The 121890-nt window shown below is 39.5% G+C and overlaps 2 protein-coding genes across 4 annotated transcripts; one reads left to right on the forward strand and one right to left on the reverse strand.

Moving 5' to 3' along the window:
- Window positions 1–12226: 12226 nt before the first annotated feature.
- cyp1b1 (cytochrome P450 family 1 subfamily B member 1) lies at window positions 12227–16284 on the forward strand. The gene is made up of 2 exons (XM_039657155.2): window positions 12227–13420; window positions 14641–16284. The coding sequence occupies exons 1-2, from the start codon at window positions 12429–12431 to the stop codon at window positions 15221–15223; spliced, it is 1575 nt and encodes a 524-aa protein (XP_039513089.1). The 5' UTR covers window positions 12227–12428; the 3' UTR covers window positions 15224–16284.
- Window positions 16285–22587: 6303 nt separating this feature from the next.
- rmdn2 (regulator of microtubule dynamics 2) lies at window positions 22588–112790 on the reverse strand. Of its 3 annotated transcripts, XM_089117223.1 has the most exons (12): window positions 112567–112790; window positions 111355–111421; window positions 92698–93125; window positions 74926–75100; window positions 71496–71598; window positions 64826–64886; window positions 40661–40736; window positions 38857–38934; window positions 37566–37664; window positions 32654–32707; window positions 27613–27693; window positions 22588–27516 (listed from the first exon to the last, which is right to left on the reverse strand). In XM_089117223.1, the coding sequence occupies exons 3-12, from the start codon at window positions 93117–93119 to the stop codon at window positions 27469–27471; spliced, it is 1197 nt and encodes a 398-aa protein (XP_088973349.1). In that variant the 5' UTR covers window positions 93120–93125; window positions 111355–111421; window positions 112567–112790; the 3' UTR covers window positions 22588–27468. The 3 variants fall into 3 exon arrangements, with proteins under 3 accessions (XP_088973349.1, XP_039513088.2, XP_039513087.2); XM_039657154.2 differs by lacking the exons at window positions 111355–111421; window positions 112567–112790 and adding an exon at window positions 95483–95553; XM_039657153.2 differs by lacking the exons at window positions 111355–111421; window positions 112567–112790 and adding an exon at window positions 94870–95126.
- Window positions 112791–121890: the final 9100 nt, after the last annotated feature.

A 121890-nucleotide genomic window follows, 5' to 3' on the forward strand; every position in this document is an offset into this window, starting at 1 on the left:
AGAGGAGCTGAAAATGGAGAAGAGAAGTCGGACACGCTTGCTTGCATACTTTACCACGACAAAAGTGAAATAAATGCATTTTTTATATAAATACACACTTTTCAGAGACGTTTTCATTCAATAATTCATTTACTGCGTTGGCATAAGCCAATACTATCAATGAAGTGAGGTCTACGTTGTTAGATATATGGCACAATGTAACATTGCAACTACTTGAAAAGAGAATTTACTGTGGAACTGTAGGTGCGAGAATAAACAGGAACACACGTGATCGTTGACATGCGGTGAATCTGGCCAATTGTGAAAAATCTGTGTCTTGATCAGATTTGCTCTGGCGAATCTGCGCTGGCCGAGTCCTCCGACTGCTCTCGAATCACTCTTGCGGTAACAGCATTAATAATGCTGTAACCATCATTGTCCCTTTCCAAATCAGTCCCTGCAGCCAAAATTTCTCTCCTGTTATTTTTTTTTATTTATTTTTTTAATAAGCCGTTCCTTTGACGCCACCTCCGCTGGGTCCCCTCAGCCTTTCGGCTCATCCAGTGGCTCCACCATGTAAAATGGATACACCTGGGACTTCGAGTCACCAGCTCCGCCGTGAAACTGGGATTCCCTGGCTCCGCCTCACACACTGTTATGCTGCCTTCCTGCTATTGGATTACCTAAGTTTGTTTTTATTAAGGAACCTTTTGTTTGTGGAAACTTATTTGAACCTGTTTCATCATCTTCATCTGAACCAGATTGTGACACTGATACAAAGACAGACCAAGAGAGTGCACACGTAGTAGGGTAGACTAGTGCGCTTGCGCATTAGTGCACACTTTCACTGTGTGATTTAGTCTACTAAAATGCATTTCGAATGCCCACAATATTCAAGATAAGAGGGGCACAATGTTGTTTATATTTATTTTATTTAATACAGTTAATCAATATCACACCAAGAGTTTTTCTCTCTCAATATCAGTATGATTACAAATGTTATATCGATTTCATACATTTCAATAAACAAGAAATTTTAGAAACAAAATTGCCTCTTTTTTACAGACAAAAATAGTTCCAAACAAAACCACAGCTGAGTAACTCACAGCGATGTTTTGTGAACGAATCGGTTGAATGAATAATTCAATGACTCACTCATTTAGACAGTCGCAATGTGTGTGTCTCATTTCGAAGGCTGTCCCCCGAAAGTCGTATTTGTCGACCACGTACGTCATAAATTATTGTTTAAGAACAGTAGCCATTAAATAAATTGACTGTTATTCCTAGTGAAGTATACATTGTAATCTCTTAATGACTTTGGAATGTAGTGGTCAATATACTAAAACGAAGCAGCCTCAATGACATATGCGACCTCCGGAGAATGCAGCGTTCGTAATGAGACAGCTATAGGCTCACTCATTAACAGTGACTTGTTGCCACCTACTGCGGTAAAGGGAGAAAAAAAAGAAGAAAAAAAATGAAATGAATGAAAATGAATTTTCTTTTTTTAATAATATAAAATATCGATATTCAACATTGTGTTTAATGTTTAAAACATCAAAACATGTATGCATTTGTAACTGCAGGTTAAATACACTCATGTCCCCTCTGAGCTGTAGTAAACAGTCTGTATAAATACACTCACCTAAAGGATTATTAGGAACACCATACTAATACTGTGTTTGACCCCAGTTCACCTCCAGAGCTGCCTTAATTCTATGTGGCTTTGATTCAATAAGGTGCTGAAAGCATTCTTTTGAAATGTTGGCCCATATTGATAGGATAGCATCTTGCAGTTGATGGAGATTTGTGGGATGCACATCCAAGGCACAGAGCTCCCGTCCGACCACATCCCAGAGATGCTCTATTGGGTTTTAGTACAGTGAACTCATTGTCATGTTCAAGAACCTGAAACTATTTGAGCTTTGTGACATGGTGCGTTGTCCTGCTGGAAGTAGCCATCAGAGGATGGGTACATGGTGGCCATAAAGGGATGGACATGGTCAGAAACAATGCTCAGGTAGGCCATGGCATTTAAACAAAGCCCAATTGGCACTAAGGGGCCATAAGTGTGTCAAGAAAACATCCCCCACACCATTACACCACCACCACCAGCCTGCACAGTGGTAACAAGGCATGATGGATCCATGTTCTCATTCTGCGCCAAATTCTGACTCTACCATCTGAATGTCTCAACAGAAATCGAGACTCATCAGACCAAGCAACATTTTTTCCAGTCTTCAACTGTCCAATTTTGGTGAGCTCTTGCAAATTGTAGCCTCTTTTTCCTATTTGTAGTGGAGATGAGTGGTACCCGGTGAGGTCTTCTGCTGTTGTAGCCCATCCGCCTCAAGGTTGTGCGTGTTGTGGCTTCACAAATGCTTTGCTATAGAATATCAAAAACTTTAGGAGTCAGCTGTACACAGCAGTGGTGGTACTAAACCTATCAAGGTACCAACATAATAAAAGCTGAGCAAACTAATGTTGAATTATTGTTATCTATGAAATCCCAGAAAATGTGGAGATATCGTTTTTTTTGTCAATATCGTACACCCCTAGGGTGTATACACTCATTTGATGGGGGAGGAGAGAGAGTGAGCAAGAGGGAGATTTTAAGAAAGACTGTTGAAAGAGAGATGGCTGAAAGACATTACAAATGAGAAAATATCAGAAGAATATCACCGAAAAAAAGGGTTATGATCAGGCAAGAGCTTTATGACCTATGTTAATATTAGAAAAGCGTTCCAATGCTAGAGAAGGTAGAAGTGTTGTTTTTGCTCCATACATGAGCAATGAATGGAGGGGTGTGTTTGGGTATATTTAGGTATATTTCAAAAATCAAGTGTTTTTTTCCCCCCAGAAATCACTGATCACTGCATTATTTTTAGGACAATAATCAAATTAAAGCAAAGGAAATATAATAGCTTGAAGATCTTTGGAATATTTTTAAATCATTATTGTGAATGAAACAAATGTATATTTTTCACTCACAATGTTATGTGATAATTTGCAATGAAAATTAATTATGGATTAATTATTTTCACATATGGTCTCAGGCTCTAAAATCAGCTATGCAAAAAAAAAAAAAAAAAATTCAAATCACCAATTGTCATTTTCTCCTGGTGCAAAACCACACAAAGTATTGATGTTATAAGAGAGGAAGTAAAATATTCTTTGCTAAATTTACTGCTTTACCTACCTACTATTCAACAACACAACTACAACATCACATTTCACACTGTTTACAGTTACACAGACAGTGACAGGGAAAAAGATTTTTCGTTTGCATGGGTAAAAATAATGAATTAATATTTTAATATTGGTTTTGTTCTTAATAATTAATCTTAGCGTATTGCCGGCTATCATTTTATATTGACACTTAATTTTTTTCTCTCTCAAATGCACAACTTTCCATTCAAATTTTAGCTAACAAAATTATTTGAAAAATACAAAACATAAGCATTTTCTCTTCAATTAACATATGGCATGTTAGCATTCTCCGGCTCTTCCTGTTAATTTTCCCTGTTAATAACTCAGGTAAACCAGTCTTTACGATCTACTTAATCAGCTAAGCCATTATTAGCAACACAGAAAAAAAGTTGTAAGCTTTGAACGGGCAGCTCCAGTTGTGTCTGATATCACCTCTCATGACAACATGCCTGTGCGTGACTGCAGCACTCAACTCAACACCCCATGGCGATTTCTCCTGTTAGTCTGTTTCCTCCAGAAGTTGACTGTTCTGACTGAGCAAAGAAGATAAGCCAGTCTCAAGCACACACTTTTTTTTTATAACAATGTGCTCATAGTCGTGAAACAACTTCAGCAGTCATTGTAATTACTGAGTGAAATATTTACTGATTTGTTACTTCAAAATGGTTTATACAGTCACTGGCCTGCCCTAGCCACACTTCTCAACAGTTGTCACTATACATTTTCCATATACTATTTTTGTCCAATCAGAAAGGAGCAGGAATTATAAATATTTTGAATAAGAAAAGATGTCAGGTTTTTCCTGTTCATATAGTGTTCAAGGGATTAGGTCATCATTACTTCACTCAAACATTTCACTACAAATTGTAACCATAGTGACTTCACTGACAAGGCACTGTCATGCTAAATACCTTAAACGAAAGTAACTTAAAAAAATGCCTTATTTGTTAACATTAGTTAAAGCATTAACTAACAATGATCAATGTTGTTTCGGTACATTTCTTTTAGTTAAACAATTAACACAGTCTCATCCCAAGACGTCAGTTATCTCATCCCAAGACGTCAGTTATAATTTCTTTTGACCATACGTCAACATCCGCCGTTTTAGGATACCCTTTAACGTCAGTTACATGACGATCCTGGGACGTCATACAACTGACGCTTTACCTTTAACGTCAGTTAGGTGACGGGGTAGGTTTAGGTCTGGGGTAGGGTTAGGTTCCGAAAACGTCATCTAACCGACGTTAATGGGCAGTGTTGTGCAAGTTACTTCCAAACTGTAATACATTAGGTATTAGTTGTTACTGTTATTTAAAAGTAATTAATTACATTACAATATTACTGTTTTAGAATTGTAATGCGTTACATTACTCATGTATTACTTTTGAGTTACTTTCACCAATATAACTTAGTAGAACTTAACTTTGGGGCTGTAACGATATGCAATATGAAACCGAAATCGCGATTCGCCACACGACTCAGATCCACGAACCTACAGAATCGCGACACACCTCTTCCAACTCCAGTGTTATTATCCTTACTGTCCAGATCCAATGCTGCCTTATCTTTAAATTAGGCTATTAGTATTACTTGAAGTTAACATTATAAAATATGTAGATCTACTCCACAAAACTAGTTGAGGATAAATTATTTAAAATTGGGAAGTCCAGCATTATGGACATGACATTTGCAGTCAAAACTTGAAATAAAAATTCTCAGAAAAGACATGTATTGAAACGTATATAGGCTACTTCCTTAAAGGACTCCAGACATTAGACAAATATCAGTCTATGTTTTATTTTTAATATTAGGGAAAAGATACACATGCATGCGTGACAAAAAAATAGGAGGCAAAATCGATTTTTTGTAATTCTGTTAATTACACTGAGCAAATCGGATGAGGAAGGGTTGGCTCTCCATTCTCCAGTCTCCATAGAACTTAAAATATTCATTTTATTTTAGTTTTCGTATTCGCATTTATGAGGAAAAAACAATATTACAGACGCGACCGCTCTGAACTGGCACTAAAAGACTGCTTTAAAACTTTCGCATAGTCAGTTGCCTTTAAGAAGTAGAAGCAGACAATACACTGTAATACAACTGTAATACAAGCCTCACTGATCATGTAACGAGTAAAATATTACTAAAAATTGATTAGTAATGCCTTACACTACTGCATTACAGCAAAAAGTAATATGTTACTGTAATCTATTACTTTTGTAATGCGTTACTCCCAACACTGTTAATGGGTACCCTAAAATGGCGGATGTTGACGTATGGTCAAAAGACGTCAGTTATATGACGTCTTGGGATGAGACTGCGCTGAAACAATTGTTGATATTCATGTTAATTCACAGCGCATTAACACATATTAACAGATCTGAAAGGGGCTACATGAAAGATTGCAAAGAAAAGGGAACAGCCTAATCCAAACTATATTGTCACCTAGCCAGATCTGCATACAGTCTCATATAGTCTATACTAACGCTATCTCACGACCAATTCATACGAATTCGTACGAACGAGTAAAAAGAGGCTGATTCGCATATGATTGTCGCATTTCGCCCCTAGTGGCACTCACACAGAACTTTGAAATTGGTCGTGAAACATCTCGGTTACGTATGTAACACTCGTTCCTGATGTTACGTTAGTGAATGACGAAATAGGGGTTTTGCTTGGAAGCCTATCACCTTCGAGTTCTACAAAACGAGACAATGGCAAGGAAATGCCATTGGTCTGTGGAATTTGCATAGTGCAACTCTGCCCCACTGTGTGGGTATAAAAGGAGGGACGCTGGCAATCTCGCATTATGTTTTCCTGCTGAGGAGCCAAGACTGAACTCCAGGCCGTTCCAGCGGTACAGCGGTTGTGCCAGAGGGATGTAACGTGAGATGTTCCCTTTCGTTCAGTCACTGCGAGTTACGTCAGTGAATGACGACATTGGGGTCCCAATCTAACCTAGCTGTCTTCCAGTGCCCTGCGCAAGACTGAGCTCCCTGTCGTGAAAGTAGCACAGACGAAGGGCTAGGTTTAACACAGAAATAACAAGGTACACTGGGTAACATATCTCAGGAGGAATCCCTGGAGGAATATGTAACACAACGCCTCCCTGTAGGGAGGACTTAGAATACACAAAAATCCAGGATGCATATGGAGAACTCAGGTATCCAGCCCGCAGGGTGGAATGTTTCAACCTCAAGGCAAGGGAAAGACACAAGCTCGGAGAAGACTTACTGTGGAAATAGACATGTGGGAGTTACACAACGGGGGAACCATGCAAAAGGAGGCATTGGCTTAGCCAATAGCCAATCATGAGCAGTGTTGGGAGTAACGCATTACAAAAGTAATACATTACAGTAACATATTACTTTTTGCTGTAACGCAGTAGTGTAAGGCATTACTAATCAATTTTCAGTAATATTTTACTCGTTACATGTTCAGTGAGGCTTGTATTACAGTTGTATTATTATTATTATCGTATTATTGTCTGCTTTTACTTCTTAAAAGGCAACAGACTATGTGAAAGTTTTAAAGCAGTCTTTTAGTGCCAGTTCAGAGCGGCACTAAAATGTAAAATGTATGTAACATCTATGTAAATGTATGTAACATCGTTTTTTCCTCATAAATGCAAACACGAAAACTAAAATAAAATGAATATTTTAAGTTCTATGGAGACTGCAGAGCCAACCCTTCCTCATCCGATTTGCGCAGTGTAATTAACAGAATTACAAAAAATATATTTTGCCTCCTATTTTTTTGTCACGCATGAATGTGTGTCTTTTCCCTAATATTAAAAATAAAACATAGACTGATATTTGTCTAATGTCTGGAGTCCTTTAAGGAAGTAGCCTATATACGTTTCAATACATGTATTTCCTGAGAATTTTTATTTCAAGTTTTGACTGCAAATGTCATGTCCATAATGCTGGACTTCCCCAATTTTAAATAATTTATCCTCAACTAGTTTTGTGGTGTAGGTCTACGTATTTTATAATGTTAACTTCAAGTAATACTAATAGCCTAATTTAAAGATAAGGCAGCATTGGATCTGGACGGTAAGGAGAATAACGCTGGAGTTGGAAGAGGTGTGTCACGATTCTGTAGGTTCGTGGATCTGAGTCGTGTGGCGAATCGCGATTTCGGTTTCATATTGCATATCGTTACAGCCCAAAAGTTAAGTTCTACTTAGTTATTTTGGTGAAAGTAACTCAAAAGTAATACATGAGTAATGTAACGCATTACAATTCTGGGACAGTAATATTGTAAGGTAATGAATTACTTTTAAATAACAGTAACAAGTAATACCTAATGTATTACAGTTTCAAAGTAACTTGCACAACACTGATCATGAGGGATGACCAACCGGGCATGCACACTGGTGATGGCATCAACAGTGCAAGAGGAACTCAGGGTCTAAGAAGAACTCATCTTAGTGAAATAGCGCACGTATCCAGTCCTTGGAGTGGATTGGCGGAGCAAGCGATGACACAGAGCAGGTCCTACTTACTGGCTAATGGAAGTGAGTACACTTGCTCTACCCAGAGATTATAGGTTATATCTCGCAAATGTGTGTAATTCCGGGCACTCTTCATCAACTGAAAATGCCTGCAGGTCCCCTGACATCAACTGACCCAGGGAGGGTGCAGTCACCTTCGTTGTCCGGAGAGTGAGGTTGTTGGCAGCACGCAGCTCTTCCACGAGCCCTGGATCAGCTCCACCCTTATGTATGTCGCCGAGCATCCGGGATTGGTAGACCTGCAGGATGGCCATGGCATGCAGCGAGGTGAGCCACGGTATACGAAAACCTACAGGCTTTGGAGGGGTGCTTAGGATCACCACACCAGGTATAAGCCTGGTGTCTCACCTCTTTGTTGCGGTGCGCAAGAGGGGGGTGTGGCCCGAGGAAGAATCGTCATGGCTTTGTTCCACACCGTAACCCTCAGGTATCCCTGGCCACCAGCCAAAGTATCGTCCAACTCAGAGGGGATAGATTGGGGTGTGGCAGAGGAGACTCTTCCTCTATGGAGGTCATTGAGTCTTGACTGAAGCACCGCATCCGGAATGAGAACATGACTCATCCACAAACGCTGCCTTAGCGTGCTCTAAGCCTTGAAACGCAAGACAGCGATTGTGTCCATCAGATGGTAAAATGGGCCGACCGCACCCAGAAGTGCACAGGCAAGACATCTTGAAAAAGACATGCATGTGCAAGCTCTTTTGTGAAAAGAAGAAGGCTCAGCAGACTGATGAAGCACCCTGGGAGAAGCACACACGGTTGGCAGTTCACTGCAGCAGGCTTGTCGTTGAAGATCTCAGACACAGGCTTGCAGAGGAGTGAAGAGAAACTCTTGGCTCCAAAGCAAAAAACATAATGCACCACGTGGTGGAGTTGCGCTAAGCAAATTCCACAGACCCATGGCATTTCCTTGTCATTGGCTCGTTTTGTAGAACTCGAAGGTGATAGGCTTCTAAGCGAAACCCCTATTTCGTCATTCACTCACGTAACATCAGGAACGAGGGTTACATACGTAACCGAGACGTTTCACGACCAATTTCAAAGTTCCGTGAGACTGCCAATAGGGGGAGAAATGCGTAAACAGGCAAATTCTGACTTTACCATCTGAATGTCTCATCAGAAATAGAGACTCATCAGACCAGCCAACATTTTTCCAGTCTTCAACTGTACAATGTTGGTGAACTCTTGCAAATTGTAACCTCTTTTTCCTATTTGTTGTGGAGATGAGTGGGGTCAATGGGGTCTTCTGCTGTTGTAGCCCATCCGCCTCAAGGATGTGTTTGTGTTGCGGCTTCACAAATGCTTTGCTGCATACCTCGGTTGTAACGAGTGTTTATTTCATTCATAGTTGCTCTTCTATCAGCTTGAATCAGTCGGCCCATTCTCTCCTGACCTCTAGGATCAACAAGGCATTTTCGCCCACAGGACTGCCACAAACTGGATGTTTTTCCCTTTTCACACCATTCTTTGTATACCCTCAAAATGGTTGTGCGTGAAAATCCCAGTCAAATAATTTTAAAACCCCTAAAAGGTTCTACATATGAAGTGCCTGGCAGAATCCTTTAAGGATATATATAGAACATGTATGTTTAGAGTTCCACAGGATGTAGTCTGTCAAACTGACACCAGCTCTATATAAAACATGCACATAAAAATGACAACAAACTGCTTTACAATTACCTGGAAACACCTGGACCCCTGCAAAGTGTTGCTTGTGTCTGTCAGGGCCTGTCTCAGCATGCGTGGCCAGCATTGGTCTTTGATACAGTAAAAAGGCCTGGGGGTCCAGAATTTGTTCGGAGAGTAACCAACCATAAGTCAAAATTTTCCAATTTTCCCCAAAAGGTCGACTGACTATAACTAAAAGAAACAGAAGCACTTAATGTAATGTATATAAAATTAATCTCTAACTGGAATTATGTAGTTCCAAACAAATAGCATATGATACATGACAGGGATCAAAAACTATAAGTATTTGTTTAGCAAAAACGTAGTTGCCCAGATTTATTTGTAATAAAATAAAAAGGGTTAAACTTAAACTCAATATGAATTGAATGATGAATGTGTGTCCGCGTCATAAGCAATATATTCTTACAGAACATTAACCTTTCTTATTGTAAAATAAATTGTTGATATCGATGTTAATTCACAGTGTTAACAGATCGGAGCGGGCCTATAGGCTATGTAAAAATGTTCATGTATTAATCGCTTTTTTTATTGCCAATGTGTGAACAGCTTTTAAAAAAAAAAAAAAAACTTTAAAAAGTATAACCTTCCCCGACTTCCTTGTCTATGAAAGCCGGTTGATTAATCGTGAAGGACTCGTTTTCACGATTCACGGGAAAATAAAAAAGATGTCACGTTTACCCCCGGTCCCGAAAGCCGCTCTGACACATAAAAAGGATTATGGATGGTTTGGCTACTGCCTGTCAGGGATGGTTTTCGATTCTTTATTTTTATCTTCTTTTCTTTTTAATGTTATAAATTTAAGGATTAAAGAAATAACACTGGCCTACATTATTAGCCTATCTGTTAAAACGTCAAATAAAAATAACCAAACACAAAACGTCATAGATGTCACTGCCGCATTGACTAACACTTTAATAACAAAACAAAATAATAATTCAACCTTGCATTATTTGCGTATTAATATACAGCATTTTAAAATGTGGAAAATAATGGTATGTAATAAGATGTGTTGTGCACATAGCCACTTATTGATAGCCTATATATGTGGGCATAGGCGATATGCCTATTATTTTATCGTATTTTATTATTTATAATAGCCCATTTGAAGTTGTCATGTCCTGATTGCTGTAAAGATTCAGTTTTCTTTTGAGGATCAATAAAACATGGTAAGTGATTTGAAGTGTCGTGGCGTAATCAGTGCGCGCTGCACGCGCGCTGTCCGTGGTACTGATCTCTCGAGATGCCGCTGGACGAATTCGGCATACTTTTAAAGTATTTTGTTTTTATGAATATATCATCATATGATATGTGTCTATTTTATAATAATAACATTCTTATTAAAATGTATATACTAATTATAATATTTTATAATAATAAGCATAGGCCTATTTGTTTTAAATAGGCTAGCCCTACGTTTAAAAAAAATAGTCTGATGCAAATTTTTTTTTTAAGCAATTGTGAATCGCTTTTCAAAGATGATTCACTCAGAACACATTAATCGAGCTGTTCAGGCACACTTTGAAATTGTGCATCTGCTTTGGGAAAAAAGTATCTTGATCATCATATTTTCATATCAAACATTGTGAAACGGAGTTTGTCCTCCTGTAAGAATAATACATATGCGATTTATTTGGACAAAAAAAAAGAAAAAAAAAAGAAAAACATAACATTACATTTTTAAAACTGTAAATATTAATTAATTAAAGTTATAATAAGACATAAAGTTACAGGTATAGCCTTACATTTGTTAAAGTAGGCCTACAATTTTGCATCCTAAGTAAGACTTTCACTGTAAAAAATATTGTTGGTTTAACTTAAAAAAATTTAGTAACCTGGTTGCCTTAAAGTTCATTGAAATGGGAAAAAAATGACTTAATAGAACGAAGGAAATTGATTTAATCATCAGAAACTCAAAATATCATGTTATCTGAACTACATCAATTATTTAAGTTGATTTGACAAAAGAAAAAATGTTGTGAATACAAATCATGATAATATTTTTTTTTACAGTGTACGCACGGAAAAGTTGTAGAATTGCAAACAAATAAATGCAGGTCTTTTTTCCTTCATTACTTAATTTAAGAGTCATTTTGGCTCTGGTTGGGAATGTGGTCCTCCTAGTGGCAACAGGTGGAAACAGAGAAAGAGGAAAATACTATCAAAAATCTCCAGCATTGCATCATTTTCCATCACTTGTTATCTGTTCTACTGTATTTCCCACAGTGATGAAGGAAGTACACTATATATTGACATGTCAAATATTAGTTTTGATCAACAGTTTCAGGACACATCATCATTCTTTATACGATCAGATCTGTTCTGACTTGCACAGTTTAGTACTGAAGCTGCAAACACAAGAAAACTAAAGCATCCCTATTACAATGTTCAAAACATAGCTATAACTGTAACTAGATTTAGAAGGATAAAATTAAATTTATTTTGCCCTGGGAAAAGGCTACAAGTATCGCCTTTTTAAACATTTCACTGCAAATGTAGCCCAACATATAGGACCACGTTTTTTTCTTTCCAATATTCCATAATTTCAGTAATTCATTGGTGAATTAAAATTACTATTACAAGGTTTTGTTACTTTTTATTAAACAGCATGATGTCATTTTTTTTCACATGAGATAGATAGATAGATAGATAGATAGATAGATAGAGTTCAAAATTCACAGCAGTTAAAGTCAAGCATTGAGAGAGAGAGAGAGAGAGAGAGAGAGAGAGAGAGAGAGAGAGAGAGAGAGAGAGAGAGAGAGAGAGAGAGAGAGAGAGAGAGAGAGAGAGAGAGAGAGAGAGAGAGTAAAGGAGGAGACTCAGTGGTGTGATTTACTCGTGGATCAATTCTTGAGTAAACTCATTTCATCTTAGACCAACCATCCCAACACTTCTAACTTTATCCCAATCTTTAATTTCACATGAATCTCTCAGACACGCCGCAAGCGCTGGAAACTTCTGATGCTCAACAGGTTAAATTGCATTTGACCTTCAAATTGATTCTGTATTGATTTCGAGGCTTGCAAATATATCAAAAATGGATTTTCTAGCGGCTCTAGGTGATTTCATTCAGCTTTCGTCGAGGAGTGCTTTGCTATCTCTGTTGGTGTGTTTAACGCTCATGTTCTGGCGGCGACCCGGTCGGTGTCAGTTACCGGGTCCGTTCCCATGGCCCGTCATCGGTAACGCCGCTCAGCTCGGTACCTGTCCTCACTTTTTCTTCACCCGGATGGCCAAGAAATACGGCAACGTGTTTCAGATCAAACTTGGCAGCCGAGACGTGGTGGTTCTGAACGGAGACGCGATTAAAGAGGCGCTTATAAAAAAAGGCACCGATTTTGCCGGCAGACCGGACTTCGCATCGTTCCGGTTCGTGTCCGGTGGGAAAAGTTTGGCGTTCGGTAACTACAGCCAGTGGTGGAAACTGCATCGAAAGGTTGCCCAAAGCACCGTGAGAAATTTCTCCACAGCCAACATCCACACCAAACAAACGTTTGAGAAGCACATCGTGTGCGAGATCGGAGAGCTCATCCGTTTGTTCCTGACTAAAACTCGCGAGCAGCAATTCTTCGAACCGCATCGGTATTTGGTGGTGTCGGTGGCGAACACCATGAGCGCCGTGTGCTTCGGGAACCGGTACTCATTTGATGATGCGGAGTTCCAGCAGGTGGTGGGCAGAAATGATCAGTTTACCAAGACAGTCGGAGCTGGAAGCATCGTGGATGTGATGCCCTGGTTGCAGCACTTCCCGAACCCCATCAAAACTCTATTTGCCCAGTTTAAAGCACTCAACACGGAGTTTTACGAGTTTATTCATTCCAAAGTGGTGGAGCACCGCAAGACTATTTCATTGAGCTTTGTCCGTGACATGACTGACGCGTTCATCGTAGCTCTGGATAAAGGGCTGTCAGGGGGGCCCGGGGTCTTTCTGGATAAGGAGTTCGTGCCATCGACCATTTCGGATATTTTTGGAGCCAGTCAAGACACTCTATCTACAGCTCTACAGTGGATCATTCTGTTACTAGTCAGGTAAATTATTATTATTATTATTATTTTGTCTACCATAAATGTAAAACCTTACACATTTACTCTTATTGCTAGGCTACTTACATTTTGTGTTTATTTTTTTTTAAATTAATACAATTAAATAAGTATAGGCCTAACATTATTTTTTTAAATAACATCGAACTAATTTTATGGGAACAAAAGAAGAAATATTGCTGGACGGTCAATCTGCTCAGTGGACAATAATTTAGCCTATACGGTGAAGCTCCAAAAAAAAAAAAAAAAAAAAAAAAAAAAAGCAACATGATTTATTCAATATCATTTCTGCTTGACACTATCAATCAATAATCACATTCATTGCATGAAAAAGAGCCGCTCCAATGCATCTCCTTATGTTGCCCAGAAAAAAAAAGCGAAGAAAAATATGGGTTTGAAACTATGAGTACATTCTAACAGCATTGTTATTTATTTATTTAGCTGAACTATGCAGAATTTTAAAAGGATAGTTCACCCCCAAATTTTAAATGTGTCATAATTTACTCACCCTCATGTTGTTCAAAACCTGTATAAGTTTCTTTCTTCTGTTGAACACAAATTAAGATATTTTTAAGAATGTTGGTAAGCCATTGACTTCCATAGTGTGTTTTTTTTCCTACTATGGAAGTCAATGGCTACCATCAACTCTTTGTTTACCAACATTCTTTAAAATATCTTCTTTTGTGTTGAACGCAAGAAAGAAACTCAAGTTCGGAACATGAAGGTGTGTAAGTGATGACAGCATTTTTATTTTGGGGGGAAACTATAGCTCTGCAGTGCAACAACTTACAGATTTACAAGAGTCCACAAGAGACAGACGGATCTCAATAACACCCAAAAGCTTTTGTGTGTTATGTAACTCTTCCGTGCAGGTACTGGCAGCAAATAATGAGGGCAGGTTACAGAAACACAAAATGAAATCTGACCCACTAACACTTTTAAACATGTAGGCCACTCTGTGAAACTCAACAATTGCTTCATACAGGATACTAGTACAGATGAGACTATAGCCCTATTTTATACGTATATAAACAGATATGGGATACAAGTTACATTTAAATCCTCAATGAATCAGATATTCTGCTTCGCAAAACAAGCGTTTTCAATATCAACATTCAATGTCCATAATATATTCTTGGTGACTGGGGGAACTCAAGAACTCAGTAGAAAGTTGAAAATGCTGAAAGAGGTCTTCACTTATATTACAGGTATCCAGAAGTCCAGAAACGTCTTCAGGAGGATGTAGACAGAGTGGTGAATCGCAGTCGCCTTCCAACCATTGCAGACCAACCTCATCTTCCATACTTCACAGCCTTCATCTACGAAGTCATGCGGTTCACGTCATTCATCCCCATTACGATCCCCCACAGCACAACCGCGAACACGTCCATCAATGGTTATGTCATCCCCAAAGACACCATCGTTTTCATCAACCAATGGTCTTTGAACCATGACCCGACCAAATGGGATCAACCAGAGGTATTCAACCCACAGCGCTTCTTGGACGAAGATGGAGCGCTCAACAAAGACTTAACCACCAACGTGCTGATCTTCTCTGTGGGGAAGCGCAGATGCATTGGAGAAGACCTGTCCAAGATACAGCTCTTCCTCTTCACTTCTTTGCTGCTACATCAGTGTAGCTTTACAGCAGAAAGTAGTCCCAGCATGGACTATGAGTATGGGCTCACGATTAAACCAAAAGCCTTTAAAGTGTCTGTCACACTCCGTGACAGCTCAGAACTCGTGGACGGCTTGATAGAAATGTCTCGGACTCCCACAGAACAGAGATAAAGACCTCAAGTTTGAAGTGAAATCAAAGCACACAACTTAAATACTCTGGCAAATGAAGGGTGGATAAGAAAACAAACAATGAAGAATATCTTATCTGGATGGGTGAAAAATATCAATATATTTATAGACATCATACTCAGGCAAAACATTTTCCTGGTCAAAACTAGCTACAGGAATAACAACACACCCATACATCCCTGTAACTACACATTGCACTGATTTATGGTATACTCTGCAAGAGCAGCAAAGCAATAGCTACCCAACGGAACATCACATGATGTTTTGAGTTTTGAGACATTTACATGCATAGCAGTAATTAGACGAGAGATTTGTATGTTACTAATTCTAGTTCTCCTTGTCGGTATAGCATGCAGACACAATTGCTTTTATCTATTTATGTTGATTTGAACAATTTTCTGTTAATATTTTACATTGAGCTTGAAGTACCTTTTCCTTGTTTAGTTGTTGTTATCGTCATTTAGCTCAAACTAGCCCGGTGCTGCATTGTAAACATCACAATATAATGCTCATAAAATGAGAAATTTGTACAGTATATTCTTACAGCACTTTATTGTTCCTCTTAATCCCTGTGTACCTTGATACTATTTCCTGATTCTCACAACAGCATTGTCGAGGTCAGTGCCTTGTTATTACTGAATTCTTACCATTAATCTATAATTACCAAATAAACATATGTGGGTTTAACGCAGTCCACTTCCATTGTGTTGTGGAGAATCTTGCAGTGGGTCACAGGAAGTCTTCTATTAAATTATTCGGACATCTACGTCTATAATAAGTTGAATGTGAATCTGATACACATTTTGTATCCCTTGGGTCCCTTCTTAGGGGAATCCTGAAGGGGAATTTCAGGGTTCGTTAACTAACTGTTATAGTATGTGTTGTGACTTATCCTTTCTCACTTTTAACTGCAGTGCTGCAATGCATTTTTGAATTGTAATAGCAATGTTTGATTTGCGGTGATATCTTTTTTTTTCTGTAATAGAATTTGATGTTAATAGACTGTTCAACTGTGTTAGATCTACTATATATATATATTTTTTTTTAGAAAAAACATTAATATGTAAGTTTATTACTGAACTGCTAATATTTAGTTCCCAGGCCATGTGATACCAACATGAAAGATATATTTTTCTACTTCATTTAAGCTCTGTCATTTGAAATTAAGAACTATATACATTATATACAATATACTACATACAATACAGTTTACAGTTTTGGGATTAAATGCATATATAAATGAATGTGTAAATCAAAATATCATTACTCAGACTTGTATGATAGTATAAATGCTTTATAAATGCTGTAAAACATTTGAGTCTTCAATACAAAACTGACTGATTTATTGTAACTGGCTCTGTACTACCCTAGGAAAATAGTGACAAGTAAAAAAATAACCATTCTATCTTTATTACACGCATTAAATCTCCACACAGCCACTCAATTGGGAATTTAAAGGACAGTGTGTAGGATATACCCTTCCCTATGAAGTGCTTTATCTTGCTTTCCCAGCACATCCTGTTCTGATTTGCTGTTTGAGTGCGTGACAAGTCTAGATAAAGCCAGCTGATTACTGATACACCAACAGTCGCCTGTTTCCATTCAAGATCCCATCCCTGGTAAAGAAAAAAAGTACGCTTCACTGTTGTAGGATCAAGAGTAGGACGGTGGCAGAAGTTTTCTCCAAGGAAACTATTACTACTATCACCACCAACGACTTATATTTATTATACATCATAGTTGTTTTGATATGTGAAATTTGTGAAAGTTTAATTTTGTTATGCGCTTTTAGTATTATGGTATTTTCTGTATATATTAAATTAGCAAAAAAAGTTTTTTAAGTTAACGCGATTGTCTTCTGTTTCTGTTCTCTCTATGATTACTTTCAATACGTCATATAATGGCCATTTTAAAAATACCTAATTTTTTTAAAATATCATGTTAATTGAATGCATTTTGATAACCCAAACAAAATCGAACTGTAATGGAAGCATCCAAACAGCATTTGAAATACAGCAAGTATAGCAATGTAATGTGTGCACTGATTCCCCAAAAAGTGCTGCACCAGCAACTGTTCAATTCAATTTTGAAATACTTATGGTAGAACATAGCAATTGGTTGTCTTTTTTTCGCCAATTCGCATAACGCTCAGAATTTAGCATAAAGTCTCATTGATTGCACTGTTGCCAGTTCTAAAAGTCTTCAGATCCAGAAGAGACCTCCAGGAATCCAGGTAATGGCGTTCAGGTATTATTTCTGTGCAGTAGTGAGAGAACCGACTTACAAACTTTAGGTAATGAGAGACTGAGATGATTTTCAGTTCTGAGGATTAACATTTGTCCTGTTATATGATACTTCCACACTCACAATGGAGTTAAATTTTTTTATATGAAGACTTTGCCCCATTCATCTGTGATGTGGCGACAAACAATGCCTCTTCACTTAAACAAATGACCAAGGATTTCATTGGCTGGTTTATGTAGTCCGCATTCATCGCATTTAATGATCCATCTTTCAAAAAAATTATCAATCCATCCAAAAAGAAAGGAACAATACAATTACTAATAATCAAAAGCATCAATAAATGGAGACTGCCTCAGTTCCCTATCATTCAGTCACATGGGACATTACGTCAATGACAATGTAACATGGTTAGTTGATCAGGGAAGGAGGCAAGAACCAGTGAAAGTTTAAACAAGCTAATCATAAAATAAACACAAAACCAAGTAAAGCACACAGGTGGCAATCATTAGCAATAATGCGGCCCTGCCTCGTTTCCATGGCCCTCTGCCTTGTCATGCTTCCACTAGCTAGTGCTTCCAAGCCCATCTCGCTGGCTAACTTGGACGATCAGACTCGGGCTATGTGATTCAGTTTGCCCGGCGTCTCCCCAGGTTCAGCGTAGTCAAGTTTATCTCAGTGGCAGACAAATATGCGTCTGTCCTGCTTGGAGAGATCGCAGTCCTAATGGCGAAGGACCGATATTAATACCGATACAGCCTATATTAAGTTAGGGTTTAACAGCCCTTACTTCATTGTACCGAAGAAAGGTGATAGATTACTACCAATCTTGATCTACTTGTTTTAAATCGGGCCCTTCCAGAGCTTTTGGTAAAGATGCTAACACAGAAAGCATTTTTGAGTGCATTTGCCCCCAATATTGCTGTGCATCTCCATTCTCCCACGACACGGACCATTCATACGCTTTGTGTCTGAGGGATGGGCATATCAGTACAAGTTCCTCCCTTTCGGACTGTCCCTGTAGCCCCGTGTTTTCACGAAGGTCGCAAGGGCTGCCTTTGTCCCGCTAAGGGAAGTGGGTGTTCGCATTCTAAACTATCTCTATGACTTGCTTATCCTGTCCCACTCACGGGAACAGGGACCTGGTGCTCAGGCACCTCAGCCATCTTGGGTTTCGGGTCAACTGGGAAAAGAGAAAACTATCCCCGAGCTGAGGATCTATTTTCTCAGATTGCTTCATATGAGACCACTTCAGCACAGGTTACACAGCAGAGATGGGCATGGCACCAAAGGACACACTGGGTGGCAATCACACCGGCCTTGTTTTTCTATGGCCAGGAGTACCCCTAGAACAAGTGTCCAGGCATGTTTTTGTCTTGCAGACTCCACCAATGGCTGGGGTGCAGTATGCAACAGGCATGCAGCATCGGACTCCTGGACAGGACCTCGACTACAGTGGCATATCAATTGCCTTGAACTGCTAGCAGTACTGGTCCGAACAGACAACACGTCGAGTGTTGCGTACATTAACCGTGAAGGTGGTGTACACTCTCGACCCATGTCGCAACTCGCCTGCCATCATCTCCTCTAGACTCAGAAGAGTGGCAAGCAGGACGAGGCTGAGGGCCGTTATGTGTGTCACGGAGGAGCGTAAGCATAAAAGGTGGAGCGACGACAGTGGAGGACGAGAGAGGACCAGGCCTGGGCTGTTTTTTTTTTAATGTTTTTTTTTATATGTGGCAGCAGTCATCAGGGAGGGGCTGCAATCTCTACTTTCATTTTGTATTTGTTTTATTTTGTTATCTAAATTCTTTAAATGTTCACTGGTTCCTGCCTCCTGTCCATTACAACAACGCACTTTGCTACATTGGTGCTGAAACCTGGGAGGAAGGAGGGACACGCTGTCGGAGAGCCCTCGCTGCTGAGGGAGATCACGGTGCTGAGGAGGTCGGGCAGCAAAGGAGCGGTGACACCGATGGCTGCCTGAATTGAACAGCAGGTAGAATGGAGAGCTAGCTTGCAGTGTTTTTTATCCCTCTCTCGTCTCTGTCGCTCCTCGTGCTTCTTTCTCCTTTTCTCTCGCCTTACCCCAGATGCCGCCATGACTGGTCACCCCAGAGGAGGGTGGGTGGGTGGGGATGGTGGTGTTAGAGTGCAGTATCTGGAGTACCCCCAGGCCTGCGAGGGGCGATTATGCCACTGACAGTTGTTTTATTCCCTGACCTTGGGGACCTTCTGCATGGATGCACTAGCACACAGCTTTGCAAGTATGCGTTTCCTCAGTGAGCCTGCTCACACAGACTCTGTGCAAGGTCAGGGAGGACAAGGAGCAGGTCTGCAGTCAGTTGAGATTAAGATCCAGTCTCATAAGACTGCGCTCACCTCCATCAAGAGGGTCGGGGACTGCAGACATTATTGGTCAGCAAAACATGCCTGGAATTCAGGCCTAATGTTTCAACCACTTCCTTCAGGGACCAGATGGTGAACTTGCAAGCACTGTCCCCGGAGGAGGCAGAGCCAGCCCTAGCATTGCTGTGTCCCTTTTGCGTACTGCGTTTGTGCTTGGACCAGATATGGAGCTTCAGAAAATCTTTGTTCATTGGAGGCCAGCAGCACCTAAACAGATACGGCAGAGATGTTTGATACCAGGCCAGCACTTGTGTGTATGCCCAGGTGGTCAGCCCCTGTGGTTGACTAGGTCCATATGTTGTGATTCCCCTCTGGGTGATCCCATATGTGTATGTGATACGGCTTCCCTGTTGGCGAGCCTGTGTCTCTCCCTTGGCAGGGTCCACACTGCCGTCTCTGTAATGGTACTGACTTCATCCCTGACAAGGCAGAATCTACCACATAGACTTTCAATATGTAGCTCTTCCCTAGTGGCCAGTTCAAATGTGTAACTCCACATGTTACCTCCTTACAGGCAGGATGTAGTATCTGTAGCATTCCTTTCCATTGGGAATAGTGTTATCCAATTAGCCAAGGGTAAGAAGGAACAGCAGTGATCAACATTGTATAACAGCTTACACAGGCGCTAGGAAAGCACATTGATTGTGTTTCTTAGGGATCGTAATTCGTCAGTCACTGACGTAACGTCAAAACATTACTGACAGATAAGGAACATCTAGGTTACAAATGTAAACCCCATTCCCTGAAGGAGGGAATGAAGATGTTACGTCCTGTTGCCAGAATCCCTTTAACCACAGCTAAGCGGCCAGGACACTGTCAGCATTCTTTCTTTCCCGTGTTATGGGGATTGGTTTGCGATGCAAATCTCACTCACCAATATCCGTTGGCTTGTTTTGTTACCACTCAAATACCCCTTTTCCACCAAGGCAGAGCTGGTGCTGGTTCTGAGCCAGAGCCTAGTTTAAAATCAGTTCTTTGTTTTTCGACCACTAAAGCACCAGCTCTGAACCAGTAAAAATGGTTCTTAAGTAGCACCAAATCATGGCTGGTCTAGAAGTAAGAACCGCTTACGGCAGCGGCTGGGGGCGGGGTTACCTTGCCAACAAGACGAATAGAAACTTGTGACCACCATTTTTTAAATAGCAGCTAATCATGCTAATAGCAGCTCGATTGTAATCTCTGTTAATGCAAGTTACTGCGAGCTGCACGGACGTGCTGGATTCGCCGTGTTTGGATACCGATGTAGGTTTGCAAAGCCATGAGCATAAATAGTAACGCAACAATCGCCATTGTTGATGGAAGGCTTGTTCGAGATGCATCGGAGCAGCGTGGACTGATCGGAGCTGCGGGAGTGTTTGGAGAGTTTACGACTCCTCCTGCTTTTGAATCAAATCTTTTTCAAATGTTTTTTCGAATCGTTCTCGCAGTTCAAGATTCACAGTGCCAAACCATCTCGAACAAGCCTGGTGTGTTTGTGTGTGCCGCACTAGCGTTGCTGGGCAATATGAGATGTATACAGTGACGTAAGATCTGGCTCTGTGATGGCTCTCTAGCCTGTGGAAAGGCAAACGGTTCTTTGAAAGCTCATCAGTCAAACCAACTCCGAACCGGCACTAGCACTATCTCTGAACCAGCACCTGGTTCTTGTTGGTGGAAAAGGGGTAAAAGGTGATAAGGTGAGATCCCAGTTGGTCAGTCACTGACATAACATCTCCATTCACTCCTTCAGGGAACGGGGGTTACATTAGTAACCTAGACGTTACCTTTCATTACATGATGTCAACTCACATAAAACATGTCAGTACAGAAGAGTCTCTAATTAGAAGCTGTTTGCTGCTGAATACATTATTAACCCAGTGCTTGGTTCAGGTGTCCAGACATGAAAAGGTTATTTATATTTATACCTGATGGGTGAGTCAGTATGCATGCCCTGTAATATCACCCGTGACACCTGAAAATCATCCCTTTTCATCATGTCTTCCTGGCATTTCCTATGGTTGGCTGCTCTCTGGACAAGAGTGTACAGGCATGATACTGACTGAAAACTACCTGACCTACATTTATGAAGTCTGAAAACAGTTTGTCTCTCAAAACCCATCCTTTCCAAGAGACTATTCTGCTCTGATTGGTCAGAAGGCCCAGTCTGTTGTGATTGGTCTACTGCTGTGCTTACAACGCACATCAGAAACAAAATGCCTATTACCATATCAAAGTGGATTTGCTGAGCAGAATACAGTGTTTATGCAATGATAACAAAATGCCTATTACCATATCAAAGTGGATTTACTGAGCAAGTCCCTCCATAACCTGGCCCCGTCCTACCTCACTGAACTCCTAGTACAGCACCAACCCACCCGTCACCTGCGCTCATCTGGCACAAACCGCCTTACTCTGTTCGTCCACACAAAGCGCCGGACTTTGGGGGATCGAGCTTTTGCCATTGCTGCCCCCACCTTCTGGAACTCACTCCCTACATCCATTAGAAACTCTGATTCACTGCCAAATTTCAAAACAGTACTCAAAACCCACCTGTTCAAACTAGCTTTTCCTTAGCAACACCCCTTTTTATGTTTGTTTTTGTTTTGTTCTATTTTCCATGTGAAGCGTCTTTGAGTGTCCAAAAAAGCGCTATACAAGTGTGATGTATTATTATTATTATTTAAAACATAAAAAAATGATCAACGTACACAACGCAGTCTGAATTCACCTAATTGTATATTGTAATGAGCAGCAGCAATCAAGTGATTATCTTCATATGCACGGTTACAGTATCAATGTTCTGTACAGATCACCAACATCTAAAATGTAGCTACCATATAGAGCGAGTGCAATCATGTAAACATACAAACAGTAATTACATTCTTAATGCTGGATCGTATAAACACTAAAAATGAAACAATATTAGCATAATCTTCCACCAACATGGTCCCCATAATTTCTTAAATGTAGAGGTTTAGCGATTATCTTTGGTCAAAAAAAAAAAAGTAAATTCATTAAAATGTACACAAGTCATCCAAGTTGTCTCTTTAAATATCATACTGAAAAACGATACAACAATACAGATTCCACAAAGAGAACTCAGATAAGTGATTTAATCCAGAAGGAGCTGTTAGGGTATTCATAAAAAAAAAAAATAAAATAAAATAAAAAACACCTGTAAAAGGTACGGAAGAGGATTAGAGCTAAGCAAATAAAAAAATAAAACCATCTCGAGATTAAAGTCATTATAATGCGAGATTAAACTTCAACTTAAATTTCGAGAAAAAGTCGAAATACAATCTTGAGAATAAACTCATTAAATATCGAGAATAAAATTGTTGTGTTTCGAGAAAAAATGTTGTTAAATTTCGAGAATAAAGTCGTGTTTCGAGAAACTGTCTCCGTGGTTACTTTGTAAAAACCTTTGTATTGCTGCCACACTACCATTTTCCGTCCCCATGTCCACGCGAAGCTCTCTCCCTCTGTACGTTCACACCGCCGCCGACTTGAGCGTCAAAGAAGCTCTGCCCGCCCTGTCAAGGACGCTCGTCAAAAAGTACGGGGAAGCTTGTTGACGCTTTGGACGCTTTGAGCACGTTGCAGGGAGAATAGAAGTGGCACAACATGAAATGTAATAAACAGAAAAAAAAAAAAAAAAAAAAAAAAACAAGCAATACATTGAAGAATCCTTTTATAATGAAAGCATTTTTATAACCATTTTGATCACATTTGGTCGGGAAAAAAATAGTTAGCTATAATTATTATTATTATTGCGGTCAAATCGGTGTCACCGTGAGCAAATTAATTGCATTCCCGCTTTAAAACGAGCGTTCGTAAATATTTCAAATAAAAGTTGCGCTCATGCAATCCCTATAAGCAAACAACGTTATGTCATAAATGATACGAAACCAATAGACGAATCCGGCGAAACTACCGGAAGTAAGCGGGTGCCATTACTGAGCTGTTGCTGGGTAGCGTTGCGCCATTGCCTTCTATTGTTTTAGTTGCAACTTGCGTCCACTGGAATAAACAGCCCGCGATTTACGACTGTCACTAACGTTACAACGTTAGCCCTTGTATAATGTCGAGTGGGTAAACAGTTTCCGTTATAAATTGTTTTAATGGTGGCAGTAAAATTTCAATTTTGAAGAGAAAACACTGTGAATACCCCGGGTCGACTGCCCCTGTCTGGAGCCGTACGGTTTACACAGATTTCCTGGGCGAGTACAAGACGCGGACATTCGCGTATAATAACAATTATTTAATGACATAAGTAAAAAAATATAATAAATGTGTGATATAGTGATCAGCAAAATCTCCTCTCTTGTTATTTTTTCTATTCAATTTACATGCTATGGTCATTAAATGGCTTTCCTGAGCTAAATGTAACGTTATGTGACATAATTGTTCTCCTGCTGTTATATGGACCTCTTTCCATGGTTTAAAAACAGTAGTTGGTCGATATTGTGTATACTTTCTAGCTGTAACGTTACCTTACCCATGCCCGTTGCAATGTAAAAATGAGATAAATAATGGACACAAATGAAAAACATGAAATTGTTTATTTGATTTCATTTATGTATTTATTGTTGCCAAATGGACAGATCTTTTTTTAGTTTCCTCGGTAGCAAACGTTAGCCTAGCTTGCTTGCCAAGCTATTTTCATAAATAATCTGTAAGATCGTTTGTACCTTCATCTGTGACTGGAGGCCAATGTCTAACATCATCAACCCAACAAGTCTGCCTGGCTGTAGCTGTCATCAAGGGTGCGTTATCACCTTATCTCCGAGGTTTGTTTACATACCGGTGCATGTGTCTATGCCGGTGTAAAAGCTCAGTAATGGCGTCGCCACAAGATGGCAGCCTACACAAGAACGCTCGTCGGATTCGTCTATAGGAAACACAGCAACGGCGATGATTCGCAATGATTAGCTTCTCTTCCAGTTTCTCTGAACTAATGTTTTGGTAGGAACGAAAGTTTACATTGTTTCTCCGGAATCAGCCAGCGTGAAAGACGTATATATTTCGATTGGTTGCTGGCGTTTTGCCGTTGCTTGCCGCTGAACCGCGTCACGGCTCATTACCATAAAGTTGAGCTTCTTTCGACTTTTTGATTGATGCTCAAAACGCCCAAAACGTGACGCCGATGGATTTGACGCTCCTTGCAGCAGAAAAAAAGCCAGCTTCCATTGAAAATGAATGACTTCCGGCTGCTTTGGAAGCCCAAGTCGGGAGCATTGTGAACGTACAGTATGCCAGTAGGCTGACTGTTTTTATGAAGTAGCTAACTGGCTATTACTTTAGGGTCGTCATTGGTCGTGTACCTAACCTCCATCCACAGATTGTAACGACTGTAACCATCTATAATGAAGTACATATGGTTTTAATTGATCAAAGTCCATATGCCAGAGTGCATTTGGGCCTGTTCGTTGTCAAAGTCCTTTTAGGCAAGTCGTGCCACTTGGCCGCCATCTTGGCAACGCCTCCAGCAGCTATTTTGGACTTAACAAGACCAGGCTATCTATCTATCTAAATGAATGGGCAGAGTCAGAACTGCAATTTCACTGGTCACGGGACATAAAAACTGCATGGATAGAAATAGCAGTAAAATATAATAAAAATCTCTGAAAAAAAAAGTTTGATGACTTTGCCCCAAAATAAGGTTTAAAACACTGTTTTTCCCACAGGTTATACTTTTACTATGCATGCGCAAGGGTTCTCTCGCTTTCTGTCACATGCACGGTGCACGGTTGGAAGCACAGTGTGTGCGCGCTCCAGATTCCGGGAGATTTGAACTAATTTGCGAGCATCAGTGAGCCGCTATCAATCTGCGGGAGACACCCGGAACTTCGGGTAGACTTGGGATGTCTGATATTTACACAACTCACATATACACTGTATATCAAATCTGCCGCCTTTTCAAACAGTAACGTATTTTCCGGTGTCGCAAACCTCAACTGTTTGCATGCATCAGTAGAACCAGTCGATAGGCTTAAATGTTTCCCGGCTTGACTGTTAAAAGCTTGACGATTGGCTGTCCAGCGGGAGGGGCGGGGCATGTGCATACAACCGCCATCTTTGGTGTTACGGGTTTTCCCTATATATTTGTATTAAGGATTGAGGAAGTGGCGTGTCTCTATATAAATAGTCTCTGTCGTTGTTCATGCAGCAGTTGTTCAAGTGACGGCTCAAACGTCTATCAGTAAAGTTTTGCACGAGCAAATTCATAGACACTTTTAAATATAATACATTACTGCTAAAGTTGATAGCATTTCTTTGTTACTGAAATAAAGTCTAAAATATAGCTTGACTAGTGATCCATGTGTGCCATGTCATCTATCAGTGAACACTGATCGAATGCGTTATTCTCTACATTTCATTGTGACTTTTTTTCTCGAAACACAACGACTTTATTCTTGAAATTGAATGAGTTTATTCTCAAGATTGTTTTTCGACTTTTTTTTCTCGGAATTTAACGAGTTTTTTTTTTCGAAACACAATGACTTTATTCTCTATATTTAATGAGTTTAATCTCAAGATTGTATTTTGACTTTTTTCTCAAAATTTAACGCGTTTTTTTCTCAAAACACAACGACTTTCTTCTCGATATTTAATGAGTGTATTCTCAAAATGTGTTACAACTTTTTTCTCGAAATTTAACGAGTTTTTTCTCGAAATACGACTTTCTTTATATTTAATGAGTTTATTCTCAAGATTGTATTTCGACTTTAATCTCGCATTATAATGACTTTAATCTCGAGATGGTTTTATTTTTTTATTATTGCTTGACCCAAATCCTCTTCCGTAAAAAGGAGATACATGCTATAAAAAATATAATATATGGCAGAATTTCAGCTTTCATGCACAGTCTAATTAATATCAGCGGCTTTTCGGACAAACTAATTATTGAAAGTTCTTCGAAAGATATTTAAAGGTTTGTTTCAGACACTTATTAGGAGGTAAACTAGATTCCACAAATATAACTTGATAGCCATGCTGTTTTATGAACTAATCTCTAGATAAATTAATAATTTTGGATGAAATCCTGATTACAAGTACACACAAAAACATGCCCCTAAAAGGCACATTAAAACAAACGTAATTGGATGCTTTTAATTCTGGTCAAACAGATTTTTGGTCAGAATATGTTGCAAGCTGCAAGTGTCACTTCACCCAGGTAATCCACAAAGTACTGTAATTATAAACATTTGTATTCTTTTTAAAAATCTGAAAGATTTTGTGGGTTTTGAAGTTATCATTAATGTGAAATTCCTTCTAACGGCAGCCACTGATAGTCATGGCGTTGTCAATAGATGACAGCCATGTTGTGTATTGCAACAATTACTGTTAATGTCTAAAATGTTCCTTGGGGGAAAAAGAAAAGAAAAAAATTAAAAGAAACTGTCCTGTAAAACACATACAGTATATTGTTCATTTTAATGGCTACACAATAAATCACGTGTCCTGGCCAACATTAATACCGGTAGTTCATATGTTGGTTTGTGGGTAAACGGCTACAGTCCAGTCACAGTCGAGTCTAAAGAGATGGAACCCAAAGACATAGAGCCTTTTTTCTCCTTTCTTCTGTTGGAGACGTATTAAAGTGATGCAACAAGAGAATCCAATTCCTTCTGTGCCTCCTCGTCCTTTTGAGAAAGTGCAAACATAATTCAGTTACTGACATAATTACAATGACAAGAGACGCTAACTATAAATCTGATTCATGCAAATAAGAACAACACCTCTTTAATCACAATACTCATCGCAGAGGCAGCGTCACACATCTGTCGGGCACGACTCCTCTGACCCAAGTCTTTGTAACACTGACAGGAGAAAAGTGATATACAGTAGGTGCAGTTACAATCAACAATTTCAATGTTCTTCATTTATTTTAAGGCTTTACTGGCTCAGTTAAAAAAACCTAGTGAGCTGCCTATGTAGACGACGTGTGTTTTGCTTATGTAAAAGCTGTTCTAAAAGAAAAAAGAAAATCATCTAGGATGGGATCTACTATAATGTTCAAAAATTTGCTGCCAGTGTTATTTTTAAAATGGTTTTGAAATACTCTGTTATACTCACCATTGCAGCACTTATCAAAAATACAGTAAAAACAACAGTAATGTAAATTATAACCATTTAAATAACAATATCTATTTTTTACAAATTCATGTGATGGCAAAGATGAATTCTCCTCATTACTCCAGTCTTCAGTGTCACATGATCCTTCAGAAATCATATGAATATTTGGTGCTTAAGAAACATTTCTTATTATTATCAGTTGGAAAGTTGTGCTAGTTCATATTTTTGTGGAAACTGTGATCGTTTATGAATAGAAAGTTCAAATGTGCCCTTAATGAGTCCTTGCTGAGAAAAAAAAGTTTTAGAAACTTTTAAATTTTAGTGCAAATCTATTTGTACTTCACTCATTACCAAAAACGTCTCAGGTTACGACTGTAACCTATGTTCCCTGAGAACAGGGAACGAGACAATACGTCGAATGACGCAATGGGGAACGCCTCAGGCGTGACAGGTGTCTGAAATCAAATATCAACTCACAGTAATCAGGTTGACCGGCGACAGCCCGTGCATCATCAGCTTGAATGATGAGCGCGTCAATCTGGATGTATAAGAAGGGCGCCTTGAAACCGTGACAACATCCTATCGTCTGAAGGGACTGCTGCAGGCAGGCCCCGAGGCATGGCAACGAGACGTATTGTCTTGTTCCCTGTTCTCAGGGAACATAGGTTACAGTCGTAACCTGAGACGTTCCCTTTCGAAGGGAACTCAACAATACGTCGAATGACGCAATGGGGAACGAAATACCCACTCCGCCATGCTGAGGGGAGTGCATGCCGAAAAGGCAGTGACAACTGTCAGAACCAGTAATTCCCAGGAACACTGAAACCACTCACCCTATGTTACATCAGGCTGTCAGTGACAGCACTCCCTACCGGTCATAGCCCAAGCTAATGAACCAAGAAAAAACAGAACGTAATAACGTGGGTAAATCGGGGCCAGCTCAAAGGCTTTAGGACCACAACTTCAAAATAGAAGGGGTCCCTTCTAGGGAGTGTGGCTAGGGGGCCAAAGGGACCCCCAGCCAGTCACTATTCAGGAGAACACTCCTCCTGAAATGCCCCCAGGCTGGCCTGGTGATCTGTACTAAGACACACAGTCTGGCCATAGCCTGTCCGTCCAAGACAGAGCCTCTGGAAATTGCCTAGGAAAGGCATCCAAAAACTGAAGGCCCGCGAAGCTGGCAGAAACCATCGAGTTTCGGATCACAGAGACGGAATCCTCCGGAGAGTGTGACTCAACCTCAAACCTCATTCCGACGGGAATCGTACACTCAATCCACAAGTTTCCACCCAGTGCTTGCTTTTGAGCACTGAGGAAGTAAGAGAGGGATCAAAATCAGGAGGGTCAATGAGACCTAAGACCTGATGACCCTTTGTGTAGGGAGCTCTGAAACATGAGGGCTCATGTCTGAAACCCAACGACCACAGCATGTGGAAGCTCATCCTTCAGGAAAGCCAGAGGCTAGAAACCTGACAGACCCACAATGTGGGGCTACCTCGAAAAAGGTCTAATCAGACCTAAAACCACAGTTGTGGGAGATAGCTTGAACAAGGGAAGTGCCTGTCGTAATGTATTGCGACAAAGACACATCTACAGTGGGACCCGAGGAAAGACCGGGGTCTGAGCCACATAAGAAGGGACCGAAGCATACTGCGCGTGACCCTCACCATGACGGCCTGTAACCTGGCAGCCACAACAAGTGGGAACCCATAATCAGGAAGGCCTGACAAGGCCTAACGCCCGATAGTCCCAATGCATGGGGAGCTCACATTCAGGAAGGCCGCTGAGGCCTGCAGCCTGACATGTGAAGACTCACCACTACAACTTAGCGACCACGAAAGTGGGGGTTTCACATTCAGGAAGGCCTGGTGAAGCCTGCAACCTGACATGTGACAACTCACAACCAGGAAGGCCAATGAAGCCTGAAGCCTGGTGACCACAGAGTGGGAGCAAAGTGCTCAGGGAAGGTGGTGAGGCTGTAGCCTGGCTACCGCATCATGTGGGAGCCCACATTCAGGAAGGCTGGGTGAGGCCTGTAAACTGACTACCACAGTATGTGGGAACTCATAACCAGGAAGGCCCCTTTGAGGCCTGTAACCTAGCAACCACAATGTGTGGGAGCTCATCACCAGGAAAGCCTGGTGAGGCCTATAACCTGACCACCACAGTATGTGGGGACTCATAACCAGGAAGGCCCCTTTGAGGCCTGTAACCTAGCGACCACAATGTGTGGGAGCTCATAACCAGGAAGGCCTGGTGAGGCCTGTAACCTGGCGACCACAGTATGTGGGAGCTCATAACCAGGAAGGCCTGGTGAGGCCTGTAACCTGGCGACCACAATAAGTGGGATCTCATAACCAGGAAGGCCTGGTGAGGCCTGTAACCCGGCAACCACAGTATGTGGGAACTATAACCAGGAAGGCCCCTTTGAGGCCTGTAACGTAGCGACCACAATGTGTGGGAGCTCATAACCAGGAAGGCCTAGTGAGGCCTGTAACCTGGCGACCACAGTATGTGGGAGCTCATAACCAGGAAGGCCTGGTGAGGTCTGTAACCTGGCGACCACAGTATGCATCCAGATTGACGCGCTCATCATTCAAGCTGATGATGCACGGGCTGTCGCCGGTCAACCTGATTACTGTGAGTTGATATTTGATTTCAGACACCTGTCACGCCTGAGGCGTTCCCCATTGCGTCATTCGACGTATTGTCGAGTTCCCTTCGAAAGGGAACTGAAATCAGTTAAATAAAAAATGAAATTAGCAGACATTAGCTGAACATGCCTAAAAAATAAATTATTTTAGAATAACTGAAGCAGTCAGATTCAACATGCTATTAAAATGTAACAATTTCAGAGATTTCAGTCTTTCTCTTCCTCTTTTTAAAGGGACAATGTGTACTTTTTTGCATTTTATTATTTAAAATCAATATTTTTATTCATAAATATGTCCCCAATGGTGTACAAACATCTCTGCCAATTATTTGACCTATCCTCGTAAATGAAGAATTTATTATCTTTATATACATGGGACAGGTAGGTCCATGGAGGCTTTCATGTGGTTCCGGCATCTTGAAAAACTATAATAGCAGAGAGAGAAAAAAAGTACTAGGCCAACGTGTTTCCACAAAGCATTTTCATTCAGAGCCAGCGTGACGTAACTGAAAGCAGCAGAAACGGAGGAGCAGAGCAGTGAGAGGCGCTTGTAACTGTCCCAAGTTTTAAAGGCTGCATTGCACTTATTTTTAATGGCGGACCATACATATGCCAAGCCACAGGAGAAGAAATCTTCATCGCCCAAAAAGTCCAAAATAGATCGTAAAAGGAAACGTTACCGGAGATTACAAAAAACACGAGTTAATGTCGGGATAGCTTTTTCCAGGTGGATAGAGCTAATGCAGGAAAAAGATTTCAAAAGAGATGCTGAAGTCCTGCTTTCTTCTCGAAAGTTAAGTCAATGTTACAGTCTTAATTACAATTAATTTTTAATTAATCAAATTTTTTCATTCTCGACAAAGTGCTATTAGACGACGTCCTGTCATAGCTTTTTGGTACATAATGGCTACCGTAGATGCAACGAAAAAGCGAGGCGCTGGAGAGTACAATTCGTTTGAATGCAAAATACATTTTCACCGCTAGATGGGAAAAATTCCTACACATTGTCCCATTAAGTTGTAAGTTTAAGTAATATGGCCATCATATTGTATGACAAGAGTTTCTACCCAAGTAAGATATTGTAATGTTCAGTTCAGTTTTGTTTCTGTTTCATTTTCCTGGACTTTTAGTTTGTAACTCTTTGTTTCCACTCATTGATTGATTGACTTGTTTCACCTGTTCCTTGTTCAGCATTTATTATACTCTGTTTATAAACATCTCCCAGTTTGAGTTGTTCTTGGTCTGTTCTCGTCTTAGGGTGCGTTTACATGACAATGGTGTTCTAAAAATCGAAAGGTTTTTCCTTTGAGTTGTTCAAGAACAGACGAAAATGTTCTCAAAACCATCTCCGTTCACAAGGACCAGTAGTTGGTGGTCACTTTATAAAGAAAAACTACACGCCTAGAGACTGAAGACATAAAATGCATGTGCATGACGACACTGTTTTCACACACAAAAAAAACTTTTGCTGATAATTTACTCACCCTATGTCATCCAAGATGTCCATGTCATTCTTTCTTCAGTCGAAAAGAAATTAAGGTTTTTGATGAAAACATTCCAGCATTTTTATCCATATAATGGACTTCAATGGGAACCAAACGGTTCAAGGTCGAAAAGACAGTTTCAGTGCAAACGGCAAACTGTTTAAAGGGCTTTAAACGATTTCAGACGATGAATAAGGGTCTAATCAAGCGAAACAATCGCTCATTTAAAAAAAAATAACAAAGTTTAAGTTTTACAAGCTCAAATGGTCACCATGCTCTGTTCTGTGATACGCGTTCGTGACTCCTGTTCGAACTCGTTTATCAAAATGAACGAATCTTTTTCCGAGTCAATTTGTTGGTCAATGACGTCATCAGTGGCTAGTTGACGTTGACTCTAATTTGATCAAACTGAAAGTCGTTCAACCATAGTAGCTACGTATCTATGTGGTAAACAGCAAGACAGCTCACTAGGTTTGGAACAGAGCCCAAATAAAAATAAAAAAAACTAATGTCATTAACTTAATATTGATCATAAATAGTCAAGACCTCAAACAAAAGAGTCATTACCTTGGCTAAAAACACATAGTTGAATTTCGAGTACTTGGGACTGATCTCCTCTGCCTGTAGAATCAAACACAGGACAAAGTAAGCAAACACAATCTGCCCTTCACAGTCAGACTGAATTTATTGATTAACAGCAGACTATTGAAATATAAACCCAGCTGTTTATGCAAAAGGACTTTTTTTGTTGTATTTCAGGTGTAGTTACTTAAATGTGATCATGAAAAACACAATCTCTTTAAAGCAGGCTTGCACTGCTGCCAGGCAAACGTCTAGGGCGAATTCTCCAACATTTTGCATGTTAAATGAGGTATTAAACAATTACAATTCAAGGTTGTAAACCAACCAACACTCTATCATCAGAGCAATAAATAAAATTGTCAACATTTAAGAGACTTACACAATCACACAAAATATAGACATTGCACTAGCGACATAATGTATATGAGCTTATGTTTTCTACAAATGTAAACTCCAGGGATCATACACCTTTTGATAAACAGTTTTTCATGATTTTTTTAGATTATGTTTTAGTTGGTCATGATTATTTATATATATATATATATATATATATATATATATATATATATGAAGAGTTCAGATGCAAAAGCCTCTAAATGCCATTTGAAATTTCCTTCTTTAATGATGATTTTTATCAAACTTGTATATTTAAGTTCAGTAATTTCACTTAAATAACAATTAATAGGTAATTATCATTGCCATTCAAGTGAAATTACTGAACTTAAATATACAAGTTTGATAAAAATCATCATTAAAGAAGAAAATTTCAAATGGCATTTAGAGGCTTTTGCATCTGAACTCTTCATATATATATACACTCACCGACCACTTTATTAGGTACCCCATGCTATTAACGGGTTGGACCCCCTTTTGCCTTCAGAACTGCCTCAATTCTTCGTGGCATAGATTCAACAAGGTGCTGGAAGCATTCCTCAGGGAGTTTGGTCCATATTGACATGATGGCATCACACAGTTGCCGCAGATTTGTCGGCTGCACATCCATGATGCGAATCTCCCGTTCCACCACATCCCAAAGATGCTCTATTGGATTGAGATCTGGTGACTGTGGAGGCCATTTGAGTACAGCGAACTCATTGTCATGTTCAAGAAACCAGTCTGAGATGATTCCAGCTTTATGACATGGCGCATTATCCTGCTGAAAGTAGCCATCAGAAGTTGGGTACATTGTGGTCATAAAGGGATGGACATGGTCAGCAACAATACTCAGGTAGGCTGTGGCGTTGCAACGATGCTCAATTGGTACCAAGGGGCCCAAAGAGTGCCAAGAAAATATTCCCCACACCATGACACCACCACCACCAGCCTGAACCGTTGATACAAGGCAGGATGGATCCATGCTTTCATGTTGTAGACGCCAAATTCTGACCCTACCATCCGAATGTCGCAGCAGAAATCGAGACTCATCAGACCAGGCAACGTTTTTCCAATCTTCTATTGTCCAATTTCGATGAGCTTGTGCAAATTGTAGCCTCAGTTTCCTGTTCTTAGCTGAAAGGAGTGGCACCCGGTGTGGTCTTCTGCTGCTGTAGCCCATCTGCCTCAAAGTTCGACGTACTGTGCGTTCAGAGATGCTCTTCTGCCCACCTTGGTTGTAACGGGTGGTTATTTGAGTCACTGTTGCCCTTCTATCAGCTCGAACCAGTCTGGCCATTCTCCTCTGACCTCTGGCATCAACAAGGCATTTCCGCCCACAGAACTGCCGCTCACTGGATGTTTTTTCTTTTTCGGACCATTCTCTGTAAACCCTAGAGATGGTTGTGCGTGAAAATCCCAGTAGATTAGCAGTTTCTGAAATACTCAGACCAGCCCTTCTGGCACCAACAATCATGCCACGTTCAAAGTCACTCAAATCACCTTTCTTCCCCATACTGATGCTCGGTTTGAACTGCAGGAGATTGTCTTGACCATGTCTACATGCCTAAATGCACTGAGTTGCCGCCATGTGATTGGCTGCTTAGAAATTAAGTGTTAACGAGCAGTTGGACAGGTGTACCTAATAAAGTGGCCGGTGAGTGTATATATATATATATATATATATATATATATAAATAATCGAGAAAATCTATTTTTAACTACATGACTTTTCCAACATTTTTGGACTGTTAATTTCCATGATTCCCAGCACTGGAAATAAAACAAAATTTTCCCCATTTCTCTATGAAACTTGCTTTGTGAATTATCATGCGCTACGAGGTATCTTATTTCAACCCGGTCTCACCCCAAGACGTCATATAACTGACGTTTTGGGACGTCTTTTGACCATACGTCAATATTCGCCTTTTTAGGGCCCCCTTAAACGTCGGTAGATGAGGTTATGGGATCCTAACTCTACCCCATACCTAAACCTAACCCTAAACCTAACCCGTCACCTAACTGACGTTAAAGGTAAAGCGTCAGTTGTATGACGGCCCGGGATCGCCATCTACCGACGTTTAAGGGGGCCCTAAAAAGGCTGATATTGACGTATGGTCAAAATACGTCCCAAAACGTCAGTTATATGACGTTTTGGGATGAGACTGTGTTACTTATTTCAACTCTAAGGAGATGCACACCTGTACCGATGCTTGATTGTATGCATGCTCTGCACTAGTAATAGGTGTAGCTGAAACCCATAACTGTGAAGGGGATTTCCACTTACTTTTGGCCATGTAGCATATAATGCTGTATTCTGATAGATCATTCAGTGTGTGGATAAAGAGATTATTTGGACATACGCTGCTGCTCCATTTTTTTCTCTATAGTTATTGAATTATTAACGATTAATGATGAAGAACGATATATTTTGCTCCTTTAATCAGTCATGCTGTTGTATAACTCTCCAGAATGTTGTGTCGTCTTGGCAGGGTGCAACAAGTCTAAGCACAAACCCCTTAAATAAGAAGTGATGGGTGAGATACAAAGCATCAGAGGAGAGAGCAACATATGTTATGTAAAAACGGTGAATGAAGGAACACGGGTCATGCTCTTTCATAAATGAACATGGTTTGTTACTTAAACTGTGACCCCCGAGAAATAGCGACTATAAAGGAAGCAAGCACATAGCAATTAAAAACATAAGCCACGCTGACAGCGTGATGATATTTAATGGAAATCATTCTAATATGAAAAGAAAATTAGTATAGCATATGCGATAGTCTTAGTCAAGTTGGTCTAATCACCATTCACTTTCAGATGACCGCAGGGAATCCTGGTGAGGGAATCCCCAGTTCTGCAGTACAGCACCACAATAAAAAGTTAAAGGAGTAGTTCACTTAAAAAAAAAAAAAAAACTTTTGCTGATTATTTACTCACCCCTATGTCATTCAAGATGTCCATGTCATTCTGTCTTCAGTCGAAAAGAAATTAAGGTTCTTGATGAAAATATTCCAGCATTGTTCTCCATATAATGAAATTCAATGGGAACCAAACGGTTAAAGGTCCAAAAGACAGTTTCAGTGCAAACGGCAAACTGTTCAAAGGGCTTTTAACTATTTCAGACAATGAATAAGGGTCTTATCAAGCGAAACAATCACTCATTTAAAAAAAAAATAACAAAGTTTAAGTTTTACAAGCTCAAACGGTCGCCTTGCTCTGTTCTGTGATGCGCGTTCGTGACTCCTGTTCGAACTCGTCTATCAAAATGAACAAATCTTTTTCCGAGTCAATTCGTTCATTTCGTTCGTTGAATGAACCAACAAATCCTGGAATGTTTTCATCAAAAACCTTAATTTCTTTTCAACTGAAGAAAGAATGACATGGATATCTTAGATGTAAATTATAAGCAAAAGTTGTTGTTTTTTTGTTTTTTTAAAGTGAACTACTCCTTTAAGAAAACTAAACAACCGAGAGAAATTATGTCTAGTCTACTAACTCAATTTTCAATGTGTTATCTGTACATCAGCATCAGGGAAATAACATTATAATTTAGAGAAGAGAAAGCTGCTTACATTGCAAAACTTCTTTGTTAACGTCTTTATCATCTTTTTCATATACAGTATATACTAGCCCTGATAATAATCACAAATACTTAAACTTGCTCTATTTCTGTAAATCTGCTTTTATGAATGAATGACTCTCACCAGTTGCTCTAGTGTTCATCAACAGCCGCTTGCACCCCCTGCTGGTGAGGATGACTAACAGCTATGGAGATTATCAATCGGCAATCTACTGATATTCCTGTCGTTCTCGGATGTCAAATGTTGAATTTTCTGACGAATTTGATGTTGAAATGTTGAATTGTCTGAACTGAATTTGTGGAAGTGAATTTGTAAAGCAAAAATTAAATGGACCGAAAATTGCCCGTCGAATATTCTATGTTATATTTAAAAAAAAAAAAAAAAAACACTCTCTTTCTCCTTCTCTCTTTCATCCTCGTACATGTCTTTATCGCTTGCGCATAAATTTGTGGGTTTCAACGGTACACTACTGGAGCTAATAAACGAAAGCGTAAATTTTGTTTACCTTTTATCTTGTTAATGTTATTTCAGTTTGGGGCCGTGATCAGTTCACACTCAGATATTGGCAACATTTAAAAAAATAATAATAATGTGAACAGCCAAACAAAAGAAAAATAAGGATCTGAGCAACAAATCAGAATTGAGCTCTAAGGCTTGCAGTGTGGAAGTCAAAATCTGGAAATTGGATTGGTTGATTTCATTGCAGAGTTTGATGGAGCTACAGAAGCAAATCTCAACCTCAAAAACCTCAAAAACAGGTGAAAATGTAATAAATGAATGAAATAAATACAAGAAGAAATGGCTACAATTGCTTAAACAATTCTAACAAAACAGTCATATCAGCCATCTAAATATTAATGACATACACCTCATACATTTAATGAATTTTTGGCTGTTGATTAGAGAGGCTTGTCCAGGTGTGGGCAGGTGAACAGTCTTACCTTGAGGAAGTTCTGCAGGGCGTCCTGGACAGTGGCACTGGGTGGCTCTCCAAACAGAGTAGCAGCGATTTTCCTCTCAAGCCACGTACATTGGGACACCTGTACACACAACATGTTAATAAGAGAATCATAAATAAGAACTCAGCTTATTACTGTGCAGATGGAAAATAAGGCCTATTCACTGCAACAACAAGAACTACACATTAAATCAAGAAATTCGATTTATGTGAAAAGCTAATTACATAAGGCAATTAAGGATGTTTCACAATATATATATATATATATATATATACACTGAATTAAAAATGATTTTTGCAACAGACATTTAGTCAGAATACAGCAGGGTTCACACATTTTAGATCATCAACTTCCAAGACTTTTTCCTCTACATACTTCAAAAAAGAAGGCTGTCCTTTTGAGTTTTCAATTTCTCGAAGAATCCTGACCAAATTAAACTTGATTGAACTTGAACTGTTTTCAACATTGATGATAATAAGAAATGTTTCTTGAGCATCAAATCATCATATTAGAATGATTTCTGAAGGATCGTGTGACACTGAAGACTAGTAATGATGCTGAAAATGACATTTTAAAAACTATATATATATATCACAATATAACTGACTTGGTGAGCAATAGAAAATTCTTAACAACATTTAAAAAAATGTCTTACCAATCCCAAACTTTTGAACAGTAGTGTTTATTCACTGCAGAACTGTTCCTTTATTAAATAGTTTAATAAATATTATTATTTATAAAACGGTTAGTTTGAATCCTTGATTCTGATTGGTCAAGAGCTGTTCTTTATTCACGATAAAACACGGCTATGACCGCTTCACCCAACGGTTCTATTGATCGCTGCGCAACACTGCGGTTCTATGCTGTTTTTATTTACACATTGGAACGTTGTTGCTGTCCACGCTCAGGGACTATTTTTTCTAGCGGAAGGAAGGCTTTTAGTGATTTTACTTCAAGAAAGTTGCACTAATACATTGTTTTTTACTGTAATATTGTGTGGCAACCGTTTTATAAAAGCAATAAGGTACTCGAGGCAAGTGCTGCATTATGAATAAGTAACGGCTGAAGGGGTTGCAGGCACGACACGAACAAACGCCCTTCAGCAGTTACTTATTCACGATACAGCACAGCCTCTCGTACCTTATTGCTTACATCAATGAAAGGAAAATGTTGTTACAGTATGTATGTTCCAGGATTTGTATGACTGTGGGAACCCTGATATAGACTTTAACTATGACAACATCACAAATATACCAAATGTTCTGTCACTCACAGCATAACACCAGCGGCCCAGCAGGTAATATGACAGAGGATCTTCAGGTTTCAACTCAATCGCTTTATGCAGATGATCCTTGAGAAAGAGAGAGAGAGAGATAGAGAGAGATTTCTTCATTGTGACACGACTTGTCTTTTTTGCTGATCTCTACAGTAGAGATGCCACAAATATTTCTCCTGAACTGTCTCGCACGAACACAGAAAAACGCACCACACACATCTGTCATTCAGCTTCTCTCTCTCTCTCTCTGCTAGATCACCTGCCAGTGCTCTGCAGGTGTGTGGTGTTTGGAAATCTAGCTGACAGCGAAGATAAAATGCTACTTGTATCAGAGACTGATCTGCTCTCATGAAATGTGTGTGTGTGTGGTACCCTCATTCCATTTCCTCTTGTCTCAGATAAGATTATGAACACTAACTCTCACAGAAGCTGATGTTAAGCTCCTATCAACACATACAAGCACTGAAATCAACTGAAATGACCTTATGCTGAGACCACGGTTTTGTTCATTGGGTCTCATTTATGAAACATTCGTAAATATACGAGTAAATATGAGAGTGATTTGCGCGTAAAGAGACCTTCCTGAAAACTCTTCTCCTGATTCACAAATACTTCGTAAACGTCAGATGTGATAGTGAAATGTGTGTGTTAATGAATTCCAATCAGTCGTAAATGGGATGCGCGTTCACGTTCATTCTCAATTACCATAAATCCCGCCCATTATATCCGACTGACATCTATATAGGCATATAATAACATGAATGCGAATGACAAAGAAAGATTTCTCTGATGCAGACATTGAAGTTTAATTATCAAAAGTTCATTCAAAACGCCATATTTTATTTTCAAGCGTATATAATGGACTATCAGGTCCTAAAAAAGGAAGTTTGGCAGCATATTACAGATTCAGTTAATGGAGTTTCATCAGTTAATCGAACAGTCCCAGAAGTGAGAAGAAAATGGTTTGACATTAAGCTTGACAGCAAAAAACGAATTAGTTCACTTCGGAAAAATCGTATTCAAACTGGAGAAGGACCGCCATCGATCACCAGATCTGCTATTACTGGCTCTCAATAAAAGTAAAAAGAAAAAACGTATGTAATTACTATATAAAATATTTTTTTCAAAATGCTGTTGTATATGTACCCGATTAAGGTGAATTAAAACGCAGCCTTATTATTGAGCAAAACGTTCGGATGTGTTACGCTCACCATTTACACGTGGCTGGGAGCAGGTGTAGATTTCTTGCGTACCAACTAACATTTGGAAAATACGAACATTTTAATGAACCCGAAAATTTACGCCAGAACCACTTTACACACGATTTACACACGAATTCGTTCGGCCCGTGTTTCATGAATGAGACCCATTGCTTTTAAAGCCTTCTCTACATATTTGTAATCCAATTAAAACGGTAACACTTTACAATAAGGTTCATTAGTTAACATTGGTTAACTACATTAGTTAGCATGAACTAATAATGAACAGCACTTACACAGTATTTATTAATCTTTCTAAACGTTAATTTCAATATTTACTAATACTTCATTAAAATCTTGTTAACATTAGTTAATGCGCTGTGAACTAACATGAACAAACAATGAACAGCTTTATTATCATTAACTAACATCAACGAAGATTAACAAATACTGTAACAAATGTATTGCTCATGGTTAGTTCATGTTAGTTAATACATTAACTAATGTTAAATAATGAACCTTATTGTAAAGTGTTACCATTAAAACATAAGAACATCTAGAACACTGCCAAAAAACACATATTCACAAACTCTTGCACTCACCTTAAAAAGGTAACCATTTTTAATTTTATTCTGAATAGACTCATATTCAGTCAGGAGTCCACAAAGAATAGCATACCTACACAGAGAAAACCAGAAAGAAAAGAGAACAATTACTAATACATGAATAGGATTTATGCTTAATTTTGTTATTTCATTATTATAAAACATGTATTTATGATATTTTCCCATTCTGTTTAGTTGCCATGGGGTTACTCATTACTCTCTTATTTGTTTCTATGGGTAGCTATTGATTTGAGCACCTGTGTCTTCAGATAAGTGCAAGAAAGTATAATCAAAAATACAGATTAAACAACACAACAACTTTACAAAAACGTAAAAGACAAAACCGAAGACAGAGCAGAACAAACTGAGGTAATATTCGATAATGATTAACTGAATCAGAGCCAGGATAGAAAGTTTCTGTATATATGCACCAATTTTTGGTAAATATTATTATGCTTTACAGTAGCATTTAATTCTGGGGAGAGATAAAGAGACAACATTGTTATGTTTTTAAACCCGGAGATGGCAAAAAAGCAACACAACTGTCAAAGACATCCAATGAACTACATTCAAAGCCATTATAAAATGTTAATTGTAAACCCATGTCAAGTTTCTAGCTAAACCACATGCAGAAGAGTTATTCTGCTTAATATGAATATATTTAACCAGGCTATTTGATAAACATTGGTGTATTTTATCATGTAGAAAGAAAGTAGGTGAAAGGGCTGATGTGCGTGTGTACGAGTGCTGTGTAGTTAAAGTGTTTTGAGGGGCCGGTTGAGAGATGATCAAAGCTTTTCCGCCATAGCGATGCAAATCCTGCTGGTACTCACAGTCAGACAATGGAGCCAGGCACAAACACCTTTTATGTTCACGATCAATGGGTGAAGAGGTCGAATTACTGTCACAGAAGGTGAGAGGGGCTCCGTTTGTCTGAGTTTGAGTGGGGGACTGTATCCAAAAGGCTTTGACCTTGAGCCCACCAGAGAGAAACTCAATACAAGCACGGATGTAACATGATAAGACTTACTTACTGTACTCAGTTACACTGGTGTGTGTGTGTGTGTGTGTGTGTGTGTGTGTGTGTGTGTGTGTGTGTGTGTGTGTGTGTGTGTGTGTGTGTGTGTGCTGTGGGAAGTAAGCTGTTTTACTGGCTTTTTAGACTCCAATTCCATGACAAAATAAAGGAAAATTAAATGCATGCATAAAGGAATCCAAAAAGACTGCAAGAGAATTTATTTCAATATAAATTCCCTCTCAAGCATTTTAAATCATTGATGTAGTCAAGATTGTGCTGTACTGAATTGCCTCAGCCACAGGCCATGGACCACACACAGTCTGTTCACTGACCATCTGAACATCTCAATCTAGCGTGTTTTATCTGATTGGCTGACTTTGTACAACTTTCCAGAGTAAGGCCATACAGGTTATTTTGTATAACTAGAAACCAAATGAGATTTACTAAGGCTGAATTAATGAGAAGATAAATTTAAAGTTCGCAGGCTATTTGTGCACTTAACAGCAATTAAACTATATATAGTGAGGAAAATAAGTATTTGAACTCCCTGCTATTTTGCAAGTTCTCCCACTTAGAAATCATGGAGGGGTCTGAAATTGTCATCGTATGTGCATGCCCACTAGGGTTGGGTATCATTTGAATTTGAACGATTCTGATTACGATTCCTTGTTTCGATTCCGGTTCCTAACGATTCTCGATTCCGATTCTTTTAAGAGGCAGGGTCAAAAAAGTTTAGCTAACCTTGCTAACCAACGGCCTTTCTGAAGGAAATAATCCTTTCTGAAGGAAATACTCCTTCTGTAAAATAAAATTTTGCATTTTGCCGAGATTTCGTTATTTTTAGAAAAGTGAAGCCACACTTTGGATCGCCGACGTAAGGTACTCATGTTCGACTCGCGTGGTTATGCCAACACTTCTGGTAGACGCTTCTTCGCTGGTGTTGTTCAGCGGTTTCTTCTTCCGCTCAGTGGACTGTGAATTTCGAAACTTTTTTTTTTTTTTTTAATATCGAAACTAGGAATCGAAATTTTAACTTTTGAACGATTCCAGGAAAAACAAAAAGTTAGTCCCGGTTCCAATCGATACTCGATTCTCGATACCCAACCCTAATGCCCACTGTGAGAAACTTTATCTAAAAAAAAACAAAACAAAAAACAGATATCACAATGTATGATTTTAATTATTTATTTGTATGATACAGCTGCAAATAAGTATTTGAACACCTGTCTATCAGCTAGAATTCTGACCCTCAAAGACTTGTTAGTCTGCCTATAAAATGTCCACTTCCACTCCATTTATTATCCTAAATTAGATGAACATTTTAGAGACTGTTAGCTGCATAAAGACACCTGTCCACCCCATACAATCAGTAAGAATCCAACTACTAACATGAGCAAGACCAAAGAGCTGTCCAAAGACACTAGAGACAAAATTGTACACCTCCACAATGCTGGAAATGTCATGATTCTGCCTTCTTGTCCTTGAATTCCTCTAGTCGTGAGGCAGGATCATGACAGAATCATGTTTTGTGTGCAAGCGCATGGCCTGTTTGGGCCATGTGCTTGTGTTGTCTCGTTAAGTTACCCCGCCCCCTTGTTATCCTCGTCTAGTGCTTCATTGTCTAGTCAGCTTCACCTGTCCTCGTCATTAGTGTTCCCTATTTTATCCCCTTGTGTTTGCTGTCCTGTGTCGGTTCATTGTTTGACGTTGCATGTTTCAAGCTGTGAGTAATTCGTTGAGTAAGCTGTTTTTGAGAAGAGTCTGTTCATGTTGTAGTTTTGTTCCTGTCTTAGTTTCAAGTCTTAGTCTGGTGTGTTCTACCCTGCCTTGTTTTGCCCCCTCGTGGGTTTTATTTTTCCTGTTTGTCTCAAATAAACCCTTTGCACATCATCTGCTGTCTGCTATTGGGTTCATCAGCCATCCTCATAACAGAATGAACCGACCAACAAGAAACCCAGCAGACAGCAAGCCTATTTATCCTACTCTGCAGTCATCAGACCCCGAACGATGGTGGCAGTCGGCCATCACCGACAGCCTGGAAGGCAAGCTTCCTTTCCCTCCTCAGGGAGAGTTGACCCTGAGGAAGTACGCCCAGGTCGTGGAGAAGAGGAGGTTTTTCTTGCCGGAGATTCTGGTCAACCGCTACTTCATCGCGGGTCTTAACGTCCATCCTCCTCTAGCTGAACGTGAGAGACTGGTCAGCCGCCCGTTCCACAAGATGGTGGACAGTCTGTCACAGAGGGAGCTGCAGGGTGCTACAAGGTCTTCATCTCCCGCTACACTTCCTGTGATCCCTGAGGGTCGTCTGTTAGCCGTTGCTACACTTGGGGACCAACCCAGTCTTGCCGCGACTCCTGAGACACCTTCCACGTCCATCAGTCTTCATGGTAAGCGTGGAAGGCACCCGTCATGGGAGTCAGCATCAGAGTCTTCCTGCCCGGGATCCTCCTCGCCTGCAGTGAGCTCACCTGTTCCGGTAACAGTTCCTGTTTCGCCCCCCTCTCCGGTCACTAGTCTGGCTACCTACTCCGCCCCACGACCCAGGAGGAAGAAGAGGAGGAAAGGACCTTCTGGTTCTCCGTCTCTACCCCCTCCTGAGCCCGTGATGGCTCTCCAACCCGCCGCTGAAGTCGGAAGCGCTGTTCCCTGTCCCGCTGCTGTAAGTGTGGCTCCGGTTGTTGCAACAGGAGACGCCGTTCTACAACCTGCTGCAGAAAGCGCCTTTTCCCAGTCGGCGTTGGGGAGATCCATTCCAGAGACTTGTACTGTGAATGTCGTCTCTGAGTCTTCTGCCGTGTCTGCAGAAGAGAGAGCAGCAGTCGATTCCGCTGCAAGGGCGGTGGTACAGTCCGTTTCGGCTCATCAGGAGATGCCAGTCATCATCGCTGCCAGAACCCTGTCCGAGTATTTATCCCGTCTGGCCAGAATTCTTGATGTCCCAGTCAGTCCTGTCTCGTCCCCAGTCCCTGTTTCAAATGCTATACAGAGCACGGATCCCAAGCCAGCTGCAGTCTTCACTGATCCCAAGTCTGCTACACCGAGCACAGATCTCAAGCCAGCTGCTGTCTTCACTGATCCCAAGTCTGCTACACCGAGCACAGATCCCAAGCCAGCTGCAGTCTTCACTGATCCCAAGTCTGCTACACCGAGCACAGATCTCAAGCCAGCTGCTGTCTTCACTGATCCCAAGCCTGTTGCACAGAGCACCGTTCTCAAGTCATCTAGTGAGAGTAGTGATCGCAGTCCAACTGCAGTGAGCGCTGGTCCTAAGCCAGCTGACTTAGATGCTGATCCCAGGCCAGCTGCCACTAAGACTGCATCCCCGTCTGTTCTGGTCTCCCCTGGCTCCTCCAATTCCCGGTCTGTTTCCCCATTTGTCCCTGTCCCCACTGTTCCTGGACTTCCGTTTGTTTCCCCTGTCATGGCTCAACCCCGGACTGTTTTTCCCTTGTCCCACAACGCTCCTCCCATGCCTGCTCGGTCCTCTTGTCCTAAGCCCACTCCCCGTGGTCCCAGGACCCCTGTCCCGCCCACCCACCCTGGACTGTCACGCAAGGACTCTGTGTTTCCTCCACCTCCTCTGCATTGTATGTTCTTTTTGATATTCCACCCCAACCCTGTCATTGTGTATTCTTGTATGCCCTTGTTAGTTTTTGCCATGTACTGTTGGTTTGTGTCTTTGTCACAGTCTGTCATGTCCCGTGTTTAATGTCCCCTTGAGGAGCGTCTGGAAGCCGCTCCTTAAGGTGGGGGTTCTGTCATGATTCTGCCTTCTTGTCCTTGAATTCCTCTAGTCGTGAGGCAGGATCATGACAGAATCATGTTTTGTGTGCAAGCGCATGGCCTGTTTGGGCCATGTGCTTGTGTTGTCTCGTTAAGTTACCCCGCCCCCTTGTTATCCTCGTCTAGTGCTTCATTGTCTAGTCAGCTTCACCTGTCCTCGTCATTAGTGTTCCCTATTTTATCCCCTTGTGTTTGCTGTCCTGTGTCGGTTCATTGTTTGACGTTGCATGTTTCAAGCTGTGAGTAATTCGTTGAGTAAGCTGTTTTTGAGAAGAGTCTGTTCATGTTGTAGTTTTGTTCCTGTCTTAGTTTCAAGTCTTAGTCTGGTGTGTTCTACCCTGCCTTGTTTTGCCCCCTCGTGGGTTTTATTTTTCCTGTTTGTCTCAAATAAACCCTTTGCACATCATCTGCTGTCTGCTATTGGGTTCATCAGCCATCCTCATAACAGGAAAGGGCTATGGGGAAATTGCGAAGCAGCTTAGTGAGAAAAAGGTCCACTGTTGGAGCAATCATTAGAAAATGGAAGAAGCTAAACATGACTGTCAATCTCCCTCGGACTGGGGCTCCATGAAAGATCTCACCTCGTGGGGTCTTAATGATCCTAAGAAAGGTGAGAAACCAGCCCAGAACTACATGGGAGGAGCTGGTCAATGACCTGAAAAGAGCTGGGACCACCATTTCCAAGGTTGCTGTTGGTAATACACTAAGACGTTATGGTTTGAAATCATGCATGGCACGGAAGGTTCCCCTGCTTAAACTAACACATGTCAAGGCCCTTCTTAAGTTTGCCAATGACCATTTGGATGACCCAGAAGAGTCATGGGAGAAAGTCATGTGGTCAGATGAGACCAAAATAGAACTTTTTGGTCATAATTCCACTAACCGTGTTTGGAGGAAGAAGAATGATGAGTATCATCTCAAGAACACCATCCCTACTGTGAAGCATGTGTTGGTAGCATCATGCTTTGGGGGTGTTCTTCTGCACATGGGACAGGGTGACTGCACTGTATTAAGGAGAGGATGACCGGGGCCATGTATTGCGAGATTTTGGGGAACAACCTCCTTCACTCAGTTAGAGCATTGAAGATGGGTCGAGGCTGGGTCCTCCATCATGACAATGACCCGAAGCACACAGCCAGGATAACCAAGGAGTGGCTCTGTAAGAAGCATATCAAGGTTCTGGCGTGGCCTAGCCAGTCTCGAGACCTAAACCCAATAGAGAATCTTTGAAGGGAGCTCAAACTCTGTGTTTCTCAGTGACAGCCCAGAAACCTGACTTATCTAGAGAAGATCTGTGTGAAGGAGTCTGCCAAAATCCCTCCTGCAGTTTGTGCAAACCTGGTGGAAAACTACAGGAAACAAACAAAGGCTTCTGTACCAAATATTAACATTGATTGTTTCAGGTGTTCAAATACTTATTTGCAGCTGTATAAAATAAATCATTCATTGTGATTTATGGATTTTTTAGATTAAGTCTCTCACAGTGGACATGAACCTACGATGACAATTTCAGACCCCTCCATGATTTTTATGTGGGAGAACTTGCAAAATAGCAGGGTGATACTAATTTTCCTCACTGTATGCACAAACAAAATGGCAATTTCTGCTATGTTCTCCAAGTTATGTCTGTTTGATCTGAAACTATGTCATCCAAATGCTTTAAATTATTATAGAAAGTCTATACAGTTTCTGCTAAACGGCATGTAAACAATGTAATGAACTCACTCTATGCGTTGCTCAAACAGTCAAACTGGGCAGGTCTTTGTTCAAATTTTTCAAATTCTGACTATGTATCAACAGTTTATCTGTTTAGGAAAGAGGATGGCTGAGAATGAATATTGCATCACCTTGTTGAGGAGCTAGTTCTCTGAACTTCTCTGAACTTGGCATCGCTGCAGGCCAGACAGTTTAAGAACATATTTCACAAACTTTCTCCCCAAGCAAACAAAAACTTGGGCAAGTTTTAGCAATGTCTCTGTCTGGCTATTGGCTACTGTGACACAAAGAAGGTGCAAAGAAGGACTGTTAAAGTAAACTCTCTACACCAAAACTAGAATGAACAAATGCAACAGAACATCACAAAGTTTTCGATAAATCTAGGGGGGGTGAATACCTTAAAATAAACAGATCTGTTACAAAACCAAACCTGCTGCCTATAGACAGCATTTTAAAGTGATCATATTTCTAATATTATGTTGCTTTGGCCAAATTCTAAGACAGCATCGCATATATCCTTCATGGATAATGTAATCCCAAAATGGATTGAAACAAGTTAATTTAAAGGTGCTCTAAGCGATGTCGGGGTACGTGACTTCTTGTTGACGTTTAAAGTATTTTCAAACAAAACGGAGGCTAGATAGACCCTCCCTCCTCCTCATCTGCCTCATCAACCCCCCAAACCCCACTCCCAGGGCCTTCTTGTCAGTTATTGGCTGGAACAGTTTGTTATGTTTCGTGGAGCGGGTTGCGGCAGTTTGTTTTTGTTGCCATTTGTGGAGCCTGGGTTGTCTGCATAGACCTTGTTTTTTTACAGTGTGTTTAAGGGACAGGCAGCAAGCGGATAGTGAGGAGACATTTGCTGTATGTGACAACCTAAAAAAACGTGTGGTATCGCTTAGAGCACCTTATAAGCTATCCAAAATGAAAGGCGTCAATAAAGATACATTGGTAACAGTTTACATGTTTCATTTCTTATCATTAGTTAATTCATCAAATAACACACTTTTTAAAGCGTTAATTAATCTTTAGTAATGTTGATTAATAACAATTTTTGTACATTTTGAGATTTACGTGTAGTTAACTAATGTTATACCATGGTCTGGGTGAATACTCGATTCTGATTGGCTGCAGGGTGTCCGTTAAAAAGTGATAGAGAGGACACCTAGTAAAGTAGTTCTGGTGAAACTGCCTGTTTACCATTCGAAATGAATAAATAAATGCGCTGCCCACAACAGCTGTGAGTAACCATAGCAACAGGCAGTCAAAGTATCCGTTAACAATTTGCTCTATCAAAACAAACATCTAACATTATTCTGCTAAGAACCAATCATATGCCATAGACATAATATCTTGTGTTCTTATTGGCCATGTCACATGTCAGTAATACGATATAGCTCTGGAGAGTTCAGAGTTCAGTATGCATCCAGCGAGATAAAAGTGAGCACTTTGCCTGTGTGATTTTGAGTTAATAAATCCTCATGATAAAACGAATTCAGCGTGCACCTCCTTCCATCGTAATATGAACAAAAGCTTTACAAGTTAGATATTACATAGCCTACTAATACAACAATGAGCGACTTCGTTTTTTCGTCAGTCTCTCACGGACTGACGGAGCCCAGTAAGCCCGCAGACTGCTCTCGCATCGATGTCACCAGCATTATTTGACAGATCTCCAGTCCAGCATTGGAGAGTCGATCTACAACAGTGGTTAGTGTAGACTAGTGTAACACATAGTGTTTTATGTGTAATAAAAAATAACTATGCCTAACGTTACCTTTGTGTTTCATGAAAAAAAGCATTTTTGAACCTGAAGGGTTCTACAAGCTGAGCGGACTATATCTCAAGTTACTAAATAAATCGTCAGGCAAGTTATTATTTAAAAAAAAACTAGATTTAGCCTAATTAAAATATAAACTAATGTTTTAAAAATGTTTTATTTGGCAAGTGACCATGGTATAAGCGGGTTAATGCCCTCCGAGGTGTCCATTGTCAGGTTTTAATGGACTTCGGCGGAGGCAACTGTCCTCCGCTGCGCGTCGGGCATTAACTCTTACTTAACATGTAGTTGACTAATGTTAACAAATTAAACCCTTTTGAAAACATGATTCAAAGTGTACGTTTTTTGAAACGTTACCATTTCCGTATAAACTACAAAAACATGAATTTGTGAAAACGGTGACGTCATACTCATGCGTATTACATGTACAGTCTATAGGGGCGTAGTGTTTCTTTACAAATTGACGTCGCCAACTAATGGCCTGGAATGCATAATACAGTGTTTTTAGTTGTTTTCACAGACACTGTTTGACAATGTTGTCATCTGTGCGTAAAAAACGTGAAGAAAAAAAACTCTCCGTTTTTAGTACATCGTTGTAATGTAAAAGTGCCTTTTACTGATCCTGTATAATTATAGATTTAAAAGAGTAGTTCACTTAAAAAAAAAAAAAAAAAAAAACTTTTGCTGATAATTTACTCACCCCCTGTGTCATCCAAGATATCCATGTCATTCTTTCTTCAATCGAAAAGAAATTAAGGTTTTTGATGAAAACATTCCAGGATTTTTCTCCATATAATGGACTTCAATGGGAACCAAACAGTTCAAGGTTCAAAAGACAGTTTCAGTGCAAACTGTTCAAAGGGCTTTAAAAGATTTCAGACAATGAATAAGGGTCTAATCAAGCGAAATGATCGCTCATTTAAAAAAAAAAATAACAAAGTTTAAGTTTTATAAGCTCAAATGGTCGCATTGCTCATCAAAAACCCTAATTTCTTTTCGACTGAAGAAAGAATGACATGGATATCTAAGATGGCATGGGGGTGGAGTAACACAGAGGCCACTGGGCAAACTGGGCCAGGATGCTGGGGTTACACCCCTACTCTTTCGAAAGACATCCTTTTTTTTTGTGACCACAAGAGAGTCAGGACCTCGGTTTAACGTCTCATCCGAAGGACGGAGCTCTTTGACAGTATCGTGTCCCTGTCACTTTACTGGGGCGTTAGGACCCACACAGACCACAGGGTGAGCGCCCCCTGCTGGCCTCACAAACACCTCTTCCAGCAGCAACCTGGTTTTCTCAGAAAGTCTCCCATCCAGATACTAACCAGACTCAGCCCTGCTTCGCTTCAGTGGGCAACCAGTCTTGGACTACAGGGTGATATGGCTGCTGGCAAAGTCAACATGCTTTTTATTTCATCATGAAATCAAAAATTCAATGGAAATCATCATGCAAATTCATATTACTATATTAACTATGTGTAACATACAGTATAACAGAGACATATGTAGTTAGGGTTTCACCTACTGTATGTAGACACAGGTTTTGGAACAGAGTTAACAAAGTGAAAACAGACAAAACTAATAATACAATCATGATTACTTATTAAAAAAATGGCACTCCATGTCAGTTAGAGATCACCAAAAATAACTTTTAATGTGTCTAAAGCATGATGAATTGCAAATAAATGTGAACTGAAGCAACATAAAGAAATACCATAAGTGATTACTAATAACAACCGCTGGCAGATATGGTACAGGTGGGGAGAAGATTGCTCAATGTTCCCGGGGCTAATTCCTTCCCCCTCCTTTCACAGATTGGTTTGTGAAGTGTTTATATTAATTGCTGTCATGTTCTGGCAATGTCTAGAGGCCTGAACATTTAACCACAGCTAAGCAATAGAAGCCAGTGGCAGAATGTCTGCTGTCACATACCTGACACATTACCCCAATCTAGGAATCTGGGGTTTCCCTCCAAGAGGCAATATAAATAAACATCCCCAAGAAAAAAAAAAGTGTTTACCATAATACTTTGTGAACAAGAAAGTCTCAATAAAATACTGTATGAAATGAATACCAGTAGACATAAACCAGCAATAGATGTGCATGCAAGGCAGCGATTAATTGAAATTCATATTGTCCTGGAACAAATTCAGTTAAATTTCAATTTGTTTTATAAACTTTATACTTTTTTTTAATAAATGGAAGCTCTATATAAAATAAATGACACGCTCTAAAGCTGTTGGAATATTAAATCAACTTATTTATTCACATTAATTTTCACAGCAGTCTGCTATACCAACCCGATCTCACGACCAAGTCGTACGAATTCGACGAATGATTAAAAAGTGGCTAATTCGTAACAATTCATACGACCTCACACGTACGAATTAATACGATTTTGCTAAATCGTACATATTTTACGAATTGGCCAATTCGTATGAATTCGTACGAATGACCTACCCCTGACCCCGCCCCTAAACCTAACCATCACGTGGGTTTAGACAAATCGTAGGAATGAGTACGAGTGAGGTCGTACGAATTAGTACGAATTAGACACTTTTTAATCATGCGTCAAATTCGTACGAATTGGTCGTGAGATAGTGTTGGCTATACTCAGAATGAGACATAAATATGACCAAAATTTGATTCTATCTTTATATCTGTAAATGCAGTCATTGTAAACTACTGCAATATATAATATACAATACTGTTCAAAGGTTTAGGGTCAGTAAGATTTTGTTTTTTAAAAGAAATCAATTCTTCTATTCAGCAAGGATGCAATAAATTGATAATTTGACAGTAAATACATTTATAAAGTTACAGAAAAATCTCTATTATCAAATGAATGCATATTATAATGAATGCATGTCATAATTTCCATGTTATATTTTAAAATGCTAATCATGTTATTTCTAAAATGCTGTTTTACAAGATTACTTTTTTACTGTATATTTGATCTAATAAATTATTATTATTATTATTATTATTCATTACATTTATATAGCACTTTTCTCGGCACTCAAAGCGCTTTACATAGAAGGGGAATCTCCTCAACCATCACCAGTGTGCAGCAAATTGTGAGCCTTGGTGAGTATAAGAGACATTCAAAAAATCTTACCAACCTCAAACTTTTGAATGGCAATGTCTATTGAATTATGCATCATAAATTGCTTGTGATGTTCCTCATTTTTAAGCTGCTTTGGATATGCAAATTCTGGGGGAGCGATAATACACTTAGCTCACGAGACAAGACAATACACGATATTGGGGTCAAGAGAACAAGGTATTTTTTTTTCATTTACGAAACATATGACCAGAAAATGTTTAAGTCACAAAATGCAAAACAATGCTGCATTTTTAAATGTTTTAACCATTAGTCATCTTGTAATGAATGCCACTTAAAGGAGTAGTTCACTTTTAAAAAAACTTTTGCTGATAATTTACTCACCCCCATGGCATCCAAGATATACTGTAGGCTACATGTCATTCTTTCTTTAGTCGAAAAAAAAAAAAATAGGTTTTTAATGAAACTTTACAGGATTTTTCTCCATATAATGGACTTCATTGGGAACCAAACGTTCCCTGGTGTGCCTTGGATCATCTGGTGTCGTTTAAAGCCCTTTGAAGCTGCACTGAAACTCTCATTTGGACCTTGAACCGTTTGGTTCCCATTGAAGTCCATTATATGGATAAAATCCTGGAATGTTTTCATCAAAAACTTTAATTTCGTTTCTACTGAAGAAAGAAAGACGTGGACATCTTGGATGACATGGAGGTGAGTAAATTATCTGCAAAAGTTTTTTTTTTTTTTTAAAGTGAACTACTCCTTTAAGCTTTACTTTCTGAGAATGAATGATCATGCGCAGTAAAACACTTTTTAACTTGGAAGAGAATTGTCATGTTTTAATACTGCAAGATCTCATCACACCCCAAGCATGCGTATTTTCGAACGCATTCGAACGAATGTATGTATTTTTATTCATCTAGAAAACAACTGTCTATATCCAATTTCATCACCTTTTCTAATCAAAAACTTTCAATTGTATCCACGTATACGTATCTGGGAGTCTCTCTTGACTCACATCTTACTTATCGTTACCATGTCCAAATTTTAACCAGAAAGCTAAACCAAAAATTATTTGTTTATAGTAAAATTAGACCATATTTACTGCATTCTGTTTCTAAAACATATCTTCATGCCATTATATTGTCCACTCTGTCGTATTGTTTACCTGTTTGGTCTCTCACAACAAATGAGATCCTTGAGCCTGTAGCGAGACTCTACAATAGAGCCTATAAGATCCACAACAGGCTTCCAGGCTGGACTCACCACTGTGTTGCACTATCTTTGAGTAATGCCTTGACATTTCAGAACTATAGAATAAGCCATGGTTTGAACCTTTTTTATCAGATTTTAAATGGACACACTACTGCAGGATTGACTGCGCTGGCTCCAAAACTCGGTTCAAGGCCCGAACGCACTACGAGATCTGTTGCAAATGGACTTCTCCCTATACCGGCTTTTAGGAACTGCTATGGTCAGAAATCTTTTTTTAATTTGCTCACTAGAGCCTGGAATGAGACTCCACAGCACATCAGATCTATAACAACGATAAGACTATTTAAACAAACTTTTGCTCGCCATCTGATGGACAGGTATATCTGTGACCACTGAGATGGTTTTATGGCCTCCTGCTGATGCTTGTTTTTCTATCGTAGTTTGTGTGCTTGTTGTGTGTTTGTTATTGGATGATCTTGGAGTTCTGTTGTGTTGTGTTTGAGGTATTCATGTTCTGCAGAACAGGAACCTGCTGAAAAATCAGTTTTATACTGAGTCAGGCCCGATTGCTCTTAATCTTTTCCTGTTTTAATAAATAAATAAAAAATTCTTTGTAGCATTTATTTTCACACTAACAAGTGAGTGGTGCATTCATGCATCTATTTAACCCTTAATAACTTCCTTTAAAGTTAAAAAATGGTGTCACTGTGAACCAAAGTCTAAATTATTATTAAGCTGTATCTCAAGCACTGATATTTCCTTCAGGAAATGCAAATCTAGTTTCATTATTAAAAAGACAATTTAAAGCAGATGAGTTCGAGTTCACTGAAGGACAGAATCGTCCATAAAATTCATAAAAAGTGTTAAAGAAAACAAGCAGATTTTTTGTTACTCTATTAATGTAGTTCTTCATGCTTAGAACAGGTCGGGGAGGTTTCGTGAGCTTCAGGCAGTTTCCAGTGTTCTAGTGAAACTTCTGTAAAGTTTATTCTATCTTGAAGTGTGTACGGTGGCCAAGAGAGCTCATAGCGCCGCAAATGAAGAAAACACATGCAAATAGGAAAAAGACCTGCAAATTTAGAAAACATCTTCATCAGTTTCACAACACATGTGTGCTCCAAATACTTACAACACAACCAAATACAGAAACGCGTTGCAACTAGTAGAAATGTTTCCAGAGGATAATAAGTGACCCCAATAAGTGACCCGGCTGTGATATGCTTATTACTCAGTCTACTTTATTTTATTTTTTTTTTATTAAAACTATAAACATTAAAATTAGAGAAAAGTATGATTAAAGAGAATTAATAAAGAGAAAAACAAAACAAATCAAATATTTGGACAAAAAAATGTGTGGTTTGGCCATAGGTTGTCCTGACAGTTGCTTTGAGTACTTTCGGTGAGTTGAAATATTATCCTCCTACACACTCATGCATACACAAAAAAGCACAACACAGAGAGAGAAAAAACAACAAAAAAAACAGCAGAACAGTACGACTCGTGGCTGCCAGGAGCTTATGTAAGTTTAACCAGCATTTTCCTCATAGACAGAGAAATCCCCTGAGCAACTGGCCACAAACAAAGAGGTCTAGAATTAAACTGATTCCTTTCACCTCTTGGCTTAGAAACAGAAAGTTCTCTCTCGTCACCCTAGGCTGATCATTTAGTAAAGTCTCAATGACAAGAGCTGCCATTGCCATGCAAGGTCAAACTGCCGCTCTGTGTGCAAGGAAAACCAGCCATGATGTGAAACTGAAGGATGAATGTCGCTCTTAAATCATTAGATACTGACAGAAACCTTCAGCTAAGCGAATCTGACTAAATGTCAAACCCCCATAAACTGAACTAATGACACAAAAAAAGAAGAGCTAGATGGACACAAACTCTGCATTGCATCAGGACTTTTGGATACAGGTTAAAATATATATATACAAAAACTGCAGCTTTACATTTTTCATTATGCTAGAAAGTTGTGTGTGGTTGCCAGGGTGTTGCTATGTGGTTGCTAAGGCCGTGTGTCCACCAAAGCGTTTTTCCATGCGCCTGGCGTATGTTTTCAATGGGAGCGCCGCGTTTTTTAAACGCCATGAGCGTACCGAGGCGCTGAGCGTTTTTTTTTCACGCTGAAGCGCAGAGCGCCCAGCGTTTTTACTGGTCGCTGAGAGTTGAAAAATGTTCAACTTTGGGTAAAACGCAGCGCTCATCACTGTCACTTTTTACCCAGCCGTCCAATCACAGTGGAGGAGGGGCGGGACTAATACCACACCGACCAACTGTCAACATTCAAACTGCTGCGGATATTCTGTATCATAGCAACGAAACGTCTCTCAACGGAAAAAACGCTGCGCTGCCAAAAAGCTCTCAAGCGCCCAAAGCACGGCGTCTTCAGCAGAGCGTCTAGCGTTTTCAGCTGGCTAAAAACGCTTTGGTGGACACACGGCCTAAGTCTCTATGGAGCCATACATAGTGTGCTATTACTTTTCTAAGGAATCATATTTATGATTTCCGAATAATAAAAACAATGAAAAAAGAACTTAAGCTATATCCACTATTTATTTAAAATGCCCCCCCTTTTTATCATACAGAAATCAAATAAATAAATAAGTATCAAAGAAAAATATTAAAGGGTTAGTTCACCCAAAAATGAAAATTCTGTCAGTATTTACTCACCCTCATGTTGTTCCAACCCCGTAAGACCTTCGTTCATCTTCGGAACACAAATTAAGATATTTAAGATATTAAGATCGCTCCTGCATACAGTCCATAGGCTTCTTGAGGGACTGGCTCTTGCCGTCCCCGAAAAGTCATAAAAGACATCGTTAAAATAGTCCAAGTGACTACAGGGGCTCAATCTTAAGTTTATCAAACGACGAGAACACTTTTGTGCGCAAAAAAACAACAAAAATAACGACTTTATTTCAACTATTCGTTTATTTCTCCCTCTGCGCGAGTCAGGTAACTAGTTTAATAGCGTAAGCTTCTGTTATTGTACGTCACACGCATCACACACACATGACCAGCGTCGGCCAATAGTGAGCCTACGTGTGACGTAGCTCTACGCAATCACACTACGTATAGGCTTATGGAGAAGGAAGTAAATAGTTGAAATAAAGTCGTTATTTTTGTTGTTTTTTTGCGCACAAAAGTGTTCTCGTCGTTTGATAAACTTAAGATTGAGCCCCTGTAGTCACTTGGACTATTTTAACGATGTCTTCAATTACTTTTCGAGGACAGCAAGAGCCAGTCCCTCAAGAAGCCTATGGACTGTATGCAGGAGCGATTTTAATATCTTAAATATCTTAATTTGTGTTCCGAAGATGAACGAAGGTCTTACGGGGTTGGGACAACATGAGGGTGAGTAAATACTGACAGAATTTTCATTTTTGGGTGAACTAACCCTTTAAGTTTCACATTTTGAGGAATGATTTGTTTTCGCTGGATAATGTATGAACATTTAATACTTAGTAGTTGTTTGTTCAAATGTCTAATATACAAATGATTATCTGTGTACATCATTCTACTGTTCAAAAGAATAGGGTCAGCAAGGTTTTATGCAGCAAGAATAGAGCTGGCAAGTCCCGCCCATCTGTAAAACTCCAAGTGGACCTCTAGGTTGAAAAAGCGTCAATGCAAGTGAATGAGAGAAAATAATTATCAAAAAGATAATTTCTCATGTAATGAGTTTGACAGTACATTGTATGATTCTTTGGCTAGCAGTAGTGGAACAGACATAACGAGAAAGACTACACGTCGCATATGTGAGGTCACCGCATATTACATTACATAAAATCACAGTGCGGTAATCTAAGGAATTAGATCGAGGTGCCTGTGTGTTTTGTACGGCGAAGTGCACCAAAGACACAGGCATGTTTAGCGGGATCCGTGGTGGCTTGTGGTGGTGACGTACTGTATATCAAACGTGTCGAAAGCAGCGAAGAGTTGTAGTCCACAAAGTGCTCTCACACAAAGTCTAACCGTATGAAAATTCTTCCCGCTAAATTGTAGCATTCTTTACACAAAAAATTATATAAAAAAATTCACAGACAACATATGTTCACATTCATTGCAAAATTCAAACGGGATTAGAAAATAATTATTTTCTCTCATTCACTTGCATTGACGATTTTTCAACCTAGAGGTCCAGCGGGGTTAGCGGAAGGGGCGGGACTTACCAGCTCTATACAGTAACTTGGTCAAAAATGACTGTAAAGACATTTATAATAAACTTTCTATTAATCAAAGAGTACTGAAAAATCATGTATCACGATTGAATATTAACTCTTTCCCCGCCAGCGTTTTAAAAAAAAGTTGCCAGCCACCGCCAGGGTTTTTGACGATTTTCGCTAAATTTGAATGCCCCCGCTGAATATTTTCTTCCATGAATATATGAAGATGATATATATAAAAATAAAGATCTGAGCCTCTGCTTTTAGGCAAAAAAAACGTTTTTATTTTATCTTCATCTGTTCTTTTTTTATTGCCTCTTGAACAGAGGTAGGTTTTGTCAAAAACACAACATTTTGGACAAAAAACTGAGAAAAAGGTGTTTTTATCAAACAAGTGCATTTAAAAGCAGAATACATTCAGATGTTGTTTCCTTCATATATAAAACTTTCCAAAATAAATTAAAAACATAAAATAAATGTAAAATATATCAAATTTCCCAGGATGTAAGGGAAATGTAACTTTTGCAATAAAACTTCTGCCTCTGCCTCTCTGTGTTCTACCTGTGAATAATGAATAATTGGAATTACAATAAACAGGCCTAGACACACACACACACACACACACACACACACAAATACATATTACAATGTGGTAAATGTGCACAAAGAGAGAAATAATTTGACAATTACACCTTCATATTTAGACAGCCACACATAAATGCCTGCACACACACATACTGACATACATATTATAGTGTCATAATATTATACGATCTATCTGCGGCACGTCCATGGCTAGCATGAACATGTGCATCTCTCTCACTGACTACTTCGTCCCGATCAGATTCAGAATTATCAAATAAAGAGTGATCGGACTCCGAGTCCATTAACCTCCAGTACTTCAGCCATATACCTCTGCATTGTCTGTCTGATACATTCTCACTACTCCACTGTTTGAGACGATTGCAATCTGTTTCTCTAAACAAAGAGTTGCGCAATCATTCAGGACATGCGCGCAGGTCTTCCTTACCGTATACCACCTAAAACACGGATACCCGGAAAATTCCGTGTTTGGCGCAGATGCGTTTTTTCATTAAACACGGAAAATTCCGTGTTTGGCGGGGAAAGAGTTAAAGGGATAGTTCACTTTGAAATTAATTTTTGAAATGTTTTAACTTACCTCAAGGGCATCCACGATGTGGTTACAAGAGGTATATCGTTTTTACCTCGTGTAACCACAGCCATGTCCAACTGATCTGAAGGCACGGGCGCTTCGATCTGCGCATGTGCCGGAAATGATCTCTTGCGCGTATACGTCACTCATTGTCTACACAGAGATTTCAGGAAATACAGGAAATCACAATGGAAGATGATTTCGATATATCTAAATATGTTTAATGAAAGGTAAAATTTCCGAAATCTATGTGTAAACAATGAGTGATGTATACGCGCAAGAGATCACTTCCGGCGCATGCGCAGACCAAAGCGCCCGTGCCTTCAGATCAGTTGGACATGGCTGTGGTTACACAAGGTAAAAACGATATAAATACTGTTCGTTTTCTCACACAAACCACTCGTCTCGTTTACGAGTCATTAAATCATGTTTAATTTTGACTTCTCTGTGCATGCTCTTTGAGGTGAACCGAGGGTGGACCCCCTAAACTTGCATTATATGACTGATAGACAACAACGGTTTGACCGAAAAAAATCAAAATTGAAAATACTGTGGAAACAAAGACACCTACATCTTGGATGCCCTTGAGGTAAGCTAAAACATATCAAAAATTAATTTCAAAGTGAACTATCCCTTTAAGTATCAACATGAATATTAAGCAGTTATCAACATTGATGGATCATGTGACACTCAAGACTGATGATGAAGAAAATTAAGCTTCGCCATCACAGGAATAATTTACATTCTAAAATATAACAGAAAATAAATAATTATTTATGTTAAAGGGTTAGTTCACCCAAAAATGAAAATTAAGTCATTAATTACTCACCCCCATGCTGTACCAACCCCGTAAGACCTTCGTTCATCTTTGGAACACAAATAAAGATATTTTTGATTGAATCTGAGGGCTGGATCACTTTTCCATAGACAGCCTGAGGGACTGCCTCTTGACGGCCCAGAAAGTCATTAAAAGAAAAGGTTTAAATATTCCATGTGCCTACAGCGGCTCAATTATAAGTTTATCAAGCGACGAGACTACTTTTTGTGCGAAAAAAAAACGTAAATAACGACTTTATTCGACTTTCCATTACTTCCTTATGGGCGCATGCGCGAGAACTGAGACGAGACCGTTCTTCTTCGACTACTTTTTGTTACCGGCTGCTCACCGCTTAGGAGTTTTACCGCCCCCTACCGTATAAGATGACGTACTGCTTGTAAACAGAACGTTTTGCGCCTCCGGCTATATCAGTGCGTCATCTTATACGGTAAAACTCCTAAGCGGTGAGCAGCCGGTAACAAAAAGTAGTCGAAGAAGAACGGTCTCGTCTCAGTTCTCGCGCATGCGCCCATAAGGAAGTAATGGAAAGTCGAATAAAGTCGTTATTTACGTTTTTTTTCGCACAAAAAGTAGTCTCGTCGCTTGATAAAGTTATAGTTGAGCCACTGTAGGCACATGGAATATTTAAACCTTTTCTTTTAATGACTTTCTGGGCCGTCAAGAGGCAGTCCCTCAGGCTGTCTATGGAAGAGTGATCCAGCTCTCAGATTCAATCAAAAATATCTTTATTTGTGTTCCGAAAATGAACGAAGGTCTTACGGGGTTGGTACAGCATGGGGGTGAGTAATTAATGACTTAATTTTCATTTTTGGGTGAACTAACCCTTTAAAGTGTAATAATATTTCACAATACTACTTTTTTTACTCCATTCAAATAAATGCAGTCTTGGTGAGAAAAAGAATTAAAGGGGGAGTTGACTGCGATTTCACTTTTTTCATTTTAAATAGTGTGTAATGTTGCTGTTGGTGCATGAACAGTATCTGCAAAGTTGCAGTGCTGAAAGTTCAGTGTAAGCAGAGATATCGTCTTTTAAAAATCAGGAAGTATATTGCCTACAAAAACGACTGGATTGGGACTACAGCTGGGTTATGGTACGTCACTAACCCATACATTTGCATCAACCACTCCCTCCGGAATATGCAGGAAAGGGCATGGCCATATTTCAGCAGCTCCAGCAGCTCGTCGAGTGTGTTGTTCACGCAGCTGTCAGGTCTTATGTCTTCAAACTTCCCACTGACGCTGTACTTCGTCAACAATGGATACAATTTACGTTTGATTATGTTCCTGAAAATGACGATCGTAATCTAGCTCTCTGTGCTGCGCATTTTACGGAAGACAGCTTCCAGAATCTCCACGAGTTCAACACCGGATTCTGTTACTGAAACATGAAGCAGTTCCAACTTTAAAACCGGAGGCAGCAGTTGTTGGGCCACAACCTGTAAGTAGGCTAAGACTTAACCATTTTAAATGTATTTGCATGTAATATAATTCCAGACGTAGCCTTGTGTTTTAGTTTTTTTCAAATGCCAGCGCTAGCTTTATTGCCACTAGGCTATTAGTTATGCTATTTTGTGTCTACGACAAATGCGTACAAACATGAATTTTGTATACTGTAAGTGCTAATGTTGTAAATGTATTTTTCATGTATATATGTTTTATGACGTTATTTTCGATTTGATCAAGAACGTAAACTTTCCACCGCTGTTTGAGTATAACATTAGTAGCCAGTCAGTTGCTATTGTTGCCAGTCAGATGCTATTGTGTTAAAGAAACGTGTATAAAGTTAAAAAATGTAGCACTGATACTGCAGTTCGACGCATATTTACATCATAGACTGTAAAAGAAATGGACAGAGTGATCTCATTGGAACTCCATTGAGACGATTGAAGCCCGTTTTTTGTGATGTTTTAGCACTTCCATCCCTGACGCGCAGACTCAAACAGAGCTTGACTACGTAATGTGACGAGAGCAACCCGTCTGTCTTCTAGTGGCTGTGGCATGAGCAATCTGAATCATTCCCTTCTGAAACATGCAGAGGCAGAGAGTGTGAGTAGGAGCTGTCCATGAGCTAGGAGCAGGAGACACTTTTGCTAGGTATTCTGATTAATTATTTTGTCATTTTGCCTCCACGTTTCCCCGATTGCGCGCAAGCTTCTCCTCCTGTCCATACGGTATTCTCTCTACTGTGCGACAGAGAGTCGCGTGGGTATGATGCAATCGTTAGCCTACTTTCACTAAAACTGCTTCTACGGGGCCATAACATAAGCTACAAGGTAATGGAGCTATTTATACATTGTCGTGTTTCTTTAGAAATAAATAAAGGACAAATGAGGTCTTCAAACACCTCAGATGTAAAGTTGTTCGCTGTCAAAGTGACGCCAAAATGAATGGGAGTCAATGGGAATGCTAACGCAAGTGAAGTTTTGCTACAAGATGTCAGCTCCCGCGAGGCTTCAACTTCCGGTCGATGGATTACCCCCTTGATTTACATCTGGACCGGAGCTCATGACGTGCCCGTAACGGTAATGGGCGTTAACTTTCCGGACAACGTAAGCGACAGTTTAGCCAATCACAACACACCGGGCCAAGCTAACCAATCTGAGCCCACTACGTGTTTCTGAGGGAGTGGTTTCATAGACTCAGGAAGTCAACCGCTCGTTCGAGGACAGAGGAGAGCGCGGCTGACAATAAACGTGAAGTTTATGAAAAATAAGACTTTTTAAAAACGAAAAAACACGAATACATGTTATATTGCACCCCATAAACACAATCATGCAAAGAAAAAAAGCAGTCAACCCCCCCTTTAAGAAAAGAAAATCTTACCGACTTTACTCATAATGTTTACTCATGTTTACTCATTACTCATGACTTTTACAAACTTTTGAAAAGTAGTGTACACATCTATTTGAATTTAAATAACTAAATGTAAAATGTTTTACTTCTAATTTACACTGAAATTGGTTCTGCTCATGAATACACACAAAAATCATGTAATACAACAAGCAGAGTCATGGCAGTGTGCTAAGGACAGAATTCAAAGGAGCTGAAGGCTAGATCCTCAACTGCAATGACAAGGACACATAAAAGCAGCTGTAATGGAGATGTATGTGCGCACGCCACAACGACTCTCCGCTGGGCTCTATTTGATAATCCTGGCATCTGTGAGGTAACGGAAAGCATTGTTAAGGGATTTTCAATGGCAAAATACCGAGAACAGTAAACATGCCTTCATTAAGACACCCTTTAAAAAAACAAATACAAACACACAACGGATCACAAAGATTATGACACAGCAACACTGAATATTACAGTATTTAATTGATTGGCCACTCTAAACAGTCAATCCATTAAAGTTCACAAAGAACTAAAGGCACCCAAACCTGATCTGATCTAAAGAAAGTTGTCTTGCAGTCAACCGCTTTCAAATGAAAGAAAATTAACAGGCAACTTGCCATCAGATGAAAATGTCATTACTGGATTTTCAAACACATTCTCATCCTTTGGCGTCATATAGCGTCAATAACACGCACTGTTATGGGTAGGTTTAGGTCTGGGGTAGGGTCTTCGTCTCATATTGACGCTAAAGGATGCCACTCACCTGTATGACTGTCTGATCATAGAGATGTGAATGTTCGAGCTTGACACTCTTGTCCAGTAAAGTAACATCACTTATTTATGTAGCAGTGTCAGTGTTGCTTTAAATTAGAATATTATAAAGCAGCTCTCCAGTGTTTATGATTTCACTCGTGGATGCCTGACCATGAAAGACTCAGAGGAAATTAAACGGAGAAGATTTCCACATCAAAGAAGGCCTCAGAGTTACCTATTACGTAATCGCCACGGACCAATGGTGGTATGAGGCGTTTGCCAACCGGAGAAAACTTGTCCAAAAGCAGTTTCGAACTCCCTTAGCAAACTCCAAAAGAACTTCGTTTTGGCTTGATTACACCATACAAGCATATCAGGGCCTTTACTGTAGTCTTCAGGGTCACACATCCTTCAGAAATCATTCTGTTTTATTTTTTATTTGGTGCGCAAGACACATGCGACACGTGACATTATCAATGTTGAAAAACAACCCCATACTTTTAAACAGTAATGTATAAAGACATTTCAAGCAACTGCAATTAAGAAGGTTTGTGTGTCATGTCAGCTTGGGGCTGTCGTTGCATGTGTTTACATTCCTGATGCTATCAAGAGAGTTTTGTAAGATGAGTATATCCAGAGGGACAGGCCGGAAAATCACCTCCGGTGCAGGACACCCACATACAAGCACACCCACACAAATATTCAGATACCCACAAACACACCCACACAGGAGGCCAGGTGCTACAAACAAGTATGTAAATATATTTCACTTATGAGGGACAGATCTGCAAACATCTTGAATCCAACTTGGACATTGAATTTGTTGAGAGAAAAAAAAAGGGCCATAGAATGGCACAGTACAGTCTACGCTACACAAAAAGTTGTCAGTAAGAGGTATGGGAAACGCTGGGAATTAATTATTTTAAATAGGTGAGGGAAAGTTAAGAAACATAAAACAGTAGAGTTGCAACAACTCGATAAAAATCTATAATTATTGATAATGAAAATAATTTGATTAATGAAACAAATTTGATTAATAATTAGTCGCATCTGCATGTGGTCCCCGGGAAACCATCAGTCAAGTATGTAACAAAAAACTATATATATATATATATATATATATATATATAGTTTTTATATAAAAAAAACTATATATATATATATATATATATATATAGTTTTTATATAAAAAAAACTATATATATATATATATATATATATATAGTATATATATATAAAATATATACAGTATATATATATATATATATATATATATTTTTAAAGCTTTACATTACTAAATAACCCATTACTCTGGACAAAATGCATATGGAAAAGACAAAGCTGGAGCGGTAAAGGTACATGATCCACGTTGTGGGAGGCAATGGGTGGGAGCTTGCCGTCCAGCTCCCCTTCACTGCACGTAATGGGTCGATCTAGTAGACAGTCCAACCTTTTCTATAAATCGCTGAATATAATTCCACCCATTCCGTCCAGAGAGGGGGAGATGGACATCATTTGGCGATGTAGTAAGCACCACTTAAAAAACAATGCAACTGAGCAATGAAGTCAACCTTGGCAACCAAATAAAGATTACCATTGATTGGTTTTCATACACACTGCTTCATATTGTTCACCCCTCTTATTTTGTATTTATTTATTTATTTATTTTTGAGAATCATTTGTAAATTGATACAAACAAGTCTTGATCACTCATAATGCTACGAAACGTAAAAAAAAAAAAATCTTTAATCACGCAGTTGTAAAATTATTATGTAAAACTGCCTAATTGGACAACAAATGAATTCAATACATGAACTCACCACTGATGACCTTCTGCACACAGTGGATTGATGGATATTGCCTCTTCGCCAACTTTTTTTCCTGAAATGAAAAATCAAACAAAATAAACAAGACGTGACACTCCAGCAGTATCCGATCTGTTATCACTCCTATAAGCCGAAATAAAACTAAATGAAAAGTTTCTTTTTGCTCTACCTGCTCTAACAAGACATACAGTTCTTCATCTAAATGTTTAAAGGGAAACTCCACCGATTTTTCATATTAAACTATGCTATTCCTTAACTAAGACGAGTTGATACATACCTCGTCTCAGTACGTGCACTCAATCGCTCTGGCGCGCGGGACACTTTGATAGCACTTCACTTGCCCAGTTCATTCAATATGGGCCAAGCAGAGAAGTGTACAAACACCTCCACATTTTCCCTATTTAAATACAGTTACAAACGTAGTGTAACTCGATCTAGGACGGTGACACAAAATAAAACATTGCACTTTTCTAAGCGTGTAAAGTGGATAACTATATTGTATGGCAGAATACCACAGCAAGTGCTTGGGAGCACTTCGACTCGGCGCATATTTATCTATTGCATACAATATAGTTATCCATTTTACACGCTTAGAAAAACGCAATGTTTTATTTTGTGTCACCGTCCTAGGTGGAGTTACACTACTTGTGTAACTGTATTTAAATAGGGAAAACGTGGAGGTGTTTGGTCGCTTCTCTGCTTGGCCCATATTGAATGAACTGGGCTAGTTAAATGCTATCAAAGTGTCTCGCGTGCCAGAGCGATTGAGTGCACGCACTGAAACAAGACAGGTATGCATCAACTCATCTTAGTATCCCTTTAAATAGCAGTAATAATTGATCTGCTTCCAAACTCTCTGACATTAGCTATGTTTCTTTCCATCCACCTATTTTTATGAGCAGTTTGGGATATCGTATCAAAAAAAATAAATGCTGGATAGAAATGCCAAGATGCTCATAAATTAAAAAAAATGCACGTAAAATTAATTAGCAAAAAAAAATTAGCTAAATTAAGGCAGATATTTTTTTTTATCCAATAAGACGACGTGCATAAACTACGATGGAAACACGTTTACCAAATAAATCCCTCTATGTGTAACAAAAAACTCACACGGATGAGATTGGATAACTAGAATAAACAGAAGACCAATTTCATGGCATAGCATCTCGAATGTTGGTTTGATCATTCTCAAATACATGAGCCAAAGTCTATGATGACAGGCTAGGGGTGTGAAACATTGACCAAAAAAAAGATATCTCGATATTTTGCTAAATGTGTTTATTGACTGCTGTGTACAGCTGACTCCAAAAGTTTATGATATCCTTCATATTCTGTGCAGTGGTCAGTTCGCAGCAGTGACTGAAATTATCTTTTCCAATAAGTTTAAATTGATTTTTAACTTGTACCTTTATAAAGCCACTTTTAAACCTAAATAAATGTATGCATCACATTTTGTGTCAAATTCTTAAATTTAATCAAATTAAATTATTATGCAATGTTATAATGTTACAAATTAAATGAAATCAGTATCAACAAAATTCATCTTTGCAATGCAGAGGAAACACAGAAGCTGCATTTGAAGTGAGATTTAGATGTATTTATACAGACTGTGTAATGCAGCTCAGAGGGGACATGAGTTACAAATGCATAAATCTTTTGATGTTTTAAACATAATTTTCATATTTGAAATGAAATGATAAAAAAGAGTGAGTCTTAAGCCGTGTCTCATTTCGAAGGCTGTATACGTCATTGAGGCTGCTTCGTTTCAGTATACGGACCACTACATTCCAAAGTCATTAAGAAATGACAACAATTTATGCTTCACTAGGAATAAGTTTCAATTTTATAATGGTTACTGTTCTAAAAAATAAGACATCACCCACGACAAATGCGACCTCCGGAGGACGCTGCCTTCGAAATGAGACACGAAGCATTTGACTCTAAATGAGTAAGTCGTTGAATCTATCATTCGACTGATTCGTTCACGAAACACCGCCGCGTGTTACTCAAAGATGCAAAACAATCCGAAAAATAATGCGCAAAAACAGGCAATACTGTGTCTAAACATAAGTCACTTAATATGAATTCCTTGTTTATTGAACTGTTGTCTAAAATCAAGACAACATTTGTAATCATGCCGATATTTGAAGAAAAACAGCAATCTACGTGTGATATTGATGAACTATATTGAATGATATAAATATAAAAGAGGTGTTTTTGCCCCCTTATCTTGAATATTGGGGGCATTCTAAAATTTTAGTAGACTAAATCACTCAGCAGAAGTGTGGACTCTAATTGCACAAGCACACTAGTCTAACCTACTTATATGTGTGCACACTCTAGGTGAGTCTTAATATGAGGGACATACTTAATACTACACTGTAAAAAATATTGATGGTTTAAGTTAAAAAAGTAAGTAACCTGGTTGCCTTAAAATGTTAAGTTCATTGAACTGGAAAAAGTGAGTTAATACAATGAAGGAGATTAATTTAACCATCATAAACTCAAAATTATGTTATCTGAACAAAACAAATTATTTAAGTTGATTTGACAAAAGAAAAAATGTTGTGATTACTACACTGTACATTTTTTTGTTGGTTTAACTTAAAAAAGTAAGTAACCTGGGTTGCCTTAAATTTTTAAGTTGATTGAACTGGAAAAAGTGAGTTAATACAATGAAGGAGATTAATTTAACCATCAGAAACTCAAAATAATAAGTTATCTCAACTAAATAAATATTATAAAGCTGATTTGACAAAAGAAAATGTGTTGTGATAACAAATCTTGAAAATATTTTTTACAGTGTATAAGTGTAACGTACGGACAGAGACGGTCGGATCCATGTGCAGCACTTTATTGAAGCAAGCAGACATGAACACAGGCAAACACTTAAACAAAGGGGCAATCCAGAAACTCGTGGTCTAAACAGGCAATGGTCGAGGCAGGCAGCACAGGTTCGAGAGCAGTCCAGGAAACAGGCAAGGGTCAAGAGTCCAGGGAAACACGGAGACACAGAACAGGGAATAACGCTCGGAATTGTACGCTTACAGGGTAACAAGACTTCGCAAGGGACACAGGGAAAACTCAGGCTTAAATAAGGAACTCAATAACCAATAATGAAACACAGCTGAACATAATGAAACACAAAGAGTCCATGGGGAAACAAACATGGGGAGAGGGTGCCCTCTAGTGGCTCTCGAGGGCACCACGGCTGCTGATCGTCACATAACCCCCCCTCTAAGGAGCGGCTTCCAGACGCTCCTAAGAGCTCCGGGGGGAGGTCAACGGGGGCTGGGATGGAGGGCCAGGCCCATGGAGAGGCAGGAGGCCAGGCACATGGAGAGGCCTGGGGCCGTGGAGCGTGGGTGACCAGGAAGGAGCAGGACGTGATGGCGGCCAGGGCGGAGCAGACACAGGCGAGGTCCATGACAGCCTCGCCTCCATGGCCCTCACGGACTCAGAGGTCCATGTCAGGATCACCTCCATGGCCCCCACAGAGTACCTACTGCCCCCCCCCCAAAAAATACTTGGGGAAATTCCCGGGAGGAACCTCTGGGTGGTGAACGGGTACAGGAAAGGCCTCCCGGAGCTTGAAGGGTGCAGGCAGAGCGAGGCGCAGAGGCGGGGCCGGCAGAGCGAGGCGCAGAGGCGGGGCCGGCAGAGCGAGGCGCAGAGGCGGGGCCGGCAGAGCGAGGCGCAGAGGCGGGGCCGGCAGAGCGAGGCGCAGAGGCGGGGCCGGCAGAGCGAGGCGCAGAGGCGGGGCCGGCAGAGCGAGGAGTCTGGGCACGCTCACCGGGGCCTGGCGAACCAAACGAGTCCTCCTTCTCCTCCTGCGGCGGCGCGTCACAGGGCTAGACACACTCGCTTGGCTGGACAACTCACTCACTTGAACTGGAGATGCAGCGCTCACTTGAAGAGGAGATGCAGCGCTCACTTGAAGAGGAGATGCAGCGCTCACTTGAAGAGGAGATTCAGCGCTCACTTGAAGAGGAGATTCAGCGCTCACTTGAAGAGGAGATTCAGCGCTCACTTGAAGAGGAGATGCAGCGCTCACTTGAAGAGGAGATGCAGCGCTCACTTGAAGAGGAGATGCAGCGCTCACTTGAAGAGGAGATTCAGCGCTCACTTGAAGAGGAGATTCAGCGCTCACTTGAAGAGGAGATTCAGCGCTCACTTGAAGAGGAGATTCAGCGCTCACTTGAAGAGGAGATTCAATTACTTGAACTGAAGACTCACTGGACAGACTAAATTCAACACTGGACACACTTGATTCACTCGGCTCAGCACTTGACTCACTTGACTCGGCACTCGATTCACTCAGCTCGCTATTTGACTCACTTGATTCACTCAGCTCGGCACTTGACTCACTCGAGTCGGCTGGCACGCGCTCAAACTCCGGTTCGACCCGCGACACCTCCGCTGTCTTAGGAACAGCACTTTTAACAGGGCCAGTGCGGGATACGGGCTGGAGGGGTCCGACATGAGTGGTTTTGGCAGGAACGATATGCTTAGAAGCTCCTCTGACGGTCCTTAAGGGAGGATCAAACAGTTTAGCGAGCTGAGGCTTATGCGGCGTGCGGAGTGAGTGAGAGAAATCCGCCGCATACGAACCTCCCCGGCGCAGGGAAAAGAGCAGTTCCTCGAGACCCTCCTTTTCTGCGGGGAGTTCAAAAGCCTTTCTGAACAGGGCGGTAAACACGTCGAAAGAAGGAAACGACATCCGACCTGGTTCCCAAAACGTGCCTGCCCACTCCAGAGCCTTTCCAGTTAACAGTGAGCAGATGAAAGAAACGCGGTCGATATCCGAGGCGTATAACTGGGGCTGATGACTCATGTACCAGCTGCACTGCTGCAGAAATCCTTCACACGCTTCAGGTGAGCCATTAAACTTCTCGGGAAACGGCGTACTGGAATTACTGCATGCGGTACTCACACTGGGTTGCGGTGGAACAGGTGCAGCGGGGGTTTGGGCTTGATTAGCCGCTGTGCTTGAGCTCTGCGGAGACCATGATTGCACGGAGCTAGCTAGTTCCTCGAGGAGAGAAGTTAGTCTCGCCAGCTGAGAACTATGAGAGGCTAGCATTGAAGAGCGGGTCTTGACCACGGCGGATAGATGCAGAAAGTCTGCTGGATCCTCGTTTGGCGAAGTCTTCTGTAACGTACGGACAGAGACGGTCGGATCCATGTGCAGCACTTTATTGAAGCAAGCAGACATGAACACAGGCAAACACTTAAACAAAGGGGCAATCCAGAAACTCGTGGTCTAAACAGGCAATGGTCGAGGCAGGCAGCACAGGTTCGAGAGCAGTCCAGGAAACAGGCAAGGGTCAAGAGTCCAGGGAAACACGGAGACACAGAACAGGGAATAACGCTCGGAATTGTACGCTTACAGGGTAACAAGACTTCGCAAGGGACACAGGGAAAACTCAGGCTTAAATAAGGAACTCAATAACCAATAATGAAACACAGCTGAACATAATGAAACACAAAGAGTCCATGGGGAAACAAACATGGGGAGAGGGTGCCCTCTAGTGGCTCTCGAGGGCACCACGGCTGCTGATCGTCACAATAAGATTGCACATCATTAAAACAGCAATCAAGATATTTTCGTAGACTATGTGTATCGCACATCTCTATGACAGGCAGTCGTAACAAAATAAATAGAAAAACAAACTTTATGACTTCACTATATGTAAAGAGCAAATCAACAGCATGCAATATTGTAGTTACGTTTAGTAAGTCATGAAATTACCAAAAGGTACCAATAATTTATGTAACTGGTACGTCATGCTGGGAAGGATTTACACGCAGGTATGATGTTCATTCTATTCATCAGGATCAGTGTCCATATATGTTGATTAACAGTTCATATTAGTGAACCATGGCAAATGTAGTTTCCAAAATACCACTTTGTTTTCGTTTATCACTGTTTTTGTATTTCGTTGATCACTGTTTTGTATTAGCAAATATTAGTTTGGGGCTGCTAATAATAGCCGAACCTTGTACTGTTATTCATCATTGTTAGAAATATTCGTACAATTCATGTATATGTTGAGTAAAGGGGGATGGTACTTGTGTGTATGTCAACCATTTTTGAGAAATAAATTTGCTTGGTTCAAATCTTTGCACACAAGTTAAATTTGCAACTTTGGATGGAAACATAGCTAATGAAGCTTTCATAGAGAGAAGTGACTGGATTTAAAGACAGCAATTAAAATCACAATAGGATCAGAAAAGAAGGATCAGAAACTGAACTAGTTGATGATGATCCTTTCCCTCCATACAAACATGAACTGAGTTGATATTGTGTTACATTTAATTAGCGAGGAGAGAGGACAAAAAAGAACAGAAAGCGAAGGCAGAGATGGAGAGTGCACCCGGATTAAGAGTGTTTTCATGAATAAGTCAAGATGCCTAATAAAGTAATTAGTTAATTATTTAACTATTTTAATCTACTTCTGATTTGGCAATTAATTAACTAATTTATTGAATGAGAAAACGCAACAAATTATGATAATAACATTTAAATGGTAATTGAAAGCAAGGACTCAATTTTGTTACGTTTAATTTTAATTAAATATAATGTCACAAGATTCAATTCTCAATTCAAATGTCTACAGTGTATAAATACATATCAACCCGTAATCATGAAAGCAGTGATTACCGTTTTCAGCGTAGCTCTTCTTCTCTGCAACGTCCATGGCAAAATCATGTGCATCTGCATAGGCTCTACACAACCGCCAAAGGTACTGCCCATTCTGATCAAACTGTAAGCACATACATGATGTGTGTGTAACTTAATAAACCAGAACACTACTATTACAAAGTTTGGTGCAAGTAAGAATTTTAATTTTTTTTGTTTGTTTATTTGTTTGTTTGTTTTTTTTTTTTTAAAAGTATCTTATGCTCACCAAGACTGCATTTATTTAATTAAAAAACAGTAAAAACATTAATATTGCGACATATTATTTCAAATGTAAAACAAATGTCAAAATCGTCCTAAATATGTCACATTGACTGAAGCAGCTGGGGCCACTATGACCATGAATGATAACAGCCACATCCATGAGATTATTTACATTTAGGTGAATTTCATGTTATAGGTCACTTTAAAATGAATGTTAAGTTCATTTTCATCATTTGCAGAAAAATATTTTTTTTAAGATTATATATACACACACACATTAGGAATATCCTAATGATTTTTGGCATAAAAGAAAAATCTATAATTTTGACCCATACAAAATATTGTTGGCACTTGTGACTGGTTTTGTGATCCGGGGTCACATATAAAAGGTTGCACACCAGAGCCTCCCCACGACCCCCTCGTATCAACTTGTGCTCGGGTCTGATAATTCCGTGTGTTAAGTGTCAGGAGTTTTTGAGCATGTTAAAGTAACACCAGGTAACTTTTTAACCTTCATAATATATTTCCAAGTCTCTTGTGATGGTACATTGACTTACAATAGGTTGAATGGCACGTCTGCCATAGCCTGATGGGATCTGTAGCGATTTTAATCATACTTTTAAACTTCGGGTTTGGGTAGTAACCCGCGAACAAAGAGAACTACAAAACTCGACTGCTTTGCGGCATATACGTCACTTCCACCACCACTCCCACTTCCTTAAAATCGGACGTGCGAGCCAAATGTTATAGTCACGGCCAAAGCAGCACAAAAAACCAAGAAAGCAAAGGTTTTATCGGAGCAAAGCAAAAAGAGAAACAGACAAAGTGATCGCGTTAAAGGCAGAACGAGGATCAACATTGGGCCAGCGTTTTCTCGCTGGCGTGAGCCGAAGGAGGAGGAGGGGTGTCCCGATGCGGACTTGGCTGTCATGCTTTTGAACTAGTAAGTATATTGCTTGCATACTATCTCTTTCTTCTTTTTTTTTTGTCTGCCTGACTATGTTACGGAAGCTATCTTATCCTCCGTTTATCTTCATCAATCAAGTAATGATAGTAGAGTAGCGAATTATCAATCTGGTAGCTAGAAAACGATATTCCAGTTTTTGATGGTTGCAAGTAAATATATAAGATGTACAAAATCATATTTTAGGATACCTATTACCATGTCTGTGATTTCCCTTTATTTTTCTTGCCTCAAGCTATAAAGCAAATCGATTTGTAAAATTTGCAGATTCATTTATAGTAGCTTGATATTATAATATTGACGATATATGGTTATTATCTACCACTCAAACATTGCATTGAAGTATCATATAGATTCAGTAAAACGGTAACTAATAGACTAGGCTACTATAATGACGCTGGCTTGCGCATCGCGATCATTTGTCGTTAGAAAAAAAAAATAAAACCCATGAAATTATATTCATATGACGTGCTGAAATATATGCCACTGTACCTGGGATGAAGACATTTCACACGCAACGCAAGCAGAACACCTGCATGTGACCTCCTCCTACAGTGTTCAGGGCTATTATGGTTGTCAACAAATGCACGTACATGTAGGATGACAGAGTTTACGACAGTTGTAGAGGACAATACTGTTTCCAAACTGTAGGGGGACCCCGAGAGCAAAAGTTCCCTGGTGTTACTTTAAGGGCCACAAATATGCCGGAAAGGTTGAAAAAAAAATGGTTTACCTCAGGAAAACATGCAACACAACATGACCGTAAACCCATTAGGGCTTGGGCCCTAATAACAGTTTTCTATATGAGTTTACTTTAAAATGTCATTTATTTCTATAATGGCAAAGCTTAATTTTCAGCATTACTACAGTTTTTAGTGTGACATGATCCTTCATCAATCATTATAATTAGGGATGTAACGATTCACTTGGTTGAAAATCGATAAAAATGTGTGACGATTCAATTCGGTTGAAATGTTAAACGAATCGCGATACACGTTTTAAACAACAGGGACGTTTACTGATTAGCTTACGGTGAAGTTGTGAACCTCGCTTTACAGGCTCAATAGCAGCGAGCACACACTGCCGCGAACCTAGCGAGTGTTTTCACTTCATTCCTAAGGAACTTGAGCTTGTGTGAGCACAAACATAGTAATGAACTGAAAATGCTTGGTTTGCTCCGCTCGCGCCGCGCCAGTGTGTGCCATAGACTGTGTGCACGCGCTGTCAAACTCATGGTGACGGCAAGCGCAGATGTTGAATCATTCAAATCGGAGCTGTGGCGGCATTTTGACTCTTTATAGACTAATAATAATCACCACCACTAATTAATTAAGCACATCACCTCCGTTTTCACGTAAAAGTCACTAATACGACAAGTGTGAGACCTACGGAGATCACAAGGTGCGTCAGTGTTTCCATGGCAACCATGTGTTGTATTTATTTTACTATCTCTTTCTCTAAATGTGTACATGGATTTATTTATTTTTTAAATAGAAAAAAATAATTTTAACTAAAAATAATACATTTTTTGTTGATGTTATGGCATATTTTGCTAAATGTGTTCTGTTTTTAACTCTTTCTAGTTTAATGATACAAATTATAACAAATTAAAATCTTTCCTTTATTACAATGTGAAACGCCAATGTGGTACTAATTTTACAGTCTTTTACTTAGTTAGTGTGCGAAGGTACCAGTGTCCAGCCTCTTGACCAGACAGACAGAAACAACCTTGAAGGGAATTTTTTTTTCCAATATAGTTTTATTATTTGACAAATATTTTTTCAAAATGAAAAAGAAATGTGCAGCATTTTGTCTGAGAAATAATAAAAGAGACACTTTTTCATTTATAATTTGTCTTAAATCTCATTTGTTAAAAAAATCGTGAGAAAATCGTATCGTGAAACCGGTATCGTGAATCGTATCGCATCGTGAGTTGAGTGAATCGTTACATCCCTAATTAAAACACCGGTGCTCAAGAAACATGTATTATTATGATCAATGTTTAATTTTTGGTGGAAACAGTGATATATGTTTTTCAAGATACTCTGATGAATAGAAAGTTAAAAGAATACCATTTATTTGAAATAGAAATCTTTTGTAACATTACAAATGTCTTTACTGTCACCTGTGATAAATTCAATGCACCTTTGCAGAAAAAAAGCATTCCCCCCCCCCACACACACAAAACATAAACCCTGAACTTTCAAAAGGAAGTTTACATACCTCTTCTTTCCTCTCCAGCAGAGCATTCAGGCCTTGAGCTTTCTCAGCCCCGGTACAGCTGTGCAGTCGGTCTGCTTTCTGCAACAGAGGCATGAGTTCATCCACTGGTTCCTGCAGTGGTTTTCGTTCATCGTCACTTTCCTCTTCCTCAGAGTCGGTCAGTGCGGTTATATATCTGTAGCACACAGTAAGAGGACAGTGATCATGCACCTGATGTTGTGATGACATTGGCTTCTTATGAGACTGAATACGTTTTTCAGGAATGTCAATTCTTGATAACAAGGATGTAACTTTGTATTTGTGTATTTTGGAGCTAGCTGAAGCCAAGTGACTTGCTTACATTCACAATACAGAGGCAAAGTGGGTTTCTAATAGTTTCAAAAATGCTTTTAAGGTATCTTCAGGAAACAAAATGCTTAAAAACAAGAATTTAAAGATTTTGCTTCCAACCTCTGTTTTTATTTGTCCTTCTCAAGTGACAAAATGTGAAGGAATTCCCTTATGGAGGCCAAGCATAAATTTGGTAATAAATGTAAAAAGGGGAATTTTTGTTGGTCACTAATGCAGTCGGTCGGTAATGGATATACATTCATAAAGTGTTAATATCACACCGGGTTGTGTACATGTGAAGCAAGGTGATTAACTGTTTATTGGGATTGCCGGTTGCAGTACCGACACCTAAAGGCTTTTGTGTAAAAGCACTGTGAGAGTTGTTTATTTTTTCTAAGAACAAGGCATCCGATACCTGCCTAACTTTTACAGCTTTTGAAAAAACGTCCCTTTTCAATGACTGTAGGTGTGCACTAACACTTTCAGCAGCTGACATGAGTGCGAAAAACATTAATTACAGGTTAAGGTGCAAATGAAAGGCTTGACAAAAAGTGAAAACATAAAAGGCTTCCATTAAGACCTGGCACCTACTGCATTTGCGTCATATGCTGTTCGTGAGAACATCTGGGACTGCGAGCGATAGTTCTGCAGGGATGTGTTTGAGCTGGAACCTCCGAGGGCACTTCAATGTTACATACAAGCACACAAAGGTCGCTCATGACATTCAAAGGAGATCACCTACAGCCCCAGGAATCGAAGATACGCTTGATAGAGCTGTCTTCTAATCTGGTTCAGTGTTAACACTGCTAGGATGTTTTTGATTTCAGGGGCTAAAGTTACATGTTAACTGCCAGAGATCTGAGTCGTTTTAGCCATTCTTATCTGTCTGTCTGAGTGATGTCTTTCCTCATTATTGCTAAATAAACATATACTGGCAACTCTACCTCTGCAATGTCTTTCTTCTCTTCTTTGCGGCCCAGACATAATTGTGAGTCGCATCCCAAAACTAACTCAAGTTGAGCAGCACAAACAATTAAACACCAAAATGCATCAAAACTTATTCAGACAAATAAAGCTGACTGCTTTATTTCCAAGATGATGCATGGTAAACTTTGAATTGTAAAGAGTTGGTTTACTGCTTTTTTTCTTTGCATGATTGTGTTTATGAGGCGCAAAATAACATATATTTGTGTTTTTTCTTTTTTAAAAAGTCTTATTTTTCATAAATTTCACCTTTATTGAAAGCTGCTTTCTCCTCTGTCATTTGAACGATCGGTTGACTATGAAACCACTCCCTCAGAAACAGGCAATGGGCTGAGATTGGTTAGTTGGGCTGGTGTGTTGTGATTGGCTAAACTGCGTAGTGCACGTTGTCCGGAAACTTCAACCCATTACCTTTACGGGTGAATGTGTCATATCATGTGCTCCGGTCAATGTAAATAATGGTGTCGATACTGCCATATAAGTTTGAACCAGAATCAGACCCAGAAACCCCAATTTTTTTTATTTATTTTTTAAATTATTATTATTCCATTCTATTCTATTCAACTGTTATTATATAAGAATTTCGATAGGTTGTTACTTGAAAATGCTACTGCTGCTTGTTAGCTTTTGGGATACAATTTTCTCTAGATTAAACATTTAATTAACTGAATACATGTTTTTTAAAGTTATTTGCTTTATCGATATAGTGAACAACCGTTTATCTATTCACAAAACTTAGTTTACTCTTTAGGTGTAGCCTACATGTGGCAACCATATCGTACACTGATAACAACAGCTGAAATTTGCTGCGATTACATAGCCTTTATTTTTTTTTAACTTTATACACATTTGTCTTACACAAAAGAGCATCAAACTAACTGGCTACTATATACAGCTTTGGCATTGCTTTACGTTCTTGATCAAATCGAATAATTACATTATAAAGTATATACATGAAAAACACATTTACAAAATTAGTACATAAATACAATTTCCTTCATAATTATGTATATAAGGAAATATATTTGTGTAGTAGAGCTAGACCGATATATCGGCAGACCGATATTATCGGCCGATATTAGGCATTTTCCAAACTATCGATATCGGCAGTTATAATGGCCGATAAATGAATATTTCAAAAATAAAATAAAAACCGACGAAACACGCTTGAACCATGTCATGAGTGTTGGAGTTGTATAGTTTTTCCACCAGAGGGAACTCTACACCGTTCCTGTTGGCAACACACGTTGAGTTGGGCACGATACATACATTGCTTGAATAACAATTAAAAGAACATCCTCATCAGTTCTCTTAACTCAAATAAGCATGACAAAATTTGTGACTATCCTGTCCAGTTTAAAAAAAAATAAAAAAATACAATATTGGCCGATATATCGGAATATCGGATTTTAAAACCCAAAAATATTTGTATCGGTATCGGCCTTCAAAATCCTTTATCTGTCGGGCTCTATTGTGTAGGTCGCTTACCTTTGTCGAAAGTGTGCAGTAGACACACCTACACTAATGATTTCAATATACAAGTTGTCCTCTCCAAAAAGACCATAAACATTACAGATAACATCTGAAGTTACAATTCATTTACAATCCTGTGAGACTGAGATGTTGTAAATCGAGTGATGTTAGCTGAATGTTTTGGCTGTAAGTCAATGTCTGTCAGTAGGGAACAATAAAATGGCTGTGCGAACACATCCGTTAGCTTCACTGCCTAACAGTTTAGAATGCAATGAGCAATCCAGTCATTACAGATCAGTGGTCTATGTGGTGTTTTTAATTGCAAATTTGTCAAAAGTATTTTCTCTTAAAAACTGCAGTGTACCAAAGACAGTCTCAAAAACATGTAACCAATCCCGTCAAATGTGTGGGGCGGGGCTTTTCTCCACTGACATTCTATGATGTTTAAAACGTTTCTAAAAATACTGATTTTTATAAGGCAGCGGTCTGACTTGGAGACGGCAAATGAGAACATAGTTTGAGTAACAGTAGCAACACACATTATTAGCTGTTTTATACTGTAGTCTGGCCAAAGGCTAATCATATAAATTTTTCGCTATGTGTCCGACGCTGTAGAAAGCGACACATAAACGCATCACCATTCTGATACATCGACTTGTGGACGACACTGTATAATTCTGGTCCTTTTCTTCTCAATCAGTTTTTATTTCAAACATTTATGACTGAATTAAACCAATATTTTCAGAATTGCCATTGTGTAGCAGTGTTTACTAAAGTAGACCAGGATCAGTTAGTCCGAGCGGTGTGAGTGAGTGGAGGCAGGGACTAATTTGCATATCAATGGGTCCACATATACTAAATGAAGCAAAGATGTAAAGTTTCAGTCAAGTACTTTAAGGCATGAAGAGATAGGCTACGTTCACACTGCAGGCTGAAACGACCTAATTCCGATTTTTTTGCCCCTATGCGACCTGTATCTGATTTTTTCATGACAGTCTGAACGACACAGATCCGATCTTTTCAAATGCGACCCAGGCCACTTGGGTATGCGGTCCAAATCCAATATGTATCTGATCTTTTGAAATGCGACTTCAATCTGAATGGCCAGGACACATATATCCGACCCGCACGTCATTGCACGCACCTGTAGCTAGCCAATACACGCTAACTCCAACGCGTTTCTGAACTGTTACGGGCCGCCGCGGATGAGTCTCTTCCCCAGTGTTGTGCCTGACCGCGTTCAATGAACGATAGTGCATGAATGCGTTCATATTTTGGGCAACGTACTATATTACTGCCTGATGAACATTACTGTGAACACGTTCATTCTGGTGACTGTGAATGTGCGCTCTCTGTGTTTAACTTCGTACAGTAGGGTGCCAGATTTCTATAGAGCCTTCCAGGCGAAAACCTGGCTAAAACACATGTAAACATGCCTTAAAATGTAGCGAAAAAACACCCAATCTGGCAACACCAGCCACCAGTGTCGCACCACGGCCGTCGGCGACAAAGCAAGGAGCGCGGAGGACGCGTACTATCAATTAAACGGGTTTTATAACAAGGTCGGTGAGGATCGGAAAAATCGTACATTTATGTGCAAACTTTGCCCGTCGATAAAATAATTGTTGTCTGTGTTCGTATATGGGCTGTGGCAATAATAATAATACAAACCCAATTCCATAAAAGTTGGGACACTGTACAAATTGTGAATAAAAACAGAATGCAATGATGTGGAAGTTTCAAATTTCAATATTATATTTAGAATACAACATAGATGACATATCAAATGTTTAAACTGAGAAAATGCATAATTTTAAGGGAAACATAAGTTGATTTTAAATTTCATGGCATCAACACATCTCAAAAAAGTTGGGACAAGGCCATTTTTACCACTGTGTGGCATCCCCTCTTCTTTTAATAACAGTCTGCAAACGTCTGGGGACAGAGGAGACAAGTTGCTCAAGTTTAGGAATAGGAATGTTGTCCCATTCTTGTCTAATAAAGGCTTCTAGCTGCTCAACTGTCTTAGGTCTTCTTTGTTGCATCTTCCTCTTTATGATGCGCCAAATGTTTTCTATGGGTGAAAGATCTGGACTGCAGGCTGGCCATTTCAGTACCCGGATCCTTCTTCTACGCAGCCATGATGTTGTAATTGATGCAGTATGTGGTTTGGCATTGTCTTGTTGGAAAATACAAGGTCTTCCCTGAAAGAGACGATGTCTGGATGGGAGCATATGTTGTTCTAGAACTTGGATATACCTTTCAGCATTGATGGTGCCTTTCCAGATGTGTAAGCTGCCCATGCCACACGCACTCATGCAACCCCATACCATCAGAGATGCAGGCTTCTGAACTGAGCGCTGATAACAACTTGGGTTGTCCTTGTCCTCTTTAGTCTGGATGACATGGCGTCCCAGTTTTCCAAAAAGAACTTCAAATTTTGATTCGTCTGACCACAGAACAGTTTTCCACTTTGCTAGAGTCCACTTTAAATGAGCCGTGGCCCAGAGAAAACGCCTGCGCTTCTGGTTCCCGTTTAGATATGGCTTCTTTTTTGACCTATAGAGCTTTAGCCGGCAACGGTGAATTGCACGGTGGATTGTGTTCACTGACAATGTTTTCTGGAAGTATTCTTGAGCCCATGTTGCGATTTCCATTACAGTAGCTGATGCAGTGCCGTCTAAGGGCCCGAAGATCACGGGCATTCAGTATGGTTTTCCGGCCTTGACCCTTACGCACAGAGATTGTTCCAGATTCTCTGAATCTTTGGATGATATTATGCACTGTTGATGATGATAACTTCAAACTCTTTGCAATTTTTCTCTGAGAAACTCCTTTCTGATATTGCTCCACTATTTTTTGCCTCAGCATTGGGGGAATTGGTGATCCTCTGCCCATCTTGACTTCTGAGAGACACTGCCACTCTGAGAGGCTCTTTTTATACCCAATCATGTTGCCAATTGACCTAATAAGTTGCAAATTGGTCCTCCAGCAGTTCCTTATATGTACATTTAACTTTTCTGGCCTCTTATTGCTACCTGTCCCAACTTTTTTGGAATTTGTAGCTCTCATGAAATCCAAAAGGAGCCAATATTTGGCATGGCAATTCAAAATGTCTCACTTTCAACATTTGATATGTCATCTATGTTGTATTCTAAATATAATATTGAAATTTGAAACTTCCACATCATTGCATTCTGTTTTTATTCACAATTTGTACAGTGTCCCAACTTTTATGGAATTGGGTTGTAAAACAAAAGCTCGCAACATATGGAAAAAAAAGAACTATTCCGCAAACAACAATGTCGTTGACCGTTGATTACTCTTCTGCGCATGCGGGTCACTTCTGGGTCAGTTCACGTTCACACAGGAGATCACAAAAGGTCGCATTTAATTGGAAATGTGAAAGGCCTTGCAAAAAAATAGAATTTTTTCAAAAAATCGGAAATGAGCATTAAGCCCTGCAGTGTGAACGTAGCCTATTTTCACCAGAACAAAACGTTTGAATCATTTTAATTATCAAAGATGAGTTTTAAGGGATAATGCTCTGATTTAAGACCTTTTTAAGCCCTTAATATGTGGAAGAGAGAATTAAGACTTTTTAAGACCTGCAAAAACTTTGCGAATATTGGCAAAAAGTCTGAAAAATTTTATTTTATTTATTTTATTTTTTGCTATATTGCACAGCCAGAATCTGAATTTGTTGTCTATCCTCTGGATTGAAGGATGCAGTCACACTCAGGAAAAACAGAATCTTCAACAAGGATTATTCCGATGCCAATCTTTTATCTCCCTCTTTGCGTGGTCACCATGTGCAGAACGGTGGGTTCAAGAGCACAATGTTTGTTTGAGGCACGTCTCACATGTGTCCTCAGCAAAGATCAACAACTGTCAAGGATCTGGCTGTACAATCAGATCTATCTGACGCATCATCTGAACAAACATTAACCGTTTGCCTTTGCACTACTTCTCCGCTTCTTAATAGGGAAATAACAAATGATTTGCAACCAAAATTATCTTTTCAATGTACTTGTTAATGCACTTTTTTTTTGTTGTAGGCAAACAGAGTACGTTACATTCTTCAGCAATCCGTTGTAAGCCTAATATAGGCTCAAAGATGGCCAAATGAAAGTTTAACCATGTTTTTTCTAAAAAAAAGTTTTTAGTTTAACAATATATTTATTTTAAGTTATATTGTGATTTGTTGGTAAAATGTCTGCATCACAGTGTTAAGTAAATACTTTTAAGTGTTCAATGTTTCAACATTCAACATTTTTTACTAAATAAATGGGGAAAAATGCAAAAAAAAAAAAAATGTGTTCAGTATTCAGTTTTTGGCCTTTGGCCAAGAGTTTCATAATATAATCAGTTTCGGGTTTGGCCAAGAATTTTCATTTTGGTGTATCCCTACTGCTTCTGATTCCTATCTTTGCAAAGCAAAGAAAACCACATCCTATCATCACATATTTGATGAACACACACAAAACCACAAATTGAAACTGATTTTTGTCAATGCTTTTGTATTTTACACACCAAAAACAAGTGCTGTATTCACTATTTAGTCTAAGCATGTATATAGAGTATGAATAGCAATAAATCGTTTGATTTATATAACCCTCCCAAATAATGAATGGCAAAAATATATGAATGACTTTCTAGTGTCCAACCTGCGGTTGAAGTGAATCCAACATTTCCATCAGTCAAAGCTTTCAATGCAATTGTGAAAAGGCTTAAGATAAAAGGGAGTATGGACCTTTCTGTATGTTTTCATTCATTGATCCTCCCATTCATCACCTAAAGTCTTCCGTTCTGTGTGCTGAGCATGTTGTTTTAGTTGAAGTGTTAATGAATGTTGCTGATCATGAGATAAATCAGCACATTCCAGCACTGAAGCTCATGGTTTCATTCCAGCGTGATCCACAATACTGTAGATCTATTACAATGGAAGTTAGTGCCAACTTAAAGCATTAGAATGATAAAATAATCAACAACATTAAAATGAAATGACAAATATTGTAAAAAAAAATAAGCTTGAAGTATGTAAGCAAATATTTTTTTTTTTTCCAGCAGCAGCACGCGATGCAATATTTGCGACAAGATAATTGCTGCCAAGACCGGCAACACACTAAATCTGATGAAGCACTTAACAGCGCACAGAATAAACTTACAAGCAGAAAGTTGATTAGTCTTCGACCGAGAAGACCTGGACTATGCCACAAATGAACTGCACCTCAGTGTATACGATTTGCCTCGCATGAGAAATAGGCCTATAAAAGCTTAAAATGTGTCTACTGAAGTCTAAAATGTAATCTTTTAATATAATAATATTATGTATCTGTATTATTGTTCTTTATTAATATTCATAATCAGTGTATTATCTTATGTAGTTTCAAAAGCATGAGTTTGAATGCATGAGAAGAGATAACACACGTCAGGGGAAAGCTATATATTGCTTAGAGGTATGTGTGCAATGTAACATGTTCACTCAGCATAGATGTTTCCACTGATGCAAGTGTATAACCAATGAAAACAACAAGGACTCAAGGTCTTAATATGGAAGTGGATTCTGACATATAATCGTATGAAATATATGTTCTAAGTTGAGAAGCTCAAAGCAACATGTTTGTTACCTTACAGGGAAGATGGAAGTTTATCTGTAATGTATAAAAGCTCAATTTTACTGTACTGCCTTTACAGAAACATGTAGGCATGACCGGGTGAGCGATAACTGGTGTCCGGATCCGTAAATTGAATAATAGCGGGGAAAACAAGAGCCTTTAAAGGGGGGGTTGATTGTGATTTCACTTTTTTTTTATTTTAAATAGTGTGTAATGTTGCTGTTGGTGCATGAACAGTATCAGCAAAGTTGCAGCGCTGAAAGTTCAATGTAAGCAGAGATATCGTCTTTTAAAAATCAGGAAGTTTAATGCCTACAAAAATGACTCGATTGGGACTACAGCTGGGTTTTAGACGTCACTAACCCATACATTTACATCAACACTTCCTCCGGAATATATGCAAAAAAAAGGGCATGGCCATATTTCTGCGGCTCGTCGAGTGTGTTATGTTCATCCAGCTGTCAGGGTCTTATGTGTTCGAGCTTCCCACGGATGCTGCACTTCGTCAAGAAAGGATACAATTTATGTTTGATTATGTTCCTGAAAATGATGATCGTAGTTTAGCTCTCTGTGCTGCGCATTTTACGGTAGACAGCTTCCAGAATCTCCACGAATTCAACACCGGATTCAACAAGAAACTGTTACTGAAACATGAAGCAGATCCAACTTTAAAACTAGAGGCAGCAGTTGTCGGGCCACAACCTGTAAGTAGGCTAAGACTTAATCATTTTAAATGTATTTGCATGTATAATTCCAGACGTAGCCTTGTGTTTTATTTTTTTTCAAATACCAGCGCTGGCTTTATAGCCACTTTAGGCTACTAGTTATGCTATTTTGTGTCTAGGAAAACGTGTACAAACATTATGGACCTGAATTTTGTATAAGTATTAATGTTTTAAACGTATGTTTCATGTATATATGCTTTATGACGTTATTTTCGATTTGATCAAGAACGTAAACTAATGCCACCGCTGTTTGAGTATTACATTAGTAGCCAGTCAGTTGCTATTGTTGCCAGTCAGATGCTATTGTGTAAAACAAAAGTGTATAAAGTTAAAAAATGTAGCAAATTATCATTCAGAAACGTTTAGTAAGAGCCGTATGTGGTGAGTTTCTGCTTGACTCTCTTTATCGCCGCTTTCTCGGTCTGATTCTGCCTCAAAGTGATACGGCAGCTCGACATCATTATTTACATGATTGGACCAGAGCGCAGGCACGTTTCGCCCTTAAAAGGTAATGGGCGTTAACCTTCCGGACAACGTGAGCGACAGTTTACCCAATCACAACACACCGGCTCAAACTAACCAATCTGAGCCCACTTCCTGTTTCTGAGGGAGTGGTTTCATAGAATCAGGTCAACCAGTCATTCAGAGGACAGAGGAGAGCGCGGCTGACAATAAAGGTGAAGTTTATGAAAAATAAGACTTTTTAAAAAAGAAAAACCACAAATATATGTTATATTGCACCCCATAAACACAATCATGCACAGGAAAAAAGCAGTAAACCACCTCTTTAATTCCAAGTCTACATCTACTTTAAACAAACCAATTAGAAACAAATAGTTTGATTATTTATTCCGAATAAAAGGTGCATTTTCGCTATACTGTAGGAATGACGAGTCAGCACCGTCATCTTTGCAGCCAACACAGATTTAGAAAACACTGGTTTATTAATAAACAATTAAAATGTCTCCTTTCAATTGTTTCCCCGACACATTCTTTTGCCACTGCTTTGCGGCAAGCTTTATGTGTGCTGAGCACAGGCTCAACCCGCCAGAAGCTTATATTTAATTGAATTCCCATTTATTTGTACAACTTTTTTCACAACAAATATTGTTTCAAAGCCGCTTTACAGAAAATGCATGCGTCTAAAATACAATTTAGAGTGATGTGTTATCAGAGGTGACTGTGTCTTTCAATTCAATTTTCATTCAGTTTCATTGTTAAAGGTGCCATCTGGAACTAAAAATAAAAAAATATTCCATAACAGATGGGGGCAGTATACCTCCAGAAAATGTGTTTTTTTCCGCACGCACTCACGTCTTCAAACAACACAAACGAGCGCTGTTTTTCTCTCTTTCTCCGCATATTATTCAAATCATTTGACACGATAGTAAAAGGTCGGAAGACTGCAGTTTCACGTGGAGCATTTGGAGATTTTTAGAGATCAGAGACTAAATGAACAACATCTCAACACTAAATGATGAAGACCGACTCATAGACGCCTGTCTCAAAAACAAGCTGTTGCATTTCGACGATATGGGAAAATAAAAGCCTGCAGGCTATTATTTTAAGTTTACGGTATTCGTTTTGTTCATATTACACTTTTATTGTTAATTTGAATTAATTTGACTGACAGCATTCGCTGCTGCCAGCTCTCACGAATTCACCGTGAGACACATGCAATTAACACTTAGCAAGCAGGTTAGTTAAGCTCTCAGATTCTGTCAATTTTATTATGCAATTCAAACAATAAATACCGTTTTGGCGCTTGTACATGTTACACCACAGATCCCTAGCGCACGTGAACCGATCATCTCTACTAGCTAATGGAAAAAGAACCCGAACACTGTTGAAAGATACAGTATGCTACAACTTACCAAAATGTATTCCTCATGCATAATGTCAACCAATCATTTTTTGAACTCTTCCCTGAACTGAAATGTAGTAATGGGCTGTATTTCCACACGACTGACATCAAGGTTTAAGTACACACACAAGCCGGCGCGAGCGCGACTCACTCGTGTAGTGCAGTTTGGCTGGTGGTAATGTTGCCCGGCCGCATACTGCCTCCCATGGCCGGAACTGGTATTACGACACCTGCCGGGCCGGGGCTAGTAATTTAGCATGCTAATTTAGGTTTATATCTCGGCAGCACTATAACTTGTCAGTTTTTTAATTACATCATAGCACTTATTTCTTCTCATTCTTTTGATGCGTGTAGCTCATTTTTTGGATATTTTTACCTCAATTATTACATATGGCACCTTTAAACAATGCATTAAGTTAAGGCACAAACAACGAGCTCATTGAAGTAAAGAATACGTGTTCTTATGTTAAATAATTAGGAGGATACATAGAAAACTTTAGCATTGGTGCTTTTTTACAAACTTAAAATATGAGTGTAAAAAACAGTAGTAATGAGGTAATGTTAAAATGGATTTATTTATTTTTCTTTTCATAAAATTGGTATCGAAAAAAGTATCATTCAGGAACCGTTATCGAAGTCAAGGTATCGGTATCAACAAAAATTAACGATACCCAGCCCTTTGAACAACATCTGCAAAGTTACAATTTACAGAACCAAAACAATATTATGGAGTTGTGATGGAGATATAAATTCATTTTAACAAACATAATATTTAGGGTACATTTACTTATGACAATTACAATTGGTCTTCTATTGTATCATTTTTTTTATTTATTTTTTATTAGATTTTAAATTTTGTCTTATCATGATAAAAACAACGCATAGCTCCTCACTATCATGGTAAAAAGTAACAGTATGGTTATCTATGATGGCTTTAGATAGAGTAAAAGAGTGAAGTTTTGTACTGTAGTTATGTTTAACTGATTAAAACTCAAGCCTTTAAAATGCAAAAACAAAGGCAAACACTTTCAAAAGAAGAGCTGTTCGGGGGCAACGCGGTTACCATCCCAACACTCACTGGCTGTGCACACATCCAGATGACTTCATCAGCTCCCCTGGGAGTTTGAATCCACAAACAGTTCTTTATTCCTCTAACCTTTGAGGTCAGTAAAAAACATTTTTGAAAATAAATTATTTCTTTTATACAGAAAGGACACATAAAATTGGTCAAAACAGTGACAATACAGATATTTATAATGTTACAAAACATTTATATTTCAAATAAATGGTGTTCTTTTTAACTTTCTATTCAAGGAATCCTGACCAAATCAGCATTTTAGAATGATTTCTGAAGGATCATAAGACACTGAAGACTGGATTAATGACGCTGAAAATTCAGCTTTCCCATCACTAGAATAAAATCCATTCTAAAACTAGAAAAAAAAGTCATTTTGAATTGTAATATTATTTCATAATTACTGTATTTTGATCAAATAAATGGAGCCTTGGTGGGCATAAGAGACTTCTTCTGAGCATCAAAAAATCGTAACGACCCCAAACCAAGTCGGCAAGCGAGACGCCACATTAAGTCAGAAATAAACTATTATTTGAGTACAAATACAAGGATTAGGCTATAGAGCATATGTATGTCAAACCTCAAGATGACTAAACTTCCAAACACAACGATGTGCTGTCTGCATCTTCAAAAACATTTCATTTCTAGAAATACTATACAGTCACAGATAAATGTCACAGTCCATTTAGCAGAACAGTTCATTAAAGTGCATTCATTCATTTCCATCCTATAAGAGCTGGAGTGACCTGACCTGTCTGCCTCTATGTAAACAATAACTTTTTCTAAACCAACAGCAATCAAACATAATAAATGGTATCATTTTAAACATTCAAGTATTATGATCCTTCAACAACTAAGGCGAGCTGTGACGTGATTTCATTCGTTCCAACCAGAAATGTAGGAACGTTGACAGAATTGCAAGTTCCTACATGAGACGGTAAAAATTAGGCTGTGATAACTCATCAGCAGTCACTCTTTTAGACTGGTCGGCCGGTGCTTTAAAGAGAGACAGAAAGGAGGAAACGGTTTTGACAGATGAACGGTCCTTTGAAGCCCAAGCGGCCCAAGCACTAAACTACACACACACACGCTCTTGAATCAATTTTCTGCACTGAATTGTGGTGTTAAAACAATCCTAGCTGCTCAAAACCATGATTACCAAGCATTGAGCAACACAAAACACAGTCATGGTCTAGAAATGCTCCAAACAGACATAAAAAAACAAATTATGAAAACTCATCGCAGAGAAGTTTCTTTAGACGCCTCCAGGGCTTCCTTTATTTTTACACCGAATATGTGGAGGCGAAATTGCACAAACCAAGCGGCTTAAAATAACAAATCCTTTTTTTGGATATTTAAGGAGTTGAAGACGTGTTAAAATGTTAATAACAAGAACTAAAGTTTAATGCTATGGAAAACAAAACAGATTATTTCTGAATGCCTTCAGGAGCAGAATTTAGTGAGACTGGAACAGACTTGTAAAGCACTTAATGCTGAATTTAGTGAACAATCGTTCAAATGAATGACTGGAGGCAGCGGAGTTCACCTTGTCTGTAGCCCCAGGTATGTGCACACCACTAATCCTCCTAAAACTCAAAATTATGTACCATTTGTCCAGTGCAGAGATGTCAAAAAACAATCAAAATCCAAAAGGTTTTCAATTAAGAATGAGCAATGCTCTACTAAAACCAGCAGAGGGCATTTTCCAAAACTAGGGGCATACTAAATACTGTTTATAAACCTGATTTTGTTATTTTCTAGGAATGCATTAGATATGTTTGTTTTTTGGGGGGTTTTAAATGTGCAGTAAGCGATTTCTGAGAAACGCTGTTGATTGTGGATTGGACCGAGAATCACAACGCAGCTATGGGCAACCGAGGTTGAGTTCTTTCGGCTCTATACGCGAGTAACATTGGTTTTCACAGAACTAAGTTACTGTATGTTTTATCGTAATTTTCGCAAAGCACCATATTGCTTTCGCTTCAGCTATCATAAAGAGATAAAGAGGTATCCACTCTTGAATTAAATGTTTGTGCATTTTGGGGGCGGAGCAATAAAGGTATTTTTTGGGTTGATTTAAAATATCAACAGTGTTTCTAAGAAATTGCTTACTGCCCCTTTAATTAGTAGTGATTAGCTATTAGCTAAAAGGAGTCAAAATAATATTTAATCAAACAGTTATTTTTAGGCAAAATCATTCCATTCATACTCGTATTATTTTTATCAAATTTGTAGGCTTTAACATTTACTCTAATCTCAAAAATGTCTATTCTCAACAACTATACTTTATACACAATATTCTGCAGGTCGTGCATAAATAATCATAAGAATGATTTGCTCTGAAAAAAAAAAATGCAAATCCCAACCTTAAATAGCCTGACTACATCAGACTTCCTACTTCCGCTATTTTCATTCCACTCCTGTAGTCAGTCTGAGATAGCAGCCTATCTTTCAGTTTTCCAGCGGCTTTCGGACGGACGGCCAATCAACGAACAGAGGGCGGGCTGAGAGCCGTGACGTAGACGCTTAGCGCCAAGTTTTACATTGTAGGTTAGAGAAATCGAATGGGAAACGAGACAGTCCAGGGTTTTCAAACTGAAGCCAGAACCAGGATAGAGGAACAAAGAGCTGTGTTTAACAGATCTAATCCTAAATTTGAGAGTTGGCTTCAAATATTTTCTTGTTTCACTCTGGCAAAAATAAGTTTAGAGGCCGTGATTGTACTGTGGATGCTAGGGGTGTAACGATACCCTCATGCCACGATTCGATACATATAACGATACTGATACAATATTATTGCGATACTCCAAGACATATGATAAAAGGTTAACAGAAAATGTACTGTTGATTAAAATGCTAACTTTGATATTACATTGTGGGTTTAGGTTTGGAATTGATGCTGGTAACCCAATGCTCAGGACAATGGTAGCACCAGATTAAAAATATTCATGATTCTGAAGCTGAAAATACAGAATTATTTTAGACAAATATTCTTGCTCTCTGTCACTGACTAGATATATTTAATATAATGTCAGCCACTTTTTACAGGTAACATCAGACATTTGGTATTATCAGGAAACACAAAATTATACATTAAAATCAACATAATGTATAGTAGTTTAACTTAATGTAGTACTGACACTAAAACTCTTAAAAAATGAATTTTTTTCTCACACAGCATTTTTACTTTGGGGGAACTATCCACGATACATATTGTAACTCACTATCCACGATACATATTGTTGCATTTTTGTATTGTTATATATTGTGGCATGATATATTGTTACACCCAAAGTGGATGTGTAGATTAACTTCGCATAATCTGCTAAAGTCGTTTACAGCCATGTTCATTCCGGTATTTTGCTCGCATCATCAAGTGTTTACAGCAGGTGGAACAGTTCGATCATAGATTTGAGTTCGATGCATGATGTCTGTGGATCGATGTGGCTGTGTCGGCGCATAACATACGTCATAAATAAATTTATCTGATTGGCTTACGGGTAACCAATGATTTTAAACTTCAGACGAGCGAGAGAGAAAACACTTCTCTATTATGCCATTCCAGACTGTCTATGAAGCAAAGTGAAGTAGCAGAGTCTGGTATTACCAGGCTAAACCTTAAGGGGCGGTTTCCCGGACAGGGTTTAAATTAGTAGGCCTTAATTTAGAATAGTTAATCATGTCTTAAAAGATAGCTTTTTGTAACACAGATTAAGTACAGATTTGTTACACTTGGACTATGGAGTCCTGAACTAAAATAAAATAGATTAAATTAAAACCAACTGTGCTAATCTGAATAAGCATGACAGAGGTTGCCTATAAAACATGGAATGAACCAAGAAAAGCTTAAAATTGCATGGAACTGAGAAGCAAATCCAAGGAAAACAATGGCATCAGAAAAAGACTGCAATCAAAAAACATTTACTAAAAAGAGTAATTAATTTTTATGCAAGATAAATAATCTGCACACACCAGCTTTGGAATAAAAGAATATATATATATATATATATATATATATATATATGTTTGTATAAATACATACACATAAAATCAATGATGTACAACTAGAATCAATGGTGTTCTTTAACAATGAATGTTTTTTACTTAAAATGAATTATTCAAACAACTATAATTAATGCTTCTTGTTTATTCCTGTGATTTACATAAACTTACTAAACATTAATTTACACATGTGGTGTTTTGTGTTGACAGTCTAGAAGCAATACTTTCAACTAGAGGAGTACCATAGTGGTTGCTTTATTAATTATACAGCTTTAATTTTAGGTAGCAGGTCCTCGCTCCAAGCACAGGCTCAACACTTCACCAAAATGGTAACCCCAAAAAATACTAACATAAGATAAACATTTAAATAACAACATAATAATAGAACATTAAACATTCTCTCCGTTTTCTCATCTTACTAAAATAATTGCATAAAATATCACTTTATTTGAAAATTTACATTTCAGCCCTGTAAAAGCATGATGGGAAGTGAATGTCATGTATGACTAGGTTAATAGATTGAAACATATTTCAAAATTAAAACATCAAAAGTGAAATCAAAGTGAAGTGACCATTTCAAGTTAGTTTAACATGAACTAATCACATTTTAACAAGAAACCCGATACAATTAAAACATAACTAAATGTTTAAATGATATATTAATATATGTACTAATTGTGTGTGTATCCAAGTAATGCAGGTGTCTTCTTTAAAACACAAAGTTAATCTGAAGTTAAACCTGCCTCCTCGTAGGTTTAATTTAAGACTCAATTTAGTCCTGGAGTAACTGTAGTCTTGAAATCAGCTTATTAAACTCTGGACTAAACTAAATCTAGGACTATTTAAAGCCATGACATAGAAAGCAGATTTTTTTTTAATCAGGTTTAAAGGGCTATTTTATTCTAGGACTAGGCTTAATCTCTGTCCGGGAAACCACCCCTAAATGTTAGCTGCTCTGGAGCTTAGCCACTGAAGTCAACAATTTTCAAAACCCTGTTCAAAAAAAACAGTACCAAACTTTTGGACAGTACCAAACTGGTGCTCTGTCAAGACAAACTAACAACTGACACACTGCTTTTGAATTTGAACATTTGGAATGATCCACTTAATACGCTCTCAGCTTCATGATTCCACATTTGTGAAGCCCTGTTAATGTGTAAAATGATTGATAGACAGAAGGTGCATCGGTTAACCAAAAAATATAATTAAAGGCATAGGAATTCTGTCTTCATTTACTGAACCTCATGTCGTTCCAAACTCATAAGACTTTTATTCGTCTTTGGGACGCAAATGAATAAATCTTACAAATGAAAATCTGAGAGATTTCTGTCCCCCCATTGAAAGTCTATTCACACAAAACTCTGACGCTCCAAAACATTAATAAAGAGTTGTAAAATAAATCCATATGAATTCAGTGGTTTAATCCAAGTCTTTTGAAAAGACATGTTTGCTTTATGATGAACAGATATTTGAGTGAATGTATTAATGAAAATGTACTCAAATCCAAATGGATTTATTTTGTAATTACTTTATGAATGTTTAAACAGAAAAATATCTTCATTTTGTTACGAAGACAAATTAAAGCCTTATGGGTTTGGAGCAACATAAGAGAAGGGGTTAAAGCGACTTGAATTTCCTGCCATTCTAAGGGGGGAAATGCACAATTGAAACACCTGGCAAATGGGATCTCCGTAAACTCACCCTCCTTCACTCTCTGCCTCTTCTGAGCTTTGTCCTTCAGTTCTCTCTGGGACACCAGCTCTTTTTCTTCTGGCGGGAGTTCGATGAAGTGGACTCGCCTTGTGAGCACCAATTTCTTCCCTGCTCCGGCCCCTAAGCTGATCTCTGACGTTGTCCTGCAGGTGTGGAATTGCCTCCTTCAGGGCTTTTACCTCCTCTTTGAGCTCAGACACACAATGTATCAGAGCACCCAGCCGATCCAGCACTTCGGCCTGGCCCGTCTGCAGACCCAGACTGCCTCCCGTGTGATCTGCATTGCTGCTCAGGTGTACGACTCTGCCCCCACCTGCTCCAACTTTCCGGAAGTAGGCGATCGCCAGGCTGATCCCAGCAGCCCCTGCCAGAACGCCCAAAGCCAGAGCCCTGCTGTCTGCTTGAGCCATCCTAAACTGTAGACACAAGAAAGAAAGAAAAAGCCCAGTGATTTAACACTTCACATCCAATGCACATAAGTATTCTGCTAATATTATGCAAACAAACAAATACATGATCCTAAGGGACAGCTAGTTTAACAAGAAGATCATTCCATGGCTTGTTCAATAAATAATTAAAAGTGTAGGTTAAAAATAATATAATTCACTTAGAGAAAGTTTGTATCTAATTTCCACATTTTATTTCACCAAAATTTCACTTTTCTTGCATTTCAATTGCATAGCTATACACTATGTCAAAATACATTTTGATATAGTAAAGAGAAGAACAAACTGTATTTGTTTATTTATTTACACTGTATTTGTATAGTTTTTTTTTTTTGAGTGAATAAATAATTATAATTAAAAAATATATATGTACAGGGTGAATAACATCTAAATAACTACTAATACGGTGATTTTTTTTTGTTTTTAAAATAAGTCTCTAGTCTCTTATGCCAACCTAGGCTGCATTTATGTGATGAAAATTAAGGAAAAAAAGAAAGAAAAACAGTAATATTGTGAAATATTAAAATAACTTTTTTATATTTAAATATATTTTTAAATGTAGCCGAGGCCTAATTTATTCCTCTAATGGCAAAGCTGATTTTTTTAGCATCATTACTCCAGTCTTCAGTGCCACATGATCCTTTAGAAATAATTGTAACATGTTAATTTGATGTTCAAAAAAAAAAAAAAAAAAAAAAACATGTATTATTATTAATGTTGAAAACCGTTCTGATTTTTTTTTCAGGGTTCTTTGATGAATAGAAAATTCATCATGTATTTGAAATAGAATATTTTGTAACATTGATTATACATTCTTTACTGTCGAATTTGATCAATTTAATGCATCCATGCTTTAAAGTATTAACTTCTTCTAAACAGTTTAAACTTCTAAACAGTTTTTACTTTCTACTCATCAAAGAATCGTAGATCTAGTTAGGTGTTTAATAACGTTTAGGTTTTTGGCCTTGACCACAGCATAAGTTTAGTAGTAGACCTTCCCACATACTTTTTACCAGGCAAGTGGCACATTATTTTGACATGAGCGCAAAAAAAGAGCAGCAATAAAAGCAGCAGTAATAATGAAAACACATCATTATTCTGATACAGACTTTCAATTCACATATTTTCAATAAGTTTCTTAGTTCAGAGAGAGAGAGAGAGAGAGAGAGAGAGAGAGAGAGAGAGAGAGAGAGAGAGAGAGAGAGAGAGAGAGAGAGAGAGAGAGAGAGAGAGAGAGAGAGAGAGAGAGAGAGAGAGAGAGTTCCCTGCAGATATCGGCACATGTTTTAAAATGTGCTGAAAATAGCTTGATATCTTAGCTCAATTGGTTATTCAGACATGTTTAAACCATCAATCAATCTGAAAAAACAGAGATGTCAGTTCTACTGTCATTGCAACAGAATTAAATTCTGAGTCGCAAGTAAATATAAAAGAGAATTGAATTGAATTGAGAGAGAGAGAGAGAGAGAGAGAGAGAGAGAGAGAGAGAGAGAGAGAGAGAGAGAGAGAGAGAGAGAGAGTCATAGTAATAGTAAGTTGTCATAGTAATCAGCTGTCAAGGTCTTTACGGGCAGAATGCGATCTATCTATGCATATATAAATATACACACACGTGTAGCGGAGAAAAAACTTCTTCCATCCTCAGAACAAAGTAAACCCCATCTGCAAAAGCATATTAATACAGCGATATTCTAATAAAAACAGCAGCTTTTACCTGTTTAAATTCCCCTGAGCGCAGCGGTTCGTCTGCAAAAACAGTCCGAATCGCTCCAGTGCTCGATGATTAAGGTTCCGCCCAGATACTGCGAGCATTTACATTACAACTTAAGTCGAACCTAAATGTTAAATTACACTCTCAAAAAGCAATTTTGATGCAATATTAAGTTTTTACTTGGGAACTTGAAACATGGTAGTAACATCTTGTTTGTTCTTATAGTTATTAGCAGCTAAATATTTGTCCTTTAAACTATGTTGAATATAAAGAGGCACCATCACCATCAATGTTAATGACCTGCCAAAAAAAAGTTGACGCAAAGAATCAAAGTTCATTAAAATCACTCATTAACAGAGTCACACTTGCACATACACTGATTTACAAATACAAAAACAGACTCCAAAACTGATCTGCAGAAAATGTACAACTAAGTTAGCTTACAACTAAGCTAATAAACAAGCTGTTCTTGTCTTACATTCAAAGAATGTGTACAACATATGCGCACAAATAATCTCTTGAGCACAATCCTGTAATAATATTCCAAAATATAAGACGGAGAACCCTGACTCACAGTAAGCAATGTTATAAGTTGATTAAAGTTTGAAAAACTTACTGTTATGGAGCAGGTCTGTGGCCTTCACTGCTGTGGAGTTCAGTGCTATGGTGTGTTTCTCTCTATAAACACATGTATCTAGCTGATCAACCTTGAACTGTGGTTCAGAGTTTCAGCTGCTTTGATTGGCTTTTAGTATCTTCGCTCAGACATTTAGCAATGAGACTGCACTCCTACATTCCTACATTACACTGTATAAAGCCTGTGCTAAAAATGCTTTTGAAAGACATATCCTGTGCCCACCAAAGCTGCATTTAGGTGACTAAAGATATAGTGAAAATTGAAATATTATTCCAGTTTAACTGCAGAGAATATGTTTTATTTGAATATATTTTAATTTGTATTTTCAGCATCATTAGTCTTCGGTCACAACCTTCAGAAATCAATCTCTGCTGATTTAGTGCTCAAGAAACTGTGTGTGTGTGTGTGTGTGTGTGTGTGTGCGTGTGTGTGTGTGTGTGTGTGTGTATGGTGCAGATGGGTGGGTGTGTACTGAATATATATATATATATATATATTCAGTAATGATGCATTCAATTGGTCAATTGGAAAAAACGTTATACTCTCAAAAGTCAAAAGTAAGAAAAATATGTCCGTTCTTGACTTATATGATTATGTAAAGCCACCTAGTTTTGGAGAAAGTTGTTATATAAATACTAATTATGATAGACTTAAATGGAGAAATATGTGTTTGGGTTCAGATGGTGTAGGCCTAGTTACAGCATCTAGCAGAAGGGGTCCAATAGGGTCAAATTAACTGATCAAACTTTGACCCACTGGTCCGACATTGCAATATTTTAATGTTTCACTGAACTGTCCAGATGTTATGTCTGTGCCCACTATAGTTCTTGCTGTATCCCATCCACTTCAATGATCCAAACTTCAGTGTGTTCAGAAGTACTCTTCCTCAAAGATTTGTTGTAATATTGTATAATAATATTTCAGCGTATTTCAGGTTGTCGTAGAAGGGACAGGAATCCATTCATTACACAATCATTACAAATACACAACGTAATACACAAATTAAATAAACAGCAGCATTCAGACTCATGTGTAACAGCACCATTCAAACAAGAAATTGAATAATATAAATAATAAAACACTGGACTTCACTGTGTAAATTATGTGTTGATTATTATTTAAGCTGTACTGAAGTTTTTCAGTGAAGAGCAGTGAGTGATTTTCTCTTTTGTTGATTTATTAACAACTTTAAGAGTTTATGGAGTTTAGACGCATCCCAACGATTTTCTCCCAGCTGTCTACTTTCACTTTAGATAACCCACTGTGTTTAACCATGTAAACCTGATAGTTTAAGCCCAATAAGATGCAGAAGATAACTTGGCAGCAGAACTGCAAAAGATAGAATGCACAATATTTCTTCTAAATCAGTCCACATGTTGAAAAGAACCGCAAAGTGGACCAAAACCTTGTCGCTTTTACATAAGAAATCGAACTACGAACGGACCCTCAAGGGAACGGTCTGAGTACGGTCTGATATCACTTGCTTTGTTCACATCTAGCCAGCTACTTTCCCTAAAGCAGAGCTACCATTTGGCTAAAGATGTGTATGACTGTTGAGGCAATGCTGCCTTGCTGAGGCCTCGGAGCTCAGGTCGCTGCTACTTTACTGTTTGTTTCTTCTGTGTCTTCCGTCATTCGGTTATTAATTGCCAATGGAAGAACAAAAGACTACATCACACTGGTGTTGAGCTTAGTAATTTAATATGGCTGCTCTGCTCGGAGTGGAATTCACGCTCTGCGGTACCTTTAATTGATTCAGTTTATTTGCCAGACCTATGTTCAAAAACACCATGCAAGACAGAACAAATACAGATAAACAGGGCAAAATACAAGTACAAGAACTAAAATGCATATAGACATTTCAGCCAATACTCTCAGTCTGGACGTGTACCCGGAGCAGCTCACTAAGGGATTTGAGAGTGCCACCATGATTCTGTTGGTAGACTCATCCAGACGTTGTAAGGACAACATCCTTTAACTTTTTAAACGCTGCATTACTTAATTTTACATTTTTTGAATGCCTTGCACTTAGTGTAACTGCCCCTCATGTTGCTATTGCTACTGTATGGTCTATTGACCTCTAAAACCAAATGTAGAATTGCTGTCAGAGTTTGCTTATTTTCTGACAAAGTCGTGTTTTAAAGTGCCTTCGAACGTGCAGCTTTGTATGATGCGTTGACGTAATTTCCACTGAAACAGGAAGCTAAGACGGGACATATTGAATGGCTCCTCCCCATTTTCAAATAGCCATTAGGGTTTAGTTTTCCTCACCATGGAAGCGCATCTGAGCACTGATGATACGTTGGATTCAATGGGTGTGAATATATTCTACCCATTTCATTCTTAATCAACGCACAGATGGAAAATGGAATAGAACTTGAACGTTTGAGTAACCGAACACACATCTCCAACCCATAATCCTCTGTCATGCGTCAACGGTCGCTTTGGCCAGGTGGTATTTATGTCATGGGGTGGGACACTTGAGAGGTTTTGATTGGACAGAAGATGTGATGAGAAGCTGGTCATAAAAATATGTGATCCCTTTTAGAGGAAGTGAGAGATTGTAAAGTTTTGAATACTTATTTCTCCTAAAAGCAAATTTTGTCATTGTTTTGTAACACACCAGCTTAATAACCTTAAAGGGGAAATGAAGCAGTGAATCAAGTTTACATGATTTACAAGATGGATTTCCAATATAATCAACAATTATATAAGGAACATTACAAATGTAAACATTTAGAAGAAAAAAAGAAAAAACTTTGTATCTTTCGCCGCCAGGGCGCCGCCATTGTGCAGTTGACGTCACGGGGTTGGTTGGCTCAAATTTAACAGGCTCTGGGCATTGAAAATCGCGACATCAAACTGTGTTTATACCAGTGTTTTGACCGCGAACGACTAATGTTAGGTACAGATATTAGACAAAAAGATGACGTCTCATGTTATATGTTGACAAACTGCACATAGAAACATTGTTCGCGTCTGCCGTCAGATATTCCCGTCTCGTCAATAACATGTAAGTTAGCACGTATTTGTTAAAGTGGAAATGAAACGTCCATATTTTCGCACTGGTAGTGCTAGTAACGTTAGCTACAGCTACTAGGAAAAAGTGTCTCCGCTCTGACATCCTTCAGGGAAAGCATCGCCGCTTCCACACGTCTAACTCCCGGCACAGCATGGTCAACGTGCGTTTGTCTAATATATCTGTACCTAACATTAGTCGTTCGCGGTCAAAACACTGGTATAAACACAGTTTGATGTCGCGATTTTCAATGCCCAGAGCCTGTTAAACTTGAGCCAACCAACCCCGTGACGTCACCTGCACAATGGCGGCGCCCTGGCGGCGAAAGATACAAAGTTTTTTTCTTTTTTTCTTCTAAATGTTTACATTTGTAATGTTTCTTATATAATTGTTGATTATATTGGAAATCCATCTTGTAAATCATGTAAACTTGATTCACCGCTTCATTTCCCCTTTAAGGCTAACATATTCATACTAAAAGCAAAAACAATCTTGGGAATAAAGGACTGCACTGCCCCTCTTGTCTTGCAGGAAGGATACAGGTCAGGTAAGACAGCTGAAAGAGACACAGAGCCAGTTACCAGGAAGGGTTGGTAGCCAGAATTCTGGAGCTGTGGAAATGAGTGATCAGAGAAAGAACCAGCTTGAGCAAAAGCTACGCTTTTGATTTTTCAGCTGCAGTCTTTTGTTTCCATGCTTTACAGTCAGTTATTATGTGACCTGGATCCAAGCAATAAAAACAGACACGTTTGCGGTCTGAGCGTTCAGCATAGGCTTTCTCTGTTTTCTCAGAGGAAGGAACAGGTGACATCATTCTTTCTGTCTGGTCATTCATAAATAGTCGGTGTCTAAACTGTCATGTAAAAGAAAGTGCAAACTCATCAGCTACCACTGTGGCAGTGGTATACTCTCTATACAGAGAGTGAACTCGTTTTTTTGCTCATTCAAATGAATTACTGATTTTAGGGGGCCTGAATTCTGATTCTGGGATTTTAAAATACATGTTGATCAGAAAGCCTGTGCTATGGCCAAGGACTTTTTCCAGCCCGTTCTCATCCTTTAACGTCATATGGAACGCTATATGCAAAAACGGCGCTATACTACGCACATGGCACCCTTTATCGTTAATATAACACTCGAACCCAAGACGTTATAAATCCTTTAGCGTGAATATGACACGCACACCCTACCCCACACCTAAACTTAGCCCTCACAGCGCGTGTTATATTAACGATAACGGGTGCCATGTGCGTAGTATAGCGCCGTTTTGTCATAAAGCGTTCTATATGACGTTAAAGGATGAGAATGCGTTGCTTTTTCTCAGTGTCTCTGTTGGACTGTTTTGACCTTACTCAATTTGTGAATGTTTCTACACATTGCAAAGGTCATAGACATGCTATTATTTATTTATTTATTTATTTATTTTTATTTTTATTATTATTATTTTTTTTTTACTTGCAACCATGCATTTATTTAAGTTGTGGTAACAGGTCCCCTGGATTCTTTTTTTTAAGAGTGCCGATGGAAAAAACCTTATCAATGAAAAACGCCTCTTGGTCTCCCAGACCGGTTGAATATGAAACGAATCATTGCACATATAAAAGTTATTTTTTGTACCGTAGAGGCTCTTTCCTAGTTCTGTTGAACTAGTTGAACTCTTTCTTGATCAGACTTGCTTTAGGTGAAAGGGACCCTTTGAATTTTCATTCAGAAATTGAAAGTTCAGAAAGTTTTATATGAGATACATAATCATTTAATAATAATTGAATTATTCAACTGGAGTCATATTATATATTTACTACATAACAGAATGACAATTCGTTCAATTTAATATTTATATGAATAATACATGGTTTTTATTATTATTATTGTTTAAGATGATAAAAAAAATATATGTGTTGATGTAAATAAAATAAAATCAATTTATATATAGATGTGGCATGTGGCATTCCATTATAAGATAGGATTTCAGTTGAAGTAAATTCTTTTCCATGGGTTTTACATCAAGGGTCCTATCTTATTATAAAGAGTTGTTACTGTATACTGTCTACATAAACTGATGATTTAAATAATTCAATAGATTTAATGGATAACCCTTAACTACTTAATGGAGTCATATTACAAAATAATATCTTCCTTAATAGAATGCCAATTCTACACTTCATTTTAATTTCTTAATTCATATTTATACATAATTGTTCAAATGATATATGCAATGTCTATTTTTAGTTTTAACTTGTATATGTCGTAACAATTGCTTATCATCAGTACAATCTTGTCTCTAAGCCTTATGATCTGAAAGGACTTTCAATGGCAGCCTTTTTAAAAGCAGAACCATTGATGACCGTGTCTAAGCATGATTGATTTTAAAATGCCATTTCTCAGAAATATTTCTTGCCCTTTATCAAGAATACTCTGTGATTATCTTCCAGACAAGCAAGAGCATCGTTTTAAAGAATTATTCACTCATAAACACAAATTATGTCATTTAATATATATAAAACACAGACATGTACTGTATATTGAATATTTGGAGCAGAGGGAAGAATTTCCACTTTATTGGATAACTCCATTGAATTCAGCCTTTTTTTATAACTTAAAGCAATCAGACAGAAGGCACGCAATAGAAGCTGTGTTCACTGCAAACCATCATTTATTGAAAAACTGCATTCAATGTCCTCCTTTTGTGTTTCAAAGAAAATATAAAACTTATGGGTTTAATACAACAAGAAAGCTCTGGAGATGCTGAATCAAATTTTCATGGAAAAGCAAGAACCTCAAGTTCAAAGAGCTACAACTGAAGAAGGAAAAACTCAACAGGACATCTACATACAAGAAATAGCTAAAAAAAAAAATACGACTTTGTGGCGAGGAGCACCACTTTCATCGTTAAGGAGGAAAACCTGTTCCAGAAATTTGCCAAACTGATCATCGAAACAGCCAAGAAGGCAGGGAGAAAAACCTACCCAATCCTGTCTATGAAGAGTGGGATGTTCAGATGCCCAATTCTGTGAAGAACCACTCAAATATTAAAAGAGTTGAATGAGACCTCTGACATTCAACAGTCCAAGAAAAGTCTAGGATTCACCTGGTAAAACTTTACAACATGTAGTTGTGTAATGACTCTCTCTTGACTCTTCTATTGCATATGGAAGCTTGTTTCAGCCACGGAATAAAAAAATGAATATAATTGCACAATAATTATGTCTATTTTTTTTCCTTACAATTGTAAGTTTATATCTCATAATGCAGATATAATTCGCAACTGTGTTTGTATCTCAAGTAAGTTGTATCATCTGTAAGTCGAAATTGCAAGATATAAACTTTTTCTCAGCATTTGGACTTTATATTCTGACTTTTCTTAGAATTTCTCAGAATTGTCAGTTATAAAGTCAGAACTATGAGTTTATATCTTACAATTCTGAACTTTCTCAGAATTGCAAGATTCAAACTGAAAAAAAGGCAGAACAGTGAGATAAAAAGCCACAATATTCCTTAAAGGGTCACTTCACTCTTTTGCATTAAGCTTTGTATCTTTAGAAACCCAGTCATATTTTTGAATGGTCATGGTTTATTCCCTTATTTTCCCCTGAGATGGGAGAAATAAGGATTTATTTATAATTATTTAAGTGTTTAACCTGCTTATCGTGACGTAAAAATCATCATTTTGTGTCACGATAAGCAGGAAGTCATATTTCATTAAAATCTTTAGAACTACAAACACTAGCTCATTATTATTCCAGGGTGTTGGACCCACTCACCCTACAAGCCTATTACAGATCAGTGGGTGGGACTTCATTTGCAGAAACTGAAATCAATATTCGCCATCTTGTTTGGAAGCTAAGCTAACAAGCGCTGTGGAGATAGTAAGTTATGACAATGACGGAAGAAACTAAACATGATATTATGGAAGAAGAGGATTTTGAAATTCTGCTGCTCGAATCCGATGTTCGTGGCTATCTTTACGAGTCACAGTTTAGAGCAGCTGAGGCTGATGGAGGAGCAGGAGAGGACCCCGCACTGACTCTGGCGCTGGGCGGATTGCTGTTGCTTGTACTCTCGCTGCTTGCTACGGCCTACGGACACAGCTCGTCTGCTGCAGAGAATTTCAACGATGGCAATTTCTCCTGGAGGAAATCGCTGAATCAGACGAGCACACGGAGGTTTGTGTTGTGACTAAACATCCAGGTATCATGCAGTAATTCACCAAACAGAAATAAATACAAACGAGGAGTAATTCACTAATGAGTTTGCCAATGTAACATTAAAGGGGTTTGTTTTTGTGGGAAGAAGGAGGCAGGAACCGGTGAACATTTAAAGGGGACATATCATGCAAAATCCACTTTTTTAGATTATTATCTTCAGGTGCTTCGTTTATATCTTTATATTCTGTTTCGGTCATCTTTTTCAACCTGTTCAGATTTTTCTGTTCTCTATTACGTTTTTTGAACAATTACGTCACAGTATTTGCAGCGGAACTGACAAATAAGGACATCGACAACCGGTCCAACACTTCGAGCAATCCGCCATTTTTAATTCTCGCTCCGATTTTGTAGTCCAAACTCAATGATGCAGAAGCTACGAGAGGGCAAGTCAAAATGTTCGGTTGTTGGATGTAGTGACCTGAAACAATTCAAGGATCCCCACTTCAACAACCTCCGCCTGTATAAAGAAGGGTTTGCCGATCGACTTCGTCTGAATGATGGGTTAGAAATTCCTTCTATCATTTTAGCTGCTGTGTTTTCTGATGCTTTTCTAAACGTAAGTTATCATTATCAATACAGATTTTTGGTGGTAAGATTAGACCGTAGTCATTTATCTTGTCAGTGTGCTTGTTTTAACAAGAGAAATAGTCGACTTTCACTAATGACACAAAACAGTTAACTTAAGTTACATACCACTGCAATACATACATTCATATGAAGACGTTGTTCTGCAGGTTCGTCGTCGTCTTTTTCAAATCGCTCGCTCTGGCTTGAATATGTAAGGCTTGATGTAAGGCTTGAAGTCTTCTGTTGTTGACATTTTGTTAACGTGTGAATAAAAATGTTCTTTGAAGCTATAGTAATCGTATTTCTCTTATCAAACTACAATAATGACCGAACGCGGGGAGTTGAACCAACTGTGAACTCAGCGACCTGGAGAGCGGGCGGGGAAAGATGCAACTCCTTTTTATTTAAAGGGGCCACTTTAAAACGACTTGCTCACAGAAGCACATCAGAAAAGGGTCAGCAAAGGGGCCTGTGGAGCTATAATAATGAGGAATTCAGACCCAATCATTGCCGTTATGCTTTATATAGACCACAGATGTATGATTTATAAGTAAAAATTAAAGATTTAAAAGCATGATATGTACCCTTTAAGCATTTTAATAGTAAAATGAACAAATACAAAACGAAAGTATAAGCCAGCAGCCCCTCATTGGCGACTGCTGTAACGTTACACACAACAGAAACAAAACACAACATAAAATCAGGCCTGTTTCTCTCTCTCGATCTGCCGTCATCGCTCCCCGTTTTATGCTTTCGCTTCTCTGTGAGAGACGCAAGACCGGCGCGCGCCTCACAGGTGTCTTTCATTATCAGTCTCTGTTATAACTCACGCCACCGGCCTCGCGCGGAGCGCCGTCCTCTTACATCCCTTGCCCTTGATCGTCCTGCTCGCCACAGCCAACTAGACATTTTGTGTGAAATGAATTTCAAACTCCGGTGACAGCTAAAGTTAGCCTTGTAGATGGAAGAGTGAATTCTCTGTTTGCGCTGTTCCGGATTAGTGGGTGTGGCTTGCGGAGCTGTGCATTGTGGGACATGTAGTCTTTTCATATATAGGCGCCCCTTGGTTATTTGGTCTTTTCTCGGTCAAGAGGGCACCAAATTAAAAAATTATTTTACATTTCGACTACATATATGATCCACTTTTAATAAAGATTAATGTTGCAATGGGTGAAATGCTTACTTTGAAACTGTTAAAAGTGGCTCTTGGATGAATCTTTGCAATTGAAATCAAGGGAGGATGTCTCAGTCAAATTTCTTTATGTAACATGGACTATTTATGCTAAAAAAAATGCAGTCAACTATGAGCCTAGCCTGTACCGCCCCATTTGAACACAGTGTAGTGATGGTGAAGCCCACATGAAGGTGTGTGAGATGGAGCCTGCATGCATGGCTTCGATTGCTACGTGCAGTTTCACAGACGTGCTTCTTTTCATGAAAACACTTCATTGTTCCAAACCAACCTGTATTCACACAACCTATGAACACACAAACCAACCCCAACTCCAAAGCAAAGGTGGTGCTTCACATGAGATTGAATGATAGGTGTCATCACCAAAGAACTCATTCTGATCCAGATTAATCACCAATGTCACGGCATGTTATTCAAAGACACACATGCTGAAAATAAATACTTAAGTTATAAATAAAAATCAACGGCTATCTAAGCATCAGACGCCTGTAGTATGAATGGAAGACTGATAGATACAGTAGATAAAGACTCTTACATAAAGTCATCCAAGATATTTTATATAACTGGAATCTCTGGTGGTTTTGAAAAATGGTAGATATACAACCACGGCATAAAAGCCAGCTTATGCAACTCCATAGATTCTGTCACTATTAATATTTTATTGAGGTCATCAGAATTGTTTGCATGTTAATTCTCCTTTAGAAATCGGCACATGTTTTAAAATGTGCTGAAAATAGCTTGATATCTTAGCTCAATTGGTTATTCAGACATGTTTAAACCATTAATCAATCTGAAAAAACAAATTTCTAATCAGAGATGTCATAACTATACTGTCATTGCAACAGAATTAAATTATGATTCGCCAGTAAATATACAAATTTAAATGGAAAGTCCTCTCAAGAATAAAAATTCTGTCATTCAGTCAGTGCTTGAAATCTTTGTCCATGCAATGAAAGGGTTCACAAATAAAGGCGAAAGCCACATCCCATTAGGTTCTAAGAACAGACCGAGCTCTCTGCTCTGCTATAACAGCCCGATCAATGGGGAAGGAACTCTCGAACCCTAAATACTTGCAATCCACGGGGAGCTGACAGAGAGCTAGCACCAATCACTAAAGCTGTCCTACGAGATCTCAGGACACCAGCACTCCCAAAGTTGCACGATAATGAAAAGAGCTTTTAATTCCCAGCGGAAAAAAAAACAATCTTCATCAGGTTCTCAAAAATCTGTGTACCCACAAGGTAGTGGAGGACCCTACTTTAAGAGCCTCAGCACTGGAGGAGGGTTCTACTCTATACTCAACCCTGAAGACTTTCTTACCAAGGGGAGATAGCAAAGTGCTAGCGACAACCACCTGTAATGCTGTCTTTATTCCAGACTGAAAGAGATAAAGGGGAGAAGAGGACCCTACTGTGAGACCCCAAAACGAGGGTTCTACATGCTACTCTACCTGGATTATTCACTTAATTACCAAGGGGAGCATGCCAAGCACTATAGCTACAACCTATCGATAATGCTGTCCCCAGGATACATACCGGACTTCAGACTCCAACCCTCTCTTGTGTCCTAAAAGGGTTGCAAACATACAAGACAAAAGAACAAAACCACTCCCCAGAACAATGCCCCCACGTCGAAGGTTATATTCTTTGTCTGCCCCTGAACGCGAAGTCCTTGAGAAATATCTTTCTGGTTCCTTAGAGGCTGGTATTTTTGTCCCATCCTCCTCTCCTGCCGGCGCTGGATTCTTGTTTGTGAAGAAGAAAGATGGTTATTTGCACCCTTGCATTGACTATTGTGGGCTGAATGACATAACGGTTAAGAATCGCTATCCGCTTCCCTTTATGTCTTCCGCCTTCAAGATTCTACAGGGCGCAAAGATCTTCATAAAGCTGGATTTATGCAGTGCGTACCATTTGGTGCGCATTAAGGAGGGGGATCCTGGATCATATTTTGATTTTCTCCCCTTCTCTTCAGGTGCACGTTCAGCACGTTCGTCGGATCCTCCAGCGACTTCTGGAGAATCGTTTGTTTGTAAAGGCAGAGAAATGTATGTTACACGGCCAGTCTGTCACGTTTCTCGTTCTGTCATTTTGGCGGAGGGTATCAGCATGGACCCTTCTAAGTTCTGTAACAGAGTAGGCGGCGCCTGCCTCTCATGTCACGCTTCAGCGTTTCCTTGGATTCGCAAATTTTTACCAATGATTTAACTGCAATTTAAGTCAAGTAGCCGCGCCCCTCACTGCGCTCACCTCTGTCAAGTCTCGTTTTGAGTGGTCTCAGGCTGCCCAGACAGCCTTTGATCACCTTAAGTCTCTGTTTACCTCTGCGCCCATTCTCACTACTCCGGATACCTTCAGCCAATTCATTGTTGAAGTCAGGGCTATTCTCTCCCAACGTTCTTCTGCTGATGGCAAGGTCCACCCATGCGCTTATTTTTCTCATCCCTTCACTCCGTCTGTACATAATTGTGACGTTGGTAACCGCAAACTGTTGGCCATTCGTTTAGCTTTGGGGCAGTGGCATCACTGGCTAGAGGGCTCTTTTGTTCCTTTCATAGTCTGGACTGATCACAAGAATTTCCAATATATTCATTCTGCTAAGTGCCTTAATGCTTGTTGGCCATTATTTTTTGCTCATTTAAATTTTCCCATAAACTACTGCCCGACGCGTTCTCTCATCAGTTCACTTCCCCTGAGGAGGATCGTGTTGAGGAAGAGATCCTTCCTCAGGGATTCATTCCATCTGGGGAATCGAACATCTAGTTAAACAAGCCCTTTCTTGTCACCCTTCCATGCCAGTGTCCCAGAAACTTGTTGTTTGTGCCAGTCGCTGCGCGCTCGGCCGTTCTGCAATGGGGGCATTCCTTTAAGCTTTTTGCTCAACCTGGAGTCAAAGGAACGCTCGCTGCCATTCGCCAGAGATTTTGATGGCCAACCCGCGAACGAGATGTCCGTCGATTTGTTGCGTCTTGCCCTGTCTGCGCTCAGACTAAGCCCAGTTATTCTCCTCTCGCTGGACTTCTCTGACCACTTCCTATACCGTCCCGTCCGTGGTCCCAAATCTTGCTCAATTTTATAACATGACTTCCTCCTTCAGGTGGAACTACTGTTATCCTCACATATCTATGTTTTTCCAAAGCCCGGCCATTGTATCCCTCTTCCTAAACTCCCCTCCACCAAGAAGACCGCGCGATTCATGGTCTTCCCTCTGATATCGTTTCCGACAGGGGACCTCAGTTCACTTCTCAATTTTGGAAGGAATTTTGTTGATTAATCAGTGTGTCCCTAGTCTCTCTTTTGGTTTTCATCCGCAAACTAATGGTCAGGCTAAGCACACCAATCAGATTATTGGGTGCATTTTAAGCAGTCTCGCTTTCTGCAACCCTTTGTCTTGGGCAGAACAGCTCCCTTGGGCTGAGAACGCGCACAATGCCGTTCGGTCCTCTGCCACCGGTCTGTCTCCTTTCCATTGCTGTCTTGGGTATCAACTGCCACTTTTTCCGTCCCAAGACTCTGATTCTAATATCCCGTCGGTCAAGGCTTTTATTCAACAATGTAAACGTACATGGAGAAGGGTGAGATCTGATTTATGTCATTCGCGTTTTCTCACTCGTCAAGCTGCCAATAAATACTGTGTTAGAAGCCCTAGATATGTTTGTAGGCAGAGGGTGTGGCTCTCCACCCTTAACCTCCCCTAACAGTCCGCGTCTCGCAAGTTAGCCCCCAAATTCATTGGGCATTTTCGAGTCTCTAAGGTCCTGAGTCCTGTCGCTGTCAGGCTTAAACTCCCCCCCCCCCCCATCTCTGACGTATACATCCAGTGTTTCACGTTTCTTGTATTAAGCCTGTTGTACCCGCTCCTATTCGTTTTGCTTCTCTTCCTATTCGTGTCGAGGGTTCTCCAGCTCACTGTGTCTCACCTGTCTTCTCTGTTGTCTCTCCGGGACCTGTCAGCCCAGCCTGGGCGTCATCTCTATTGTTTGATTGAGAGACTTTCTGTTGTTAGCCCAACGCAGTGCATTCCTTTGTTATTTTAAAGAAATAATTAATCAGCTTACGCTCTTGGGTCCTTCCTTCAGACATCTCTGGAACAAGGTTCATGCCTTGTTACTGTCTTTCTTGTGTTCCCCCCATTATTGTGTATTTGGTTCAGTCCTGTTCCAGTGTTCCCGCTCCTCGTTTGTGTTCATGTTTTCCAACTGTGTTCTTAGTTAATTTTCCCAGCTGTGTCTTGTATAACTCACCCGTTCCTCTGTATTTAAAGGGTTAATTCACCCAAAAATGAAAATTAAGTCATTAATTACTCACTCCCATGCTGTACCAACCCCGTAAGACCTTTGTTCGTCTTCAGAACACAAATGAAGATATTTTTGATTAAATTTGAGAGCTGGATCACTACCACATAGGCACCATAAGGGATTGAAACTTGAAATCCCAGAAAGTCATTGAAGAAAATGTTTAAATATTCCATGTGACTACAGTGGCTTAACTATAAATTTATCAAGCAACAATGAATACTTTTTGTGTGGAAAAACAAAACAAAAATAATGATTTTATTTGACTATTTATTTTCTTCCTTGTAGGCCTGAGACGAGAGTTCAAGAGATTTCCACGACGCATACGCGAGAACTGCGAAACTCTCTTGATTTTTAAATCTCTTGAACTCTCGAAATATCTTCATAGAAATATCTTCATTTGTGTTCCGAAGATGAACAAAGCTCTTACGGGGTTGGTACAGCATGGGGGTGAGTAATTAATGACTTAATTTTCATTTTCGGGTGAACTAACCCTTTAAGCCCTGTGTTTTAGTTCAGTCCGTGTGAATTCTTATTGTTGTTTTGTTGCCTGTAGCTGTTTCTTTGTTCCTGTCCTGAGTTTCAGTGGATTTCCTGTTTGTTTAATTAAAATGTTAATTTAATTAAATGTTGCTTTTGGATCCTGCTTCCTCCTCCTCTGCTGCGACGCAACAGATAGATGTTCTTCATTCTATTCTATTCTATTCTATTCTATTCTATTCTATTCTATTCTATTCTATTCTATTGCTAAGCTACTGACCCAAGCTGCATGTGGAATGACCACATTTAAAGTAGCCTTTTGTTTGTGTAACAGGTTTTTGAAAGGTACATATAATCTGATGGTCTGTTCATGCATGTAAGGGCAGTTAAATGCTTATCAGAACCATCAGATTTTACTTGAACTTCACTGAACTTCCTGAGGATATTTTTCCAAAAACAAAACAACAACAAAAAATGCTGCTTAGATCCAGGTCAAGGAAAATGTTTCACATTCCAAATCTGCATGTTTTGAGATACAGTAGAAATAACTGACAGACATACGTGTGCATAAACTGATTTTAGAAAAAAAAAAACAAAAAAAAAAACATGCTATTTACCTCACCATGACCCTGTTCCATTACTCAGTGCCCCCATGAATTCATAACTCCCTATAGACTATAAAAAGGATTCCCATTGGCAGTGGGCCCATACGGGAGTGAGAGAGAGATGAATCGATTGCTTCCTTTTCTCCTCTCCATCTAAAGTCTGTACGTGCTTCAGCTACATGTCAGTGGCCTCACACACCAGCAGAAGAAGATACACATCAGTGCAGCGTCTGTAAGCCTGGAACATGCTATCTCAAACTAAGTTTACTCTTTTAGTCAGGAAACTCTATGCAGTTCATAGAGTTCAGATTCAATTAATTTTCCGTGTTGTTAATTGATATTTTTCCTAACATTCATTGGGGGCAATACAAATATAAGACATTATATATATATATATATATATATATATATATATATATATATATATATATATATATAAAGTAAGAGCATAACTTACTAATGAGCAATTTGATCTCAATCAATGTAATGTCTAAAAACTCATTAAAAGCAGAATGTTTATTTTTTTATTATTATTGTAATTGCATGCACACTGTAAAAATGAATATGCTTTATCTAATCAATAAAATTGTGGCAACAGATTACAAGCAATATTATTTATTAAATTGACCAAATTAGAATTGAGTAATAGTTAATCAAATTAACGTTCTAATTAATTCTAATTTGTACAGTTTAATTAATAATATTGCTTGTAATATGTTGCTACAATTTTATTGATTAGATAAAGCATATTATTTTTTTCAGTGTAAGCGTAAACCAGTTTTCTTACAATTATTATTTAAATGTCTAATCAGACATCTAGTGGAATATGAATATGAATGTTTACGGTTGTTAAGCAACTTGCACACTTATATAGAATGTATATATTGCAACTCAACCAATCAGAATTCAGACTCAGAATTCCCCATTTAAGCCATTAGCATTAGCACTTCATCTGCTAACATATTCATTTAAATTAAGTGATTTTTTTATTTATTTTTTTTACCATAGATTCTATAGAGTTTATATAACTGTCAGTAAAAAGACATTTCTGTAACACAGATTACAGAATGTAAAAGAAACTTAAGTGAAGGTGTGCACATGCAGACATATACCAGCAGGGGGCGCTTGCATTACTGTCACCAACTCTCATCTCTGTTAGACCTGCTGCCAAGGGATCCTACAGTGGTGTTTTTGTGGTGTGTGTTTTTTGCAACATTTGACTGCATGCTCTTTCCTGTGGTCAGCTCAATTTAGCATTGAATGCTTTATCTATCCACAAACAAGACAGAGATTCATCCAGCATGAGTTCGTATTTCTGTGTATGAGTATGACAAAGTTTTTCCGGCGGGAATTTGGTTAAAAACAGATGCTGACATTTAGAGTGTGTTTATATTTTTTAAAAGTTTGTCTACAGTTGCAGGAGGGACAGAGTCTATTAATAGAGATGTTATGACCAGCCCTGTGTTAGTTTTAATGTCATTTAGCCTACCTGAGGTCCAAACAACTCAAACGTTCATGAAGAGCCAAGCTTGTGGTCCATCAGTGGGTGTTTCCACCTAAAATATCGCATAAAGAGAAAAATCATGTTTACTAAAGAAAATTGGTAACACTTCATTAGTCATTAATCTACACATCATTAGTTAACATTTATGTATTAACCAAAATGAACTAACAATGAGCCATACATTTGTTACAGTATTTATTAATATTTGTTATTTAAAAATACACCTGTTCATTGTTTGTTCATGTTAGTTCACAGTGCATTGAGTAATGTTAACAAATACAACCTTTGACTTTAATAACATATTAGTTAATGTTGAAATTAATATGAACTAAAATGAATAATTAAGGTAGTTAACTAACTAATGAACTTCATTTGTTGCATTTACTGGTATTTTCTTATTTAAGGTTTTACTCACCAGCAGTAATAGTGCCAGTATGCTAAATTAAATGCACACATTTCATTGGCATATCTGGAATAAAGTAGCTTTTCCAGTCACTTTTTGAGTGTGTTGCAGCCATCAATCTAAATTAGTTTATATTTATAAAATACAATTAATTTGGTCATCTTTTCTTTGTACGTTTGTCAGTCAAACAAAGATTTAAGAGAATTTTCAAAACCAGAGATTCTTGAATTTATGGCTGTAACAAGGTTCAGGGAAGAAGGAGGCAGGAACCGGATGACAATAAAAAAAATAAAACTTTATTTAAACAAAAGAAACAAATTACCGGCTACCCAAAATAAAACATAAATACCGGCCAGCAGCCCCTCGTGGACGACTGCTGGCTTACCAAAATAAAATATAAAACACAAACAAAAGCAGACCTGTTCCTCTCTCGATCATCCACTCTATCACTCCCCCTTTATGGCTCCGCTCCTCCGTGAATGATGCGAGACCTGTGTGCTTCACAAGTGCTGCTCATTAGCACTCGCACCACCGGCCTCGCGACTTTCTTTCACGTCCCTCGGCCATCCTGCTCACCACATACCCCCATCACCCCTCACAGGCCGGGGGGTACACCCAAGACTGAGCCTACTCCTCCCCGGCGCTGGCGATCCCTGGGGGTATGGATCGACGAGCCGAGGGAAACGGAGATGGAAGCATGAGGAGCGACGGACACGAGAGAGGGGAGAGAGGAAAGAAAGAAAGGAAAAAAAATTGGTCCGGCTCCCACAACGCGCTGCCATCTTGTCCCTCACCAGCTTGGGCGATCTCCTCCGCAGTGCCGGGCAGAGATGCTGGACGGCCCTCGGTAGACGCCTCGATGCTCCCCCACCCCCGGTGGACGTCAACGGCTCCTCGGGTGCCTTGGGAAGACGGCAGGAGTCCCTCGCTCCCTGCTCCTCCCCTTCACTGGCGGATGGCAGCAGGCTTCGGCCCACGGCAAGCGGCGGTAACTCCTCCTCTCCCTCCCGGAAGGCAGCCGCCCCTCCATTTCCCAGGCGGTCGGCAGCGAGTTCGGGCGTCCCACCGGCAACACACCCCAGCGCCCCGCCTCAAGCGTCCATGGCCGTGAGTCCCCCGCTCCCTGCTCCTCTCCCTCTGCGTGGACGGCAGCAGGCTCCAGCCCACGGCAAGCGGCGGCGACTAGTGCACCATGCTCGATGGCACCGCAGATTCCCCACAGCGGAGAGGAACATCGGACAGCGCGTTCCTCCCTCTTCCCGGGTTTCGGCACCAGTGTAACAAGGTTCAGGGAAGAAGGAGGCAGGAACTGGATGACAACAAAAAAATAAAAACTTTATTTAAACAAAAGAAACGAATTACCGGCTACCCAAAATAAAAAATAAATACCGGCCAGCAGCCCCTCGCGGACGACTGCTGGCTTACCAAAATAAAATATAAAACACAAACAAAAGCAGGCCTGTTCCTCTCTTGATCATCCACACCGTCGCTCCCCCTTTATGGCTCCGCTCCTCCGTGAATGATGCGAGACCTGTGTGCTTCACAAGTGCTGCTCATTAGCACTCGCACCACCGGCCTCGCGACTTTCTTTCACGTCCCTCGGCCATCCTGCTCACCACATACCCCCATCACCCCTCACAGGCCGGGGGGTACACCCAAGACTGAGCCTACTCCTCCCCGGCGCTGGCGATCCCTGGGGGTATGGATCGACGAGCCGAGGGAAACGGAGATGGAAGCATGAGGAGCGACGGACACGAGAGAGGGGAGAGAGGAAAGAAAGAAAGGAAAAAAAATTGGTCCGGCTCCCACAACGCGCTGCCATCTTGTCCCTCACCAGCTTGGGCGATCTCCTCCGCAGTGCCGGGCAGAGATGCTGGACGGCCCTCGGTAGACGCCTCGATGCTCCCCCACCCCCGGTGGACGTCAACGGCTCCTCGGGTGCCTTGGGAAGACGGCAGGAGTCCCTCGCTCCCTGCTCCTCCCCTTCACTGGCGGATGGCAGCAGGCTTCGGCCCACGGCAAGCGGCGGTAACTCCTCCTCTCCCTCCCGGAAGGCAGCCGCCCCTCCATTTCCCAGGCGGTCGGCAGCGAGCTCGGGCGTCCAACCGGCAACACACCCCAGCGCCCCGCCTCAAGCGTCCATGGCCGTGAGTCCCCCGCTCCCTGCTCCTCTCCCTCTGCGTGGACGGCAGCAGGCTCCAGCCCACGGCAAGCGGCGGCGACTCGTGCACCATGCTCGATGGCACCGCAGATTCCCCACAGCGGAGAGGACCCTCGGACAGCGCGTTCCTCCCTCTTCCCGGGTTTCGGCACCAGTGTAACAAGGTTCAGGGAAGAAGGAGGCAGGAACCGGATGACAATAAAAAAATAAAACTTTATTTAAACAAAAGAAACGAATTACCGGCTACCCAAAATAAAACATAAATACCGGATAGCAGCCCCTCGCGGACGAATGCTGGCTTACCAAAATAAAATATAAAACACAAACAAAAGCAGGCCTGTTCCTCTCTCGATCATCCACACCGTCGCTCCCCCTTTATGGCTCCGCTCCTCCGTGAATGATGCGAGACCGGTGTGCTTCACAGGTGCTGCTCATTAGCACTCGCACCACCGGCCTCGCGACTTTCTTTCACGTCCCTCGGCCGTCCTGCTCACCACAATGGCATTTTACAAAATATCCCACCTTGGTAAGTTGGGTTATATATAGTGTAAAGCACAAGGTTTCTGTTGCAGTTACACTGTTGCAACATGCTATGTGCTACTGTATGTGACCGGAACGTAGATGATAACAGATGTATGACCGTGTCTTTTATGAATCTTATGAGTAATCACAACCATCTCTCTTTTAGTCAGGGAAACAAACATCATCCTGCTGGAGAGAAGCCTGTTTCCTGCTGCATGCCAGTGGTTAGACCTTGGCTTACACACCCTCAGATATTTCTGTCTCTCCCTCACTTCTGCTCCTCTCCAGCCTCACGCTGACAGAGGGATGTACTGTAACACCAAGAGCTGTGAGACACAAGATACAAAGTCATGTTCAAAAGCCACATGATATTCTTCTACACAAACCATTTTTTGTATTTGAGGCTGATCTTTCAGTCATGGTCAATACGGAAGTTGGCTTAGTTTACATATGGCATCATGAATTTTACACAGTCTAGGAGCAGATGATTTTACTTTAGTAAAGCTAGTAGGTTCAGTAGTTTCTGCAGTGCGAACACAGGAATATAGTCCGCCATTGTTGTTGCTGTTATGTGTGACGTAAAGGTGTGTGACTAATGCTGACACGTGGTAAGATGACGTCATCATTTCACAAAACATACGGATTGGACATACACACGAAAACGCGCAAGGGTTTCATATTTAAAGTTTCATATTTATCCACTCTGGGACCCGGTTAAAAAAAAAAAGTGGTTTCAGTGTCCCAAAACTCCGGATCTGTGTGGACGAAACACCAATATGATACAAAAAAAAAAAATTCAGTCTAGACTTAAACTGACAGAGTGTGTCTGTTTCCCGAAAAGTGCTAGGAAATCTGTTCCAGAGTTTAGGTGCTAAATAGGAAAAAGATCTACTGCCTTTGCAGTTGATTTTTATATTCTTAGTATTTGTCATGATTCTGCCTTCTTGTCCTTGATTTTCTCTAGTCGTGAGGCAGGATCATGACAGATTCATGTTTTGTGTGCAAGTGCATGGCCTGTTTCATACCCCGCCCCCTTGTTATCCTCGTTTTGTCATTATTGCCTAGTTAGCGACACCTGTTCCCGTCATTAGTTTCCTCCTCGACAGAGTCAGCGCTGTCTGAGACTGCCCTTCCAGCACCAGTTACAGTTTCCGCGGAGCTTCTCCTACCGGACGCTAGTCCAGCTATGACTTCTACAGATGCGGCCGATCTAGCCCCTAAAGATGTGCTGCAAGCAGTTTCTGCCCAAGGGGAGATCCTTTGCGGCCAAGACCTTGTCAGATTACCTGTCTCGTCTCGTCGCGATTCTTGAACCCCCTGTCTGTCCTGCCTTGTCTTCAGCTTCTGAGCCTGTCCCTGTGTGTGCTGCACCCGAGCCTGTCCCTGTGAGCGCTGCACCCCTAGCCTACCGCTGTGAGCGTTGCACCCAGTCCTGCCCTGTCGTCTGCCATGTCCCCCGACAGAAGTGCCGTTACCTCATCCTCTGTGTCCTTGGAGTCCTCTGTGTCTGAGTCTGCTGCTGCTGCCTCTAATACTGTATCCCCTCCTCTAATTCCCGGACTGTTTCCCCATTTGTCCCTGTCCCCACTGTCCCTGGACTTCCGTTTGTTTCCCCTGTCTCCCCTGTCATGGCTCAACCCTGGACTGTTTTCCCTTGTCCCACACCACTCCACCCAAGCCCGCTTGGACCTCTCGTCCTAAGCCCACTCCCCGTGGTCCCAGGACCCCTGTCCTGCCCACCCACCCTGGACTGTCGCTCAAAGACTTTGTTTTTCCTCCGCCTCCTCTGCTTTGTATGTTTTTGATGTTCCACCCCAACCCTGTCGTTGTCTATTCTTGTATGCCTTTGTTAGTTTTTGCCATTTACTGTTGGTTTGTGTCTGTCATGTCCCGTCTTTAATGTCCCCTTGAGGAGTGTCTGGAAGCCGCTCCTTAAGGTGTCTGTCATGATTCTGTCTTCTCCGTGAGGCAGGATCATGACAGAATCAAGTTTTATGTGCAAGCGCATAGCCTGTTTGGGCCATGTGCTTTTGTTGTCTCGTTTAATACGCCCCCTTGTTATCCTCAATCTTTCATTATTGCCTACAGTAGTTAGCGACACCTGTTCCCATCATTAGTTTCTCCCTATTTAATCCCCTTGTGTTTGCTGTCCTGTGTCGGTTCATAGTCAAACTTTGTGCTTCATTCATGGTTGTACTTGTCTGATACAAGCTGTGAGAAATCTGTAAGTCTTTTCAAGAAAATAGTGTTTTGATCCTGTCTTTGTTAGCTTTTCGTCTGAGTCTTAATGTAGTGTTGTTCCCCTGCCTTGTTTTGCACCATCGTGGGTTTTGTTTTGTACCTCAATAAATCCCTGTGTTTGCATTACATCTGCGTTTGGGTTCGCTCCTTCAACCACATGACAGAATGAACTGACCAAAGAAGAAGCTAGCAGACTGTTTGTCTTTCCCCAATAGACCACAACCGGCTGACCAACAATTATGGTGGCAGTCGGTTGCAGATAGTAGAGCTGGAAAACTTCCATTTTCATCTGCGTTTGGGTTCGCTCCTACAACCACATGACAGTTTTACCAACTTGCTAGAATTTTGAGATTGCAATAGACATAATAGACTTTAATGCGTTAAGAGCTTGCTCAAATACTGGGGAGCTAAACCATTTAGTCCTTTGTAAGTAATTAGCAAGATTTTTAAATGTATGTCTACAGGGGTGCCAATACAGTGTTGACAGAACCGGGCTAATATGGTCATACATCCTGGTTCTGGTAAGATCTCGAGCTGCTGCGTTTTGGACCAGCTGGAGTTTGTTTATTAAACGTGCAAGGCAACCACCCAGTTGAGCATTCCATAATCTAGCTTTGAGGTCATGAACGCATGAACTAACTGTTCTGCATTTGTCATTGAGAGCATATGTCGTAATTTAGATATATTTTTAAGGTGGAAGAATGAGGTTTTACAGATGCTAGAAACATGGTATTCATATGAAAGATTGGTAGCAAATTTAACAAAGTATATAACTTAATTGACGACGAAGACTTGAAAGAACATCCATCAAGTGTTAGACAGTATTCTAGGTTATTACATGCTTGTAATAACCTAGGGGGCGGCAGTGGCTCAGTGGTTCATGTAGGTTGTCTACAAACCGAAAGGTCCACCTGACCAAGTGTTGAGGTGTCCATGAGCAAGACACCTAACCCCAGCTGCTCCCGACGAGCTGGATGGCGCTGTATGGTGGATGAATGAGTGTGTGAATGGGTGAATGTGAGGCAATATGTAAAGCGCTTTGGTGGCCATTAGGTCTATGAAAGCGCTATATAAATGCAGTCCATTTACCATTTTTACCATTTGTAGAATTAAAGAGCCCCTATCATAGCATTTGAAATGTTCTTATTTTTGTTTTAGGAGTTCCCAAAAACAGTTTAACGTGCATACAACGATAAAAAACACTTTATTTGTCGTATAATATGCATTTATTTTTAACTGATTTGCTCAACGACTCCCAAATGATTCGTTCGACGATTCATTTTCCCAAACACCTCCTTTGAGTGACGCGAATCTGTGGCGAACGGTCAAATGACCCAGTCAGTTGTTATTGGTAAACCGTCGGCAACGGAACGCCCATATCCAAGATTATAGCTTGTCAAGTGTTGAAAATTGTATATAGTGTTTGAACAAACGTGTCAGAAAAAGTGCACTTTCCACACGGTCCCTTACTCGCGTCTCTGTCAAGAGCAAGTTTTCCCGGCGATACTCACATTGCGGCAGCTTTTTTTTTATATTTGTTTTTTTTTATTTATAAATTACTTGAAAAGAAGAGAATTTCAGTATCATAGAGAGAAATATTTTGTGTCTCTGTGACAAGTATTGAATGAGTTTCAGTTCATTTTCGGACACGTTTCAGAATGGACTAGAACGACAGAGGGAAGGCAAAATTCGCATCATGTTTATTTTTCTTTATTTGAAAAAGCACAACACTTTGTTTTATTGTATACACAAAAAAGAGTATACACTTATAAGAAAAAAAGTGAGCTGCTATCGCTGGCGATACCGCAGACCCCAGAGTTTTAAAGCATTCCTTCATATAGAGCAGGCTATGTTCCAAAGGTACCCACTAATGTGGCCAGATCTATCATGCTGCAGGGCTTTTGTCCTCTTTCATTCCAGAACTCAGTCTAGGAAAATTATAATCTGCTATCAGGTCAGGGCGCTAGATGCCTATGTCCACAGAGCTGCCCGGTGGTGTAAATATGAAAAGTTATTTGTATGATTTGTGCCCCCTAACAAATGGTCCCCTGCATCTAAGCAAAGAATGAGCAAGTGGGTGGTTGAGGCTATCTCACTTGCTTATGAATCGGTCAGACAGCCTTCACCAATGGCTGTCCGTTCCCATTCTACTAGGAGTATGACGGCCTCCAAGGCGCTTATAACATGAGTTGCTCTCCAAGATGTTTTTGATGTGGCAAGTTGGTCCTCACCGCACACATTTGTAAGTTTTTACTCTTTGAACTTGGACTCTACATCAGGATCCCAGGTGCCCTCGTCTTAGGGCTGCTCCTCGGGATTTCACACTGGACAGACACTTGTCGCTATGGTTGCGTTGGTATAGACGTGACCTTACCATCAATCGTCACAGCGGGAGTTCCCTTGAAAGGGAACGCCTCGGTTGTTACTGTAATTTCGTTTCCCTGAAGAGGGAACGAGACGCTGCGTCACCTTGCCATATCTCCTATGTGCCTGTCAGGAACTGCAGACTTTATGGTTTCCTGGTTCATGTCGTCACCCACCTCAGACGTTCCGTCACACCATTGGACTGATTTTATATGTGCTTCAAGACGTCATTACGTGAAACGTTCCCTTAGCATCAATTGACGCAGCACCTCGTTCCCTCTTCAGGTCACCGACTGCAACTGAGGTCTAAAACAGTAATAAAAACAGTTATATTGTAAAATATTATTACAATTTAAAATAACTGTTTTCTATTTGAATACATTTTTAAACGTAATTTATTCCTTTTATCAAAGCTGAGTTTTTAGCATCATTCCTCAGTCTTCAGTGTCACATGATCCTTCAGAAATCATTCCAATAGCATGATCTGGTGCTCAGGAATCATTTCTCATTATTATCAATTTTGAAAACAGTTGTGCTGCTAAATGTTTTTTTTAGAAACCAAGATACATTTTGTCAGTATTCTTTGATAAATGGAAATAAAAAAACAACAACGGTAACACTTTATAATAACTGCACGCTATTAATAATTAGTTAAGCATGAGTAAACAGTTAATTCATCATTTATTAAGAATTAATAGACATTAAAAAGAAAAGAAGTTTATAAATACAGCTATAAATGCTTTCTTCTTGATTTATAAGCATATCTATAATGTGTTTAATAATTGTATTTTCATACTTTGTTACTGATCAAGTAATCATTTCTAAATTAAGTATAGCATTATTTACAAACCAGTTAATTAAGAGTTGTCAGTCATTCATAAGATCACTTAGAAAGTCTAAGTAAATGTAGTAAATACAGGTAGTTATAAAGCTTTTAGTAGTGGTCAGTTAACTATTTTGTGAGCTCATCTAAAGTGAGGACTATTCATGCCTTGTAAAGCATTTATAAAGGAGATTTAAAGGCGCATCAATCTTCTAAACAGTAAAATGTAACAAGCACAACACAGTGATACAGAACATAGAAATTTTTAACAGCCTTTAAATCTCCTTTATAAATGCTTTATAAGGCATGACTAGTCCTCACTTTAGATGAGCTCACAAACATAGTTAACTGACCGCTACTAAATACTTTATGACTACCCAAATTAACCCCCCAGACAGCAAACTGACATTGAATCAACGTGGAAACGACGTCTCTCATGACATTGAAACAACGTTGATTTTGCTCATCGAATTAACGTTGAACCAACGTCAGACGCGGCATTCTTCAAAGCTAAATGAAATCGAAAATTGGTTTGCTTTCATAACGTTGAAACAACGCGTTGATTTCAAGTTGATTTTCCGTTAGTTTTGAAAGAATGACGCGTCTGACGTTGGTTCAACGTTAATTCGATGAGCAAAACAATGTCAGATCAACGTTGTTTCGATGTCATATTTCCACGTTGATTCAATGTCAGTTTGCTATCTGGGCCTGAATTAACCCTGCGAAATCCTTCGGATGTGACGTGCATGCGCACTCCCGAGCCTCTCTATCCTACAGCCTATGCGACCCATAGTAAAAGAAATGGACACAGTAACCCCGTTGATTCCAAGGCCACTTCAGCTGACGACACAGAGTCTGATAACTCCCCAAAATGTCTCACAACACAGACTCCAACACAAACTCTACAAAAATATAAAAAACAAAAGTTTTATCTGCTGAAGCTCGTCAGGTAAAACGTGAATCTGATTGACTCCGGACGCAAACACGGATCAACATCGGCAACATAATAGCTACAACATATTAGTAAACTCTAGTGAAATAGCAAGGTAAAGAACATGAAACATGACATGAATACAAAAGAATGTTCCAGGATAACAAAAAGTCGGTGCTTTACGATGTAACTTATTTTATTTACTGTAAATAAACTTATTTTATTTACAGTAATGTCACTTCCTACGATCATACTGATACAATGAAACTGTTCAGTTTATTTCACAAACCGTTTTCGTTATCATATTACAACGCATTCTCACCCCAAGGCGTCACCTTTGACCATGCTTCAATATTTGACGTTTTAGGCGCCCTTTAGCGTCACTTACATGACGCGATCCTACGGCGTCATCTAACTGACGCCAAAGGAAAGCGTCAGTTAGAGGACGCGGTTAGGTTTAGGTGTGGGGTGGGGGTAGGGTACACGCGATCCTAGGGCGTCATCTAACTGACGCTAAAGGGCGCCTAAAGCGTCAGATATTGAAGCATGTCCAAATGCTTCCCAAGGCGTCAGTTAAGTGACGCCTTGGGGGTGAGAATGGGCTGCATATTATACATTCACCTATATTGACATTGCTGATTGTGAAAGATACATGAATAGTCAGTGAAATGGCTTATGCTATATAACATCACATGTCAGCTAAATGCAGTTTATTGTAACATTATGATCATGGTACGAGCACAGAGCATTAGTTCAACGTCAAGCTGATAAAAGTTACTATTATTTTAACTGCAGTGGGAGTTTACATTAGTTTCCAGCATGTTGTGTGATGATTTCGCCATTGCGTTGAAAGTCTCCATGTGGCCGGTAGTGAATGCTCGCTCTTGAGATCTAGCACGCACACGAGCATGAGCGCTCTTGTTGCATTCTGAAACATCACCGCTAGAGGCCGCTAAAAACTCCATAGAGTACCTTTAAAAGTATTATTAAACTTTATAAAGCATTTATAACTATATTTATAATGTAGAAATCTATAAAGCCATTTCCATCTTTCACAACCTTCAGTCACATAATTA

This window comes from Pimephales promelas, chromosome 11 (genome assembly GCF_988280905.1).
Source record: "Pimephales promelas chromosome 11, fPimPro1.hap1.1, whole genome shotgun sequence".
Lineage (NCBI taxonomy): Eukaryota > Metazoa > Chordata > Actinopteri > Cypriniformes > Leuciscidae > Pimephales > Pimephales promelas.

Coding starts and splice junctions, on each gene's coding strand:
- cyp1b1 (XM_039657155.2), top strand. CDS start 12,429: ATGGATTTTCTAGCGGCTCTAGGTGATTTCATTCAGCTTTCGTCGAGG. Junction 13,421..14,640: donor ATCATTCTGTTACTAGTCAG/GTAAATTATTAT, acceptor CTTATATTACAG/GTATCCAGAAGTCCAGAAAC.
- rmdn2 (XM_089117223.1), bottom strand. CDS start 93,119: ATGGCTCAAGCAGACAGCAGGGCTCTGGCTTTGGGCGTTCTGGCAGGG. Junction 75,101..92,697: donor GAGGCAGAGAGTGAAGGAGG/GTGAGTTTACGG, acceptor TGTGTGCTACAG/ATATATAACCGCACTGACCG. Junction 37,665..38,856: donor TGGGCCGCTGGTGTTATGCT/GTGAGTGACAGA, acceptor TTGTGTGTACAG/GTGTCCCAATGTACGTGGCT.